At 38.4% G+C, this 144179-nt stretch overlaps 1 protein-coding gene across 1 annotated transcript; it reads right to left on the reverse strand.

Moving 5' to 3' along the window:
- Positions 1–297: 297 nt before the first annotated feature.
- LOC149932543 (protein turtle-like) lies at positions 298–113165 on the reverse strand. The gene is made up of 12 exons (XM_090155372.1): positions 112870–113165; positions 19876–20214; positions 14761–14871; positions 13792–13995; positions 8980–9276; positions 8207–8497; positions 6576–7166; positions 6374–6511; positions 6042–6069; positions 3224–3306; positions 1286–1443; positions 298–1211 (listed from the first exon to the last, which is right to left on the reverse strand). Exons 1-12 carry the CDS (start codon positions 112982–112984, stop codon positions 927–929), a joined length of 2640 nt encoding a protein of 879 aa, XP_090011498.1. The 5' UTR covers positions 112985–113165; the 3' UTR covers positions 298–926.
- Between the last annotated feature and the right edge of the window lie 31014 nt (positions 113166–144179).

The raw sequence follows: 144179 nt of genomic DNA on the forward strand, positions 1-144179 counted from the left end.
TACTGATATCGACGATTCATCTCATCAGGGAAGCTCCCCACACATTGCGTAGGTCACCCAAAAGTAGAAAACGGAATTTAAAACCCCCGTGGCGTGCCTGGCACGTCTATGCCTCTGAATAGATTTAAATGATCTGACAAAACAGCTCTGGCCTAGCTATTGTACATCTCAATACGGGTTATCGAAAATATGGACAATTTTGTTTCTATGTTCGTTCTTAAAACTCGACAAGAAATGGACAAAAAAAGTGAAATATTGATTTTGAATAAGACCACAATGATTATTCATATATTCATAGAAATATTTGATATAAAATTACATACCGTACATAAAGAATAAATTATTTTACATTTAGAATATTATGATTATTATTTATTTGCGCGTAATCCGTCTCGTACGGAAGTTGAAATCTTGGAGTGGGAAAGCCGACTTTCAATACACAAATTGGGGGGTTTTAAATAGATTTTTTTTGAGTTCCTTTATGATAGAATGAAGAGTCAGCCATTGACGGCGTGGCAACAGTCGCGATGGTCGTCGCGAGGGTAACCGCTCCTCTTCGGAGTATACGGGGGAAGGGGCACTTTTTGAGACGAGATCGTACAACCGTTTTTTGGTCGGCGTTGTCGGGGCCAAGAGTTGGTTGGTCGTTCGAGAGAGTAAAGGCATCTTTTCCTCATGAGCTCAGACCATCGAGAATTATCGTCCATCTTCTTCAGCATTTTAAGGAGGTTCATCCTCCGTCGAAAATAGGTTTACACTATATACAGTCGGATAATTTAGACGCGCGCGGTATCAACCATTATCACAGATTGTAGACGACCCCGGGTAGGCGTCGCTAAATATCTTCACGCGACCATTTACGATTTGGAAATTTGGAAGATTTGATCGAATCTCCGCGAAGACTCGGATCAAAATCGAGCTGTCCATCAAACTTCGGTTTGCAAGTTTTCATTATCCCTCCTAGTCTGAACGACGGGCAGCAAAGTGGTGGGACTATTTCTTCTCGCGGAAGGGTCCGTTACTCTGGGCAACGTTTTACAGGACGTCACCGGTGGCTGAAACGTCGAATGGGTCGTCTGTCCGACTTCCTGGAGGAATCTGGAATGATCCGTCGGTGACGCGTGGATGCGGTGGTGGTGAGCGAAACTCGAAACGGGCTCGTGCGACGAGAACTCGTCTTGAGAAAAGTAATCGAGGGTGTTCATTGAGCACTGCGCGAAAGAAACGAACGTCAAGTACGTGGCCCATCACTTAAAACCAAAAGAAGCTAGTAAAATACACTAACCAAATTTGATTTTTCGGGCGATTGCCTGCTGTAGCAAAGGTTGGTTTGAGAGACGCGAATGTCGCTGGGTCCGAAGCTATTCGGCGCCTTCCACAGAACGTGATCGGCCACGGTCACTTTTACGTTATCGGAACCTCCCGATAAGTGACTGTTCGCTTCTGAAATTTCAATGCAAAACCCATTTAGTACAATTACCATTCTGTCAGTGGAACGGAAGCGCGGTGGAAGTGGGTGGTAAATACGGAAAATAAACATTCCTTATTTTGGTGAGACACTAGGTGTAAATTACCGACACGGGTCTAGGTTGTTATCTAGGTGAGAGAGGAGTATTATCTCTTAGAGTGTCCTCCCCTGAGCCAGACTCGCTCTTTTCGCTCCGCGTATCGATCTAAGACGAGCGCGTTTAGTAAAATCGTAAGAGCCATTTCCATACGACCACCTCTAACAAGTGGAAGGCCTGAAGTGTTTTGTTCATGATCAAGCGTAATGTAGACCTGTATGATATATGAAATTTCCGAAAAGGAGAAGTTGCACTACCCATTCGATTTGCCACGTAATGTAGACCTATATGAGATATGAAATTTCCCAACCGAAAATGTTTTTGATTACTTAAAACTAAAAAATCTCCATTTAAAAAGTATGAGATTTTCTCGGTTTCACAGGGTCAAATTAATTTTTTTTTGAAATTCACGAAACATTTTGTTAAATAAAATTTGAAATTTAAAAAAAATCATAAACCAAGAAAATCTAATGCTTTTTTAAATGGATATTATTTTGTTTTAAGGGTTCAAAAACATTTTCGGTTGGGAAATTTCATATTTCATATAGGTCTACATTACGCCCGACTTTGAACAAAATCGGCAATAAACACCTCAGGTACTAGTCCCTTGTAAGTTAGCCGCTACTAAACTATCAGCTAGCGAACTAAACTTTAATATACCAGGCACGGTATTAAAAATACACGAAACGAGGAGATTGGCCAAAAGGAATCCCATTTCAATTTCACACGCTACTTCGTCGACTTAAGTAACGTTGTATAACTTCGAGGATCTACACCTACGCGTAATTTGAATTATTGATATTCGACAATATTTAGGAGTGAAGCGTGCGCGAATGAATCCAATAAACCGAAAATAAGTTAATTTCGCGAAACGGTAAGGGTACAGGGGTCGACCTCGGGGGCCAGCGATCTACGACTGAATCAAGAATCGATGAATCGCGGTAAATTTCTGCCCGACAGGCGTTGGTTTGAGTAGACGATAGCGTGCTCGGAAGACTCGGAGTGGGATATAATGTTACGCGATTAAAGAGTGTATCGGTAAACTAGCGGAGGGCAGAACTCTCGAAGTAAGCCTCGGGCGGGAGGAACCACGAGAAACTTCAGAAACGGTATTTATGAGAGAGAAGAAAACGCGGCATATTTTTTTACTCCCTCATTTGAAATCTCTCCCCTTTCTAGGGTTCGTAATGAGCGGACGTGATTGAGAGCGAACTGTTCCAGAACAAAGTGTCGTTTGAAAGTCAGCCTCGTTCTGGTAGTAGGGCCTCGGCGGAAAGAGAGTTGGAGACTCGCTGATCTCAGCGGCTTATAGAGACTCTCTAACTACGAGTAGAGGAACTCCCCTTCTCGCTAATAGCCCTACTCGATACTCGGCGTCCTCGCCAGTCGAGGAAAGCGCCAAAGAGAGAAAAGGCACCCCGCGAATTGCCATCCAGATCTTCAGAAACAAAACGATCCTAACGGTACAGTGGCGTCGGGGTCTTAGCGCTTCCGGTCGAGACAGGAAGTCGAAAGTAATATCCTGTTTTGGGCGGTATTGTCAAGCCGGTAAAAAGCTGTCCACCGTGGTTGGACTTTATCATTTGCCTACTCCGACTGTTTCAACGAGATTATGCTCGGGTGAAGTCAAGGGGTTTGTTCTTTCGTGAGTATAATACCTGGAATGATGTCGGGGCATTTCTCTTCCTGCACGCTGTACGTGAAAATCTTCTCCTTAGCGTCTTTGGAGTTGCTTTGTTTTCTGTAAACATAGTAACCAATTAAGAATAATGAAAGTCAAGTGTAAAAAATAAGGTCTCAAAGGTGGTTTCCTATTCCATAACCCGTTTGTTATTTTCTCTATAATGCAACAAACATAGCACCCCACACAAGGAGAACGCAACCCGTCAAAAGTCGTGCATTTTCTTGTGTACATTTTTCATAGGTTAAACGCTTTAGCGCCTGCTGCCGTCTGAAGGGGGAAATTCGGAAATTGTCTTCCCCCCACTAAACATCTCCGAAAGGAATATTTTTTTTATAAAGTAACGTGGCCTTCTTGTTTTAATGTGGCTCTTACGTCACAGTCTCTTACTTTTACAAGGCAACGAGCGCGCGGTACAGTCACCAGAGGAATATAGCTTTTACTAAAAAAGCTTTATCTTGTGACGTATGAGCAACATTTTAACAGGTTGGGCAAGACCACTTTTTATTTTATAATCAGATTTTGAGTAACCAATAACTGGAAGCATCTGAAATCTGCTCACCGTTTGTCTGTTGGCTTACTATTAATTCAGATATAAGCTGATTTGGTAATACCTGATCGTAAATGCTGGTAATCTTATGTCTTATTTATCATAACTTTTTTCTCGGATAGCAATTGTTATCGCGATCCTTGTTACTTCGAATAAACTTCGTCGCTTCGATAGGGGCCAATAACGCGTAGAATTGTATTCCAAGTTCACGTCCCGAAAAGGTGGTGTTTCAACTGTCTAAAACTAGTTTTCCACTAGAGGGTTCAATCGCGTATTTTTTTAAGTGCTAAAAAAGTTTCTTTAATCAAATGCTAATACACAAGTCACTAGTAACTTATGAAGCCAATTAACTGCGGCCGGGTTAAATTGAGTCCTTCAAGCTACGTGGTCCAACAGCTCCCAACGCTTACTATTACCATTAACCTCAGCAAGTTTTATGTAAAGGGGAAACAGAAGAGCTTGGACGAAATACCCTCAAACCAGCAGGGAGAGAACGCACATACCGTAGAAGAAGTGGTTCCGAGTTTTCACCCGATGTCGCAAGCTGGGATGGAACCCGGCTCCTCTTACTGGGAGGCGAGAGTGCTAACCACCTCGCCACCCCACATTCCAAAGCTCATTCTTTAAATTTAAGAGAATATAACCTCGGGGATGGTTTATAGCTTCCGGCTAATCGAGTTACTATTAAACCAGCCACTAATCTAATATAACCTACTAGAAAAAGAACCAAATCTTAACAGAGAGACGCTTGAACGTAATGATTTGTAAGTGAGCAACGCGCTGTCGAAACGACAACTCCGCCTTTTACAGAGTATTCCGGTGTCATTTGATAAATACATAGATGGAAAAAGAAACAGTTTCTAGGATAAATATAGCGGTTTTCTATTTGTCCGTTTTTTTTGGAAAGTGGGACTTTTTTCATCCCAACACTGCGGGGAAGAAAAATAGCCCAGTATTGTTCATCCGATCGAAATTCGCTCGGGAAAAACTAAAAAAGGAGAAAGAGTGACTAGCAAGAAAGTAGGAACAAAAAGCAAAGTAGTTGCAGCGGGCGGCCACAGTTTCTCTCCCGGATGTCGGTCATTAAGAGCAAATGGAATTCGTACAGCGAGAAACAAAAAAAAAACTCGGGCTTAAAAACGGAACTATAGCAAACAAAACAGAATTCCTTTCCCGGGAAAGTAGGGACAACGTTCCGTTCCGCATTTGCTATTCCGATTATTCCCCCCAACTTCAGACAGACAGCGCCTTCGACCCCAGTCCAGTCCGCGAACCCGAGTTTCGTTTCATCAGAAAACTAAGGAAAAAGGTCGTTTCTTTTTGTTTCTATCAATGGCTAGACCCGCCGTAGTCTAGTTCCGATTCAACCGTTCGGATCCGACTACAGCCGGACGTTCAAGCGGGTATAGACCGTACCTCTTTCCTAGCGACGTACCGCGTTGTTAGCCGATGTTTGGCGTTTGGGCTCGTAAGTAGGGTTGCTAAAAACGCATCCTTCATCGCGAAGACCTCGTTTCGACGGTCATTTCATTTCCCATTTGGAATTCGTTGCAAATTAGGAGCTAGAAAAACGACTCACCCGCTTTTTTTGGCGCGAGCGAAGCGAATAAAAAGGCACCGCTTCTTTCTTTATTGGGACAGATAACGAAATTAAAATTCAAAGGCGAGGAAGCGAAAAACATATATACCCAAGATTTTAAAGATAAATTAAGTTTGAAAACTCCTCGCGGCAATTTAAATTTTAGCCCTTTTCCCTTTGAATGGTAACTTTCTCTCTCTCTCTCTCTCTCCTATCAGTTAGGACGAAAAGTTTCAACTACAATTAGTTGGAAGACTATAGGCCGTTTTCCAGTGGATTAAAAATGTAGACGGGGTAGAGTAGGCCTATATTAATTAACGTCCGTCTTATCTAGAGTCGAGTTTGCTTCTTCGTAACTACCTGGCGGGAACGTGAATTAAGTATCTGTAAGTTACGACTCCGAAGAAAAATTCCCGGAGGCTGGTCCCGAAAAAAAATCGTTTTCTTTCTCGAAGAATCGTTTTCTACCTGCGTGAGATATTGGAACTGTTGCGTTCAATTTCTCATTAGAGGGTTCCGCGAAAGGAAATCGCCGTCCCCGGCTAACGATCGGGACACGTCTAATTCCAGATAACGCCTTTTCCCGACCCATTCCGAACGGTCCCTGGCCCTTTTTTCTTCTTTCCCTGGACCCTGAAGATTTATTCCAAGAAGAAAGCTACTTACTTGAGATTGTCGTACGTTAAGGCTTCCTCTGCGAAGACGAGGATGGCGAAAAAAAAAGAGATAAAAGAATTTGTTAAAGAATTACAGGGGTGGATGGATTCCGCTATAAGCCTAACAAGAACGGAGCGCGAAGATTCGGAGGAGGGGTGACGATATCTAATTAAGAGGATTCGTAATTAGGCTTTTGCCACGAGGAGAAAATCGTTATCTAATTTCTGAAACGAAATCTCCCGGGGATATTTTTCAGTCCCCTTTCGAGCTGAACAATACAGCGACTTACGCTTTAGAGGGACTTTGTAAATTGAGTTAGATTACAATAAGAGTTCACTTACGCGCGACTCCGTTCATTTTCCCACGGCGTGACTTCTCCTTCATCACCGCTACGACCACGATGGCCAAAAAGACTAACAGCAGAACTATGCCGATTAAAACCAACAGTACGGGACTCATGTTAAACTGCCACATCGCTTCTGTTCAAGGTATCGAAAATCGTCAAGACAATAATGGAGATTGAACGGACCAGATTCGAATTACCTCTTTGCGTGTGCCTCACCGGTGCCGGCATGGTGGAAGCCCGGAGGATGACGGACTGGCTGCGTCCCTTGATGTTGACCGAGTAGACGACCAGGACGAAACTAGTGCCGGCGGGAAGACCGATGGCGGACAGGATGGGGACGTCGGTGGAGACATTGGCCCGGATGCGATGCTGTCCGGAATCGTGGACTTCCATGACGAAGAATTGAGGAAGGCCGCCGTCGTAGCCCTCGACGCACTCCAACACTAGCGACGTTTCCGTCTTGTTGCTGAAGGTGCAGTTCTCGGGCGGATCCGGAGGACCCGCCGGGATGATGGAGTACACGCACGGCTCCTGTTGAAGTCCCACCGCGTTCTTGGCCCAACACAACAGGGTCCCGTAATCGTTCTCCGAGCGCGGAATGTACGTGGCGATGCTTTGAGTTCCATCACTGACCGCCCGGATTACGTCGACCGTCTCCATCGAATTGTTGAATTCCCATCGGAAGGTCGTTTCTTCCGGATCAGCGTCCACCTCGCAATACACTTTGACGGACTCTTGTCTGGCCACTCCGTACACCGTTTTCTGGTTGCTCTTACACACGGGGCTGTCTGTACGGATATAAACAAATCTTATTACAAGTCTCTAATCCATAATCCCTTCCTTACACGCTTCACCCGTTATTCAGTGGCGTAGCGAGGATATTTGGCGCCCGGGGAAAAACACCCAAATTGCTTTTAGAAAACCACATTATTTGGTTTTATTTTAAAAAAGTGTACTTTTCAAGTTTCAAGAAAATTGAGTTTAATGCATAATCCAACATAGTCATCGGCGTGCCCTGCTTCCCCGCTACGCCTCTGCCGTGCCGTTATTGGACCGTATAGAGTAGCTAATAAAAAATCTGAACTTTACTATAATGAGTTATTAATAATAACTTTTTAGTATCCCGTTACACACTCTTATTTCTTTACTTTGCGCAACGCGTTTACGGGTGTCTCCGTCAGTGGTGAGGTTACGGAAAAGAAGTGGAATGAGAATCAATTTGAGAGCCTCTATTCTATTCCTCTGGTTGCGGGCAGAGGGACGCAAATCAACGAGTCGTTGTTTACGCTACCGGGTTTTCTTCATCCATCTTGATGATGGATGACGCTCCGAATAGGGACCTTGATACCGGAAGAAACTAATGGCAATTTCCGGCCAAATCTTTTTTCTTTCCAGCGGACTAGCGCATCTACAGGCGCGTCCCTCTCACTCTAGTCGCGACCGCGAGATTCTTCATCTTTATCAAACGACGCGGCTGCTAAAAGTGAAAGGGGATAATTTGAAAGAGGGGAACCGATTTGCCCTCTCCCCCCACTTAACCGAACGAATCTGGTAATAAAAGAAAAATTTGACGGGTTAAACCCCCTAATTAGGAAGGAAAAATTATCCATCGACAAAAAGAGGGAACTTTTCTTCGGATCAGAAATGAGAGAGCAAAGATAATCGATTTTTTTTGGCGATCCCAAACACATCCTGCTCTAGAAAAGAGATCGATATTTGATAATTTTTTAAACCGAATTTGCCATTAACTAAAATTCATTGAAAAATAACCCAAATCAAACGACCTACGAGAGCGGAAAAGGAATGTGGTAAACTATCGCGCGCTTACATTGCACTCTGAGAAAAACTCGGTTGCTCTCTCCTTGTCCCTCGGAGTTAGTAGCTGTACAGGTATAATAGCCTCTGTGACCTCGATTGACCTTCTGGAGAACCAGCGACTGATTGCTGACGATGACCCCGTAAGAGACGTTGGTCAAGATCTCCTTGTGGCCGAACTTCCAGCCGATCTCGCTGACCCAGGGATTGGCCCGAATATTACACTCGAAATACACGTCGTTGTTCTCCTGGATCGAATCCAGGTTCAACTTGCTTCCCAATCGCAAAGTCAACTGAGGAACGTCTTAAAGAAAACCGGGGAAGATAATAAGTCGAAAGAGTCCTTTTGGAACTGGCCTAAAAGAGAAATGTCGGTCGGCAAAAAGGCGCTTATCGGGCGGATTGAACAAAGCCTCCAATTATAACGACACCCTTTCTTCGTGCTATTAATTAATAGTGACAGCGGCCCCAAAAAGCGGGCTTCCGCTCGACAGGCTAGAGAAGGGGTTTTGATTTTGACAAATAAGCCCCCGGAGTTTAGGGAAGTCCGCGAGGAACCTCTCCTCATTTTTGAAAACATGGTACAACCGCAGGGGCGCCAGATACGCTTAATTGGAACACGGTCGGCTTTTCCAAAGAAAATAAGAAAAACTTGTAATACTTTCGTAGCTAAAAAGGATAGCGAACCGCCCCGGGTATTGTTGTAAAAATCATCCTAAGTGGCTTAAGGGAATGAACCAGCATCCGCGTAGGGTTCCTAACGTATCCCATTTGACGAAAACTTACAGTGAACTTCGAGTTTCCAACCGTCTTCGGTGGCACTTCCGGTAATCAAGGTATTTTCAGCGTGGCAGGACAAGTACTTGCCGTTGTCCTCGCTAGTCGGAGTGAACGTTAAAATACTAGTGGTGACGTAGCCGTTGATGGAAATGCGGTCTTTGGTCCTGGTCATTTTGGTGCTACCTTTCCACCAGGTGATCAAGGCAGGAGGTCGTGACCCTTTCGCCCTACATATCAGATCCACGGTTTTATCGGCCGACATGGGTAAACGAGGATTCTCGATGCGAGCTTCCATCGGCTTAACTGTTCCGTTTATTAGCAATTGGAACCAATTAATTAAAGTAAATCAACTGATAAGCGTAACTTTCTAAAATTAGCGCTTATTTTTTTATTATTATAAGGACGCGGAAAGGGGGTAAACGGGTATACTGATAACGTATTTAATAAACAGTAGTACCATAACTTAGCCTATATTCTCATAGAACTCTGGCGATATTGCGCCCCGAGGAAAGAGTCTTTATCTGTAAGGAACACATTCCCGACTCTTCTTTCATTTCTTTACGTTTAATTCATTTCGGCGAACGAAGAAGAGAAATTCTTTTCCTGACAGCCCAGAGCCGAAGAGAGTTTTCCCTTCTGAATAGCGTCTAGACCGGAAGAAATGATTCTCACCATCCGCAACAGCGGTACACTGGAGACGGATGACACCGCGTACACACCGAGCTTACAACCCCATTTTAAACGCCTCCCGTTATCTTCGCTCGTTAAACGTTATACTCGTACCACTCCCACCATTACCAACGAAGAAAGCTTCGATTTGACTCGCTAACATTCGCGAAACTTTTAAATTAATGACCAATGAGACAGAGAGAGAGGGAACACTGGTAAAATTTCGAAATGACTAACTTAAAAGTTTAAAAGGGCGCGCGTATAAGACGTCTCGGAAGCGCCTCCAAATGTAAGAGGAGGAACCAACTCTTTTGGTATACCGTCGCGCGAAATAACGGATGTGAAATTGGTAAACTTGTTTCGAAATGATCCTAAAGGGAATGCGCATCCCGTTTGATGGAAATCAATGTAGAGGTACGTATAAAGCGGCGCTTATTTTCTTATATACGTTCCCTGGCTTCTCCGGGTGGACCGAAAGACGAGGCGATTTCTCTCCGGAGACCGCGCCGAGAAAAAGGAAAAGGTCATCTCTGCCGTAACGGAAACGGATCTTATCGCGAAGAGAGAAAACGCTTCGGCCATTTTGGGAGCCCCTTAACTGAGCTACTTCCTCCCAAGATATACATTCATTCGGTATAAGCGACGAGACGGTGCCCTCCTCGGAGCGGGGTTAAGTCTATAGACGAGATAAATGGGCGGCTGTTCTTCGGCCAACGAACGATACGCGAATTCAACTATAGCCCTTTTTCGTTTTTCTTATAACGAATGATCAGTTACATTTTCCAACTTTATAAGGCTCGTCGTGGTCCTCCGGGCGCGTACGCCACTCTAGAGACATCATTATGAAGGATCTCTAGTTTATTAACGTATGTCTTATCCGAGAAAAGCCGGAAGGCGAGAGCTGACTGATAAACGAGAGTGGAGCGCCACTAAACATTCCGACTTTTCGCGGGTGAGTTATATCGGGGCAGGGAGAGCCGCCTTTTGTTCCATTTAGTCCCGGGTACCATTAGATTACTTTGGTTTACAATAATAACAAGCTTTATATTAATAGACGCGTAATAAATGGTAGATATATATTACTGTTGTTATTTGGACGGGCGCAGCGTGGAGAGATTTACCGTTCGGCGTTCCCGTTTGTTTTGGCCCGGGGTCTCGAGAATTGGGCTTCGTTTATATTTAGTACGATAATACTAAGGGATAAATGTTCGGGGAATATAGTTAAATATTGTAAATAGTTGTTGGTTCACGTCGTTATACAAACAACACCAGACTAATAAATCTTGTCGACATTAGCTTGACCATTTGAACGACCAAATCCCCATTGGAAAGGAAAATTAACACCATCTTGGCGATCGGCTAGGATTACTATTGAATAAGTAAACAAAATAAACGTAGGATTTCCCCGAGCGTTTTTACAAATTATCCAAATTAGTTTAACTCTAAATAAATAGAAGTATTACCGCGTATTTAATACAAATATCCCTTAACGGTCTCGAAGCCCAGCCATTTCCATTTTAAAGGTCACTTCAATTCGAGGTGAAACACCCGTATCCCCCCGGGCAAGACGATCTTGTTTAATACGTATGATGATTCTTAATTATCATATCTTCCAACTATAGCCTTACGCGGAAGAAAAAAAAAGTGAAAAATGGGAAAAATCCACCAGCTGAAGCCACCGTATCGATTAAACGATTATATAAGCGCGGACTAAGAATAAAGGTACGTGTAGAAAGGAAAATGCGTGTATACGAGAAATGCTCTATATCGGGAAGCGACTCAGTTGAAAATTAGAGGTAGGGGGGTAGAAGAGGGGGAAAAGCAGCCACTCCCAGAAAAAGGATCCGCAAGAAACCGAACGATGTTTAAAAGGATAAAGCTTTTTTGGCAGTGGAGAGAGAAAAAACCGCGGAGATATATAGTAGAATCTCGCGGAAGTATAAACGAGAAAGATGGGGGGAAACGGGCCCTTCTTTTGGGGGTAATTTTAGTTTGGGGCTTTCGCCTTTTCCGGGAAAGATAAGAGTCAAAACCTTTCCAGCCAACGCCACCGCGGATGAAAAAAATGAGAATATAACGACGATGAAATTTTTGGGAGGATAAAGAAAAGGGAAAAAAATTGCAAAGTTTCCAACCTCTCTCTCTCTCCCTCTCTAGCTCGCCATCAAATGAACCCTTTCCCCCCCCCCCCTTTTCCATAACCCCATACTTTTTCCACTCTCAAAATAATTCTACGGGCTAAGACGAGAGATGGCCAAAAAAAGGGGCGGAAGAAAAACGAGCTCAATTTTGGAGAATCAATTATTATTAGGGCGGAGGGTGAGCAGGGAAATAGTTCCGTTGTCAGTGTCTCGCTTTCTCTTCTTTTGTTGAAAGTTTCTCCAAAGTTTAAATGATGTTTGCAGATTGATTTTAAGTCCGTAATTATGTAATATAAGACTAGCCGCGGAGGAAGGCTGCAACGGGTGCCTATTCGCGGAGAGAGATCCGGCTTAACTCGATCCGGAAGGGCAAACGGCACGGTGGAAAAATATCGAATTTCCCTCCGCTACCGACCCTATAAGTTCCTATTCCAAACGCTAGACGGCGCGCGGACTATAAGGGGTCGCCCGTGATTCCCTTTTCGCATTTTACGGGGTTCGAGAGTGAAAATTGGATGAAACTTTTCGGCCTTTTCCCCGTTAGTTTCTAATCCTAATTAGGCCCGTTCCATTTTCATTTATTTCCTTATTATTCCTCGATTTGTCGCGACTTGATATCGGATTATCCAATATTTTTAGACAGAAGCGAGACATTTTAATAAATTAAAGCAACAAAACGTGTACAAATTTTACCGGACTTATTTAATCTAACATTGCGAAACTAGAATCCAAATAAAGAAACAGACGTAAAAAATAAGCGTCCAGTTAACTAGCGAGTTAATGTTTTTGAAAGTATAAATTGAGTTAGAATTAACGGCGGCTGAGGTAACTAAAAATTGAGTATCCCTTTCTAACGTTTCTCTTCGCCCTCAATTTTTGGGTGGAGTAGCCTTCTCTGCTTTTTTTTTTTGATTTTATTATTTCGGCTTGTAGCAATTTGCGGGAAGGAGGTCGGGAGGGAGCCGCGGTGGTTTTAATGTTTTGCCGGCACCAAAAATCCTGGACACAGCCGAGTTAGACACGCTAGATCATTTTCCTTCTTTGGCGATTTGTAAAATTTCTCACGTTTTCGCCACTCGAAAGATTCATTATATTTAATTACAAAAGAGAGCTAAAACAGAGCGCGCTTTTGCGGTCGTTCCAAATTGATGTCGTTAAAATACGGTTAACGAAGGCGACCGCGTTCAACTGCCTCGTCGGTAACGACCACTATACGCAGCCTGTACTCCCCCCTTTAATTATATACATAGTCGGTCAAACTACATTTCATTCCGCTTTCGTGATTTCTATATTCATGGCCCCAAAACGATGACCCTGAACGTATACGTGGCGCCATCTTGTATAAACTAAACATTTGTAATAAATTATTCCTCGCAAAATGCGGGTAAACGGCTCTAATGTAAAATTAAATTGAAAAATGACGTGGACGTTCCGTAAAGATGGCGCTAGTAGGTTGTACCCCCGTAAATTAACTAATCCGCGAACGGCGGTGTCGCGCGTGTGGAATATTTCTACAGGCGTTTTGGCCTATTTTCTCGGAAAATCGTCGAATTAACGTTTCGAATATAAAAGACAAAGTTTCGCGATTTCGAGGTCTTACGTTATTACGCTTCCGCCAATATAGACGGGGTTAAAGTTTAAATCAATGGGATCAAGAATGATCCAACTGGGACAACAATTACCGAGACTTCTGCGTCTACTAATAGACGACGACGACGGCGGGGTTTAGACGCGCGCGACATTTAGTTAAATTTCCCGAGACGCGTGGAGAATGACTACAGGAGGGGAGAGCGTCTTTTAGCGTAATCGTCGGCGTATCCGGATGTTTTAGGCCGTAAATCCGGATATAAATCTGATGGAAGGTTCGTCTCGAGAGGGAAGCGAGCTCTCTCGGAGAAGCTGGCGCGGAAGTAAAGACGGCGGGGTCCGGAGTGGCTCGTTCCAGACGGCCAACGCCAGGGTCCAGCGCCGGTTCCGAACGGATGAGTGAGGAAGACGCGCTACTTACAGTTCATGTCGACGGTGACTGCGGAGGAAGAAGGCACGGAGATGTTGTTATTGGCAGCCTGGCAAGTCAAGACGGCCATCAGGTCGCTCCGCTGCAGCTTGGGAATGGCCAGCTCGTTCCTCACGATCCCTTGGGGAGTCGTTTCGTACGTGTCATCCAGAAGTACCGATTCTCTCCACCAGGCCACGCTGGGCGCCGGCTTCCCTGCAACAACCAAGGGGTGTGTATGAGAGAGAGAGAGCGCTGAGAACTCGTTATTAACGCGACCTCCCGCGTGTGTTTCCGACGAGATTAAAAGACGACTCGCTATTATCAAGCCTTAAATTTCACGGCTCTGTTTAATGGCTTAGAGCGGCTTAAAGCGACCTTTCTCCGACAAAAATCGTAAAAGGAAGAGCGCCTGTGCCAAGGACCGCGTACTGGGTCGCGCTGGGGTAGGATCAACTTCGTCCTTGTCCGAGGGAAAGCGAACCGTTCAACTCCACTTCGATAGCTTCGCGCCGGATCTTACGTACTTTGAGTCTGGAAACGGAGGCCCTGGCGCGAGGAGGCTAAGGCGGGGGTGCGTCGAGAGTAAAAAGGATAGCGACATAAAACGCGTTTCCCGAAGGATTAGGATAAAACGCGGCTTCCGAAATTAATTTTACATTTATTGCTCTTTGGAAAACACTTACCGAGGTCGGCGCAATGAACCTTCAGGAACAACTTTTAAAACTATCTTCCGCCATTCCACTCCGGAACACTATCCTCCTCTCCCCTCTAACCATAGCAACCTTAAGCGTTCGCTCTGTCGCCCCATTTCTACATGGCAGATCAAAAGAAGCTAGAGCCAAGCGAATCTAAATCAACTTTGACGCCAGTTGCTTTCGGTTCGTAAATGTCGGTCGGGATGGCCGCGCTACGAGTACTAACAGCGAGGCGAATACGCGTAATAAATGAGAGTGGCCAGCCGCGTTGTTTATTTCGTACCTCCTTCGGCGTCGCAGATAAGCAGAAGCGGCTGATCTTCGTTGTAAGGACCGATTAGACTCTGCAGGATTTCGCCGTTCACGTCCATTATGATCGGCTTCTTCGGAGGAACTGCGCCAATAGAAAATACAAATGACAGTTAAAGGGGTGTACGGATAGGACGTCGATCCTTAATAACGAAGTATTGGCGGAAATGAAAAATATAGGTTTCTTTTCGCTTGTTCCGGTATTTCGGAGTAGGGTAAGAAGAGTAACGCTATGACGTCATTTTACTCCGATTCTGTGGTGGCGAATATTTCGAGTCGGAGTAAAAACGTTTTTCCAAAATGGCTGCCTTTTCAGCGTATAAATTCATTAGTTAGACGCATTATCATCCGCTGCCGTCGGAAGAGGAAAATACAGAAATTGTCTTCCCCCTTTCCGTAAAACGTTCAGCGTAAGGGCTCGTCCAATGAAATTTGTACACAACACCGCGTTAGCGTGTTTAAAGGCTAGCTGCGTTCTATTTGTGTTTGTTGCTCCTAGCTTTTCAGAAGGAGTAAAAAGAGTATCCCGGAACAAGCGAATAGATTATGAGGCGGAGTAATTCTCATCCCCAGAACAGGCAAAGAAGACGTTTTAGATTATAAAGAGTACACTTTCACTCCGAGAACAGGCGAAAAGAAACCATCTATTATTAGGCCTATAAAGTAACATTGACATCTACGAAAAGCACTGGACATAAGAGTAAATTTGACAAGGCACCCTGTGTTTAAAGGGGAACGGCCAAGCTTTTCCAAAACTTGTTAACTTTTGTGGTAATTTATAAAACGTAAAATACCCAATAAAAGCGTTATTTCAATGTTTTACTTGTTTAAATCGTAAAAAAGTAATATTTAAATTAAGAGAATTACGGTAAATTACTGCAAAATGGCCAACCCATGGCGGTCGTTTAAGGATTTTTTAGGAGGGGGGAAAACGCTGTTGCCCGGCGGCAAAAACGCATCAAATTTAATATTTTTCAATTATTTAATCGAAATAGTTATTTGCACCAATTAAACAGTAAATTTCTAATGTAGCTAAATGCAAATTTGTTCATGAACTCTTTTGGGTCAAAAATTCAGATGAAGTCCCTGGGAAAACGCCTTTCCTAAAATGACGATTATCAATAAGCAATAATATACGCAACAAATACCTTTCTCTTATTCTAAGCTATCGAGTTTATTAAGAAAAAAGACATACTGAAACCCGTATTTATTAAATTGTGGACTGAGCTTAGGCCAGATCTTGAGCATGACGTATTGCGCGGTCGGCCACCGTTGCATTCTGCAACTTAGGTATGTCTTTTTTCTTAATAAACTCGATAGCTTAGAATAAGAGAAGGGTATTTGTTGCGTATATTATTGCTTATTGATAATATGTATATGGTCTGAGATTTTTCGCACGCGTATATTGACAATATAAAGCTAACCTTCATTTTAGGAAAGGCGTTTTCTCATCTAAATTTTTTGACCCAAAAGAGTTCATGAACAAATTTGCATTTAGCTACATTAGAAATTTACTGTTTAATCGGTGCAAATAACTATTTCGATTAAATATTGGAAAATTAAATTTGACGCGTTTTTGCCACCGGACAACAGCGTTTTTCCCCTCCAAAAAAATCCTTAAACGACGGCCCTGGGTTTGCCATTTTGCAGTAATTTACCGTAATTATCTTTATTTAGATATGACTTTTTTACGATTTAAACAAGGAAAACATTGAAGTAACGCTTTTATTGGGTATTGACGGCTTTTAAAATTCATTTTGCGCGTGAAAATACCTCTACATGTTATGGTCAAAAAAGCACGCAAAGAAGGCTGTGTGCCCAAGACATGTACCTGTAGTGTCGCGGCCTAAAACGTCATTTCAAAATCCGTCAATTTTACGTTTTAGAAATTACCACAAAAGTTAACAAGTGTGCCCAAAACTTTGCAATTTTCTTCAATTTCAGTTTCATTATCAGTATAATAAAATTAGAAACAGTTGTAAAAGCAATGTTTTTTTTTTGAAATAGGGTAATTTAAATATAATTAATCGATCCAAAAGTATATACTGAAACGCGAATAACGTTTTGTAATTTAACTTTTACTTTTAACTTTAAACTTTTAAAGTTCTATTTAAAATAGAACCAAACAATCTACGCTGAAAATTGGGGAATTTCCGTCTGCTTAAAAACGTACTATTTCCCCGCGTAAATAGCATCTTCTGATTGGTTTAACAATGCGCGCGGTAAAAAATGAAAAGTAGACGAGTTTGCTAGGATCTCGTTTGGCTAGATCGCACATCGGCGACTTTTGCAACGCGTTTTTTGGGAATCCGCCAAACGACCTAGCCGATCTGCGATCGCTAGCCAATCGGCTAGGTTTTTCAGAATGACTTTTGCAACGGGCCCTAAGTCTCTTATAACTGGAACGCGCCGCGCGTGCAAAACAAATTTTTCGCGTCTTCAGCAGCGCGCGCTTTTACGTTGTTTTTCTGTCTTACCGACTTCTCACCAGGTGTCGCGGCGGATCTGCGCTTTTCGATTTCCCAAAATTTCTTTATTTTATTAAAAATTAACCACTCAATATTTTTTGATGCGGTTTTCGCCATAAATTTTAGTTTTTAATGGGCTATAGGGCTATTGCACTGGTTAAAGCTTGACCGTTCCCCTTTAATCATAAACTGAACTGAACTTGTATTTCGTGACGAATGAGCAACATAAAAACAAGTTCAGTAAGCGTAGCTTATTTTATAGAAATACCTATAAGTGATTCTGAAATATATTATCGACAAATAAATGAGTTATTGTTTTGGGCGCGTGCTCTTGATATATTAATAGATGGTGGCTCACGCGATTTCGCTCGAGTTAAAATTGAAAAAAGAAGCGCGCGCGCGCTCAAATACTTTAACCAGAAAATAACCAAATCATGTGAAAAATTCGTACAAATCAAATAGACCTAAGTAATCGCCATTAGAATGCAAGACGTATCTCGCGACACAATTTACGAATTTATGATCCGGAATAATTAATCTCCTCTCGAGAAGTCACCCTATGAATGATTAACCGATATAACTGCGTTATGTTAAAAAGAATATTTAATAGATTTAGCTATCTTATTAATGAGCGCTTCCGGCATTCGGAGTCCTCCGTGGTAGGAGGTAATTACCTTTATACAAACACGAAACGGCGGATATATCAAAAATTTACGAAGAAATTTCCAAGATAATTTTTGCGAGCCGAATTCCCTGATTACGAAACTTTATTAAAAACGGCAATTTCGAGGTACTCGCTTACGTACGGATATATTTAGCCGGCATTAGTAAACGCAACAACGAGGGCTTCCGAGGCTCATTACTATCGTAATTACTAAAGCAAAAACAAATGGAAGTCAAATTTTCCATGTACAAATACCAGCTAGAAGAGTCGCGTTTTTTGCCCAATTTTGTCCCAAATGGCCGTATAAATAAACCAAGGGGGCCAAGGGGTTGGCAGTTCGTAAGACGCCAGGGAAAAGGGTGAACGCTATTCCCATCCTAGGTTCGAGTAACTCGCGTTGGGCGAGATCTCTTAGCGTGGCTGCGCCACCAAATGAAATGCGTGAAAGATTTAGGCAACTGAAAAAGCAATAGTAAATACCCGCACGGAGGCAACGGCAGCTTTTCACGTGAATTATTTAAGAATCGCGCAATCCAAGTTCCTTATTAATTCAAAAAAACGCGAGCCCGCCAAGCCTAATATATAGAATCTGATTAAAGTAGTAAAAACCAGCACACAGAGTGAAGACCTTTTACGCGCGTCCTAATCACATTTTACCCTACTTTTTTACATCCTAATTCTAAGTTTAAGTTAAGTCCCGGTATGAAATCCCCTATTTTCTAGCATCGAAATTAATACAGGGGTTTCCCGCGAGTTCATCAATTAGTGCCATCACCATCCTACGTATTGAAACCCGGCCACCTGATTTGAGTAAGTTGCATATAGAAACTCAACTACTGTATATTTTTCTTCTTCATTTTATCATCCGCTTTCCGAAAATGTAACTAACTTGATGAAATACCAACGTTAAGTTTATTTAATATTAAAAAGAGATTTTCGTGCAGCGCCCCGCTGCGGCTTTTATTTTTAACGATAATTTTACCGCGCCTAGTTTGTGACGTCATTGACTACGGTATTTTCAGAATTTTTCCCACTGCATCTGGTAGATTACATAGTTCCCACTATCCTACCAAGATCATTCTTGTAATATCCTTGGTAGATATGGCTATGCCAATTTAGAGCGCGCTCTAAAGGATAAGCATGAGCACGTATTTTTAAAACCATGTAAGCACTCGCGTACAAAGTTCAGTAGTAGAATCTCATGGTTCTATAGGAGATTTTTCGGATTCGGCCACGGAATCAGTAGCATTTGGTATTCAAGTCTAAATTCTATGTTGGGGATAGCGGCCAATGAGAAATAACGCGTAGTCAATGACGTCAATCACCACGCTGAAATTCAAATTGTTTTGGCGTTCTACTAATTAATTCTAATTAACTACGAAACGGAAAGCAACGAAACTTTATATTTTCTTTTTTTTTAACGTACGCGCTTCGTTTAAGGGGAAGACTACAGTGGCCATTGTCTACTTTCGCGCTATTTCAAGCTGAACTCTTTTATTTTTTTATTTTAACTCATAAAACTAATATTTAAGTGTAGAACGGCCACTTGTTTAGTGCTTAAAATAATTTTGGCAATTTTAAATTTAAAAATAATTCAGTTTTTACGTTTTAATTCGGACCCCGGAGCTAAACAAGTTGGGCAAGCGCCCAAACTACCCTTTAGTTAGGACCTTATATCTCGTTAACTATTAATATTATAATCATCAAAATTATTTTAAGCACTAGAGGAAGGTTCATCCTAATAAAAAAAATATAATTCAATTATGTAATGCTTAAAACAGAAACGTTCAGCTTGAACGAAAAAGAGGCTTTTACTGTATTCTTCGCCCTTAATAACAAAATTAAGTCGGTAACGAATAATTTGCAACTTACTCTTTTAAGGTCGCTAGCTGACTTTGGCCTAAGATGGTGCCTTGGGTATTAGCCTAGCTGATTAATATTATAATTATGAACTTACCAATGATGTTCAGAATGATGTCGGAGTTTCTCGTGCGAGCCTTCTTGAAGTCGACCCGGCAGCGGTAGATGCCCTCGTCCTTCTCGAGCAGGTCTTCAATCTGCAGGATGGCCGGATGGACGGCGGTGTCCAGGAAGGCCCTCTCCCTCAGGCTCTCAGCCACGAATCGGTGGGCGCGGTGGATGCTGCTCCGTCGACCGTCGATGCTGTACAGCGGAGACTTGGACTCGTCTTTGTACCACAGAATCAACGCCACGTCGTCGTCTATACTAGGCGGAGTGATATTGCACGGCAATAGCACCTTCTGACCAGCGACGGCCGTCATAGTAATGGCCAGTTCTATCCAAAACAAAATCGAAAGAAAAACATTATTTTCGCGTTATCTCTTTCTGATACCCACGCAAAAACTGCGAACAATAAAAATAAAATTGGCAAACCCCTATTGGTGAACGTCTTGTTTTGCCAATGTCCTCAATTTGAGGGGGGAATATGAACGATCCCTATCCTCCCAAAAAAAGGTGATACAAGTTACCCAATAGCGACATTCAATCATTTCCATTTCTTTTCGAAGATAGCAGCTGCGATGGCGAAATTTCTTTGATGCTATTTTTTCTAGATCCGTATAGCCTCTCGATGTTATATTTTGCTCGCCATATAGATCAGGATTGGGGCAATTTGATACGAAGAAGAATTTAGGAAAAGCATTCTTCGAGGACACGGTCAGCATCAGGAACCTAATGCGGCCAAAAGCTATCAATGAAAATATACGTCGCGGATCTGTCACGCATTAAATCAATCCATCAGTTCATTTCTCAATCCGACAAACCGAAGGAAATAGGCTTTAAAACGACAATAAACGGCACATACCGAAAATGGACCATCGTGAATTATAGATGGATTGATATTATTTTGTTAAAAATCTAGTTCCAAACATTTGGACATCGAATGGAGAGGTACAAATTAAAAGTGTAACTACTGAAATTAACACTCGCCCTTCTTAACCCTTTGCACTTTATCTCGTTTTCCCGAGTGTTAGATCAAAGCTAATCGCGCCTCTTACCGTTAAAATTTTTAAGATATTCCGGATCCTACCGCCACCCTTTGTTTCCAATTCATCGTGGTAAAGTCGAGAGAAAAAAACCACTTCAGACTTCAAGTATAGAAATTTCACTTTAGAAGATTAAAAAGTGCGGGGGGGGGGGTTTGGGAAAAGCAGCGAATTCTTTGGGCCCTGCAGGAATACGGGCCACCTATCTTTCTTCCTCAAACGATATAGCCATTGTAGTTAACCATTTTTTAAGCCGTCAACCTCGCTTTAACTAGGCTCGCTCTATAACTACCTTCTTTTGGGCGGGGTTTTTTCCTTTTAATTAAAACGACTGGGCGATAAAGGCGAAAATTCATTTGAGTCACGGCAACGTTTTGGCGCCTTTAATTTTAAAACCCCAGAAATAATTAAGAAGGAATATTGATTACGGCTCTTAGCGGTTCCCCTATTAAATTAAACCTTTTTCCCGCCTTGTTGCGTTTAAAATGAACAATTAAGTTTTTAAGAAAAATAGGCGTATGGATCAAAAATAATTTTTAAATGAGTGATTTAAATCAGTAAAACCTTTGTTTATTACGTAGACTTAATTCTGAAGTTGTTACGAGTACTTCAATGGTATAACCGAAAATTTTATATTTTCAAGTATGTAAATTGAATTGTAATTTATACGAAATATATTTTCCCTGATTTATATTAAATATATTTTCCCTGATTTATACTAAATATATTTTCCCTGATTTATACTAAATATATTTACACTGATTTATACTAAATATATTTACCCTGAATAATACTAAATATATTTACCCTGATTTATACTAAATATATTATCACTGATTTATACTAAATATATTATCACTGATATTTTCCTAATTTGTACTAAATATAATTTCTCTGATATTTCCCGGATTTATACTAAATATAATTTCCCTGATATTTTCCTGATTCACACTATTAATAATTTCCTATATATTTCCCTGATTTATACTTATTTAATTTCACTGATATTTTCCATATTTGTAATTCAATGGAATGAGCTCAATTTTTTTTTCAAATACAAGTATGTAAATTGAATTGTAAGACGATTTCGATAAGGACAATCATAAATATATATCTGGGTTGATACAGCATATGGAATATCGATTTCCATTATATTTCCAGGTTATATCCACTGATAATACCATAATGTGTCCAGGTGGAAGAGCAACTAAGGTATCCATACAAAAAAAGGATAATCGATCAATGGATAATTCATTCTCTATTTTAGTTATTAGGTAAAACATTGTCAGCACTCACAAATTTTCCTGATTTCCCTGATTTATTCTAAATATAATTTCCTAGATATTTCCCTGATTTATTCTAAATATAATTTCCTAGATATTTCCCTGATTTATTCTAAATATAATTTCCTAGATATTTCCCTGATTTATTCTAAATATAATTTCCTAGATATTTCCCTGATTTATTCTAAATATAATTTCCTTGATATTTCCCTGAATTATTCTAAATATAATATCCTAGATATTTCCCTGATTTATTCTAAATATAATTTCCTAGATATTTCCCTGATTTATTCTAAGTATAATTTCCTAGATATTTTCCGGATTTATTCTAAATATAATTTCCTTGATATTTCCCTGATTTATTCTAAATATAATTTCCTTGATATTTCCCTGATTTATTCTAAATATAATTTCCTTGATATTTCCCTGATTTATTCTAAATATAATATCCTAGATATTTCCCTGATTTATTCTAAATATAATTTCCTAGATATTTCCCTGATTTATTCTAAGTATAATTTCCTAGATATTTTCCGGATTTATTCTAAATATAATTTCCCTGATTAATTCTAAATATAATTTCCTTGATATTTCCCTGATTTATTCTAAATATAATTTCCTAGATATTTCCATGATTTATTCTAAATATAATTTCCTAGATATTTCCCTGATTTATTCTAAATATAATTTCCTAGATATTTTCCTGATTTATTCTAAATATAATTTCACTGATTTATTCTAAATATAATTTCCTAGATATTTCCCTGGTTTATTCTAAATATAATTTCCTAGATATTTCCCTGATTTATTCTAAATATAATTTCCTAGATATTTCCCTGGTTTATTCTAAATATAATTTCTTAGATATTTCCCTGATTTATTCTAATTCCCTGATTTATCCTAAATATAATTTCCTTGATATTTCCCTGATTTATTCTAAATATAATTTCCTAGATATTTCCGTGATTCATCTAAATATAATTTCCTAGATATTTCCCTGATTTTTTCTAAATATAATTTCCCTGATTTATTCTAAATATAATTTCCTTGATATTTCCCTGATTTATTCTAAATATAATTTCCTTGATATTTCCCTGATTTATTCTAAATATAATTTCCTTGATATTTCCCTGATTTATTCTAAATATAATATCCTAGATATTTCCCTGATTTATTCTAAATATAATTTCCTAGATATTTCCCTGATTTATTCTAAGTATAATTTCCTAGATATTTTCCGGATTTATTCTAAATATAATTTCCCTGATTAATTCTAAATATAATTTCCTTGATATTTCCCTGATTTATTCTAAATATAATTTCCTAGATATTTCCATGATTTATTCTAAATATAATTTCCTAGATATTTCCCTGATTTATTCTAAATATAATTTCCTAGATATTTTCCTGATTTATTCTAAATATAATTTCACTGATTTATTCTAAATATAATTTCACTGATTTATTCTAAATATAATTTCCTAGATATTTCCCTGGTTTATTCTAAATATAATTTCCTAGATATTTCCCTGATTTATTCTAAATATAATTTCCTAGATATTTCCCTGGTTTATTCTAAATATAATTTCCTAGATATTTCCCTGATTTATTCTAATTCCCTGATTTATCCTAAATATAATTTCCTTGATATTTCCCTGATTTATTATAAATATAATTTCCTAGATATTTCCGTGATTTATTCTAAATATAATTTCCTAGATATTTCCCTGATTTTTTCTAAATATAATTTCCCTGATTTATTCTAAATATAATTTCCTTGATATTTCCCTGATTTATTCTAAATATAATTTCCTTGATATTTCCCTGATTTATTCTAAATATAATTTCCTTGATATTTCCCTGATTTATTCTAAATATAATTTCCTTGATATTTCCCTGATTTATTCTAAATATAATTTCCTTGATATTTCCCTGATTTATTCTAAATATAATTTCCTTGATATTTCCCTGATTTATTCTAAATATAATTTCCTTGATATTTCCCTGATTTATTCTAAATATAATTTCCTTGACATTTTTTTGATTAATTTTATTCTAAATATAATTTCCTAGATATTTCCATGATTTATTCTAAATATAATTTCCTAGATATTTCCCTGATTTATTCTAAATATAATTTCCTAGATATTTTCCTGATTTATTCTAAATATAATTTCACTGATTTATTCTAAATATAATTTCACTGATTTATTCTAAATATAATTTCCTAGATATTTCCCTGGTTTATTCTAAATATAATTTCCTAGATATTTCCCTGATTTATTCTAAATATAATTTCCTAGATATTTCCCTGGTTTATTCTAAATATAATTTCCTAGATATTTCCCTGATTTATTCTAATTCCCTGATTTATCCTAAATATAATTTCCTTGATATTTCCCTGATTTATTATAAATATAATTTCCTAGATATTTCCGTGATTTATTCTAAATATAATTTCCTAGATATTTCCCTGATTTTTTCTAAATATAATTTCCCTGATTTATTCTAAATATAATTTCCTTGATATTTCCCTGATTTATTCTAAATATAATTTCCTTGATATTTCCCTGATTTATTCTAAATATAATTTCCTTGATATTTCCCTGATTTATTCTAAATATAATTTCCTTGATATTTCCCTGATTTATTCTAAATATAATTTCCTTGATATTTCCCTGATTTATTCTAAATATAATTTCCTTGATATTTCCCTGATTTATTCTAAATATAATTTCCTTGATATTTCCCTGATTTATTCTAAATATAATTTCCTTGACATTTTTTTGATTAATTTTATTCTAAATACAATTGACGGATTTTGAAATGACGTTTTAGCGCGCGACACTACAGGTACATGTCTTGGGCACACAGCCTTCTTTGCGTACTTTTTTGACCATAACATGTAGAGGTATTTTCACGCGCAAAATGAATTTTAAAAGCCGTCAATTTCCTTGATATTAAATAAATAATTTTATCTGCGTCACGAGCGCAAGTTATTTAAACCCCTTACTTGCACGCGCATTTCAAATTTCAACAGGGCTCGCGACTGCAGCTTGTGCTCTCTACCTTCAAGAGCTACAGATAAGTGACTTAGACAAAACATTGTCAATTGTTTTAAGATGGCGACCGGTGGTGAGGTCATCAATATATGACTCATTTTCTCATTTATTTAATAATAATAATAATCAGCTAGGCTAATACCCAAGACACCACCTTAGGCCTAAGTCATCAAGCGACTTTTAAAGTCATTAAATAGCATTTAACGACTTTTAAAGTCATTAAATAGCATTTAACAATTGGATTTTCGTTATTAAAAGCTTGCCAAATTTGAAAATGTTGAAAACCCGTCATGTTTTCGTGAAACGAAATTTAAGCAGACTAATTTTCTATATAAGCTAGATTACTCCCTCTACACCTCCTTTCGAGGAGGAGTAAAAAGTGTAACCTTTGAGCTCTGCAACAATCGACAAAATTCGGGACAGGGTAAATCTTACCCTGAGAACAGGTGAATAAAACGTTTTAGGGTAAAAAGTTTACACTTTTTGTCCTCGGACACGCGAAAATAAACCACCTAGAATCACCTATTGGTGGATCTTAAAATTCAATTTGCGCGTGAAAATACGCCGCCATGTTATGGTATAAAAGCGGGTAAATAAGCCTGCTATATCTCATAATGCAAAGGTATTGTCGCGTGCCAAAACGTAATTTTGGATAGAGGTCGGTAACGGTTAATCATTACCCATGATTAAATTGATTTTTTTTGGGAAAAAATGTAAACAAAGAAATTTACCGGTTAATATTTCGGAAAATTAGTAAAAAATATGTATTATTCGTAAAATTTGAGCTTTTCGAAAAAAACGTCGTTTTTTCGATTAATTTTACAAATTTACCAAAATATTAAACGGATAATACAGAAATATAAATAACTTGATCAAAACGTTTTACGAATAATTTTGAGAGCTTTATCTATTGAATAAAAGTTAACCATCCCCGACCTCTAATTTTGGAATCGGTCAATTGAAATATTAACAAATGGTCTTATAAGTAGCGACAACAGCGACCCCTGTACGTTTACTCCATCAAAACGAAGGGATAGATCTATCTCGGAAAAGCGGCGAAGCACTGACTAGGAGAGAAAGAAGAGAATGGGCGTCCAGGATGGGAAATCTTATTAAGCGGAATGCTGAGAGCGATACAGTCAATTACGAAACACGCTTTCCAATTAGCGCCTCGAGTAGACGAAGAGACAGCCATCGAAAAAGAACGCTTTCTTCTCTCGCGGTCCAATTTATTTCCCGGATTTCAATCAATAGAAACAGTTCGTCCAGCCTCTTCTCAAAGTCGAACATAGGCGGCTATACTTTCCAATAAACATCGAAGAGGTCCCTTGATATATAGGGACCCGTGAAATGGTAGCCCGTAGCCGGAATCGGGGGATGGCCTCCCTGCCACGTTTCTCCAAATCGGATTTCAATAGTTTTCTAACCGAATCGCCTAATAGGAAACGCTTCGGTGAAAATCTAATGTAATTGGGAACTCTAGAAATTAGAATAGATCTGGAAAACGTTTTCGAGGGAATTATCTCCGTCGGGAACTTTGCCTTCTCGCGCGTCGCCGGAGACTGCGTGTCGTCAACGTTGCGGATTAAACTTTAACAATTTCGCCTTCGCAACACGCCAAGCGTTAATTTTGCAATACGCTCGGCTCACTATCAACAGATTGGATATTTAGGTAACGTCTAGAAATTAATTTGATACCAACTTTGCCACTTCTCTAATAATCAGGAGGGGGTCCTATTTGGGTCAGCGTGGCCTCTCGACGCGTCACTTTAAACCATTACCCGTTTCGAGCTTACCACGAGTGATCCGATAAAATTGACTAGTTAGTGTCGCGTTAGGTTTGAGCTATGTTCATTTCCCTGACATAAGGATTCGTAGGTTTTTTGTTACGTACTGTAAAGCCCGCATTTGTTGTCTCGTTGTTTTGGGCCGTCGCTGCTGGGGAAGGTAGGGATGACTCATCCTCGCTCGCGTCGCCCACCTTCGGAATTCTCCGAAAGTATCGACCTCTGACCCGAAGGGTTAAGAGCGGGGTAGAGTTACCGGTGACGCTTACTATTGCGCCACAGTGAGTCCGTTAAGATTTCTTGGCGGGCTTTCTTCTCCATCCAATTAGGTTGGAGACCGGTAGCGTCATCCGAGGGGCCCGCTATATAAGAGACGTAGGGACATTGGACTCACCCTCTTAGGTTCCGGAGTGCAGGGGCGTAGGAACGTTCTAGAAGTTGGAGGGGGCAAAGATAAACGAAAAGGGGTCTGGAGAATGGTTTTTAATTTTTAATGGAGTGTAGCTTCTCCGAATGCATGTGTACTTGTTACTACTATGTAAATTGGCGGGAAAAGACTGAAATTTAAACACAGTTGAGGTTCTATAAACTGTATATGCTTTTAAAATGATAATTTGAGCCTTTTGAAGATTTCAACTGACCAAAGGTTGGGGGGGGGCAATAACATTAGTTGCCCCTCCCATGAAACTTCTAGGGAGGGGCATTGCCCCCCCTGCCCCTCCCGGTTCCTACGCCCCTGCCGGAGTGCGACCTAACAAGTCGAATCTTTTACTATTCTCTCTTCAAGAGATATTTATTAGTTTCCATGCCTTGTAACAATTGGTAAATATATACAGGGTGTTTCAAATGGTTATGCAAAAATTTTAAGGAGTTGTAGGGGTGAGTTGAGAAGTAAGCCTGTTTTCCCTCATTTTCCTACGATGAGTTAAAAGAGCGCCAGAGAGCTTCAAAGTGTGGCCTACTAGCCCCTGGAAGTAGGCTGCAACAACCACCTAACCAAGCAGCGGGGAAACGCGAACAAACAAACCAGCGTAAAAAAGTAATATTAAACAGTATTTAAAGTCGTGATGGACCGCGATTTCTCATCACTTTCAAACTGCAACAATGGAGTTCACTTCGGAAGAACTGATGGATATTCATTTCGTGTGTGGACTAGCTGATGGCAATGCTTTGGCTGCTCAACGTCTCTACCTGGAAAGCTACCCGAACCGGCGCAACCACGTCTCACGGACTTTTACCAATGTCCATCGCCGATTACGTGAGACCGGCACATTCTGTGTACGGTACGTTACTTAATTGTTTACTTGAACTTCTCCGCGACTGGTTCGTTACAAACGTATTGTTCGTTTTACAGAACAGGAACCAAGTAGGCCGACCAAGGGTTGCCCGCAATGTTCAGTTGGTTTTGTACTTTTGCAGCCTACTACCAAGGGCTAGTAGGCCACACTTGGAAACTCTCTATTTTAACTCATCGTCGGAAAATGAGGAAAAACAGGCATACTTCTCAATTCACGCCCTACAACTCCGTAAAATCTTTGCATAACCTTTTGAAACAGCCTGTATATATATATGTATTATTATAAATAAAAGAGTATTTTACAGTTTGACTCTCGTACATGGATTAAACATTAGCCGACAATTTCCCGGCTTCACAGTAGGTCCCAAATGAGAATCGTATCATTTCGACGGAGAACATTTAAGCGTGTTCTGATTTAAATTCAATGGTCTACTCCATTACGAAACGGAGAGTTGAAAAGGGCGTTGTTAAATAAAAATGCGCAACACATGGATTCGCGTCTTGCGCAACCTCCTTCGTGGCCTCTACCGTACAGAGAATATTTTCGCTTTTGGGCCCCAGCGTGAGAGAGACAATTACTCTGGGAAACCATTAGGAAAAGGCCGACCGACGGAGAAATTTTTTTGGTGGGAGGTAGGTCGCCTACAGTAATGGACTTTTAGTAAGAAGGGCGAGAAAAACGCCTACTTTGTCGTCTAATCGTTAAGAAATGGACTCGAGTCTCAGGATCATTTTAGAGAAGTCCGTTCTAAAAAACGACTCGATAGACCTTGTAGGGAAAACAGTCTGCACGTAGTAAGACTACTTCTATAATCCTACACGTTCTATCTTCACGTTTACTAGTGAGGGCTTAACCCGTCTACTGGCGATGCTGGTAGCTTGGATCCACCGTAACTACAACAAGATTTATTACTTCTGGTCATACGCCGAAGACAAGGTCGATCAGTGTCATACTTAATTGTTACTTCTGGTCATACGTTGAAAGCGCGGCGCACTCTGAACGGCCTTGAAAAACGTTAGAGGGAAACGGGCGCGTAGACATTTACAATGTTGGAAATTGCGGGGTCCGTATACGCTGCAAAAAACCTTACTTAGAATTAAAATTAAGGAACGAATTTGCAACTCTAGGTTATATGTAAACCACAGCTATTCAAAAATATAACATGAAAATCGGACTTAAATTAAGAAACTGTATGTAGATTTTTAGGCGAAAATATAAAACCACGAAAATTGGGGTCCCGTAAATTACCCGGACAACTATACTTAAATTTAATAATTACTGATATAACAGAAGTTGTATAGGTCCGTTGAATCCTAACCTATCCAATAATATATTTTTTTACGTTATCGGACTTAATTTTAAATAAAATATCTACCACATAAAGCGAAACCACCGAAAATAGTAAATTGGGCAAATATCCAATTTCTAGGGCTCCGATTTGAAAACTTTATGAAAGGCTATCAATGGCGATGTATGTACATTCGAACGAGATATCATTGACTCTTCTAGCCCTAACCGTTGAAGAGATACGCGCGACACGGCGCCTTGCATCGGCAACGGCTACACTGTACGTGAAACTAATACACACAAATCCTTAGGATTGTGTGTAAAAACCATTGAAATGTAGCCTTAAATAAAAATCTGTAAATTTTCTAAGCAATGTAAACAATATCATGTAAAGGTCAAGATATTGAGAAGGTTCTCTGCGTTTCAATATTCCAAAACTTTCCCTGACAGGCCCTGGATTTACGCTACGCGAAACAAACCCAGAGTTTTCCATGACGTGGAATTTTCCAATTGCAAGAAACGCGGGTGTCCATACCAATATCCGGTCCTCCCCTATTCCACTTTCAACCCACCTTAGCGAAGGACCCTCGGTTGTGGCGAATGAAAAAGAGATCAGAAGAGCTTGCCTTCAACTCAAGGAGCTAAACAAAATGTAGACTTAAAACTTTAAACCTAAAACAATAAATAAAAGTTTGTTCGTGTTTAGTACTCAATTCGTAATTTACTCAAGTACAGTAGATACAGAGACGAGAAGCAGGAAGAAAAATCGATTTTAAACGTCTTCATATTCACGAGGAGTTAGATGTAAACAAACCGCGGTCATTGTTAAGATGTGGTTCACCATGGACGGTATTATTGTAGTTAGTTTTTACCATTTTGATGTTAAATTAAAAATAAAACTACGAGCGTAAATAAAAAAATGCCCATTTGTTTTGAACACTTAAGCCTCGTCAAGAACCGCTAAAATTAGGTGTATCTACTGTCCTTGATTTACTTTACCGTGACACCGCTGCTAGATTATTTTTTCAGTCGGTAAACTACGCAGCTATTCAGCTCTCCCAAATTAAAATTCAAAGACAGAAAACTACTTGAGAAAAAAATCGGTGTGTTTTCTATACATGGTGCCTTGGATATTAGCCTAGCTGATTATCTCATTAATAATATCATATGTAACATAATTAAACATAAGTGTGCTTCTGTTTAACATCTCTGTATAAAAAAAATTAAATGAGACCTTGTTTCACAGCCACCAAAGAAAATACGGACTAACGTCGTATAAAACTGGATTTAACTTCCTTCCATCCCCGCCAGAACTAGTTTTGATGACGATAAAACCGTCATCGACTGGGAAGTGACGTCAATTGCGTCATATCCTCCCAACAAGGTCTCATTGGGGTAAAGTTCTTTCTGGCACACTTATGAGTGATTCTGTTACACATGATAATATATATTTATAATAAACAGAGCCGAATGAAAACAACTGTATTAACAAGGAGACATCCCGAAGTGTAAACCACCGATTTTGTTCAAACTCGGGGGATATGTAGACCTTCATGGATCATGAAAAATCCTAAAGGGAATTTATTCAATGGGCAACCGTTTTGCCATGGCAACGAAAAATGTTTATCACAACACAAAATATTAAATTTTACCATTGAAAATAACATAGGATTTTGACCTCAAATTGATCAACAGTTGATCAATTTTGATGTTTTTTTTTGTCAATTTTTATATATTTTTTCTATTTTTGGCATTTTAGAAATTTAGAAATTTGTAAAAATTTTCAATGGAAAAATTTTCATTTGTTGTTGTCAAAAACATTTTTGGTTGTCATGGCAAAACGGTTGCCTATGGAGCCATTTCCCTTTATGGTTTTTCAAGTTACATGAAGGTTAACCAATCCCCCGAGTTTGAACAAAATCGGTGTGTTACACTTCGGGATGTCTCCTTGTAAATATACCAGTATTTGAAAATACGTTTTATGGAATTTTGCAACGAATTCTACCATTTTGGACAAAATCTGAGCCTTAAAGGGATACCTAACCCAATGAGGTTTCCAAAATGCTCCAAAACTTCGAAATTAAGTTCCCGATCATAATAACATTACGACAGCAATTTACATTTGAATATATTGTAACGTCCAAATAGAGACAATTGCGCGTGTGGAGGCAACCACACTTAGAAGGCTCCATCCGCAATACGGATCAATGACGACCTTTTCACTCAAAATTTCGATTTGGTTTCTTTATTTTTTGAAAAATGCCCGGGATATCCGACGAGCGTGAAAAACAGAGTCGTCCCTCCCCCTTTCTCGACGCTTCCCAGCGAGACACGTCATCCATCCGCTCCTTCTCCTCGTCTTCCGCGCCGTCAACCTTTCGGCGTATCGCTTCCAATACGCCATCAGCCGACAAACCGACACCATTCTCGGTTATCCTCGAATTCAGCTACCTCCGTCTCATCCCTTAAATTTCGCTTTCCCCCTCGCGTCGGCCAGCTTTTCCCCGCCATCAACAGTGTTTCAATCCGTCCTGTTTTCTTTAACGAGTGACATTCGTGCCTCCGCGATAGCCCGAGAAAGGATCGAGCTTAGCGACTTTCGAGAGGGCCTGTCTTACTCCGCCATTAAAATTCATAGAACATTAAAAGCGCATTAAACAGAGGCTCGCGAACAGAGAGAAAAAGGAAAAGTGTGCACTATATACTCAACATTTTTTTTGAAGCGTGGGGAAAATATATTGCCCGAATTCCATTTCTTCGATAAGTGTTATCAGAAGTATATAAGTGATAAGTATCCATTTGCCTACACCGACATACGTCAAACTGATTTCTCAAAATACGATTTATAAATACGAAAATGGTGGATCACATTTAATTCCAAAATTATATTCAAAATTGGGCAGATCCAATTTCGAATTTGATCGAAAATTGCGATCCAAATTGAACCATATATGAAATTCAACTTTATTCCGATTTGATCCAATTACCAGGTATGAAATTCAACTATATTCTGATTTGATCCAATTACCAGGTATGAAATTCAACTCTATTCCGATTTGATCCAATTACCAGGTATGAAATTCAACTTTATTCCAATTTGATCCAATTACCATATATGAAATTCAACTTTATTCCGATTTTATCCAATTACCATATATGAAATTCAACTTTATTCCAATTTGATCCAATTAAAATATATGAAATTCAACTTTATTCCGATTTGATCTAATTACCATATATGAAATTCAACTTTATTCCGATTTGATCCAATTATCATATATGAAATTCAACTTTATTACAATTTAATCCAATTACCATACATGAAATTCAACTTTATTCCGATTTTATCCAATTACCATATATGAAATTCAACTTTATTCTGATTTGATCCAATTACCATATATGAAATTCAACTTTATTCCAATTTGATCCAATTACCATATATGAAATTCAACTTTATTCCGATTTGATCCAATTACCATACATGAAATTCAACTTTATTCCAATTTAATCCAATTACCATATATGAAATTCAACTTTATTCTGATTTGATCCAATTACCATATATGAAATTCAACTTTACTCCGATTTGATCCAAAACTATTTGATCGAAACGGAATTGTATCAAACCCGACGCATTAGATCAAGTCATTTTCGTAAGGGAAATATTCTTACGAATAATTTTGCGAATGCTTAGATTTTTAAAGTACAAAATGGTAAAACAAAATATGTCCTTTTGACCTCACTGGAACCCTAGAAAAATCGGGGGCAGTTTATAGAAAGTAGCGACTGATAAAACCCGGGCCAATTCATTCCCGGATCACAGCTAGAACAACGGGGTTAGTTATTCGTATAAGAACGTAAATTTTTAGTGAATTTAAAAAAAAGGTTTCGACCGGGTGGGTTATCTACGAGTGACGGAAGGCTTGGCGTACCCGGCTGTTGAATAAATACGATAACCGTTGTTTCTCTACGCTCTATAAAATTCCAATAGAGGGAGCTGGAAGATAAGTGGAAAAGATTGAATAGCTAGAGTTCGCGCGGGGTGAAAATAAAGCCGCGAGGGAGAAACCTGATTCTAAAAATAATCAGGTATAGAGAGCCGGCACCCATAAAATAATCGCTTTTCAACTCTTTCTGTCTCTCTCACTCCTCCGGCACAGAAGAGCCAGATAAGAAGTCATAAATCGGACGAAATGGCGTACCACCACCACCATCACCACCCTCACCACCGCCTCTCTTACTCTTCCGAAAAGCCTTTCTTCTGACGCTTGTTTTTTCCTCTTTCGACAATCGAGATGGCGCTGGTCGACGAAAGAAATCTGCCGAAATACTCTCCGCGCAAATAAAAGGGATGGGAATCGTGGGGTCTACTACTCTTACTCGTTGTCGGAGCCTATATCACTTCTCGACGGCCTTTAAGCTCCCTCGAAAATGCCATCAAAGATCCCTCCTTTTCGTCAAAGAGGATAAAACCGTAAGATCGTCTCGAAGTAACTGCAGGCACATGATAAAAGCCGATTAAATTTAACAAGTTCATCGGAGAGGTCAATGAAAAATATTTCACGTTTGATTCGGAAATTGAAGAAGGTTCGAAAATTGAACAAATCCTCTAATGCGCTCGTAAAACTGTATTTCAAAAAAATTACGACATAATTTGGAACAATTTCCATAAATGCAGTTTCTTTAATGAAACCTTGTTCACAGGGTATGACGTAATTTACGTCACTTCCAGTAAATTACGTCACTTCAAACGCTGTGACGAAAAATGCGTCATCAATGGAAATTAGTGAAGCCATAAGTAACATAATAACAATAAGTATGGCAATTAACGAGATTTACAACCAAACTGATTTTCATAGTTATTGCGTAATCAAGAGGTTTTCTCAGTATAGAGCCCTCTAGTGTCTAAAATACGCGAGACTTCCGCTAAGCTGATAGATAGGCGGAATATTAGGCTAAAATGATAAAAAATTAAAAATTAAAAACTTTTTCTCGGCGCCACGAGCTAATGTTTTTTATCACGCGTGATTCGCACGCGGGCTTCAAAACCAAGCCAAAGCCCCTCGCGACTCCAGACCGTGCTCTCCGATATTAGGCTTAATTTTTTATCAAAAAGTAGTCATCCAAAACGGTAAGTCACAGCCTGAAGAGAGTATTAGTGCCGAAAAAAGGTTCGGTTAGAAAATTAGCATTAAAGCAATAGGAAGTGCCATACTTATTGTTATTATGTTACTTATGGTGAAGAGGATTCCGAAAACGCGCAGAATTTCTCGTGCGTTTCTGGCTTTGACAATCTATAATTCAGCTCGTGCCTAACAATCACAGGATTTTGTGTCCATGGTAACATTTTCAATTACACAAGGATGATATTTTTTTTTAATTTTTGGTTCCACTTATTGTATGTTCCGTGTGAAATATTAATTAATATTAATTAATTAATATTAATTTGGCCCTAATACGATCCTGCTTAGTCTGTCCACAGACCACCTACTCCCAGGAAGGACATGTATCGATAGTATTAATTTAAAATTATTAATGTCTTTAATGTGATGCATCTTTTTTAGGAGCGCGGCATCTCACGGCTAGTAGAGGCCGTTTAGAAGGTACAAAGACGATCATGCGCGACAATAAAAAATGTATTGTAGAAGCGGGTTCACGCGTGACTTTTTTTATTTTTATTTCGTTAAATAAAGAATTTTCACGAGCTATTTTGTGTTTGCTGTATAGCCAGTGGCGGCGTAAGGGGGGGTGAGGGGGGTCCGCCCCGGGTACCAGGGTAGCCAGGGGTGCCATCGGAGAAGCTCGAGGGGGGGGGGGGGGTGCAAAACGAAGGACCCGTGAAAACTTCTGCACGGTCCTGGGGGGTGTCCAGCCGTCTTAAGCCGCCACTGTGTATAGCGGCATCAATTTGAAACAATTTCTCAAGGTTGATGCAAGTCCTTCCTAGGATAGGTTGTCATTGGTCTGCCCAATTAAACATAAAACTATTACAATATAAAATTTGGCAGTATTGGTCAAAATTAAATAACTAACATAGCACGAAATAAAAAATTGGGTAGTTTTAATTATCGCTATAAAAGTATGTGTGTTCGTGAAACGAAACCTTTTTATACAAACTAGTAAACCAAAACCAAATAATTTATTTCAGAAATTGGAACTTGGCTCTATATCCAGTTTTAAGCATTACTATACAAAGTATCATCCTAACAAAAACATAGTTTTACCAATTTTACCACATGAGCTATAACCATTTATTTATTTGTGTTTCTAAGATACGGTGTACATTAGACATTTTTCATTTAAAATGTAAATAAAATAAAAACTACATCATCTCAATAACAAGTGGTTAAATCGCCAACAAAATCTGACTTTTTTTATGAGGAATGATCAAACACGAGGGATATTGCCAGATTGGGGAAAAGTTAAATATATAAATTATTGATTAATTAATATTCACCGATATGAGGTCGTGATTTAACCGATAAAAACTACCGAAACTGATTTTTCCCAATTTCTTTACCGATGATGTTAGCCAATTTTCCCAAATATTTAATATACGTTACGATTTTGAGAGAGATAATAACTTTGAGCTTTGACTACATAACGTCTATGTAATTTGATAATAGTAGAAAATCAGCCACAAGAAAAAATGGTATTGGTTTCGGCAAAACCTCAAAATCGGTATCGGTTAAATTTCGATGACGGCCAACGCCAAAAGTTATTTATCTAGAAAAATCTCGTGTTTTATTAGACAGTTTAAGCCAGCTCTAGAAAACGCGTAGAGCGAACGTTTAGGAATGTAGACCGAGCTTTATTGAGCGCAGACTGTTATCCTATACGTTATCAACACGCGCCTTCTACGGCGGGCTAAACTTACCAATAATTTTTCCACGTCGAATTTTTATTTACAGTGATAAATACATAAGTTTATTTTATTTTTGTAGCTGAAAAGTTTTGATATTTTATTATATTATAGGATAGCTAAAGTAAAAAAAGAATTGGGTAGTTTGCCAATTCCGTTTCTCGATATTCGAGAAGAGATCACAAACTTAAAAGAAACTTTGCCGAAGCTCAACTAGTACTGACATAGCGGTATAGATGGCGCTAGGAAGCGAACTCGGAAGGCTCTCTATAATAAAATACCCCGGCGCAAATTAGATTGCGTCCTCCGAAATCGAATTAAAGAGGAAGAGAAATCGGCCTTTTCTCGGACGAGTCTTTTTCGCTTTTGTTTTCTCGGCGAAGTTTAGCCGCAAAAAATTTCTAAAGTATTAAAACGTTCAATGTTTCTTTTTGGGAACTCCGGGGAAGAAAACAACGAAGACGCTGGGGGGATCGTGGCAACGGAAATAAAGAAATCCACCAAATCAGTCGATCTTCGGAAAAACAAAGGGTCTCCATTCATTTGTCTTCCCGTCGGTTCCCCTCTCTCCTCTCGATCTTCGCGTAAGCCGCGCCAAACTCAGCGCGGCGACTTCAAAAGAACCGTATCCTTTAGCTTCGTCCTCTTTTTAGCGCCGCTGACAAAGAAGTTTCGGATAAACAACGCTCAAATTCACCGTAACCTAGCAACACGATGCCAAGGCGCGATGATGTAAGCAAAGCGAGGGTCGAAAATTCTACTTCTAAAAGTTTCCGAACAAAGAGTGGATAAGGATCGCTAGTTTTAAATAGTTTATCTCAGTTTCTAATCCCGTTTTAGAAGGTTGAAAGGATCTATGTTCGATTGTTCGTTCTAAGGGCGGATAAAATGATTTTTTAAGGACAAGGTGTCGCCGTCTATCGCGCGAAATATCAACTAAAATCGTATTTTTCGTGATTTTCATTTTTAAATTAAAATGTTTTAAGAACATTTTGGATCGATACTACGTTTCCGAACGTAATCAATTTCTGTCGGATCGATGATAAACCTTTGACCTTTATGAAGGTAGAGCGATAAAAATCGATGAATAATTTCGCTTTTGTAAAGTCCAAGAATTTATCAAGAAAGTTTATTACGGCATCATTTTAGGAATAAGCCATCCTTTATCATAAGACAAAATACGATTACACGTAGGCCAACGAGCCTATTGAATCTTTTGGAAAATTGTGGAGAATATTGATGATCTCTGGGAAGGCCGAAGGCAACGGCTAAGTCTTCCCGTACCGTACATAAACGACTACGTATAGACGCCATAGTCGATCGTTTTGGCAAACTATTCTCGAGGAGCTTTAAGGAGCTTGGAATGATAAATAGCAGTTTTCTAGCGATTTCCATACAAATATCCGGGATTGTTGGTGTGGCGGGGTGGACGCGGAGAAGGGATAACTATCTGGTCTGAATAATTACCGTCTCTGTAGTCGAAAGAGGGAGAGTGACTCGAAACGGGGAATGGGTCGAGGTGAGACCCCAGTCAATGATCGAACAAGTAAGGGGAGGAAGTTGGCCAGCATTGTTTTCCCGTAATTAGTGAATCTCAAGATTAATCGGAGTCGGTACTGGGAAACTGAGAAACAATTACCCACTATTCTATAGAGATTGCTTAGACCCACTTGGAATATATAGTCAAGCGCTTCTCTGCCTACAAACTCCGCCGAGCTTCTTAGCGCGGAATATGGTGCGTCGCCTGGTACAGTTTCCAAAGTCCAATTAGTTATCTTTAAAGGGGGCGGGGAGGGGTATAATAATTAGCGATTATGGACTTTTAAACGGTGCAAAAAGCGGCTCCTTTCTATTATTGTTGTTGTTGTCGCGTTGTTGAATTTGCTTAATTCGATATAATATTTTTTCGTCGACGCTAAAATCTCCGTTAGGCCTAATACAATATTTTTTCGTCGACACTAAAATTTCCGTTAGGCCGAATACCATATTTTTTGAGTCGACGCTAAAATCTCCTTTAGGCCTAATACATTTTTTTTGCGTCAACGCTAAAATCTCCGTTAGTCCTAATGCAACATTTTTGCGTGAACCGTTAAATCTCCGTTAGGCTTAATACAATATTTTTGCGTCGACGCAAAATGTCTCCGTAAAGTTTAGTTTCCACTAGCGCGCGTCATAATGCATTTTTCTTTACGAGCGTCAAAAAGTTAGTGCTTCCCAGAGTTGAGTTAGAGGAAACCAAGGGCTAGGCCTAATGCAATATTTTAGCGTCAACGCAAAAGCAAACCCCGGCCAATACAAAATTTTTGCGTCGACGCCTACCGTTGTGGTGGTTTTGCCCTAGCACGGCCAACTTTGACACTCGCGCAATAGCGGCCAACCCATTCGTTGAAGTTTCTATGTTAACCTACGAACAAAAATATTTTTCGGCGTTGAGCGCCCATAGCGGAAAATTATTTTTAGAATAGTTTAGAACGCCGATAGTTTATAGCATGATTTATAGCGGGAAAATCCTTGTCCATGGAATTTCGGCGAATGGGTTGGCCGCTATTGCGCGAGTGTCATAGTTGGCCGTGGCCCTAGTGAAAACCAGCCTTAAAGTGTTGGTTGCACGAAAAACCGATAGTAATAAAAACGAATGAATGCGGGCTTGTTTTGAAGCCCAGGACGTTCTCTTTCCAAAAATGTCATTGTCGAAACAAATTTCCAAGCCTAAGTGTATTAACTTGGAGTCCGAAACTGACCTTTTTCGCTCCCCAAAATCCTGAAATTTTCGGCGAATTTTCACCTCCGTAGCACGAGCAATTTGGGGCAAATCAAAGCTGTAGTTTTATTCCTAAAATAGAAGGAACTGAAGTGGAGGGATTCTGTTTACTTGTAGAAGTTTTCAAACCAGAGGTTTTTAATCATAATATTAGGCTTATTATCGAAATAAAAATAATTTTTTACGCGCTCGCTAAGCGGCGCGCGCGACCCGACGTTTAACAAAAAAATTACGAGGAGCCTTCGGTTTCATATCGTAGGCTTGTGTATGCCTATTTCAATTACTACTGCGTAGGACTTTTTCCTGGGTGTTAAATAAACCCGCTTTTAATCCCAGATGTAAAGAAATGTATTACAGACAATTAGCCAATGATACGCTTCGCATTTTCTGACGTCATGGGTGCCGAGAAAGTCTGGAAATTCGCCCAAAAACTCGATTTCCACCATTTCGACTTCTTTTTATAATAATTCAAAGACCGCTTAACCGATTTTGATGAAATTTTCTGTACTTGCTATAAAATGTTTGCTCTTTCTAATGAATCATTAATTAGCCATAGCTAAAATTTCGTGCAACCAACACTTTAATTCGATTTAAATTCACTCAACGCGACGTTTCGGAGCAATAGTAAAGATTACGGAGGTTCAAAACTTCGAATTGGGAGAATGGTACGTAAGCTAGGAAGCGCGAACGCGTCCCTAGAATCATCGTCGGCGCTCGATTAGCAGTATCGTCCCGCCAACTTCCTAGAAACGTATCAGGCCAATTGATACAAAATGTCGTTTATTAAAGGAATGGAGTGGGTGGCAATGACTCCCGCGCCAGGCTCGGTTCTAAATGCTTGAGCTAACAGTGACGGAACCCAATCGACAATTACCACTTGACAGTTTCCAGACTACCAGAACCTCGCCGTCCTCCACCCAGCTCCTAATTCAATTACCGAGCCGAGGGGGGGGGGGGGGGAGCTTGTCAAATTCACTCGCTCCTCGATAAGAAAAACACAAGCCGAATGAAAAAGGGTGAAAAGCGCCATCTACTTTATCGTATCCGACTCGAAATCTTTAAAAACTAAAATAATATAGCGAGATCCGTACAATTCAACTCCCCCCACCTTAGCTAATCCAATCATTCGCTTACTAGACATATCACCATGATTGTAGTCGGGATTACTTAGTTTCAGTGACGATGGCGCCATCTGATAATCGTTGAGAGAAAGTGGCGGGAAGAATACGAATAGAACTGTCTCTAAAAAACGCGAAAACGTAACGACTCATTTGCATAAGATATGTATTACTAAGCCTAGTTTTCGCTAAGTTGTTAGATGAAAGAGTAAACCATGCGTTGAAGAGTTTTGGGAGGCTGCTAGGGCAGCGTTTTATTCGTAAAAGGTGGTGAATTAGTCGTTCATTGAAGGAGAAACGTAATAACATACTTGGAGCGCTTCACCCTTTCTTGACGTACGAAAAAAAGGGTAATTAAAAATATGAAAGAGGAGCCAGCAGCCGATAAACATCGAGGCAGCCAGCGCCATGATGAATAGTGTTAAAAACTAATTACGCGCGGCTAATTATTTCTGGATGAGGTTTCTGTTTAACTTCTAGGGCTAATTAAATTTTCATAATAACGTCGTCACCTCCAGCGTTCTAACCTATTTAGTTAAGACTTTACTTGGCGAGAAATTAAGCCATCTAGTTCATACGGAGAGTTTCAACTTTGCGAAGAAATATTTCCGTTTTCTAATATAGATATCGACATCTACCGGCGCTTTTTGAAACCTAGTAGCAACAAACACAGCACCTCACTCAAGGAGAACGCAACCCATCAAAAATCGTGCATTTTCTTTTGAACATTTTTCATTGGTTATACGCTTTAGCGCCTGCTGCCGTCGGAAGGGGAAAATTCGGAAATTGTCTTCCCCCTTTCCGTAAAACGTTCAGCGTAAAGGCTAGTCCAATGAAATTTGTACACAACTCTGCGTTAGCGTGTTTAAAGGCTAGCTGCGTTCTCCTGGTGTTTGTTGCTAATAGTTGAAACTAAGCGGCAAATAGTAGCGAAGAAACTAAAGCGGACGAGTAGTCCATTTAGTTTATACAGGGTGGAAGCCTCAGCCGTGGTCCAGCCTCGGTACTTCTCCAGTACACCAGAGTACTGCGGGTCGAACACTTCTACAGGCGCTGGTATTCCACAAATAGACCAATGGGATAATTAGAAGCGTATCTTTATCCAATCGCCCGAAAAGGCATTTGGAAGATGCGCTTCTAATTCTTGCATTCGTCTATTTTTAGACCAGGAAAAGTACCGAGGCTGGACCACGGCTGAGGTATTCAATTCTGCCATTGGTCTATTTTTGGCCTACCAGCGCCTGTAGAAGTGTTCCATCCGCAACACTCTGGTGTACTAAGTTTTGAGGCTGGACCACGGCTGAGGCTTCCACCCTGGAGGTAATCAAATCAGGGACGTAGCAAAGTGGTCGGATTAGAGGTCGAAATTCTACTTAAAAATTGATCCTTTAAAAGAAATCGTAAAAAAATATCCATTTTGCGAACTGCCCCAAAAAAGGAACGTCGAATCGAAAATGAAATTATATTAAGGCAGCTTAAGAATTCAGCTATCCTATTCGTATTTTTGCACCATTCTTTTCAATCTCAACCCTCAGCTTTCGAATCCTTACGGCAAACTTAATTTCGTGGAATTTCTCGAAACAGCGAGCGAGTAATATTTATTTAGAAAATTTGCTAGTAAATATAATACAAAGCGTATTTCGCCTGCTGGAATCTCGCGTCTAGCAGCGGTTTCCAAAAGAATAATAATAACTTCAAACAATCATCGTGGCGGAAACACGCGCGGCGGAAGTTTCACCAAACAATATACTCCTCGTAAGGAGTTGAATTAAACTCATCACGGAAATTATCAGAGTCGACTAGATTTATACGTACAGTTTCTGGTCTAATGGCTGAGTAGTAAGGCGCGCGATTGGCAAGTTGATGGTCCGATGCGACGGAAAAGCTGAGCTGTTTATTCGAGGGAAAGCCCACAGCGACCTACTTAGTCGAAGATAGATCTGGTAAAAGACGCTGGCAACCCCCCAATAAATAAACCCCCCACCCGTTACAAAATAGCTGGCTCAGGATTCTATAAATGTTCACAAATTACGACAGGGAACGTACAAATATGACATAACGGCAAAATTCCCATTTTCGACGAATATTATGACCGTGAGAAAATAAAAGTAATTTTAGATCAACTTGATCAAGTGCATTGGTTTTTCTCCTTTAATAAAATCTTGGATATGTCACTTGAAGCTAAGGAATCTTAGTTTTATTCTGATTTCCTAAAGATTTACACAATGAACTTTGACCTCTAATATCTTATTTCACAAATTAAATTTCAAAATAAGATTGTGCTCCACAGGTAACAATCGGACAATAATTGTTATATTTATTCAAATCGATTGATTAACGTGAGAATTGGCGTTTCGTCACAACCTGGTATCTCCCAACCTGGTATCTTACAACCTGGTATCTCACAACCTGGTATCTTACAACCTGGTATCTCACAACCGGGTATCTCCCAACCTGGTATCTTACAACCTGGTATCTCCCAACCTGGTATCTTACAACCTGGTATCTTACAACCTGGTATCTCACAACCGGGTATCTCCCAACCTGGTATCTTACAACCTGGTATCTCACAACCTGGTATCTCACAACCTGGTATCTCACAACCTTGTATCTCACAGCCTTGTATCTCACAGCCTGGTATCTCACAACCTGGTAGCTCACAACCTGGTATCTCACAACCTGGTATCTCACAACCTGGTATCTTACAACCTGGTATCTTACAACCTGGTATCTCACAACCTGGTATCTCACAACCTGGTATCTCACAACCTGGTATCTCACAACCTGGTATCTCACAACCTGGTATCTCACAACCTGGTATCTCACAACCTGGTAGCTCACAACCTGGTAGCTCACAACCTGGTATCTCACAACCTGGTATCTCACAACCTGGTATCTCACAACCTGGTATCTCACAACCTGATATCTCACAACCTGGATGATACGAAAGCTTCGCTCAATTCGCTTCCATAATACATAATTTACGTACTAAAATATGATCGTTTTCAATGATCGTCCCCTCCCCCGGCGCCATTTCCGAGCCGAATTACTATTCGAGATTTTCATATCATTACTACGTTTCGTAAATAAATGGCATAAAGACTACGCGGTAAATCGAGGAAACCGCTGAAAACGCGTTTCTAAAGACTTAACCTTTAACGAAAATTCGATGAAATTATCGATTCCGCGTCGCGAACGGAGGCTCTATGAATTATACGAAATCAATATGAGATAATTTGCATACTGAACGAGCTTTGAATTAAATAAACATAAATAACGGGTACGAAAGCGGGAGGAAGATCAGAGAATGGACGCGTTGACTTCAAAAATCCAAATTCGTAATCGCATTTTAGATCGAGTGAGCGAACGCGCTAGTTAGTGGATAAAATCATAGTCACGCTGAAGGCGATTCTAAACAACAACATTTTCGCGGAATGAAGAGCGAGGTGAGGAGGAATATTTTAAGGACATTTATTAAGTAATCGGGCCAAATTCCAAACAGAGAGAGACACCCGCTCGCTTATTATACGACAGAGAGTTCGATGGAGCGCGCTTATTTTATTAACAGGCAATTAACAACGTTAAGTTTTGACCGGAAAATTCCGAGTTTGTACCTAATTATTGTTTATCGGCTTTCAACTCGAGCCGAATTATCCGGGAATTCCAAGCAATAGCTTGTTTTCAAAAGCGAATAAACAGAAGCGCGTACGTAAAGCGTATGTTCTGACGCCACTCGGCGGGCATGAAAATGACTATAGTTTATCGAAAGTGCCATCTAGGAGCAACAAACACAAGGAGAACGGGGCTAGCCTTTAAGCCTACTAACGCAGTGTGGTGTACAAATTTCATTGGACGAGCCTTTACGCTTAACATTTTACGGGGGGGGGGAGACAATTTCCGAATTTTCCCCTTCCAACGGCAGCAGGCCCTAAAGCGTCTAACCAATGCCAATTGGGGTCACTTAAGTTAACCCCCCAGTTGGTTTTTGACGAAACTTTGAAACTAAAGCGGTGCAAGCTTTTATTTCGATGGTGCAAGATGGTGCAAGGTCGGTGCATTTGGTTTAAATCACCAAAATCAGAATTGGTTAGATCTGTGGGGCCAGTACTTAAGTTGGAGACCCAGTTTTGTTTTCCTCCTGCTATGCACCCCCTCTGGTGCAAGCTTTTATTTTGGTGGTGCAAGGTAGAGCAAGGTCGGTGTTTGTTGCTCCTACGTGCCATCATCTTTACGTCAATCCGTTACGGGCTATCTCCAAAATTACGCCTTCGCCGAGAGAAATAAAAGATATTGCGCGTCGTTATAGTAGAGAGGCGCTTACGAAAAGAGCGCCCCCGCGTGCCGACTGCCGAGGTATTTCCGCCCTAAACTCGACCAAAAGTATCGATAGAATTCCAATATTATAGCGTCCGCTCCACCGAGATTAGCAGACGCTCTTGATGGGCGCCTTCGTGAACGCTTTCGAATCCGTCACAAAGTCTCGGCGAACGGGTAATCGCGAGCCTCGAGTGTGGAGGGGGGAACAATGCAATGGCGTAAAGATAACCACTTTCCCTTTTATTCCCGTGGCACATAGCCATCGCCAGAACGCCAGAGATCAACAATAAAATAAATGTTTCTCCAAAACCCGATTATCGGCGTCCATACGGAATTTATTTAAACACGCGCGGAAGCCTATAAGTTTGGAAACAATATATTATTTTCTTAATAATGAGAATCAATTTTATGCGTAAAGAAAATGAAGAGCTATTGAACCTGGAACTTATTAATATAGGCCAAATATTTCGCTTACTCTTTTATTTATTTATTTACTCTTTGTTAAAGAACAAATCCCTTATCACAGGGAGGATCTAGGAAACCATAAATATGGATTAACGAGTTACATTTTAAAATATATTTGCCATCGTCAAAAACTATAGAATTTGGAAAAATAAAACAAAAAGATGGATATGACAAATAATAAAGCTATTTACAACATGTACAGCTCATATATGAATTAATTTGCAAGAGGGAATAAAACTTTAAATTTGCCACTAACTAGAAAAACGTTTAGTTCTCAATTGTCCCCAACGCCCCAGAATTCGTTTCGTCACGACCAGATCTTGCCATTTCGCATTCCCCGATGAATTTCATCGGGGTTGGTAAGTTTTAAACAAAATGTTTAAAACAAGTGTTTAAAACAAACACCAATTTGTTTTAAACGTTTTAAACTATCTGTTTTAAACATGTTTTTTATAAGGTAAATTTTCATTGTTTTTTTTTGTAAGATTTTGGTTATTCAATATGAGGGAAAAGGTAGAAAAAACCATTCCAATTCTCTTAGAAAGGTAAATTGTATTGATAACGGATAGTTTGATTTTAAGATTCTCTGAAAAGAGCGACTGAAAGGGCTCGATATGATTTCATAAATTTCCTACCAGTGCAAAAACCTACGAATTTTGTCTTTTTGTTTAAATATAATGTATATAGCTTCCAATATACGTCTATTTGGGACACTACCTATGCATGAGATAAAAGTAGGGTTGCTGTTTAGTCGGGTTGTGACGGGTTTTAAGTAACGAGAAACACAGATCGGGTTAAAACCGACTAGGCGGCACTCCTAGATAAAAATCAAGGGATTTCGGTCCCCTTTTTCGATTTTTTTAGAAATTTTATGCTGTGAAGGAAGTTTTAAGATTATAGAGGTATCTAAGTTCTTATTTTTATAACATTGTTTATTTGTGATGATTTATGACTGCAGACGTGCACATTTCAATAAACCAAACTAAAAACAATGTGCGGATAACTAGCTATTTTCCCTTTTCTTAGTACTATGCGACTGAAAATTCCAGGATGATAGCTATATTAAAAACCCTACTACAGGTTAGGTAGTATTTGCATGGGGCATCGAAAACCCTAAGGCCGTCAATGGTTGGTCAACAACGCTTAGCGAAATTCTTGGCTCGTTTAAATAAGCGTGTACTCTTTGGTTCTTCTCCCTGTGAGTTTATTTATAATACCATAAGTGGCATAATTACCCTAAGTGTGCCCACAGAAAATCTTCAATTAGAGCTTGTTCTAAACAGACCAAAGAAAAGTAGGACTCGCGAATTCCGTTCAAGTGCTCTATATGGTATTTTTAATGCTCGCACCGCAGACGCCGCTTCGCAAACACATTACGTAAATTTCATCACTGGAAAAAATGACGTCATTTACCTCACTTTCGTTAAACAAGGTATCATTGAAAAATTCATCTTATTGACACACTTAGGGTAATTATGCCGCTTATGATAATACGTTTAATGATACGTAATATTTCTTTAAATGAGTTTACTCGTGAGTCTGATTCCATTCATAAGTATAATGAATAGTTTAAAACATGTTTTAAGCATAGTTTTTTATTGTGTATTATATGTTTTTTATTGATTGATTTAAAAACAGTTAAAAACAATTAATCTTGTTTAAAACAATAAAAAACATTGTTTTTGTTCTTTTTGAAAAAAAACAAGGATTTTGCCAACCCTTCCCCGATCCTAAGCACAAAAGATACGCCACGAAATCTCTTTGACGAGGGAGAAGATCCCTTCGCGGGGGTAACATCATTAGAAGTCGATTTTTAAATACCCGAAGTCTTACCAGATGGCGCCCATAATCTGAAATATCTAAGAATCTGGGAACTTTTTCGAGTTTCTTTTTATGCCGAAATTTTGTTTACATTTAAGCATTAAACCTCTAATGGTTTTTCGTCAAATGTTTTTTTGTTAGCAATTTTTTAATCGCACTATTAATACTCTGAAATTACTTTGTGGAACACTGTGTACTCCACTGGAACAGAGCGGGTGATGATTTGATTTGGTAGAGTTGTACTGTTTTAAACTCCGCAAATCAGCTGAAGAAACTTGTGATCCTATAAATTTTGTTACTATTTGATACTAATGAAAATGACTGGGTTTAAAATGTAACGTGAAGTTAACTAATTTTATTTACAATAAATTGTTTGTTAAATGTTGCATTGTCTTCATTTGGTAAAATATTTAAAACGGAAACACCGGTCCCACTTCCTTAGTAAACGAAGGAGATTTTTACGTTGATTTCTTAACAGCTCCCTCTATTGCAGATAAATAAAAGCTCATTAAAAAATAAACGAAGATGGGGAAGATTAATTATGAACATATATAATTTAATAAAAATCTATTTAATTTTATAAGTTACAAAATGAATATTTTCAGTAAATATTTATTTAAAATAATGTAATTAACAAAGTTGATAAATCATTTCCCTAGATGTCGCTCCAGTGTGATAACGATCAAAGAGGGTTCATTTTTGGAAAGCAAGTGTGACTAATGAGTAATGAGCGCCATCCGAAAGATCCCGTACGCCAACCTCCTAAAGTTGAATAACCCAGCCACCTGTTTAAAGGCATGATAAATCGGTAGATGACTAGGGCCTAAGGTGGTGCCTTGGGTAAGAACCTAGCTGATTATTATTATTATTATTAAGGTCCACATCTCGCAAAATCGTTATTTCAGTCATTCTTAAGCTCACATTATTTTATAATTAATACGGAAGTAAATTTAAGCAAATTCAATATTACCATAAGCAAAAAATACAGCTTGACGCGAGAATAAATCAACAAAACTAAAACATCAAAAGTCAATTATAAAGACGGCAAAATATTAAAGCGCATATACAGAATGAAATAATTGAATTATACAAAGGGATTACGCATTCCGAAGGTCTCAAATAACCCTTTTGTTTACGCATTAAGCGAGCGACTTATTAAAAGGATCGCGAATTGAAGCGAGCCGAGTTAAGCTCCCACAATACGCGGAAGCGTACATCTCCAATTAGGGGTGGGGGCACGCCAAACAGCACCACAGGCTGAGACGGAATGTAAGTTTGAAAACTATGTACCCAGCGAGGAGAAGGAGAGGTCCTCTAAAATTCATGACCCTCTGTATAGCAAACTCCAAGAATAACTGTTTGCGGAAACTAATTCAAAACTCACGGCACTCCTTTACATAATAATTAAACGCTTAATCGTTCGGAAAGTGCTGAAAGCGGTTCCAAAGTTAAATTTAGCGAGGGCTTAATTACCTTAGTAGGTACGTATTAAACGATGGAAGTACAGGCGCCTCCGAAACATTTCGGACCAAGAGCTCGAAACTATCACTTTTAAATTGGAATTGGTATGAGCGCGCTTAATTGGGATTTATTCGTTTGAAATTCCGTTTGTACGCCTCTAAAACGTGACCTAAACCGAAAGGTGTAAACAAGCAATTTCAGCATCGCGAAATTAGTTTCGTACGTCGCTCGGATATCACGTACGTTTTCTCGTCGACTTCGTAGAAAACGCGTTTTACGCTAGGCTCATTCGCCACCCAAAAAACTCGTAGATACTTCTAATGAGAGATTCTCGTCTTTTTTGGTCGAGTTGTCAGTATTGTCACGATTCTTATTGGAAACGGAGAAGATAAAGAGCAAAAAAGGTATATAAAGTTCCGGCTACACGCGAGTAAACAATGGGACGTGTTCGGAGAGGCGTAGCTTCTATTGACTTTTTCCGTTTCATTTAGTAGCAATTAAGAGAACGAAGGACTCGCTACAACATCAAAAAGATGCCGCAGTTCAGATAGAGGGGATGCGGCCCAGAATTTCAATCCTCTTTCCCGAGTCTCTTTTGTCCCACTCGCGGGACTAAAGTAGAACAATCAATTAGGTGGTCTTAAATAAAACCATCGCGAGCAAACAAAGGAAACAAGGGGCTCCTTTTTTGGGGGCTCGCTTCTTATTGTCGATAGTCGATCGTAACCTTAGTGGCCAATTTATCAGCCAATTTGGAATCCGCGCCGATCTTGGCCTTTGGCGTCATTGCGAGTTGCGCCTCCGACCGACTATAGCTAAAAAGGGCTTCATGTAATTAATGCGGGTTCGAAGAGAGCGCGCTCTTCAGCTGGGGGAAAGAGGGAGCGGTGTCGCCATCTACCGGCTTGATTACCGCTCTCGGGAATTTTCTAATTTTTGGTGTAGATGGTGGGACTACTCTCTTAACCCCACTCGGGGTACAATTTCGAGAGTTCATTTTCTTTAAATTTTGTTTGGCAAGTAAAATTAAGTGGAATAATTAGTGAAATTTTGAACACTACAGTCACCTGGACCAAAAGGTGAATAAAATAATAACACAATATAGTAATAAATATAATAATAATGTATACATATTAACATATATCGAATTAAAATACGAATGATAAATTTAGTAAGGATTTCGTTGTGAAATCTAATGATATTTTCATAGAATGAAAAAAAAATGTAAATCAGGAAATTTAAAGATTTTAAAGATTTTTTCGCAATATGTACAATTCAATTCAATTTATTAAATTCAATTCAATTTAATGGTTTAAAAAAATAAGAAGAAAGTTGGAGGGATGATTCTAAAGAGTTAAATAATTTAACTCCATAGTAAAAAATTGATGACATTTTTTTAGATGTTTTACGAAAAGGTATTGTTAAAAAATAATTATATCTTGTTACCGAAACAATAGGGTTTCTAAAAAAATTTCGTTGTAAACCTAAATTATTAAATTCCTTAAATATTACAATTAGACAATTAAAATCATATATTTTAAAAATGGGAAGAATTTTAATTTCGAAAAAATACTCTTTAGTATGTGCGCAAAATGGAAGGTTAAAAATCGAGCGGATCGCTGTTTTCGGTAATTTATGTATACGCTCCAAGTTATGATTAGAGGTATTACCCCAAATAGTTATCCCATAGGAGAGAGATAAGTTAAATAGTTGTAGTAGTTTTTTTCGTAATATGTACAAGGTTACACATCTGAGGGTGACGTACGGAACGATCGTCCAGGATAAAGTAAGTCGGAATTTTAAATTGATAGTTAAATAAATGAAGTCATTAAATTAACAGGGTAATATTTGGCATTGGTGTATATTTGTTGTGACTATAAGGAAAATGCGAGTGAAGATTGGTATGGATATTTTGAAACTTGAAACAGAAATAGCGTATAAGGTGGAGAATATTCTCTTGATAAAAGAAAGGTACGTAGAAAATAGTGTTGGAGCAAAGCGTCTCTTATCGGGAGAAACGAAAGTAGAGCATCTCTGGCGGAGCATCCTGGTGGCTCCTCTCTTTCTCGCGTCTCTCTCGGCACGTTTCCCCAAACGGGATCTGGCCGTGTGCCAATTTCGCGGCAGATTCTACGGCGTGGGGGTCCCGGATAAAACATTATCTCTTTTTCGAACGCTGCTTTTAATCATGCATTTCTCCGGCCGCTGTTGATAGGCCTAACTCTTCTCCCCACAGACCGTGGAATCGCCGATCACCTGGTGCCTCGTTCGAAGGCGCGGGAATGAGTAGCGGTCTACGCCCTCCCCACTTCACTCTAGCGATCTTTACAACGGCAAACTATTCAGACTCAGCATCCAACAAGAGCGTAAAAACAGAGCTCGAGTCCGGAGGGAGTTTCCACAGATATATAGAAAGAGCAACCTTTTTTTGGGGGTTCCAACAAGTAATACTAGGCGGGCGGCGCTGGTACTAGGCGGTATTTCGGGTCAATATGCCCCCCCTTATTTCCCTCCCCTTCTTTCGCTTTGCCTAAATCCTGAGGCCTCGGTTGTTCTCGCGTCCGTAAGCGGGATATATGGCTCTTATAACGAATACCGCCCAAATCCGACTCAGCCTCCGAATTGCGGTAAAAAAGGGAGAGAAGTTTTACGTTACGGCGGAAAGAATTCTGATTGCCCGCGTCCGCCATCGCAAATGAGGACCTTCCATACAAAATATGTTTCCATAAAAAAGGCCAAGTTCTCGTTTTTACGCTCCGAAGAGATCGGAAATGCAAGGTATACCTCCGCCCCCAAATCGCTCCTACCCAACTCGGAGAGCTAAGGTTCTCCGATAACTTCGGTTTGAACTCAAGATTTGGGTAAAATCTACCCGTAAATATATCTTTTAAAGGCCACACTACGACTTTACCGTATCAAAATATTCTATCAGCTTCTTCCGGCCAGAAGGTATACGAGAAATTCAAAGGATAGTGTAAAAAAATTCATTAGAAACTCAAAAATCTCGAAGTACATAGGAAAAGATCGTAAGAGCTTGAGGCGCATTAAAATAACATTCCTTTCTCTTTTAAATATATCACCCTCAAATTGCTATACTTTTTCTTTTGTATTCTAAGGTGTAACTTAAGCCTAGTTCACACGGCCAAGATTTGAGTCGTTTCCCGGAAAAAACATAATCTTATCTTTCGTGCGAACAAGGCTTGGAACCTTAACCGGAATAAAATACGCGTTAGAAAATAACAAGAAAAAGTTTCTCAATTTGAGAGTGAAATATTTAAAGAGCGAATAAGGGGGGGGGGGCGAACTTTTTTCGTTTCGTAACGCGACTAGCGGGATCAAATAAACACTCATTTGTCAAAAAAGATAATTTTCTTGGCCCTCTAACATATTGCGTCGTCATTAGGGAGATAATGATCCAAAATCTGGACTTTTTAACAATTTTTTTTCTCTCTAACTCCGCGGAGGTCGAAACGTAACTGGTCTCCGCCACGAAACCGAGGGCCCGCAAAAACGAAATGAAGCGCGTAAAAAAATTAGGAGAGAGAAGCGAGCTCATTAACAACCACCCGCGAAATCCTAGATCCGACGTCCCTCTCATTCCTCGATACGTTTGGGATAGTTAAAAAATATATATATATATAAGTAGTGTCCGGAAACTGAGCGTACACCCACCGCGAAAGAAATTAAAGAAAAAATTATAACGGGGGTAAAAATAAGGCGAGAAATTTACAATTAAGAAAATTCGGCGCTTGAGAAACTGCGAAATTTGAGTCTCATTAAGCCAAATAAAAAAAAGAGTGTAACTTGGCCAGCTGCCACCAGAGCGGCGCTGCTTCAAATAAAAGATCCCGAAGAAAAAAAACACACAAAAGAAACCTGCTTTTTGACTATATTGACTTCTCTCTTCGCTATTCATTTTAGCGACTCATTTTCTCGCTTTTCTACAAAAGTCACGTCTGTCTCGGACCTCGCGACGTACCTCAATGACAATCATAATGAAAAAGATCCGGATCTCAGCTGAGGGTACCGTATCGAGAGAATTATTAACTACAGTAGTTCGAATCTCATCTGATAGCGAAGGTAAAGTAGGGGAACGGGTACACTGGACAGGTTGTACTTCGTAAAGAAAATAAAGTACTTTTAATATAGCTAGCTGTCATGAACGTGCCGTGAGAAGCAAAACGCCCATTGGAAGGAAAAATAATTAAGTTTAAAATATGGCCGATACTTTTTCTATCTGAGCGTGAAATTGGATATAAGTGAATATACCGTATTGTAACGCTGTATTAAAAGTTAAATTTTCAATTAGGGTTACTTTAAATCACTTTTCCCCTTATTATTAGCCCATCCAAGAAAGCACTTCGATGAAAAATGAACGTAATTTCGATAAACATCTAACAAACGCGAAGAGAGCCTTGGTTCAATATTCTTATACTTATATCCTCTCTATCTCCTAGAGAATATTTAGAAAGATATTTAATTTAAAGTAAAATTAGCTCCATTAACTTTCCCACGCTGCGGGGACTCTTTTTTACTATTACTAAACTAAGTTTATATTTATTCGCGACCATAAGCTATCGCAGCGCCCTCTTTTAGTATGCTATTAGCGGTTGGGAGCCGGTAGCGTAAGGAGTTTTTATAGTACACTATTACGTGTATTAGAGATAACACGAACCAATTACTTCACCCAGATTGAGGCCAAAATTATCTAGTTTGACAATAGCAGACGCTAGATAATACGCGATAATCACCACCTCGGAAAAATATGGCACCGCAGCGCCACCTAGACTCGTTTCAGACGCGTATACACTGCCGCAATTAGAAACTGACTCAACACTGCGTAGAAATATGGCGAACTTCTATAACGATATCAAAAATATCCTAAGAGTAGACTTCTCTCAGAACACCAGTGTATTGTAAGTGGAACACTTGTACAGGCGTTTGTAGGCCAAAAATAGACTTCCACTTTAACCGTAAATATAAAACCAATCATCTTAATTGCGCTTTTCAAACCGATATAATATATAAAGTCGATATTTGAGGTCCAGCAGTAAAACTAATTTAATACGTTAAAAATTGGATAGCGCCGGGAATAAGGGATCCAGGTTAGCCGCGTCCCCTCAAGTTGATCGGAAAGTGAAGATGGAAGATAAGGTGGTTCGGCAGAAGGGTGAAAGAACACGTGCCCTGCGGGGGCAAAGCTACTAGATATATCATTGCCAAACCTGTCCAGGCGACAATTTAAATTGCTTTTACGGGCACGAACTATATACATTATCCGATCGGAAGAGAGAAGAAATACCCTCGCCGCATTTCGCAACTTCTTCCCAATTTGCTCAATTCAACGCGATACGGGAAAAGTTAAAAGTAACCATCCTAATAAAACGTATAATTGGTACCTTTTACATTTTCAAACAAATTTGTACCCCGATAGTAAACGTGAGAGTCCGTTCTTTTAAAAACATATTTATTCCATCGCTCGAGACACGTATCACAAAAGACAAATTTTCCATTACAAGAGAACAAAACGACCCGCGAAAAAAGAGAATAAAAGAGAGCAAATGCAATTTTCGCTGGATTTAGTCGAGAAATTGAATATAAAACCCTTTATTTATTTTTATCTTATTGCTGCCTTAGGTGACCCCCCCCCCCCCCCCCCCGAAAAACCTGGTGTGTAAAAATGTCGATTATATGAACCTCTTTTGTGTAAAAGTGAATATTCCTTGGTCGAGTGCTTTGAGCGATACGGGCCCCCTCTGGCGAGGCTCCCAAAAAACATAATCTGACGAGAATTTATGGGATCTTCCTTACTCTTTATACACCCACCTGACACTAGGTACAAACATCAAATTTACAACTTATAACAAGCTTAAAAAAGCTTTCAGCTGATCGCAACTGTTTCGTTTATATCCAATAAGTTTAGGGGGACGTGCCATCACGTTGGAACGCAAAAATAAAATAACATACCGAAAACAGATCAAAACCCGAACTAATAATTCATTTCTGTTATATATATATATATATATATATATATATATATATATATATAAACACGTAATATATACACCGCACAGTATTCTTGATATTATTCCATTTAGGAACTTATTGATTTTCATTTCGAGGCATTTTGTGTCGAAAAAAATGGAAAGAGTTCTAGCGGAGGAGTGGAATGAACAAAAAAAAAGAAGTGCGCGCGGAAGGATATGAAGGCGAAAAAAGGAAGAAAATAGTTTCTTTTCGAAGCGACGGTATATATATAAGAGCTTTGTGTCTGGTTGCGCGGGGCGGTTCTTGAGAAATGGCCTTTTACTCTATTCGTCTACCCTTTCCTTTTCCCTAAAAAGTCCCGCTCGGGTCCTTCGATAATGACACCCTTATCTGGTTGTAGAGTCTAAAGGCGCCAAATAGGGGTAGGGTATGCGTCATTTGTACCGGAACCCGCTAGTAGGTAAGGCACGGAGTTAAAAAAATGTACGCGTTGAGTCGCGAACTACGGCTTTGAGCGTACGGCAAATATATAGGCTAGGTTCGGCTTATCGGCCGTAGGCGAAAGTGAGTTCCACGCGGGCAACGCTATAAATGGAAAACCACCCTCAAGGGGTTGCGGCAATGGCCTCCCGCCAAAAAAAAAGAAGAAAAGCAACCCCACCGTAAACATTTAGATAAAAAAAACCCGTATATGATAATTCTTCGAACGTTTTCGCCAGCCTCGTAGCATTATATAAATGGGACCTTATTTCAGCCATATAAAAAACGCGTTAAGATAGATTACAAATGATAAGCACTTTCTGCAGGTTTCTTTTTAAATAGACGACCCAAACTTGACAGCTTCGTTTAGGTAAAAACTTAGCTTGTATCGGTGCTAAGGATAGGTTATAGTAAGAGGTAGCCTACTTGGAATTCCTCTAAAAAGTACTTGAATTTAGGTCTAATAGTGTTTTGTTCCCTACAAAAACGTTTTTTTTTTAATGTCGTGTTATTTTTTGACAAAGTTTGATTGTTAGAGATTTAACAGATTTATATTTGCTGGTTAGGACAATTTCACAAACATATAATAACAACTCAGCATTGCAACTTTGTAGCATTGGGAGTTTTATTGAGCGAACACTAGGAACCCTTCGATTTCAAAGCTCATAGAATCAGTGGCGCCGTCTGTAGACGATTCGACGAAACACAACATCCAAAAATTTAAGTTAGGCTTTACGATATCAAACTACGATAAATATAGTGTGTATTTATAGTAATTAAAATTCACATTAATCCAAGACAATATTAAAAAATATATTCGCGTGTAAATACCAGCGTGTTTTAACATTTATAGATTTAATTAGAGTTTATATGGTTAGCAAATAAACATTTAAAAGTTTAATGACTATATCCTATTTAGAGTTCGGCGTTTGGATAAAAATTAACCACTTATTTTATTTTTATCCATAACCTAAAATTATCCGAAAATATAAATTATTTTTCGCATGTTAAATCGTTGTTTATCCATGGATTATATCCATAAATAAACAGTCAACCAAAATATTTACGATTAATCGAAATTTTGTCAGTTAATTTATCTGTTACGCAGAGCTCTAATCCTATTCGCGCTTTTATTTAATAAAAAATCAATACTTTTAAAACTAAATCAGAGAAAGTCAAACGCCACATCTTTATCGAACGCCCATCCACGAACTTCACATCGGCGACTATAAGTTGGCAGGCAACTCAAACCAATCAATTAACCGTTAATTTATAAAAGGTTCGATATGAAAGTGTCAACCCGATTGTGGCAAGCAACATACGGAGGGAGTTGAGAACGCTTCCGAATTTATTAAACAGCGCTTGGCCCCCTTCGACAAATAAAGCGAAATCGACCAAAATCAAGTCCAATAATAAAAAAAATTTCCTCCCATCAAAAAATTTCCTCCCATCAAAAAATGTCAGATCCGAGTTTGGCCGGGAGCCGGGCCTCACGCCCATTTCGAGTACGCTCTTTAAATACAGCGCATTAAGCTTCGATCAGCTCGCGAATTTTGATCGACGGAAAAGCCCGCCAAAAAATGAAGTTGCCTAAAAATATTGAAAAGTAGGAAGAGTTAGAAAAGGTTGGAACGAGAGAGAGGTAGGAGCGCCTTTTATTTTGCTTGTTGTTAGACGCGTGAAAGGGGCGTCGCTACCGAGAACGAAATTGATTTTTCATTAGTCTTTTCCCTCATTTCGAGAGGATAGACAAAGGAAGTGCCGCCCAATTCCCCAGGGCGGACTGCTTCTTTTCCCCAGGGTGGTCGCCGCGTCTATAGCACCCTTCCCGGGAGACCGAGCCTTAAATAGGGTAAAAACAATCGAAAAGATGGAAGAATGGAGTCCGATCAACTCATCTAGAGACGGGTTTTGGTCCCAAAATGATGATTAAAGTCAAGAATGACAATATTAAATTCCCCGCGTCTAGCACCCCCGGCGAAAGTCGACGAACAAAAAAATAAAATGGAAGAATGAGAAGAGTGGTCTCGGGTGCAATTACGCCGGGGACAGACACCAATCTACGTCCTTTCTTTATAAAGCGCTCTCGCGGTTTTCGCCTTAATTCCGTAGACTTCCGGTCTCCTTTTTTTGTTCTATTCGGGGAGGGTGCCTTTGTTCCAAAACGGTCTCGGGAAATGCGCCAAAATGCGACCGCTCGTAAAATGAAATGGATAAATTTCTTCTTCTTCGGTGCACTAGGGCTAAAAATGGCGAATTGAAATTCCCGCATTCCATTCTTATTTGCGTCGCGCATAAAAGAGCATTGTGGGAATTTTTCGGACTACTAATTTACATTTATTGCAACGTCGATAAAGACCGCGACATTCTACGCGATAAAATTTATAAAAATATCCCATAAAATTCGTTGAATATTTTTAGTCGTGTCCTAGTATTATCTACGTGAAAGGTCAAGGTTAAGTAATCGATTCGTGCCCGGCGTAAATTAACAAAATATTCTCATAAACTTCGAAACAATATTTTTATCTATTTCGCGAGACATATCGTGTTTGGAATGAAACTTGGAAAGGGCAGAATATATAAGAGCAAATTTTCTTATTTCTACTTTGGTTAATAGATGGCATATCAAACGGAAAATAAGTGATACGATAGGGAGCTGTTGGCTCGCGTGGCATGCGGGGCTTGCCACCACCCTTCTACGCATTGTAAACCGGCCACCTGAATTAATGGATTTAAAAGTCGCTTGATGACTTAGGCGTATGGTGGTATTGGTATCGTCAATTTCGACCGAATTCCCTTTAGACCGAAATCCCCTTCGACCGAATAATTTCATTTTTCCGAAAAATAGCCTTCCCATTCGACCGAAAATTTTCGAGCTCAAAGGGTTAGAAAATTCAAAAGTCCGATTCAATTTAGGTTGGGTTATGTTATGTTAGGTTGGGTTGGGTTAGGTTTGGAAGGGTTAGGTTAGGTTTAGTGCCTCCGTAGACGGTAGTAAAATTGAATTTAATTTGGGCTATTTTCGGTCGAATGGGATACCAAAAAAAAACGCATTCGGGCGAATGGGACCAAAGCTGGGTATTAGCCTCGATTAGCCTAGCTAGCTGGTTATTATATTTTTCGATTTTTTATTAACGTCCTTAATTCTTTGTCATTGGTTTTATCATGGTTTTTATTTTCACTCAACCCTAGCATCTCAATGGAGTCCTCCACTTCCCCAAACGTCAGCGAGTAATCCTTTTAACCAGCTAGAACTGACTCCCACACTTTGTAAACCTCTACCCGCGAAGAAACCATCTTTTCTCGGAAAAGGCTAGGTACCGATTGCACTGGTTTAGAAGGAAAGATTTCCCATATTGACTTTAAGCCTTGATAAAATATAATAAACCTTAATTTAATATTATTTCATGTAAATGTAACGTCACATTTGTCTTTAAAGAAATACCTATAGAAAGCAAAATGCCATGAAAACTGATCAGGAAAATAATATAAATTCACCGTTCCAGTTATAGATTTATTTTATCTTTGACCGTTTCAAACCGTTGTTGCCTTCCAGTTCGGAAAATCTGATTTTTTCAGGTGATTGTCGAAAACGAGTTTGAAAACTGAACTGAACTGAATTTTTCAGACTTTCTAAACCCACCCCATTTAATTTCAACCTGCAAGTAGGGAATCTAGTGTTTTTACCGTCGCCCATAGGAAATTCTTGAGATTTCCAATCTATGGTACGTAGGTATCGATTCTCATTGTCAATTTGTTTAAATACTACAAGTATTTTTATTTCACCGTATTAAAACTGATTGTAGTGGGTGAACACATCCTCAAACGCCTGCTACAGCTGCAAAGTTAAAATACACTTTTCCGAATTTAGCTTCTTTGGTGAAACCATACGGTATTTCAAATGAGGACAGGGGTTTTGTTGAACAAATACATCAATATTATCTACGGCTAGTTCTTTCAATTCCGAAGTTGTAATTCAGCTATACAACTGCGTTTGGAAACAAAAGTTGGCCTAAAATGTTCGTTGATGTAAATAATAACATTTATTTGGCCAATAAAAACTTGGTTGGAAACCACCACCTGCCAATAGATTTTTATATTAACATTTTTTAATTTCAAAAACCCGCTCATAAAATCTTGAAAATTTAAAAAACCCAGTCCCTGTTTCATATAGCTCGTGATAACAGATTCTATCAATCATAATTTGTAATTTTCCCTTCCCTATTTCCGGAGACTAACGAAGGAAACAAATAAAATTTGAACCCTTTATATTAGAGTTGTTAATTTTCCGTAAAATTTAAATGCGGAAAATATTCCGCGAATCGGAAAAATAAAAATTGAAACGATTTTTATTCTAGACTAATATAGAGGTTTTTAGTTTTACTTTTTGATTCGAAAAAATGAGGCTAAAATTCCACGAAATTTAAATTTGCGAACAATATTAGGCATTTCTTTCTTTTTTTTTTGAAAAATACGGAAAATATTCCTGAAAAAAGACCTCGGTAATTTTCCGGAAAATTTTCTGACTTACAACCCTTTTTAAATTTAAAAAAAGCAACACTTTTAACGAGATTAAATCAATTTCCATCATTTTATAATGTGTGACAGGCTGAAGGGAAATGCTAAACGAGAGACGACAATTACTTAATAAACGTTAACAACAAAAAAGCGAAAAAGTAATTAGTAAAATTAACATCATCCCGACACACGGTACACCTTCCATTATTTCCAGATTAACCCGTCGCATACTTTCATTCCTACACGTACGCCGTAAAAGAATATAGATATAAAAAGCTTGAAAATAATAAAAAAAGAGTATGGGCGAAAGAAAATTTGGGTCAGATTGTCTATCATATCGCTAACGCCAGTAAAAGTCAGAAGGTGGCGCTGCGTAATCGATCATTTTTGGCCACTATCCAACGAGATCCGGAAGAAAAGGAACCCCCTTTTAAACGAGTTAGCCGCCCAAGATTCGAGTTTTTAGCCTCCAGCCTTTTCTTTCCGAACATTTATTCTCTCCCAGAATTTAACAATAAAAAAAGAGAAAATTTGGCCTGGTTGGAGGTCAGCCGTATTTTTAAAACACTAACGGTGTATACGAACTGATTTATCTTTCCTAAAAACCCAGAACGAAGTGAAAACCGCGAGCGCTCCGTTTATTGTACAATTTCCACGTTTCCCCCCGCATTCAGCCATCCGTACTCGAAAAACGAGCCTTAAAAGCTTTCGAAATTAAAGCGGAAAAGTGAGAGTGGAAAAAACACCGCGAAACGGTGAAGAAACGGCCCCAAAACGACAGGGAATATCTAATTTCTCGCCAAAAGTAACGAAAAATAAAATTCTTTAAAACAAGTAGATTAAGCCCCCTTTGTTCATTTCACTTCTAGGTGCGCGTTTTGTAAGATAGTTTAGACGGCGCGAAGGTATTGGCCGCGATCCACCTGGACGTATCAGAGTTTAGTTGGTTGAAGTTAGGGTAAAAATAGGGAATGCTCTAGGGTTTCAGCGAGTAACGCGAACCCTTCTTCCAAAATAAAAGAGAGAGGTGGCTTCTTCCTTCGTGGCTACGTATGACCAGAATCGAGTTTTAAAAAGGGAGTCGTTTTCTTTTTCAACGTTTCAGCGATAATAAATATCAGAGGAGAATGGGAAAAAAGGAAGATGCCCCGGGACTCCTCCGGCTCGTGATCAATAGCCAGAAACGATTTACTTTTGTAAGTAAAGGTTTCGAGTTGTAGCGCGGTTCTCTTTTTTTAATATAAAAGTTTTTGAGATTTTTGCCGGCGAATCGAAACCGAAAGAAAATAAATGGAAAATTGCCGAAAAATGGGAAAGAGGAAAAAATGTTGCGGGGTCTCCAATTTTGGGGGAAGATACAAATACGCCCTTCGATGAAGAAATCCTCAACGGCTTCATTTGTTCGGAAGCGAAGAAGGAAATCTTACACTCGAAAAAAACCTGGGTTTTACTATCGCGGTGTTATGGAAATATTTTATTTGAATGGAAAATATTTAAAATTTATTTGAATGGAAAATATTTAAAATTTATTTGAATGGAAAATATTTAAAATTTATTTGAATGGAAAATATTTAAAATTTATTTGAATGGAAAATATTTAAAATTTATTTGAATGGAAAATATTTAAAATTTATTTGAATGGAAAATATTTAAAATTTATTTGAATGGAAAATATTTAAAATTTATTTGATTGGAAAATATTTAAAATTTATTTGATTGGAAAATATTTAAAATTTATTTGAATGGAAAATATTTAAAATTTATTTGAATGGAAAATATTTAAAATTTATTTGAATGGAAAATATTTAAAATTTATTTGAATGGAAAATATTTAAAATTTATTTGAATGGAAAATATTTAAAATTTATTTGAATGGAAAATATTTAAAATTTATTTGATTGGAAAATATTTAAAATTTATTTGATTGGAAAATATTTAAAATTTATTTGAATGGAAAATATTTAAAATTTATTTGAATGGAAAATATTTAAAATTTATTTGAATGGAAAATATTTAAAATTTATTTGAATGGAAAATATTTAAAATTTATTTGAATGGAAAATATTTAAAATTTATTTGAATGGAAAATATTTAAAATTTATTTGAATGGAAAATATTTAAAATTTATTTGAATGGAAAATATTTAAAATTTATTTGAATGGAAAATATTTAAAATTTATTTGAATGGAAAATATTTAAAATTTATTTGAATGGAAAATATTTAAAATTTATTTGAATGGAAAATATTTAAAATTTATTTGATTGGAAAATATTTAAAATTTATTTGAATGGAAAATATTTAAAATTTATTTGAATGGAAAATATTTAAAATTTATTTGAATGGAAAATATTTAAAATTTATTTGAATGGAAAATATTTAAAATTTATTTGATTGGAAAATATTTAAAATTTATTTGAATGGAAAATATTTAAAATTTATTTGAATGGAAAATATTTAAAATTTATTTGAATGGAAAATATTTAAAATTTATTTGAATGGAAAATATTTAAAATTTATTTGAATGGAAAATATTTAAAATTTATTTGAATGGAAAATATTTAAAATTTATTTGAATGGAAAATATTTAAAATTTATTTGAATGGAAAATATTTAAAATTTATTTGATTGGAAAATATTTAAAATTTATTTGATTGGAAAATATTTAAAATTTATTTGAATGGAAAATATTTAAAATTTATTTGAATGGAAAATATTTAAAATTTATTTGAATGGAAAATATTTAAAATTTATTTGAATGGAAAATATTTAAAATTTATTTGAATGGAAAATATTTAAAATTTATTTGAATGGAAAATATTTAAAATTTATTTGAATGGAAAATATTTAAAATTTATTTGAATGGAAAATATTTAAAATTTATTTGAATGGAAAATATTTAAAATTTATTTGAATGGAAAATATTTAAAATTTATTTGAATGGAAAATATTTAAAATTTATTTGAATGGAAAATATTTAAAATTTATTTGAATGGAAAATATTTAAAATTTATTTGATTGGAAAATATTTAAAATTTATTTGAATGGAAAATATTTAAAATTTATTTGAATGGAAAATATTTAAAATTTATTTGAATGGAAAATATTTAAAATTTATTTGAATGGAAAATATTTAAAATTTATTTGATTGGAAAATATTTAAAATTTATTTGAATGGAAAATATTTAAAATTTATTTGAATGGAAAATATTTAAAATTTATTTGATTGGAAAATATTTAAAATTTATTTGAATGGAAAATATTTAAAATTTATTTGAATGGAAAATATTTAAAATTTATTTGAATGGAAAATATTTAAAATTTATTTGAATGGAAAATATTTAAAATTTATTTGAATGGAAAATATTTAAAATTTATTTGAATGGAAAATATTTAAAATTTATTTGAATGGAAAATATTTAAAATTTATTTGATTGGAAAATATTTAAAATTTATTTGAATGGAAAATATTTAAAATTTATTTGAATGGAAAATATTTAAAATTTATTTGAATGGAAAATATTTAAAATTTATTTGAATGGAAAATATTTAAAATTTATTTGATTGGAAAATATTTAAAATTTATTTGAATGGAAAATATTTAAAATTTATTTGAATGGAAAATATTTAAAATTTATTTGAATGGAAAATATTTAAAATTTATTTGAATGGAAAATATTTAAAATTTATTTGAATGGAAAATATTTAAAATTTATTTGAATGGAAAATATTTAAAATTTATTTGAATGGAAAATATTTAAAATTTATTTGAATGGAAAATATTTAAAATTTATTTGAATGGAAAATATTTAAAATTTATTTGATTGGAAAATATTTAAAATTTATTTGAATGGAAAATATTTAAAATTTATTTGAATGGAAAATATTTAAAATTTATTTGAATGGAAAATATTTAAAATTTATTTGAATGGAAAATATTTAAAATTTATTTGATTGGAAAATATTTAAAATTTATTTGAATGGAAAATATTTAAAATTTATTTGAATGGAAAATATTTAAAATTTATTTGAATGGAAAATATTTAAAATTTATTTGAATGGAAAATATTTAAAATTTATTTGAATGGAAAATATTTAAAATTTATTTGAATGGAAAATATTTAAAATTTATTTGAATGGAAAATATTTAAAATTTATTTGAATGGAAAATATTTAAAATTTATTTGAATGGAAAATATTTAAAATTTATTTGAATGGAAAATATTTAAAATTTATTTGAATGGAAAATATTTAAAATTTATTTGAATGGAAAATATTTAAAATTTATTTGAATGGAAAATATTTAAAATTTATTTGAATGGAAAATATTTAAAATTTATTTGAATGGAAAATATTTAAAATTTATTTGAATGGAAAATATTTAAAATTTATTTGAATGGAAAATATTTAAAATTTATTTGAATGGAAAATATTTAAAATTTATTTGAATGGAAAATATTTAAAATTTATTTGAATGGAAAATATTTAAAATTTATTTGAATGGAAAACATTTAAAATTTATTTGAATGGAAAATATTTAAAATTTATTTGAATGGAAAATTTTTAAATTTATTAGAATGGAAATTTTTTTAAATTTAATTGAATGGTTTAAAAAATTTGTTAACTTCAGAAGTTTAAAAAATTGGTTAACTTTATAAGTTTAAAAAAAATTTTGAACGTTTAACAAACTAGTAAATTTGTAGCATTTATCAACCTATAAAAAATTTAACAATTATCAGCCTGACAAATTGGTAGCATTTATCAACCTAAAAAAGTTTAACAATTATCAGTCTGACAAATTTGTAGCATTTATCAACCTATAAAAAGTTTAACAATTATCAGCTGACAAATTTGTAGCATTTATCAACCTATAAAAAGTTTAACAATTATCAGCCTGACAAATTTGTAACATTTATTAGCCTGGAAAATTTTGTAGCATTTAACAGACTGGTAAATTTGTATTAACTAGAATGGATAATTTGTAACATTAGAATTTATAATTTGTAACATTTATCAGTCTATAAATGTATCAACATTTATCAGACTAGAAATTTTGGTAGCATTTATCAAACTGAGGAAGTTGTAGCATTTATATCTCTGGAAATTTTGTAAAATTTATCAGTCTGGAAATTTCAAGCATTTAACAATTTGGGAAAATTTTAAATCAGTTTGGAGAATTTGTTGCATTTATCAACCTGAAAAATTTGTAACAGAAATCAGACTAGAGAATTTGTTGCATTTATCAGCCTGGAAAATTTGTAACAGAAATCAGACTAGAGAATTTGTTGCATTTATCAGCCTGAAAAATTTGTAACAGGTATGAGACTAGATAATTTGTTGCATTTATCAGCCTGGAAAATTTGTAACAGGTATCAGACTAGATAATAAGTATCATTTATCAGAGTGGAAAGTTTGTAAAATTATCAGTGTCTTCTGCCCTTTCGGCAACACTCCAAACACCAGAGATTTACTGGAAAGTATATACAAGCTGATTCAAGGGGTAGAGTAGCCCCCTGTAGATACGTATACGTCATTTCCCATGTTGATACCCAACGTAACTTACAAGGCCTGAAAGAAATTTCGTAAAGATAAATTAATTACGATATCAAATGATTTATAGCGAAGCAGTCTCGAGCTGAGTAGATATCAACAACGAGCGGCTATACGGCAGCGGGACCTCCTCATATTGTCTCTGGCAGTGAGGGTCATTCCCCCGTCGATTCATAAATCAGATCCCAGCGCGCGGTTCCCCCGAGCTAGAGTAATTTACACTACACCTCCGTCCGAAGGGAGAGAAGCCAAAACAAAGTCGATTTCCCGGCATATTCAGCCATGCCCGCGTCAACTCGTGTTTCGCGTAATTCCCTACGCACTCCGCGAACTACGTACCCGTTACTCTCTGTCCAAGAAAGTTTTCTCCTCCGCAGAAAACGCGCGCAGACTTTCGTTAAATATTCAAATACTCCTTTCTCCCCTCTTCGGAGGCTCGAAATATAACCGAAATGGCCGGATTCCTCATCCCTCCGCAACGCGAAAGCCAAGTGCTCCTCGGGTTATTGCGTTTTAAGGAAAACAAAAGGAATGAAAAGGCTAGTGCGCCCGGATACCGGAGCTTGTTGTTAAAACGAAGCGGCCGACCGAAAGAGGTAGCCAGCCAAAAGAGCACCGAGAGTCGCTCGTCATCTTTTCTCGCCGCGAACCCGCCATTGTTTCCACAAGAATTGAAAAGGGACACTTTTTCTTCCCGGAGAACACTTTCCCAAATAGGAAGCCGCGAAGGGCAGAAGAATCAGAGGAAGTCTTTTGAATTTGAAAACGCAATCTCGCTATTCTTTGGATAGGGACGACGTCGTTAATGAATCAAGAGATACCAACCGCAATAAGCCTTTCCATAAAATATTTCTACGGGCTTTCACTGCAGTGTTGCCATTGGTTGAGGAAAACATGCCAAATATTTTCTACTTTCGTAGGCTAGCGCGGAATATAAAATTATATTTAAAAAAAAATATTATAAAATACAAAAATCTGAAGGCGACATAAAATACAGAAATTGTTTTTTTCGGAAATAGTGCCTTTTTAAAAATCCCACAAAATCAATGATTTTCAAGTTAAAATCCCTTTATCCCACAAAGCCCAATAAATAGCCAAACATCCCACAATTTGGGAGTTATCTCACACATTGGCAACACTGTTTCACCGTTTATTCTACGTCACACACCACCAATTTCGCTAAAACTAAACAATAAGTTGGCTGTACTTTTTACATTTTCCAGTAAGATTTCCCCCAAACATTTTACACGGAGCTCGGTTTAGGCTTAGTGACATCGGAGTTCAAACTAATTTTAATTTATTTTCGATATTAATTAAATGAATTATTATTGCAATACTCATATCAACTCTGTGAAAGTATTGTTAATACTTAGATATTTATTAACTAGTATTTTATGATAAACAACAATCTTTACCTGATGTTAAGCCTTAGTATAAACTGTTAAACATCATCGAAACCGTACTAAATTTTTCGTTATTTTAAATATTTAAATCCTCTCCTTTTATGACTAGTTAAGTAAACGAAATACTTTTAGACTTTAAACATTTTATGTAACAAATTTAACAATATCACTTGGATTAATTTTAATCCGCCGGGTTTTGTAAATACTTACACTCGGTAACAGACGACATACCGAGCTCAAGAGTCGAGCGACGGTAAAAACAAGGAGTAATATATAGAGTTGTTAATTTTCCAGAAAAATAAAATGCGGAAAATTTCCGCAAATCGGAAAAATAAAAAATTTAAACATAAATTACTTTTTAAGGGTGTTTAATGTTTTTAACTTTTTATCGATATAAAATGTCTAATATCAGTAAACATACTACAAACCATTAATAGTGTTACATATTGAATCAGTTTAAACTAGTCTAGAGGTTTAGTTTTACTTTTAGATTCGAAAAACTAGGTTAAAATTCCGCTTTATTCAAATTTGCAAACAATATATTTGACTAATCATGGAATGAAAACTTTTTTATTTTGTTCGGATAAATACGGAAAAGTTTCCCACTTACAATACTATTTATATAACGTTGATCTAAATCATCCTTGAAAAAACAGGTTTGCTTCCCCCTCTTACCGTAACGAACATTTTATGGAAAGATCTATTATTTTATATAATCTCGTTTTTATAACGAGTACATTACGGTACAAATAATCACGTCTAGGTCTACTTTGAGAGTTTATTAACGGCTGGTATTTAAGTTGTACAGTGTTTTTGTTGTTCATACCCGAGTAGTAGTATTATACTAGCGATCGTGTCGTGTGTAAAGGGTTACTTCATTTACGCGTATAGAATTTACCCTTTGTCCTACCGTTGCCGAAAGAAACGGTGTCATTTTTGCCCGGACTATATACTAAATCTGACCACTCAGTTTTATTAGTCTTGGCAGGAAAAGGCAGAGAGAACCACCGTTATCCCCAAAGGAACGGATTACCAAAACTATAGAACGCCATCTCCCGCTAGAAATATAACACTTCCATTATAACAAACGTCCCTCTTATATAATATACACCATTACTCTGGAAAATGTCTCAAAAATATGTCTATTTTTTAGAGCTAGACGACCAACTTCTTCGAAATGACCTGGGAAATTGTAACTTTAAAATGAAACAGTTAAAATATAATTAATTTAAACTTTGAAGAAATCATTTATATTGAAATTTTCTAATATTTTTAATCAGAGACGACAAAAATATTACAATATTAGCATAAGCCTATCATAAGGTCCCCATAAGCAAAGGCCTAGGACAAATTTTTGACGATCACATACCCGTTATTAAGAGGTAGGAATTCAAAATCTGCACCTCCTAGTGGCTACGTCCTCAACTACCGTATTTTCACGCATATAGCCCGGTATGCATTTCTGAAATAAATTTCGCGAAATGCATTATGAATGCGCACAAGCCGTGCGCGAACGTTTTAAAACTTAGAAACACGTGGGAAAAATCTGAACCGCAAGCCCTCAGCACCGTAGCCAAGGCTTTTTCTCAATTTTATCGCTTTTAAGCTTAAAATTAACACTTATCTTTTCCAAATGATTCATCATAACCTAAAACTGACTATTAAAAATAAGAGTTGCGTTTCTGAAGGTATTTATTTTTGAAATTTGATATTTAGACGCGTTTTGTGTAGCATTTATCAATGCGAGCGTGGCTGCTCTACCAAGTAAGATAATATTTTTAGATGTAGAAATTTTAAAAAAGAAGATGTCGTTACTGCCCTATCGTCGTACGTTAATTTTCTTCTCTCCGGGACAATGCCCTTACCATGGGCGCCTATGATAGACCTTTGGTTATGGAGACCTTATGATAGGCTTATGATATTAGATATATAATTTCGATTTTTTTCATTATGTGAAACAATGATTTCCTCCCCGTGACCAGCTTGTTACGGTATTTTCTTTCATTGATCAAGATGAGAGAACGGATCTACTGCTCCCTCCTCCACACTTTCCAATTTTATATTCTACATGTTTAAATTTTACGTGCGGGGGGGGGGGGCATATATTAATATTTTACGAGTTTCGCGAGGAACTTTTCTGATTAAAGGGGCAGGCTAAGAATTTCTAGGGTTTCCACCTTCGCGAGCCCGAGGAATTTCTTTAAGAAAAAATATCGTCCTTTATTTAGATAAAAATTGTCGAAGAATTTAAGGCTCATTTTCATGGTGGCTAGTAAAAAGAGGACGAGCTATTTTTGGTCTCTCGATTATTTTAGATTTACACTTTTACGAGGGACTTCCTGGCCGAATTCGTGGAGAAAAAAAACAATATAAACGTTTATTACCGATGTAAATCATAGGAAAATGTTTTTGGTATTGTACGAACAAACGAGAATTTTCAATAAAAATATAATTCTCTAAATATTAAAATAACGATACATTTATTAGACTAAGGCGGTACATTGTTAATTTATTATTTTGTATGAAATTCAAAACTAATAAAAAGCTATCTTGAACTACGTTAATTTTTACATTCAATTGTTACTTACACAGATGTCATTTTGTCAGGGTCGTACTTTGGGAGGGTTAACGTCTTTAGCGCTATGATTTTGGTAAGTTGGCATAACGAGGTTTTAGATAATTTATAAAGGAAGCATTTTTTCCATAAATATTTTCGCCAAGTAACTCGTTAAAATTAGGGTAAAGTTACCAAAATCTATTTTTATCCGCCGATTTTCACCCCGTTCGGTACACCCCTGTTTTAATAGTATATACCCAAAGCCACCGTCAACATATTTTGACAGTGTTATACAGGGTGTTTCAAATGGTGATGCAAACATTTTGAGGAGTTGTTGGGGGTGAGTTGAGAAGTATGCCTGTTTTTCCCCCATTTTCCTACGATGAGTGAAAAGAGCGCCAGAGAGCTTCAAAGTTTGGCCTACTAGCCCCTGGAAGTAGGTTGCAATAAGCGCAAAACCAAGCAGTAGGAACTTTAAATACTGTTTAAGTTTACTTTTTTACGCTGGTTACCTCGATTTGTTTACAAAGTCCTTTTTTACCTATCACACGAACCCAAACCTTAATGTTCGCATTTCCACGCTGCTTGGTTTTGCGCTTGTTGCAGCCTACTTCCAGGGGCTAGTAGGCCACACTTTGAAGCTCTCTGGCGCTCTTTTCCCTCATCGTAGGAAAATGGGGGAAAAACAGGCATACTTCTCAACTCACCCCCTACAACTCCTTCAAAATTTTGCATAACCTTTGAGACACCCTGTATTGAGGTAGGTCTTATATATATATCCGTAAGAATTTCTCTACCAAATAGAGTTGACTAGGCAGCGAACGAACTGGCGATGCGGATCATGCACTTTCCGAAAGTTCAATCTCCGCGGCTCTAACTGGAGAGTTTGCTAAAATAACCGGAAGGGCTGGAAAAAGAGGAAAACCTTTTTCTCGATGGAGAAAAAAATTGTGACAAGTGAGTTTTTGTCAACTTAGTTCCTGTCCCTTCTGGCTGTCTCCAGCCGAGCTTTCCTCACCACTGCGCGACATCTCCTCACCAGCCACTCTTTTGGAAGTTTGTCGACCTCGCTTCTGTTGGTGACCCAATGAGAGTCGGGAGATACACGACTCGCTGTCATCGGCAGCGGACCCGCGCTCAAGTAACTAATAAACTTCCGCGTCGGATACACCCGGATCAGCCTTCCCTACAAAGGTACCACGCCGAAGTCGGACCAAGGCTATCCCTAATCGAAATCTACTACTCTTATAGTGTTGGTGATATTTGCAATTATGTATCGCAGAGTGACTAGATAAATGACTCCGATATTTTACCAAAAAAAAGAAATTAGTGGGAAATTATGGGAAAATATTAGAAACAAATAAGGAAAATATAGGCAAAATAATAAGCGAAATATAGGCAAAATAATAACAAAATATAGGCAAAAGAATAACAAAATATAGGCAAAATAATAAAAAAGAAATAAAAAAGTATAGATTAAATACTAAAAAAAAATTAAAGGAAAATATAGGCAAAATAATAAATAAAATATAGGCAAAATAATAAATAAAATATAGGCAAAATAATAAATAAAATATAGGCAAAATAATAAATAAAAGATAGGCAAAATAATAAATAATATATAGGCAAATTAATAAATAAAATATAGGCAAATTAATAAATAAAATAAAGGCAAAATAATAAATAAAATATAGGCAAATATATTTGGACAATATAGGAAAATATATTTGGAAAATATACGCAAAATAATAAGCACAATACTAGAAAAATACTAAGCAAAGTAAAGGCCAATATCGGAAAATATTAATCGAAATTAAGGAAAATATATAACATACTAAACAAAATAAAGGAAAATACAGGCAAAGTAATAAACACAATATTAGAAAAATACTAAGCGAAATTAAGGAAAATATATAATATACTAAGCAAAATAAAGGAAAATATAGGCAAAATAATAAGCTGAATTTTTATCGTAAAGACAAACCACATTACGTTTTGTACAACCTGTACAATGAATGAATGACTGAAATTCTAGGAATTTATAGTTAGATATTGCAATTAAAGGAAAAATACTGACACTTGTAATTGCCCTCAATACAATATATATCGTAAACTATTTGAGCAAAGCAAACGTTTAAACAAATCATTAATTTCGCAAGATGAATATTGCGAGAGAAACAAACTGCACTCCCAAATTAATACGATAGGAATAATCGGACAATTAATTAGGAGCACTAATAAATGAAATTAATTAAATTTAAAGTTAATATTCTTTACCCCATACTTATCGTAATACAAATCGGTTTAATAATTGAATAGTACGTAGACGGTATACGGTCATCTGCATTGGATTAAACAGAGTTATCCATTAATATCTTTGATAATGGTACTAAGCCAAGGTATAATTCAATTTCTCTCTCCTTTATTAGAATTTAATCGTTTGTTAGAATCTCGCCGTGAATGTAACACCGCCCATCCCCCCCCCCCCCCTTCTTTCTCGTCTCGCTATTTTACACAAAATCGATAAACAATTGCTTTAAAAGCGTCCACGACCTCGAGTCGACACTGGAAATTATATCACTAGAAATTTCAATATGAAGACGAGGTAGAGGTCTGAGCGTAGAGGTCTTTTCCATAACAATGGAAAAGCTGGGATGACGGAATGGATTATATTTCTAATAGCGTTCATGGAAGTCTCTAAAAAAACCAAATACGTAGCTGTAATTCAAATATTCTATTATATAACTAAATTTAGAAGTTAATCAAAGTGTGTATAAAAAGTAACTTTTCGGGAAATTTCTGTGTCTAGTTCCAAGAAACTGCATCATACCAGAAGAATATAATATTTTTTTACGAGATAAGTATCTAACCCGGTCACTAAAATTAAACCATTAAGTTTAAGGCGGGTTAGAATACCGTGTGTATATTATTCGTCATAATGGTATAAATAAATAAATTATATTTCCCAATGAAATAGTTAAAAGTCACTGTATGATGTGTTTTCCACTACTGAACGGTTCTTGATAGGAACATCTGAAGGTACACGTTTCAAGAGCTAAATACTATATACTTCTGGTCATAACGATGTTCGGGTCGTTTTTCACAAATTTTGATTGAATTAATTTATAATTTACATTTCTTAGTAGTAAAAAGCGGGATTTTACGCATAATTAAATAATTAATTGCAACTCTTAATAAATAAAAATTTCTATAATTCTTAACGTTTATTTAGTTTTATATAATATGTTGATTAATTTAAGTGTCTCACGCTTTGCTAATTAAGGAAAAAATTACGTTGATTTATCATGTAATTAAACGTTTAATTATTTTATTTTTTCCATTATAAATAGTTTATAGTTTAATAATTGTTAGGATTAATTAATATTATTCTATTTCATTTGACAAAAATTCGTAACTGAACACTCTCATTGATAAGGATAAAAATAGGTCAATCTCCTGTAGAAGTATTCCACACGCAACACGCCGCTGTTCAGGGAGAAGTTAATTTCCAGGAGATTTTCGAGGCTTTAGAAGTTTTTAATTAAAAGTGCATTTTGTTCATTTAGGGGAAATTATTTTGGTCGTCAAACTCTTAGGAGCAATTTCAACAAATTTAATAACGAAGGCTAAAATCAGTTTAACTTTGGTTAATGACCGATTTCCGCCAACTAACATAAGCCATTACGAGCCATTTTTCAACTGTTAACTACTCGAAGCGGCATGCCAATGGTGGGACTATATTTACATTATCACCCTCCCTCCCTTCGATAGGGTGCGAAGGAGGACTTTTATTGAATTTTTGTCGCGCGGCATTTGATCTTCGCGGTTCAGCGGAGCCTGAGAAATCGCGTGTCCATAATGGAACTAGAGCTGGCTAACCTTCGACATAATTTCACGGAATGAAAGCCTACTCGACACACGCGATCCCCACCTTCGATAAAACGCGCCTTAAACAACGTTGAAAAAACGATTTCGGAGACGAGCAATCGATAAGCCCGATTTCGATAAGAACCAATTTGACGTTGAGCCTTCGGAGTTAATCGAAAGTACTATACCGAAGCTAATGTTAACTTAAAGTCGATATTGATCTACGCTTCGTCCGATCGCGAACTACGGATAAACCGGGCCAATAATCAAAGATCCGGCGTATATTTGAAACTTTCCAGGGGAATTCATCAACGGATAGTCTGTAGACGGCAGTGAAGTATAAGAAAATTAATAAAAAGGGAAGCTATAGCTAAGATGTTCTCCGAAACCTCGAGTCACCTGGCGTTCTTCTCGAAGGTAACGGATAAGAGTAATCCGACGGCGCGCATCCTTAAGCCTTGTCGCGATGGTAAGCGACTGCGAAGAGTTCGCTTTTTCTTTCCCAACGAGCTGTCATTCCCAGAAGATGAGATCTTTTTATTTGGTTAGACGTTGGAATGGAGGAGGGGGCAGTGACGATGTCCAGGGAGGATTCCCCCCGAGAAATGGCAGGGCGTGATGGCGGTAGTGGACAAACGCGTCGACGAGCGATGGGAGTAATTACCTAGTCATTTTTGTCGTTATCCTTTTATCGGCGCGCGATGCCAGAAAGAAAAGTGGGTCTCGGAGCGCTGAAGAGCGAAGTAGTGCGTGGCTGCAGTCCGCGGGAGGTGTTTTACGAGTCCGAGCTGGAAGACAGCTCTAAGGACGAAGTGGAGGGTGGTATCGGGTGTGAATGGTAGAGCGCTCTCGTTCGAGTCTACTAATTGTTTTAAATTTTCGGGGCTAATAGCCTCCCTCGGGGAAATGACATTAGACGTCGAGATAATTGCTCGATAATAATTAATCACGCTAATTTTAAAGATGACACGTTCGTTAAAGGTCCTCGGGTTCACGCGGGTACCAATGCTGACCCCGCGTCTTTGATCTATATACCCTGGTTCCAAAAATCGCGTGAGATATCCGTATAGAAGGCTATATATTTATTCCTAGTGCCACAAATAAAAAACAAAGTTTAAAGTTTATATAAAATAAAAGTTCGCTTTCCGGCGAAATACGACAAAGATAAGGCGAGGCGTGTTTAGGGCCATTCCGTCGGCGGTTGTGTTTCCGAGAGGATAACAAAAAAAATAATATAAACTAGGCCAGTCACGAATTCAATTCCACCTTTTTTTCTCACAACATTTTTTTTTTATCTTTAAAAACGGAAGAACGAAATTCGGATGATAAACGCGAAAAGGTTGTACGGCCAATATTAAGAGCGCGGTCGGTGCGGGCACAAAGAAATACCCCCTTTTACTAAATCAAACGCGGCAGCTTCTATCGCCTATTTACGAAACTAAATTATTTGATAAATATTCATTAAACCCTAGAAACTTAACTCAGCGTTAACAAAAAATGGGTCGGAAAAAACACGGCAAAATTGAGTTTTTTCCGGGACAGGTGGCAAAAAGAGGAAAAAAACGGAAAAAATGGAAAAAACCGGCTAAAATTAAAAAAATATTTTAAGGGAAATTAAGAATTGATATATGACTTAAAATTATAAATAAGTTAAAATAACTAAATTGTTACTGATGTATTTAGGTTATAGGTTTACGTATAGGCTTGGATATTTATTTATACAGCTATTATATTCCAAATTTCCAATCAAAATTAATCAGTTTTATTCAAAAAAATGAGTCAAGTACAATTAAAATTCAAGTAATCCAGGATGTTTGCAATTTAACATTTGGTAGCAAAATAGTAATTTGGAAGACGTTTCTAATTTTAATATATTTCTTAGTTTCCCGTAAATTTTTCGCGTCTTTATTATTATCTTACTTGTCCCCGCTTGCTTCTTCCCTCAAGCATCAATTTTTTTATATTTTTGCCATTGGAAGTGAAAAAAACCGCGGAAAAAATTCATTTTTGCCACCTACTTTTTACCGGTAAAATCTAAGTGGAAAAAACCCCGGCAAAAAACTATTTTTCCCACCCCTGGAAAAATGTGGCAACCCTGTCGCTAAACCTAGGAGCAACAAACACAGCCCCCCCACACAAGGAGAACGCAACCCGTCAAAAGTCGTGCATTTTCTTGCGTACATTTGGAAATTGTCTTCCCCCCACCAGTAACACGTTCAGCGTAAAGACTCGTCCAATGAAATTTGTACACTCCGCTAGCGTTTTTCAAGGCTTGCCGCGTTCTCCTTGCGTTTGTTGCTCCTAGGCTAAACTAACTTTACAGGGTAATTAAGGGCTTTAAAGGGGAAGGGCCAAGCTTTTCCAAATATGGCCTTATTTCCGTATCAAAAGATTAACAAGACGTTCAATATACTAACACGTACCTTTTTTTGTCTTGAAAAAATAGCTTTTGGCCCAAAAAGTTGAAACGAAAAATAACGCCAGGTGTTTGGGATTGAATTTTCGCCGCCATCTTAGGTGCTGCCGCCAGCGCCTCTAACCCCGTACGAGCGATTCGCGAACTACCCTAACTTTTAAAATCGCTAAATTTAGGATTAGGTCTCTTATAACTGGAACGCGCCGCGCGTGCAAAACACATTTTATTTTGCGTCTTCAGCAGCGCGCACCTTTACGTAGTTTTTCTGTCTCACCGACTTCTCGCCAGGTGTCGCGGCGTACGCGCGCTTTTCGATTTCCCGAAATTTCTTTATTTTATTAAAAATTAACCACTCAATATTTTTTGATGCGGTTTTCGCCATAAATTTTAGTTTTTAATGGGCTATAGGGCTATCTAACTGGTTAAAGCTTGACCGTTCCCCTTAACTACACTAGACCAAAAATGATCTATACCGCTAACTAGTCAAATGAATTAGAAAACAAAGGTAATAACGCGGGGAGGACTCAATTTCGTGAGTTGAAATATAAATTGAGGGAGAGCCTATAGCGGAATGAACAAAATAAAGCGTCCATTTTAATTTCACTAAGTAGAAAGAGTAGATAGGAGGCGCAGTGTCCGTGTACAAATTGAAGCATCACGGATAAGAAGCGCTAGTTGGAGAGGTCAAATCAATAGTCCATATTATACGAGAAATACGAGTTGTATGGTCTACAACCGAGAGCGATGGCCGTCCGCCGCGAGAGAATGTCTGGTCGAGCTAAAACGGGCATTTAATAAACGAGCAACCTCTTTCTTGGCGATACATCTCGCGTTGCTTATATCGGAGGCTATCCTCCGGAGCCGAGAATATGATCGATCGAAAGGGAGATACCGGCGCTATCGTGGAAACAATCAGATGGCAAATTAATTGTTCGGAAGGTAGAAACGACGGATCGCCCACTAGCGCCTTACCCGACTCTCCAGTTCAAGCCGGAAAGAGGGGTGAAGACTACGCGTCGGAAAGAGCCATCGAACGGGCTGGCTAAGGCGGGGCTACTTCGCCGGAGGTAAGATCTTTATAGAAAACGGTCAAGACGCCCCCTAGTGAGCGAATCGCGCGGCACACTCTACCTGGCAGAAGGAAGCGAAAGTTACCAAAAAGTGTTAGTTAAAGAGAACGCGAGGAGTCGGGGGGAGAAACGGCACTAGCGAGTTGTGTCGGAGATATTAGAGCATACAGCGGCGGAGCGCTATTAGCATTATCGAGCGGAGTTAATTATTTAGCTGGAAAGGAGAAAAATTATAACGGAAAACTCCATGAATATTAAAGACCTATAAATAAGCCCCCACAGAAAACTTCGAGCACAATGCCGAGCGAGAAAAAAAGCGAATAGAGTTGGCGTGTGAAAGAAGAAAGCGGTGGCGCCCTCGTGCGGGACGTAAAGGAAAGAAAAGCGTCCACCCCGGAATACACGCTCCTCTGTTTACCCAATAGAGTCCCCCTCTTTTCTTCTCACACTCTCCGCTGTGGGTATTAAAAGGTATTAACCACTATAAACAGTTACGATTTATATTCGTCACCTTCATTTGACAGCGTTAGGTTCCGCGCCACGAAGACATTCGGCCCCTAAGGCCGTATTACACGTAGAGAAGTAGTTCGCGTAAATTGAAGGTGAAAGATATAGCTTAGGTATACATCACGGCGTGCTTGGAAAAGCTTTCAAACCGTGTGACATTTTTTCCTATACGATGGTTGGGAGCCTACGTTTTACCTGCCGGTTAAGACACAGGCCCGTCGACAAGCTTACAATTTGGCTCGGGCGTTATAAGGTAAATTATATACTTTAAACAACGGCGGGGTCTACCGTATCAAACCCGTTCGGAAGATTTACTGATAATGTAAGGTGATATATTTTCTTTTGAGGGTTATTTCTACGTTATAATACGGTGTGAGCGGACATTTAAGTTCGAGTTTGTGTCGGGTAAAGTCGGCGTTTTCCAATTCGCTCCAACCCCATTGTTGGGTGTCAACGTAGCTGTCAGCCAAGGTTGTAGGCTAAATACGTTACGACCTTGCCGCTCCGAAATTAATATGGCAAAACCAGCTGTCAAGAACGCCAAGGCTACGAAAGAAGGGTTGGAATATAAATGACTACCGAAAGCGCCGAAATGTCACCCTATTTTTAACCATTTTTAATCATAGACCTACAACCGTATTATATGACCTACATATATTTTATATCGTCTATCGGGAATTAAACAATAAAATATACGAAATTTCGGAACTCTTTCTTGAAAATGTAAGACATCTGGCCAGATCACCTCCTTCCCAAAAACTCTTTTTACATACACAGACGTATAGAATTAGCGGGCTACAACCTGAAAGAAATTAAAAATGCATGCGACTCGGATAAAAGTTGACTCGAGGTAAATTAGTACTTCGGTAATATATATTTACATTATACCCTTTTATATCAACAAACTTAGGAAAACATATTTTATCGAGAACATTTTTTCAGAAACCCATTCAATGTTTATTTGTAATGAAAATAAAAAAGTCGTAGTTGAATATTAAATTTACTTCACAAAAATATTATATAAAGGATTTACTTTTATATCTAGACTACTGAAAAATATAAGTTCGAAAAATACCACCTTTTTCGAATAACTGGTAAGAAATGGTAAATAACGTTATTTTTAAAAAAACCTAATTTTGGTAAATAATTTAAACTAACCTAAATTTAGTAAATAATTTAAACAAACCTAATTTTGTTAAATAATTTAAACTAACCTAAATTTAGTAAATAATTTAAACAAACCTAATTTTGATAAATAATTTAAACTAACCTAAATTTAGTAAATAATTTAAACAAACCTAATTTTGATAAATAATTTAAACTAACCTAAATTTAGTAAATATTTTAAACTAACCTAATTTTGGTAAATAATTTAAACTAACCTAATATTGCTAAATAATTTAAACTAACCTAATTTCGATAAATATTTAAACTAACCTAATTTTGGTAAATAATTTAAACTAACCTAAATTTAGTAAATAATTTAAACAAACCTAATTTTGGTAAATAATTTAAACTAACCTAAATTTAGTAAATAATTTAAACAAACCTAATTTTGGTAAATAATTTAAACTAACCTAAATTTTGTAAATATTTTAAACTAACCTAATTTTGGTAAATAATTTAAACTAGCCTAATATTGCTAAATAATTTAAACTAACCTAATTTCGATAAATATTTAAACTAACCTAATTTTGGTAAATAATTTAAACTAACCTAAATTTAGTAAATAATTTAAACTAACCTAATATTGCTAAATAATTTAAACTAACCTAATTTCGATAAATATTTAAACTAACCTAATTTTGGTAAATAATTTAAACTAACCTAAATTTAGTAAATAATTTAAACAAACCTAATTTTGGTAAATAATTTAAACTAACCTAATTTTGATAAATAATTTAAACTAACCTAATTTTGGTAAGTAATGATAAAAAACGTTATTTTGTTAAATTATGTTAAATAATGGCAAGTAATGTAATATTGGTAAAATATTATAAAATAAAGTTATTTTGCTAAATAACGGTAAATATTGGTAAATAAATAACAATATTTTGAAAAGTAAGTATATAATTAATAATCCATTATTATTATTAATTAATAATTATAATAATAAATAACAATATTTTGAAAAGTAAGTATATAATTAATAATCCATTATTATTATTATTATTAATTAATAATTATAATAATAAATAACAATATTTTGAAAAGTAAGTATATAATTAATAATCCATTATTATTATTATTAATTAATAATTATAATAATAATAATAATAATTTGAAAACATGAAAATCTCAATTAAAAGAATTTTGAACATTATTTATATTTTATAAAACCAATTATGCAGCATACAACGGAGCCATTGAAAAATTTCGATACAAATTTAATTTTGAAAATAATAAATAAATATTTTTTTTATTCCAAATTGCTCTCGATTTTAAAATCGCTTAAATATAATAAAATTCGTTCAAATTCGTATCTACCTCAATCTGGAATTTCCCCTCCCCCAAAACTTTTTTTAATTTAATTTGAAAAGATTTAATATCTATATAGATTCGAAAGAGGCAACTAAAATACGGTTCTTTAGAGGCTCTTGACGCGCTTAAAATGGCCCAAAAATGTAAGAAAAAACCTCTCCGTATATGAAAATGGTTCTGAAAACCTCCATCCACAAACTTTCATCTCTATAATTCCCGAGGATATTCCGCTCTGGAAGATTGATTGGATATTTTTTTATTTCCTTTTATCCCGCTCACGAGCCTAAGCCGAGACTTAACCGATAATGTTACCTAAGACGAGCGAAGGGGTAAACACTGCGAAAGAACGAGTCGCTCGGAGCTGTCCGATAACCCGGGGATAAACTATATAGTAGCGAAGGCGAAGCTTAATATTCCTTCCCTCATCTTCCCGCGTCCCCCCCTTTGGTTTGGTAGGCGGCATACCCCGTTCATAAGCCCTAAACCATTCCGACTCGATACAGATATAAAAGCGACTACCTTCCCATCGCGCGCGCGGGCTGAATAAAAGAAATAGATTATAGAAGCGGGAGCAAAAACATGGCACAATGGAAGAGCGGCTCTCTTTTTTGAAGGGTATGTAAAGGGCCTAGTGCCGACCGCTCGTACCTTCCGCGGTCGGAAGATTCGAATTGAGAACGAGATAGCGTAAGAGGAAGTAGGAAGCGGGCGAGGAAGAATATTGAAATTTCCGGCAGAATGCGGAGGCTGTTCGTCGCTGCTTTTACAGTGAATGAGCGGCGAGTTGGTCCCACTTTCATTCTTCACCCTTTGCCGCCGCCAGCCAGCGCCACACGACGAAGAGGAAATATGTAAATGAAGGACGAGGCATTTTTCGATTATTTCCCTTTCGCAGCTGCCCGTTAAATAACGGACGGACATCTTGAATTTGCTTCATAATGGAGCGAAATCTCGTTTCAGCCGCTACAATTTCCGAATTGAGCGAAGATTGTTCGCCAGCCACGCTTTTGATACGCCACCTTCATTCGCTTTTCGAGTGTTTAGCTCTATTGTCATTTAAATGAGTGTACGGGGCTTAAGTTACTAAATTCGACCGCTACATATTACCCGCTGAATAATAATAATAATAATGTATTTAATTTTACATACGTAGCCCCCGAAATGGTCCCAATTTTGAAAGCCGTCCGTGATTTAAATATATTAAAACGCCTGTAGAAGTGTTCCACACGCGCGACACCGGTGTGCGGGGACAAGTCGACTACCAGGGTGTGTCTAAGCTTAATAATGGGATTTCAAAGTCCCGACGGAACAGCTGTTGCGTGAAGTACACGAAATTGGGTAAAATGATAAATTGGGTTATCCTCGAGTGACCCGACGTTTATCAACGGGAGGATAGACCATTAATAAAACCTCTAAATAACTTTTGATTAATTTCGTAGTCTAAATTTGAAATTAATGAGGACGGCCGGTTAAAGAATTTCTTTTTGGCCGTATTTTAATCAACTTCGAAATCCTCGCGCCAAGTTCTTTGAAGAGAAATTAACTCGACGATTCATCCCCGAAAATAAACTAAAAAAATTGGAAGGGAAAAAGTGTTTTTATAAATCTCCGGCAATTAGCCCGAGTCCTGACGCGCCAAGAAGAAAGGTTTTGTTATGCAAATAGTCAGGCCTTTCTTCCTCGGAATAAAATCTCGACACCGCGTGGTGGCATAGCAATAAAGGATAAAGCGCTTCGTCCGGGTCCCGAATCTCGTTGTAGCTAGAAAGAACGAAAGGCTGGAGCCATTTTTTGGCGAGAACCATAAATCAAAATGTCATATTCGGTATTAACATTGCCGTCGAGTCAGCGAACGAACTTGGAGAAAAAACTGGAAAATGAAGTAGAAAAATATTTCGATATTTAGGTCCACGCGGAAAAAGAACTATTTTTCAAAATAAAACGTGATGCAGCGGCCAAAGTTGGCTTTTCCGCAAACCATTCGAATACGTGGCAAACATTCGTTATACTCGCGAAGCCAACGGCGTTGGCACCATCTCGCTTTCGAATCTTTATTATTTTATATCGTGACTCGACACGGTGTAAGTTCGAAGGGAAAACGTCGTAAGACCCTTAATTTATGCCAAAATTCAAACCTAGGCTTAAAATAAGGTCAATCAAGCGCGGGAACTCCCGACTAAATTTCGAGTCCATAAGCCTCGGTAGAAATTTAAAATTATGCGTTGTATATGGCGCGATAGAATTCGCTGAAAAGCGAGAGGAGAAAGGAAGTCGAAAACTTTAAAGAATCTGATAAATATTTACACGATATTGCGTCGCCTCGCCTCCTTTCAGCATTTTGCTTTTTAGAAGGTCGGGGCTTCGCGGGTATATATGTATATATCTATCTATCTCTATATATAAAGAGAAACCCCTCGTTGCTTTCTCGAGGATAGAAGTCGATGAATGTATAAATAACGCTTTAGCTTTTTCTCGTATTCCGGTTGCGCTCTGATTCGTCGGATGGGGGGAAAAAGAACCCAGAAGAAGGCTTAGCTTTCAAGCCAGGGAGTCCGAGGCTTATAAAGGGACGGAAGGCGGAGGAGAACGAGCGAAACAAGGAACATCGATGACACAATGGTGGAGGAAATAAAGGGGGGATATGAACGAAGGAGGAAAAGGAGTTAAAACGCGTGGAACAGAAACAATCACCGGAGACGAATACAAAAGCCGTTTCGCAACTCTCCGCCACTTCCTCCCGAAATAATGTTACGAAACAGACTGAGCAAATATCGATTAGCACACCGAGAGAAGAGATTCACGCCCTTCATTGACTCTATACGCGATTAGCCAAATGCACTTTTAAGGGAAGCGAGCCACCGATACTCTTTCCCAATTTGGAAGACTATAATCGCTTTCTTAAAGGATATATTACATTTCGGGGAATTAGGGGGGAATTAATTTCCGCCGCTGACAGACTGGGATCATATTATCTAACTATACAGAACCTATAGGCGCTTAAATTAAACATCCTTCAAGGAAATCGCCAAGAAGAAATATTTCAGAGAGCCAGGACTATAGGGCTCGGCGTTCGAAGAAGAAATTTTCCGTTCATTTCTTTTATATCCATATCCGAAAATTATCCGAATAAAAACTTATTTGTTGCGTATTAAATCGTATAATAGTCGCGAATAATATTCATAAATAAACAGTTAATCGATTTTTTTTGATTAATTGAAACTTTGGCGGTTAATTTATCCGTTTCCCCGAGCTCTAAAGAACACACCAGTCTCAACATAGTTGGCTTCACAATTCACTAGTTGTCTTAGGCCTGCGTGGTTCCTTGGGTATTAGCTTAGCGGAGTATTATTATAATTAATGCATTCGTGCTTAACAACGTTGATTTTAAAAGTAAGGGATTAGCTTTTTCTAAACCACATTAGGTGGTTTCTTTTCGCTTGTTCCGGTATTTCGGAGTAGGGGAAGAAGAGTAACGCTATGACGCCATTTTACTCCGATTCTTTGGTGGCGAATAGTTTGAGTCGGAGTAAAAACGTTTTTTCCAAAATTGCTGCCTGTATTTTTTTTAGCAGATAAAATCTGGCTAGCAGACGGCAAAATCCGATTTACTCCTTTACACATCCTTTTCAGAAGGAGTAAAAAGAGTAGCCCTAATACTCCGGAACAAGTGAATAGTTTATGGGGCAGAGTAATTATCATCCTCGGAACAGGCGAATAAAACGTTTTAGGGTAAAAAGAGTACACTTTTAGTCCGAGAACAGGCGAAAATAAACCACTTATATTCACATTCTTGCGCCTTGTTTATCGAGATTTAAATCCAATTTATAAGAATCATTTAGTCCAGTCTAAAGCTAATTTGCTTTCGTCTAGTATCCCACATTATAGTAAAAGTTCGCTTTTCCGTAATTCGATTATCCAAAAATAATCTACAACTTTCCAGAGCATACAATCCTCATAAGAGATAAGCATCAGCTCCACGAGCGACAGAAAAAAGAAGTATTGTTGTTCTAAAATCTAATAGCCCATTAAATATTAATTAATTGATTAATTTTTTGCACATTGTATGGCCTATTTTCGTTGCCATGGTAACTAGTTTTAGGACCTGTTGCAAAAGCCCTAGCCAAAGTATTCGAATTTAACATGTGCGATTCTAGCAAAGCAGACTTTTGCAACGGGCCCTTAGTCGGCCATTACATTTGATTATTTTCTCGCAGTTAATATGGTCACGTGATTATTTTCTCGCAGTTAATATGGTCATGTGATTATTTTCTCGCAGTTAATATGGTCATGTCGTGTTTGCCGCGTGATTTGTGACGTAGTAAAATTTCATGGCGCCGTTTTAAGGCGGAGCTTAGCTATAATGTATGCCAATGACGTGACTAGCAAGGAGATAATTGTAATAACAAATATATATATAGAATAATATCCGTGTTCAAGTTTCATTGGATGTTTCATTTTATACTTGCAAAAGTAAATGAACCGAAGTTATCCGGCTGCCATACTCCCGTTTGCCTTATGAAGTTACATTTTAACCTCGAATTTCAAATTTTGCGCACTCCTAGGCCGAAAAAAAGTTTTTGTTTTAGTAAAACCATTTTTGATGCATAGAAATAGCTATAACCACAATTCCCAAGTGCAATTTATCGCGTAAAAAGACGGGGATGGAAATTAGCTTTTATTTGACTCGATTTTCTGATCATTTTCATAAGGAAAACGCCCTCCGATTCTGGGCGCTATTTCGATAACTTCGGTTCATTTACTTCTGATACTTGTCAATAAACCTTTTGAAAGGCGAGAACGAAACTAGAATCAAGTTGAAAGTTTGCTAGCACGCGGAGGTTTTCGCGGCAGACACAAAATGCTAGAGAGGGAACGCGTAAAATATTGATTGCCAAATGAGCACTTCCGCAACGGGGTCACGCGAAAAACCGCCTTCAAATGATATAAGCGGAATTAAGTACTGATTATCCAAATTTAAATTAAGCGTCAATGTGAAAGTTTTCGGTGATTAAAGAAATCGCGGAATAAATTTGTATAATGTTATGGCTGATCAATCGATCATTTGAAATTTGACTTTTCCATCACGAAACCACGTCGGTGATGGACAAGGCGCAAAGAAGAGAAAATGTACTTCCACTTTGTACACGGTGGAGAGATTCCTCGCCTAACGTCTAAAAAGGAGAACGGGTCAAGAAACGAAACCATTAGTAGAACAAAAGTGGACCAACTTATCGCGGCAGATTCTTCAAATCCATATAGAAAAAAAAATACTGAAAGTCCAATAGACAGTAAAGTCAAAGTCGAGAGCGTGGGTTAAAGCTGTTAACAAAATAATACTCTCCTAAAGAAACTGGAACAAATCCAAAAGATAATAGCATCCAGCGGCGAAGTTCCCTTTTCCCGCATCTCCTTTCTTTTATAAGGGTCGTGGCGGAAGAATATTAGACGGCTTAGGCTAGGCGCCCACTGGCTCTCTGTTTCGTATCCGTCCTGCCTTCCACAAGGCATTGTCTCCGTTACGAAGCAAAGGCTTGTGGAAGCTAGGACGGAGACGTTACGAAGAGCAGTGAGCGCTTGGCTTTAGTCGAAAATGTAGCAACCTCTGAAAGCCGCTCTCACGGAACATCTTTCCCGTAAAAGAACGAGTAGAGAACGACCAGAGGAAAACGGAAAGAAGCAGGTGGAAAACAAAGAAATTGCGGTATTCGATAAGGAAAAGAATCAAACAGCAAAACAGGCCAAATATATTTCCGTCACTTTTGACTCGCAACTGATATCGATTAGCGCGGCGCAAAGAACGCTTGTCTCGGCGCTGGCTGTCTGCAAATATCCTCTACAGCGGCGTGTCTCAGCTTCTCGAGGCAGCGACAGCTCAGCGTTAATCCCCGGTGGCGGCTGCAACGTCGACGATCATCTCTGGCGTAATCCTCGTTTTTAGCGGAAAACATTGTCCCGGAGATTAAGACTACACTCTCGGATGGGAAGACCTACCGGTGTATACAATCCCCGTTCACTCCCCTGTTTGTCTTCACTTAGCTTTAGAACGAGACCAATATCGCGCGTCCGATAAAAGGTTTGAGTTTTTAAAAAGAAGTGACCTTTTATCCGGAGTAGGGTTAGAGGGCCTCTCCCTTGATTCTCCGTCTCACTCGCCTATCGATTTATACGGTTTCTATATATATTTAAAGTTAGCCATTTGATTAAAAGTAAATTTAAATATTAACCAAGTAAATTTAAAATTATTTACAGAAAAACTAAAATATATTTTTTTAAATGTCGCTCTTACGTCACAGCTTTATTAGTATATTCTTCACACGCAGAGGCGTAGCGAGGAGGGCAGGGGGGGGGCAAAGGGCCGCCAAAGTATTACATGTAAAATGGATTTGTTGGGTTATATATTAAACTAATTTTTCTTGAAACTTGAAAAATAGACTTTTTTTAAATAAAAGAAAATAATGTGGTTTTCCAGAGGCAACGAGAGGGGGGGGGGCAACAATTTAGGTGTTATTCCCCTTTGCCAAATATCCTCGCTACACCACTCTTCACACGTGCGCTAGAAAAACCTATATTCCTCTTGCAACTTTAGCGCGTGCTCGTAGCCTTGTAACCTGAGTCCTGTTTTTTATACATCTTCGTGTTGTTAAATAAGGGGAAGGATTGTAATCGGTACGAAGATAATTACGCGATCAATTCAACCAGCTGGGTGCAAAAACCAAAGATTAAACATTTTATTTATTTATATTTCTATACAGTAAATTGGCCTTCTTGTTTTAATGTTGCTCTAACGTCACAGTCTCTTACTTTCACAAATCTACGAGCGCGCGGTACAGTCGCCAGAGGAATATAGGTTTTTCTAGAGCGCGTGCAAATCGCGCGTGCGAAGTAGAATAAAATAAGTAAGGGCTAGTTTTCACTAGGATAGAAACGCAGAAAGGGTGGACGCAAAAATATTTTATTAGGCCTAACGGGGATTTTTTGCGTCGCTATTATTTTCCTCATCGTTATTCGTAAATTTGACTTTATAAATAATTATACTTTCATTTTAATATAATTTTTGCGTCTTTTGCTTATATTTTGATAAGTTTATTTAAGAAAAAACGTTCTTATGACTAGCAGACGCTAGATCATAGGCGCTACCTCGGAGAAGCTAGCACCGTTACGCCACCTAGACCCGTTTCGGTCGCGAATACAAACATTTTTAATTTATTTTACAATCACCGGATTTAAATAATTATTCATATTTATTCATAACACGTTTGGATACGTATAATTTAGTATGATTATGTACATTCTACGTGACTGTTTAGTTAAGTTTAAAATTTAAAAAAGGAATTAGCTACTTTGAAAATTTTAAAATATACAACTTGTTCCGATAGTAAATATCGAGACGCGTATTATCAGACCTACTTATAAATCTAGTAACGACACGCTTTTGACCAGATTTGATGTCCCAAAACGTTGATGAAAAAAAGGAAGCAATCTTAGAACAGTAGAAAAGGTGTATCGCACCGCGGACCAAACTTAGGGGTGTAATGTCTCGGGAGAAAGCGAGATAAACTACGCCCGTTAATTGCCGGATCGCTTGGCCAGACAACGAGGCTAAAACGCGGCTTCCCAGCACCGCGCGGGGTAACCCGCCAAGCGTACGTAGACCAGAAGGCAGACATCGCGGGAAAGAGATCAGCGAGCGAGCGGAAAGAACCAGAGACACGAGTAGAGCGAGAAAGCCCTCTTTCCGTCATTAGGGAACTTTTAGTCTACTGGCGGTGGACGAGGAGAGTCCGCGATCCGAATACGATTAAAAAGAAAGTTCTATAAGCCTCGGTTCGCGCCTGATATACAAGCCGGTATTAACACGTACACGGTGGAGGAGCGTGAGAGTGCAGTTGGGAACAGAATGTGAATTGCTCGAAAGGAGAGGAGGCGTGAACGCGGGATGGAGAGACCGAGAGATATCGGCGCCAGATGCAAATGACTTTGTTAAACGGGAACAAACTGACGGGAGGGAGGACGCGGTAACGGCGGCTGGGCGTCAAATACGCCAAACGATGGAGCGAGAGAAGATGAAGAGGAGGCGGAATCGCATCCTCAAAAAGAAAGGCGAGAGGCGCGCTCGCGATGAGGGAAAAGGGACGGGTTGAGATATTTATAAAGTCGGCGCCTCTTTTAATTCGACTCGCCCATCGGAGGGTTTCTAGTCGGACAATCCCGAAAAACTCTTTCATAACTTCGTACCTAGCTCCTCTAAATTAATTTCGCCGCTGGCAGTCGAGACGGGACACGCCAGATACTATATGTAGGAACATTTCTCTCTCTTTCGCGAGCTGCCGCGGGATCGAAATTTATCTTCTTCCGGATACGGGGACGACGCACCTTTTATTGGATATTTTTGAAGGGGAAAGTTTCCCCTCTGAGCCTATTATCCAAATTTTATTTTTACCACGAAGTTGCACCATTTCGCATTAATAGAATTGTAATGAAGATACGCGGTTGGATTTACAATTTAAACCATAAATTTTTGCTTCGCGATAAAGTAAAAACCTAAGTCAAGATAATAAAGCTAACTTAATCGCGCCTAGACAATGGAAATTTTATTACCTTAAAGGCGTCCCCTTTTACGATATAACTTTAAGTTAAATTGAGGATGGTGACTCGAATTGTTTCAGTTTTGATTTAGAGTATCTTTTAGATTTTATTATTGAAAACAAAATTGCAAAGGATAGAGCCTTCGTAAAAAGCTCGTATACCGGATTTCTGATTTAAAAAAACATTATATTATTTCTACTGACGAGGAGACTACCCGAGGTGATAATCAACGATTTTGTTGAAACTAGGTGGGTACGTAGACCTTATGGTAACATGAAAATTCACTAAGGGAAAAGTTGCAATGGGCATTAGTTTTGCCATGGCAACCAAAAATGTTTTTGACAACACAGTATGTATATTTTCTCATTGAAAATAACATAGGAATCTGAGTCAAACATTTTGTAATTTCCACTGAGTTATCTCAATGATTTATGTGATTTCCACTGAGTTATCTCAATGATTTCTGTGATTTCCACTGAGTTATATCAATGATTTATGTGATTACCACTGAGTTATATCAATGATTTATGTGATTACCACTGAGTTATATCAATGATTTATGTGATTACCACTGAGTTATCTCAATGATTTATGTGATTTCCACTGAGTCAAACATTTTATAATTTCCACTGAGTTGTCTCAATGTTTTCTGTGATTTCCACTGAGTCAAACATTTTGTAATTTCCACTGAGTTATCTCAATGATTTATGTGATTTCCACTGACAAGGAGAGTACCCGAGGTGTTTATTTCCGATTTGGTTCAAAGTCGGCCGTAATGTAGACCTATATAAGGTATGAAATTTCCCAAAAGGAGACGTTGCACTACCCATTCGTTTTGCCATGGCAACCGAAAATGTTTTTGACCACTTAAAACAAAAATAAGATTTTTTACTTATTTTACCCAAAAATTGTTTCACTTTTACCCCAAAAATGTTCCAATTTACCCAAACTTGATGAAATTTACCTAAATGTGGTTCAAATAACACATTTCGTGATTTTCAAAGTTAAAAAAAATTTCGTAGCTAGGACCCTGTTTAACCGAGAAAATCCCACGCTTTTTTAAATGGAGATTTTTTTGTTTTAAGTGATCAAAAACATCTTCGGTTGCCATTGCAAATTGAATGGGTAGTGCAACGTCTCCTTTTGGGAAATTTCATATCTCATATAGGTCTACATTACGCCTGACTATGGACAAAATCGGAAATAAACACCCCGGGTACTCTCCTTGTGAGTTATCTCAATGATTTATGTGATTTCCACTGATTCAAACATTTTATAATTTCCACTGAGTTGTCTCAATGTTTTCTGTGATTTCCACTGAGTCAAACATTTAGTAATTTTCACTGAGTTGTCTCAATGATTTCTGTGATTTCCACTGAGTCAAACATTTTATAATTTCCACAAAATTATCTCAATGATTTCTGTGATTTCCACTGAGTCAAACATTTTATAATTTCCATTGAGTTATCTCAATTATTTCTGTGATTTCCACTGAGTCAAACATTTAGTAATTTTCACTGAGTTGTCTCAATGATTTCTGTGATTTCCACTGAGTCAAACATTTTATAATTTCCACAAAATTATCTCAATGATTTCTGTGATTTCCACTGAGTCAAACATTTTATAATTTCCATTGAGTTATCTCAATTATTTCTGTGATTTCCACTGAGTCAAACATTTAGTAATTTTCACTGAGTTGTCTCAATGATTTCTGTGATTTCCACTGAGTCAAACATTTTATAATTTCCACAAAATTATCTCAATGATTTCTGTGATTTCCACTGAGTCAAACATTTTATAATTTCCATTGAGTTGTCTCAATTATTTCTGTGATTTCCACTGAGTCAAACATTTAGTAATTTTCACTGAGTTATCTCAATGATTTATGTAATTTCCACTGAGTTATCTCAATGATTTCTGTGATTTCCACTGAGTCAAACATTTAGTAATTTTCACTGAGTTATCTCAATGATTTATGTAATTTCCACTGAGTTATCTCAATGATTTATGTAATTTCCACTGAGTTATCTTAATGATTTCTGTGATTTCCACTGAGTTATATCAATGATTTGTGTGATTACCACTGAGTTATCTCAATGATTTATGTGATTGCCACTGAGTTATCTCAATGATTTATGTGATTTCCACTGAGTCAAACATTTTATAATTTCCATTGAGTTATCTCAATGATTTCTTTGATTTCCACTGAGTCAAACACTTTATAATTTCCACTGAGTTATTTAATTTTTTTCTGTGATTTCCACTGAATCAAACCTCAAAAATTATCTATTATTTCCACTGAAGTATCTCACTTTTCGGTTATTTTTCGTGATTACCTATGATTTGTACACCGGATTAGTTTTTTAAATAATAATAAAGTGTTATTATTATTTTGTAACATATTTTGGAAAGTTCTAGATTATTTAACTGTAAATAATATAATAAAATTACCTAGACAGTTTTTCTAAAATACTAATAAATCTTTTAATAATTCGTAAATTTTCTTTATTATATAAGTTTTACAAATACAAGTGAAACGAATACATTAGGGTGCATTCCAAAAAACCAAAGAAATCGGGCCAAAAAAAGGCAGATGTAAAACATTTCCCTTCTCGAATTTCATAGCACAGATCGGGCAAGTCGGTGCCAAAGGGGATCCCTTTTCGGGGTGAGATTTTCTCCGGGGGGGGGGGGGATGCTCTATTAGAAAACCATTTTTCATCCTTAATGATTGTAGACTAGTAGACGAAAATGCCTTCAGATTTTCACCAGCGGAAAAAAAATCCCCTAAAAAAAGGCAAAGTTCAGTGACGCCTACAACGGAGAGAGTGTTACTATACGGTCCCAAAGGCACCGACTAAAACCCTGGTACGTTCCATCGGAGTGGAGCGGGATCTAGGATGCACTTTGGCACGATCCACGCACACACGCACACGCATCTCGCCGTACTGTCCCCGCGTCTGTCCAAAAAGTCGGACATAATCCTGCCGCGTAAATCTTTTTTCCCTCACTAGTCCTTAGCTTAGCCAGCTCTTCCCACGTTCTCGCTGCAGTTCTCCGATTCCTTCCGTCCTCCCACGCAAACTTTCCACTTCTTTTCCGCAAGATCTAGCGTTTTTTATCACTTGTCTCTCTTCCGTCCGTCGCAGTTGCAAATGTCCTTAACTTCGTCGTGACAAACGAGAGTCTGTACGGTCAGTCGGCCCTTCTCCATCCAAACCCGGTCTTGGAATTTCGAGTTGGGTACGAAGAATAACCTCTTCCGATGGAACTTGATAGATTCCGTATTGGACAACTGAGGACCCCTTTCGAGGGAGGGAGAAAAACGACCACCTCGCAGTCAGGAATAGCAAAAAAACGCGCAACGTACGTCTACGGCGAAGCGAACCTGGAGTTGAGCTCGATGGAAACGAGAGTTTGAAAAAAACATGAGATTCTTACATCGCGAAAAAGAGGCGGTGAAGTAAGAAGAGATCGGCGGAAAAGGGAGGGTGGAAGAGAAGGAGGTATCGGTAAGGTTTATGGGCAAGGGGTTCTCGAGGATAACAAATATCGATTGGCGGGAATTTTTGCGCCGAATAGTGGCCGCGGTCACGTTGGGCCTAAAACCGGGGCACTGGCTACGCGGAGGATCCTCCACACTCGATATCATCTGGAATAACGTACGAACTTCTTCAAATCCCATAAGGGGGTTTACGAATCCCTTTCCAGTATAGCCTACGAGTATACGTTCGGCCTAAGGCTTAGCTGATACCTCTTCGATATTCGACAACGCGAGTACAGTCCGCGTAACAACATCCGGCCAAGTTCGCTTCACGGTTTGCTCCGTAACTCGTGGAAAGTTCTTAACCGACGTCCGAACGTGGATGGCTACGCTAAAGGGATCTCCGGATAGAAGGATCTCTCTTCCACGCCTTTTCTATATTATTTTGGTACTTTTTTCGCGGGGAATCAAAATGCTAGGCCTCTTTACACTTTTATACATCCGCGTAAGTATATACTCCCCGCCATTTCTCCGTACGCGGGTTTTACGTCTCGAAGGAAAAAGCTCTTGGCGTAAAGGGGTTTCAACCTTTTCAAAGAGGCTTCGAGAAATTTCCACCCTTACTGTCCTTACACTCGGACGGAAAATCCCAGGAGAAAATAAGATCAAGAAATAAACTTGATCAAAAATCTGCTCGACAGAATTGCCAATTTTATCCATTCCCGCGTCCGACGAATTTTATCCTCCCCGGAGAAAAATGGTCGCTTGACCGCGCACACGTAGAGACAAATGATAAGCGAGAAAATCTTAAGCTTCGACACTATCGCGATTTTCTAAAAAACTAAACCTGATGAAAAAAATGGAACCGAGAAAAAGGAATTATTCAACCGAAAAATATAAGCGGAAAATAACAAAAAGAATACACGGTGCTTTTGAGTTTTTCGGATGGGATTTTTTTGTTACATTTCGATATGGTTTTAAACCTGATGAACTTTTAAAATGCCTGGCGCCGGTTTTTCTCCAAATTTTTTTCATTTTAACGCGAGACTTTGGTAATACTCCCTCTATCTTTAAAAACTGTCCCTGCCGCCCCAGTAAAACGGTCTATTTTTAAGGCGAGGGAAACGTTAAAATGCAGCCAGACGAAAAGCTTCAATAAAAGTTTAGGGTCGCAGACCGCCTTCTCCGCCGCACCCCCTGCTGGATGAAACCGAAAGTGTATCCGGAAGGGAGAGAATGTTTTCCAGGAATGCAAATTATACGCGTCGGAAGGGGGGGGGGGATCGTAAATTATATTTGTTGAAACATATTATTATTTTTTTTGTAAAAAGAGGTTTATACAGGGTGTTTCAAAAGGTGATGCAAAAATTTTAAGGAGTTGTAGGGGGTGAGTTGGGAAGTATGCCTGTTTTTTCCTTATTTACCTACTATGAGTGAAAAGAGCGCCAGAGAGCTTCAACGTGTGGCCTATTAGCCCCTTGAAGTAGGCTGCAACCAGCGCAAAACCAAGCAGCAGGGAAATGCGAACATTAAGGTTTGGGTTCGTGTGGTAAGAAAGGTCTTTGTAAATAAATCGAGGTAACCAGCGTAAATAAGTAAACTTAAACAGTATTTAAAGTCCCCGCTGCTTGGATTTGCGCTTGTTGCGGCCTACTTCCAGGGGCTAGTAGGCCACACTTTGAAGCTCTCCGGCGCTCTTTTCCCTCATCGTAGGAAAATGGAAAAAAACAGGAATACTTCTCAACTCACCCCCGACAACTCCTTAAAATTTTTGCATCACCTTTTGAAACACCCTGTATAGGAATGAGTAGGAATAGCTTTAATTTTTCTTTCGCTAACTCGTCCGAAAGGGGAGAAAAAGGAGACAAAAATAAATAAATCGAAATAACGCAGCGAAAGGTAATAAAGACTGAACGTCTCGACGACAGCGTTCAGACTTAATAAATCGAGTGTAAAATATTAAAAAGTAATACATAGAAACCTATTTTTGTAAAAATTTAAAACGAAGACGACGTTTATTTTTACGATATTTGAAAGCCTAAAATAATTCAAGTTAAATCGTACGTAAGAAAATAAAACTATAAATAAATAAAAACAAGTGATTTTAGTTTCTCTTTTTCCCTCGCTGCGTATACGACGACGACGAGTTAGTAAAGTCTTAGCCCGGCTCAAATGTCACAAAGCATTACGGTAGAAAAAGAGCGAAGCCTTCTCATTAAGAGTGGCTTTTTCTTAAAGACCGTTAGTTTCAGATTTAGCGGAGCATATGGAGCTGCAGGCAAGAGGGCCTAATCCAATTTACGACGCCGAATATTACGCGCTTCATAAAGCAAAAATAACGATAAATATTGAAACTTTTTTTAAAGCCTACGTTTTCGTAACAGGAAGGACAAAAAATAAGCCTCGGCTTATGACAGAGTATATAATTGGCAGTTTAAGGGGAGGGGGAAATCGGGTCGAATTTTTTCGCGACGAAATATAACAAAGTAGGAAGAGAATGGGCAAAGAGGGCTCGTTCGGACTTCGTCGCTCGTTTTAATGGGTCGAAAAGAATCCATTAGGGAGTCTTTATTAAAGAGTAAATAAACTCCGACAAACTAATTTGCCTTAAAAGTTAAAATTAATCCCCAGGGTCGTATTAGAAAAAAAGGGGGTATCAGTCTGCGCTTATTGCTTTACGTTTCGCGTACATCAGGCGCCGAGAGACTCGCTGGGAGGGGACCCTAATGATATCACGCTTTCCAAAAAAAGGGGGAGAATATGATAAATGAAAGTTGGGATCGTGAACTGGTTTCTTTGTTTAGGTCTCGTTTGGATTACAGGGGTCGCTACTAGCGCCAAGCGGTTCACTGCCACCGGACTAATCGACCAATTTCCAGACCTAATAAGCCCGAGAGGTTATGAATATTTATTTTTTCATCGCGCGGACGAAATTAAAAAAGAAATCTAATACACACGCCACCATAATAGGAGGGAAATTAGGGGTGCATAAAATTAGCCGAAATTGAAATATCAATAACGAAAACAATTCAACTTGACGCCCCGGATTATTCGGATATTAATACTGAAATCGTAATCGGTAATTAACTCTAATTAAATCACGACATCTTAATAGAAATATTATTGAAAAAAGTACAATTTATCTTACGTCAAAAATTTTATAACTTTCTTTCTAAACGACGAACAAAGCGATATGAGCAAATAAAGGTCGAAATTAGCTCGAACCGTATCGCGACGGTTGGGTGAACGGGGAAGCCGAATTGTCACGGTTCCAGTTTTGACATAAAACGGACAGGGAGAGAGGGAACATTCCGATATTCCGAGTGACATCCCGATGCCTGGAATAGATACCGAACTATACAATGGTGGCCACGTTACGAATTGGGCTCGGGCTAGCCATCGACGGATGACGCTCAGATGAAAAGGAGAGGGAGGAGAGCCAGAGAGACGTGTCCGGTTGGGAAGGCAGCCTGGAAACGGGGTCCGGGTTGGGGCCAGGGGGGGGGGGGGCTCGCGTGAAACCAATTGCCTCAATATCGATCTCTCTGAAATTAGGTTGAGGAGGGGGACACGGCCAAAGAGAGATGACATCTGGAGCGCGTCGCCCAAGGAACGATATACAATTTTATAAAGATAGAGCGGCGCGGACTCCTCGTTGGAGCGAGAAGATGGCTCCGTGATAAAAGTCCGCTCCTTTTCTGGCCGACGCGAGAATAATAGTCCAGGCCGATAGTAAATTTGACCGAAAATTTCGGTAAACAAACTTTTGTTAAATGGCTCTCATTAAAGGGAGAGCGTAAGCCAGCCCGCTCGGTACTTTCGCGTCATTTCACGCCGCCGTCGGAAGAGGTCGCTAGGAGCTTGTTAGGCGATTATGTTTTGTTTCGTCATCGCTCTCGCCATTGAAGGAGGGGGGGGCTCGCCTTTGTTCCCTTAATTGGTGCCGTTTTCCTCCTAAACGAAGAGTCGTGTCCCCTTCTGTCGCTCAGGGCAGCTCAGGGCCTCTTTCGATGTATAATATATCGCTATCCACGGACCCGCACCACCATCACCACCACTGCCGAACCCCTATTTCGTACATCGTACGCGTATAGGAAAGAGTTGCGGAAACGTCTAGTTCCCGAGATATAAGAGAGAGATAATAACAAAAGCGCTGTCCGATCTATAGCGACGTCTCGTTTGCGAAATGATGAAGCTAGAATTAGGTTAATACCAGAATGATGTAAACGAGACTACTATATCGACGGAAATGACTAGGTTCTTTAATATCCATATTTTATGGCTATTAAAATTCGACCGTAATCGAATTTGAATTACCAGTTTTTGCCAGGCCGTACGCGAGGGGAAACCTGACGTACGAGATATATTCCGAAAGAATCTAACCCTTTTGGGGGATTACTGACGTCACAATGACGTCGTACCGCGACGCAAAAATACGGCTGAGGGCCGCGACTTTCAGCGCGAAGCGAAACGAAGGAAGACGCCTCGAGTGTGAAAGAACATTACTTTAAAATATGTAAGTGGATCCAAAGCGCCAACTTCTCTCTTTCTTGGCTCTCCCTGACAGATATTCCCCCGAGAATTCCAGATGCTGTTTCTCTTTCTGTCCATATACGGAACTACCGTTTTCCAAACTAGGGTTCTCGTCCGCTCCCTGTACGCCACGCGAAGAACAGACGCGTTTCACCGCGGGCTGAGAATATACAGCCAGAGCGATCGACTCGAAACTTTAGAAACTCCAAAAAGTAAGAAAAGCGTACTCTCTCTTCTTTAAAATTATGACTGGAGGCTGGCCCATTTATATTCATCAAGGAGAGCTTGCTTGTTTCAACCCAACCCATTGGCGCCTCCCCCCCCCCCCCCTGCCGCACTAACCCTTCTCTGGCGAAAAGCCTGTTTTAAAAACAGAAGGAAGACGGCGGCGACGAGCTCGGCCTCAACTTCCGCAATATTTAAATATATAAAGACAAATTTTCTATTCGGTAAAAATCGCTCCAGGACACGAGAGCACGGAAGAATATTAGCGGCGACTATATACGCGAAAGGAAAGGTACGGTGAGGCTGTCGCGTTAATAACCGCCGGCGAGGAAATAATGCCGAGCAGAAGATACCGCTATGGCCTTATAGAAACTCGGCATAATTAATTAACGCGGTTAGTTTTGAAGAGGGAAATAATCCATTAGATCGAAAGTCGCTACAAATAAATATACCGAAACACCCAAGAAAGGAAACCAAATATTAATCACGCTCACTCGGGCTTAAGTCGTATAAATTTATTAAGCAGCTCCCCCATGTGTATCGTAAAATTTTAAACATTAGCAGTAGGGGCTCAATCAAGGAGCTAAAACACTGCCTAATCTCCGTCTGCAGGTGTTGATTTACTCTATTAAAGACAATTGAGGAATCAAGCGGCCGGTGCAGTACGAGAGGATCATTATTTTTCCAATGGTGTGGGGATAAACTGAAGATCGCGTGTACGCGCTGTTTAACTTTGGTCGAAACGCCGAGAATAAATGAATGATCAATGAGAGAAAGGGAGATCCCGGAGGACCAAGGGCACCTAGAGTGTGCACCGATACACCCTCACCCTTGATTCCTTCAAGCAACGCTCTGGCCCACACCGAGGCGGTGCCGAAACGCGACGAAAACGCGGTCAATGGGTGGTAGCGAGTTCAACCTGGGCTTAAATATCGAGCTCATAAAAAATGCACGAAACTCGGTACCTATATTCGAGCCTATTAAGGGGTTCAACCACCCACTACGGGCTCCACTCTTTCGGCGAAAATATATACTGTTGAAGAGGTCCTCATCCATCGAGCGAGTGCCCATAAATAAACTCCTGATTTACAATAAAGCAGGCGCCTATTGGACTTTGGATCCCCCCCTCCCCTTCTCCCTTCCATTCGACCCTCATCATCTACCCCCCTTCTGCCATAAAACAAATGGCTTTTTAGTTCCACACCGATAGGTTCGTTCCGAGGAGAAGCCGTCAGAGTGAGGCGGCAAAGCGCTCTTTTCCGGGGAATGTCTATGAGCAGTTTGTATTTAAGCGCTCTTGGGCTAATTTGCAATGCTAATGGATACCGATTCCACTTGAAAGGCCGCGGAAGGCCAGACCGGCTGCGTTTTGATATTTCTTCTCTCGAGACATTCCCAATCGTCTATATTGATATAATGAGTTTCCCGCTATTAAAATCTTTCAGCTCGGTTTGACGTAATGGGATATTCTCTTTCGTATTTCTTTTCATATATTTTACAATATTTTCTATTTTAAATATTCCAATAACGTTGTTAATTTTTATTTAAATACTATTCATTAAATACTATATTCATATAAACTGATATAATATGAAAAATGTATTTATTCAAATCCCTCTTACGCTCGAAGATCGAGTAAGCTCTTAACACTAAAAAAATCAAATCAGCCAGGTATAGCATTGGTTCCCAGAAACTGATGTGATTGAAGTACACGCGGGTGACAGTTTCCTTACCCCCCTCTCGCCGATGGATATCCGCAAAGTATAAACATCCCTAAGTACAAACCAAAGCGACATAAGACCCAAAAGTGTGTCAGCGCCTATCCTTTGCACCTTTTGAAAAATCTACTGAGAGCTAGTCTCACCATCGACTTCAAAGCCAACTAGATGGCTATGTATTCGAAGCGTTCTCTTAGGACTATTGGCTCAGGCCCGGACTGGCCAGGTTGACTGGTCAGCGATCACCAAGGGCCCTCGGCTCAAGGGGGCCCCAAATTGTTTATAATAAATCAGTTAGGCTAAATAATCACCACCTTAGGCCTAAGTCATCAAGCTACTCTTAAAGCCCTTCATGCCACGTGAGCCAACAGCCCCCTACACCAACTATTACCGGTTTCTCACAACCTGGTATCTCACAAGCTGGTATATAATCAGCTAGGCGAATACCCAAGGCACAGGCTTAAGTCATCAAGCGACTTTTAAAGCCCTTAATTTAGGTGGCTGGGTTACAACGCGTAGGAGGGTGGTGGCAAGCCCTTCATGCCACGCGAGCCTACAGCTCCCTACACTCACTATTACCGTTAACCTCAACAAGTTTTTATGGAAGGGGAAACCGAAGAACTCGGGAGAAAACCCCTTAAGCCAGTGGGGAGAGAACTTGCAAACTCAACGCGTAAGGAGTTGTTCCGAGGTTTCACCCAGAGCCAAAAGCTGGGATCGAACCCGGGTCCTCTTGCTGTGAGGCGAAAGTGCTAACCACTCCACCACCCCACTAAGGTCCTTAAGACGCGTTTGACGTTTCAAATTAATTTGTACGTAGAATCTAGTACACTTTTAAGGTTATTTGTTGTCCTATAAACCATTTAGATTTTTATTCCAATTCCACCCCCCCCCCCCCGCCCGGTAAAGAGGACCCTCTTCAGTTTCTAGACGAAGGCCCCAAAGGACCCAGTCCGGGCCTGTATGGGCTAATTCCTCTTGGCGCTATTTTATCTTATCTTTTGGTTTGCGCTTGTTGCGGCCTACTTCCGGGGGCTAGTAGGCCACACTTTGAAGCTCTCTGGCGCTCTTTTCACTCATCGTAGGAAAATGGGAAAAAACAAGAATACTTCTCAGCTCACCCCCGACAACTCCTTCAAATATAGACTGAACGTCTCGACAACAGCGTCACCGAACGTTCAGACTTAAAAATTTTGCATAATGTTTTGAAAAACTCTGTATAATGATCTGGCACTCTTTCGGGTGTTATGTCGCTTTTGGTATAAATAAACGCATTCTTGATAATATTATTTGTTTATAATTTTTAATATTTTTGAAGAATAGTATACTATTAATTGCTTATCCTGAAATGACTTTGATTATAGGGCTCCTTAACACGCGAAACATTAATTTGGAAAGCGGCTCTAAGCCGATAAGAATTATCTTAAATGATTAATAGAATTAAAATCAAGTATTATTCAGATTGAAATATTAATGGGAAAATTGATTCGTGAAATGATAAAACCAGCACGATAATAACGAATTAATTCTGAATATAAACTCGCCGTCCATCCTGCCTTTGACCACTGGCAGCGGCATCCATATTTAACGAAAGCCTGGAGTTAATATTTCATACGCTGGACTAAAATCAATTTTCCAGCGCAGCCCTTTACATCGGAATTAAGGGCAGACAGATAATTTATTAATGTCGATATAATCCCGAAATTAAATTTCGGGAGCTTCGCTCAGAGATTTCCCTGGATTAAATTGGGTCATAAATCTAAACAGCCTGGTCCAAGTAATTCTAATTCATTCCGCTCTTTATCTTACGTGGCCTTTTTGCACTGTACCTATTCGCCCCTACGCTCACACTGTTATATTAGAAATGGCTGTCTAATCTCTTTAATTCCGACTAAATTGCGGAAGCTATTAGGCAAAAACGTCTCGTCAGATCTTCTATATCGGTACTAGTATACGTCTAGAAGAAAAATACTGGAAGGGGCGTAAGCCAAAAAAGAAAGTTTGACCCCCCGGCGTGGCCCCGAAGACTCTTGATATTTGCCATCCGAATTCCAGCTCGTAATCCTTCCGCACGCTCCTTTTCTCTTAATATTAAAGACGACCACCTCCCCCGTCATCGCGGAACCGCACTTGGCCTCACTGGGACTACGAGCCACCTCGATTCGACGTAAACTTTACCAAGCTCAAGCCCCGACTAGACCGTATCCGGTTACGTTCGGGATGGAGCGTTAAGAGAGTGAGATAGTTGGGCTTAAAGGCGGGAGCGCACGCGAGTGGCGCCTGTTCCCGCTAAAGAGATAATGCTAATCAAGCCATTACCAGTTAATGGAGTTGTCAGTTGGTACTCGATAGCGCGGCTCGAAGCGGCGCCTACATATTTAAGCGGCGCGCGATCGCATCCGGACGCCGACATTTAGAGCGTGTAATAAGGATGGTTACCGTGGCAACCGGGCGCGAGGGAGAGGGGGCGGCGGACGCGCGAAGAATCGTTAGAACGTCGTCCGCGATGTCGTAACCCGGCCGAAAGAACTACTTCCTATATAAAGAACCATCGCCGCAACAAACACACAATCTTTTTCTTGATGAACTTTTGCGGAAAATGCCGAAAGTAGTTATAATAATGACGGTGTGCCCCCAGATTACGATTTATCTTTATTTATGTAAGTACCTTACTACTAATTACGTTCCACGTAAATGACTCAATAATATATAGGATGAATTTGCCGTCAATATTAAACGTACAAAAGCAAATCTACGCTAAAGTACCCGAAAATGATCCAAATAAATTGGGTATTATTTTACTCAACCGTTAATCAAAATTTTTCCTCATTAAAACGAAAAATAAAATGCAGCCAGTCTCTTTCATATTCATCGAAGCGAAAACTAAATTTTGAGTTTAACTTTCTCCAGTCATTGATGTAAAATGAACGGAGCCAAAAGAGCAAATGGAGCGTATACTGCCGGAGACCCTCCCGAAAGTTTTAAAGCGGTCTTTTAATCCCCTTCAAAAATCAGGCAATAAACATTTGATCACTTTCGGAGAAACTGGGCTTCCACCGACGAAAATATAGCGGCAAAAATATTTACTTTGAAGAATCCCCTCTCTTTTCACCAATATATATATATATATATATATATATTCCCTGGAAAATACGGTAAACAGAGATTGTGTCTCTACCCTTTCGCTGTTAATAACCAAAATCCAGTGAATAAACCCCGACGCGCTGAGGGAGGTGACGGAACCCTCTATACGGCCAATCACGTGGGGAAACTTATTCAAAGGTACTATAAGCTCCAGAGAGAGAATTTGGACATCATCATCAAAAGACTAAATTCTCCGACTCTTTAACGTTGAGAGACCCGAGAATGGGGATTGGGGAGGGCCACCCACCCTCGGGGTGCCGACCGAAGATACCACCCTCCGCGCCACCCACAAATCCAATTGGGAATGGCTCCGGCCGCGTCAAAACTTAAGACTACGGCTTTGCCAGTTCAGTCTAATTAAAGGTGAAGGGGCCCATATATTATGTTAGTTTAGACGAAGCTCCATCTGATATTTCGCGGGGAAAGGGGATACTTTAATTCGCCGCCTTCGAACAAAGTATCAGTTGAGGTTCCGCCGGTAGATTGGAACGCGTACGGTAGGGCTCTCAATGTAAAGCAATTAAGCGATGAACGAGAGAGCGTCATGCCATAGATTGAGGCCGCCGTCACCAATGAAAGAGTTTTAAAGAGGGGTTTCATGCCCGCTCGCATTCAGAACCCCAAAAGGGTTCCGACGCCATCCCGCTGCAGTTTAAAACAGTATAACCGAGCCTAACCCGTACCGCGGGGATCCTCCCTACAAGGTGGCCCTCTAACGAGAAAAGGGGGAAATTACCACGGTTTGAGATAACGCCGTTCACAGGCGCAGTTATACCTCTAATCGCCTAAAGCGTCAAGTCCCCCTCCTCCAGCCCCCCCCCCCCTTGTTAGCCGAAATAGTAAACTTTAAACGTAGACGGTTAATATTTTACGAGGATTTTCAACGCTCTTTAGAATGATGGAGTGATTAAAAATAATTGTATTTTTGCACGGTCACGTCAATCAATTTCGGTGTATTTGGAAGACTAGCTTTATTCGCAATCTACTTACGGAATATTTTCATTTCAATCAAACGCTACGTTGGAAATGGCGAAACCCCGTAAATTAACTTCTCCCTGGACACCGGAGTACTCCTGTGAATCCGTATTTAAATGGTTTCAAAATGTGCTCGGAATTGTTTATTCATTATCCACAAATTTTCCGATTTATTTAAAAAAACGTTGGTAAAAAGAATATCATTTTAACTTATTTAATTATGTTTTTTACGCAACCAAGCATTTATTTGAATAAAAGTGGTATTTATTTAAATAATTGTTTGTTTTATTTAAATAATTGTTTGTTTTATTTAAATAATTGTTTGTTTTATTTAAATAATAGGCTTATTCACTTTCGATTAGTTAAACATTTTACAATTTATATTCAACTATTGGTTATTTAAATAAATATTATTTAAATATCGCCGAGCTTATTTTATTCATGCACTAGTTTCAAAAGGCATTTGTAAAAACAAAAGGTAAATAAATGTATGTACGGCCAAAGAATGAAATCGTCGTGGTAGACTTTGCGCGCCCACTCTGCGTTGGAAAAGTCCTCGTGCGATAACTTTTTTTAACCTTTTCTTTTTATTTTTATTGTAACTATAAAATGTTTTGTAAATAGAGGATTTTTTTTTAAATATTGTTAGTGCAGCTTTATTTCCGATTTAAAAATGTATATTTTTTATGCTTTTAAACTGCTCGTGGATCCAGAAATGGATTCCTCCCTGTTTTAAAAGGAATTTGTACATTATGATGACATTGAGCTAATAAATATTCATTCATTCATTCTAGTGTTATAAGCCGGAAAATTTTCCGGATAATGACCGAGGCCATTTTTCCGGAAAATTTCCGTATTTTTCCGTAAATAATAAAAACAAGATTTAATTCCATGATTAGTCTAATACATTGTTTGCAAATTTAAATAAAGAGGAATTTTAGCCTAATTTTTTCGAATCTGAAAGTAAAACTAAACGTCTAGACTAGTTTAAGCTGATTAACAATGTAACACTATTAATGTTTTGTAGTATGTTTACTGATATTAGTCATTTTATATCGCTAAAATGTTAAAAACATTAAAAACCCTTAAACAGTAATTTATGTTTCAATTTTTTATTTTTCCGATTTGCGGCAAATTTTCTGGAAATTTGTCCGCATTTTATTTTTCCGGAAAATTAACAACACTAATTCATTCATTCATTCACGGCGTACTGAACACTTCTACGTGCGCCAGTAGGACTATTTGGCGAAATCTAAGTTATAGAACCCAGATACGGTGGTGTATATAATAAACTGAGAGTTTAATATACGTTAATAGACGTTTTACTCCATTTTAAAACCTAGACACAGAAAATAACGATTGTAATTCATAAACGACCTTTAGCGTTATCTTCTCCAGACCCTCTCGTCATTTTCGTAATAGAGCGAGCTTCGTATAAGTATTAAAAGTTTTAAATTGAGAAGAACCCCGGGTAATAGAGAATTCTTTTTGTCGTTTAGTGTTTTCCCAAAATGTGCAGCGTGAGAAAATTGGGGTTTTATTTTTACTCCTTTATTCGGTCAAATTGGAGAAACTTCAATATCATCTCCAAAAGATGGGAGAGAAGAAAATGATTTGTAGCGACCGCTCTATCTATACCATGAAAAAACAGGTTATAACGACAGACCTATATATATAGGCTATACCAAAACTTAAGATTAACCATAAACTAGGGTCAAAGACAAAAATGGGGTAAAGTTTCCGTTCGATCCTCATCCACGAGAAACTAGATAATATTAAACGTATATCGAATTCGAAAACAACAAAAAACGCCACCTAGCGCTCGTTCCAATATCTACGGAATAAATCCAATTTTTTCCCCGCGACGGAGGCAGAGCGTAATCCTATCTAACCTGGTCTCGGGCCCGGACGCGAGAGGTGCTATGAAAAACTAAAGCAAATCCAATCTTGGAAGAAACAATTCCCCTTACCAAGAATGGGCACTATTTCGGGGAGGCCATCCTCTCTCTCTCCCATTCCTTCCTTCTGTATGTGTGATCGTATATCTCGTCTATTTGCTCTCTTTCTAGCCGTTGTCTGCTTGGGTTTCTTTTTTAGCGCTGGCCGCATCACGGGATAAAGCAAGCGTAAACCCCAAATCATAGCTGCGCCCCGGAAATAAATAAGAAATAAACTGACGCCCATTTTTGGCGATGCTTCTACGCCGCGTGTTCTCCTAGATACCGACTTTATATATATATATATATAATGCGCTCTTTTTCTCCACTACACATTCAAGAGGCCGAGAAGCGAGCCCTAAAATAACAAGTCGCTCGAATTAGAAAGGAAACTGTTTCACTGACGTATAAGCTATAATCTGCGAGGAAAGTATAAGCTGCTCACGAACGAAATTTCAAATTAAATTAAATGTTTAATAAAAAGCGTGTTTCAATAATTGCGCCGCCATCTATTGGTCTAAAAAATATATTTCTTAACAAAGGGGCAACCTAATCTAATGGGCACAATGGATCTACGAAGGTTTATGAGTGTGAAAACATTTAATTTAAAAAACTCTTCTTAGAATTAGAGCCTACAAAGGTCTTCGTGCCCAGGCCATACGAAGGTCTTAGTACCCAGGCCATACGAAGGTCTTAGTGCCTAGGGCCTACGAAGGTCTTAGTGCCCAGGCCATACGAAGGTCTTAGTGCCCAGGCCATACGAAGGTCTTAGTGCCCAGGCCATACGAAGGTCTTAGTGCCCAGGCCATACGAAGGTCTTAGTGCCCAGGTCCTACGAAGGTCTTAGTACCCGGGGCCTACGAAAGTCTTAGTGCCCAGGGCCTACGAAGGTCTTAGTGCCCAGGCCATACGAAGGTCTAAGTGTCCAGAACCTACGAAGGTCTTAGTGCCCAGCAGGGCCTACGAAAGTCCTAAAACGGCACTGCGTCAAAGTAACATCTTCGCCCACTTTTATACCTGGATTTTATTTATCTACATAAAAAATAATACTAAATATTTCATAGCCTTATAAAATCACTTAAATTAAGATATTTTGAAATTCCTGGAGGTAATTAAAATGAAGGTCAACGTACAGCTACAGCAACCATATACACTAAAACATAACCTTCAATTTCTTAGTACGCAGGCCCAAGTTAAAAACACGTACATCGGAATCACCTTCCAGAATGATGAGACGGGAGAGAGTATGATCCCCATACGAGGTTGGTCTTCCTACAAAATATTAGATTAGTCTTACCGGGTTAGGCGACCCGAGGTACCCTACACGCTGACTCGTGCAGGCGGCGGAGAAGACAGATCCCGATCCCTCTCAATTCCGAACATTCACTATCCAATATTAAATCCGAGCGGCCTCCGACTTTTCTCCCCGCGTTTACGACGTAATAGAAGAGACCTATATTTTCCTAACCTATTGGTTAGTCGCGTACGAGAGTCATTGGTAATTTATAAAGTAAACTGGGCCAACTGCCCGGGAAACGTAAAAAGAGATTCACCCGTATCACGATCGGTAATTTCCGGAGGAAATCAAAAGACGCTTAAAAATTGATGAAGGTTCGTCATCTCCGAAGCCCGCCAGCATCCGACGATTTCCTCTATAAGCTTAGTAACTTAGGAAATTAGTCGAAAAATAAATTGAAAAATACAGGGTGATCATAAACACAGGGTGTTTCAAAAGGTTACGCAAAAATTTTGAGGAGTTGTAGGGGGTGAGTTGAGAAGTATTCCTGTTTATTTTTTTTCATTTTCCTACGATGAGTTAAAAAAAGCGCCAGAGAGCTATCAAAGTGTGGCCTACTAGCCCCTGGAAGTAGGCTGCAACAAGCGCAAAACCAAGAAGCTGGGAAATGCGAACATTAAGGTTTGGGTTCGTGTGATAGGTAAAAAAGGTCTTTGTTAATAAATCGAGGTAACCAGCGTAAAAAAGTAAACTTAAACAGTATTTAAAGTCCCCGCTGCTTGGATTTGCGCTTGTTGCGGCCTACTTCCAGGGGCTAGTACGCCACACTTTGAAGCTCTCTGGCGCTCTTTTCACTCCTCGTAGGAAAATGGGCAAAAAACAGGCATACTTATCAACTCATCCCCTACAACTCCTTCAAATTTTTGCATCACCTTTTGAAAAACCCTGTATAAACCAGGCTATAATTAATCGGAGCTACACACAATGGAACATTATCCGTTAACCGAAGATGTTATCTGGCATTCCAGATCCGTCTGCTAGATTAAACCCAACGCGCATTAGTGAACTGCCAAGTCAATTCAATCGGAACAGCGGCAGCGGGCAATTATAAGCACATCAAGACCAACACGTAACCGCTCAAAACACACATCCGGGGGATTCCGGGACGAGGTGGCCGCCGCTTGTATTTGACATTTTTCAAAGGTCCCCGAGGCCCGGACGCCCCAAATTTCAATAGAACGGGCCTTAAAAATGGTCGGAAGTGAAAAGGAAGGCGATTGCGAATTCAATAGAAGAAGAGGAGTGTGGTCGGTCCGCAGCGCGTGAGAAGTGAGAGCGAGCGGGGAGAAATGGTCACGCACCGCCGACCACACACGCCGAACACCGCGGAATCGGATGCGACAAAGACCCGATTAAGCAGACGACGGAAGCGCTTTAAAACATGATTGTGGCGACCGCTAAATTCACGCGAGCTCTACGACCGAAAGAAAGACATTACCGTCCATACAACAGCGTCGCGTTAAAACTTTGTATAAAAGTGGCCGGAGTAAATGCGTAAATATGCCAGGGGGGGAGGGAGGAGATAGGAGGTAGGGGGAAGTCAGTATAGGAAGGGGATGAAAGGTGAGTGGCTGTGTACACGGGAGGGGACGAGAGCAAACAGAATGAACGACGCCCGCAAACAAAGACTGCGGGAATGAAATAAGAAGAAGGGAATAAGGAAAATAACGAGAGGCTATTTTGGTCCGGCGCTGTCCCCGCGTGTCCACTCGTACGTAGGAGGACCGCAACGGAGGGCTAATAAAGGTAAACCCGGGGGCAAATCATACGGCGCGGTCACCGTCACTCTTCATCGCGTTGAGACAATATGGTCGCGGCCCTCTCTCGCCCGAGTCTGTCACGAGCGGCTCTCGTCCGCTAAAAACATCCAAAGCCCATTTTGGGAGCCGCCGTCGGATATATCAAAGTAATGTCGGATGATTACCCGTTCGGATATGTCGGACCCAGGAGGCGTTCCTGGACAAAGACTACTACTCCTCCCCTTAAAAGTGTATTAGACAACTACATAGCACATATTACCCCCCCCCCCCCCCCCGTCACTCGCATTGTGTGGATTTTTACGCGAATTCCGGCCTGCAAAATACACCGGAGGTGAGCGCCGGGTCGGGGAGGAGTTCTAGTTGGCTAGACCGGAGAGACCGAGGGCCAGAGGGCCCGCCAGGCCTCGCTAAGTATTGAGTCACGAGGTTGCGTTTATTTTTTTGTAACCGGGGTCTGGGGAAACGGGGGGGGGGGGTGCTGCGGCGAAAGTATAGGCACCAGAAGAAACGAAAGATAGGGAAAAGTACATCAATCATTTATGGGCCGTGGTGCGGTGGCCAGCGACTGTAGCGCCCTCCATCGAGCAGATGGCGCAACGAGCGAAATTGAGAGGCGAAGGGGAATTGATTACGTTTATTCGAGTGCCCGTAACACGTATTAAGCTAGCACACTCCGTGACTAATTCTGACGGGTTTCCGTATAATATACAACGCGAGATATATAAATATATATAATACTTTCGCGCCACCTACCGATTAATTAAACAAAGATTTTTTCCCCGATAATAAAAACCCCACCATTATTGTCATTTCGATTATAGAAGTGGTTGACCAAAAAACAATCCGCAAAACTACCTAAAAAACGATAAAACAAAATGTTTTCCTTCAACAATGGTATTGTTCGTTTATTTAAGAAGAAAATGGAAAACGCGATACAACAAATAAACGACATTGGGAACACGGACTCCGGAGTCCATTTCCTTTCTTATCTCTGCCCTCCCCTTCCCCCGCCCCTCCTCGGTAACTCAGCACCTCCTGTCGGCTAAAAATAAAATATTTCCTTTTTTTTTTCACCCCGTCTATTGTTCATATCGGTTGAACAAAACGAGAATGAACACGTTCGGAATACACGCCAATCGTTGCGTTTGTCTCCTTACAAGGGACCGAAAAGAAACGATTCGTACATAGAGCCCTTTATATCTGTTAAATGAGCCTCGCGCGCAATGTCGAATTGTACGTGCTTCATGTTCGACATCCGATCAACTTAAAGAAATCAAAAACATTCGGCGATCGCCTCTACCGGAAATTTCGTACCGTTAGGAAATTGGACGACTCAATCTAGACTTTACCCTTTTTGCGAGCGAAGATTGAAGCAGCCGGTGAAAGCGGGATCGACCATTTGGAACGGGGGCCAATAGACCAACCGCCGCGAAAGAAGGAACGAGTTGGGAGTTTTAATGGGACCCGTATCTTTTTGCCGCCGGCGAAGCGAAATATCGTAAAGAACTTATAGGACAGCTTATAGACTCAAATTCAAAGTTATTATCTAACGTTTTTACATACGTATAAAGCCGGCTAAATATTTTCCTTTGTACGGAAGCGAACGCAAATATTTACCTTCCAAAAGTACGAAAGCAACTGGGGCGCGGACTACAATAAAAAGAGGGATTGTCGAAAGAAAACAGCGAAAATACGCGCTCAGGGGCCCGCGTTGGAAATAGCAGTCTGATTTCAAAATAAAACCAAAGCGCGGGAAAGTAGGTTGCGCGAGGAGATGGAAAAATTCGTATAGAGGTTCGACATTCCCGAAGGTATACACCGCGACCAGGTAATTCATTCGGGGATCAAAGTTTTACCGAGTCAATAGTGTAAAGAAAAGTAGCTCTCCGCTTCATTTCGGAGAAGAAACGAAAAAAGTGAAGAGTCTTCGCCTCTCGAAACTGCCAATTCCTGAAATTTCGAAACCTTATAGATCCGCTTTCCTTTGAAAAATCCAGTCAAAACGACTTGACATCTAGCGACGATGGAAGTGAATAGCCTGGATATAATACTCTTCGGTTCTCCGTCTCTCTCGAGTCGACGTCTCCGTCGGGTTTGGGGAATTCGTCCTGTTCCGGAATTAGGCGGAAGGAGAGGTAGACGCGGCGCCGTGTCAGAGGCTCGAGGTTTGGAAGGAGCGCTACGCTTACAAGCTCGAAAACATGAATAATGCAAATGTAGTTTTCCTTATTCCAACTGACTGCTTCTGTTTATCGAGTAACCCCTTCTCTCGAAGGATGGCCAATCTAACACCTCGCGCTCTTAGACTACTATACATCCCTCTCTACTTTCATTTCTACAGAATCGAGAGCGAGAGAATGAGAGGGAATTATGGGAATTTGGACAAAATCCTTCAGTCGAGCGATAAAGCTGGTAGGGCGAAAAAAGAGAAAACATTCCTCTACCCCGCGAGTCGATTCCTCTCTCATCCTTTTCGAGAATTGACTAAACAGATTTGGAGATTGAGCCGGGGATTCCCAGACTATGTATACTTTAAGTCCCGGACTAAATTTGTTTCGCAACCCGAACCCTGAAGTTCCGAAAACTAAATCCGGCGTCATTACGACCTTGTTACGGCCACGAAAAGCGACTCAACTCCTCTCGAAAATACCGAATCGAGACTAACGGTCGATAAATATATACCAAATTCCAGGTAAGTATATAGGGCGTGTCAAGACGTCACTTCGAAGGTCAATATTTGCCGTAAATCGCGAGTCGTAACGAGAGACAAAATGTATATATTTTTGTAGGTCAAATTGGAAAATCCTTAAAAGAAAGAAGCCAGTAAAAATGAGACTTGTCGAGTGCGAAACGCGAAGTTTACGCGCGTCATCGTCGCAGCTCCATCTATCAGCGGCTTTCGCGGATTCCGAGACAAGTTGACAATATGATTGCGCGTCGATCTCGCGACCCAGAATCAACGATAGCCGGCCAAGATACGGAGGGGGGGGGGGGTTCTCACGCGCCAGATTTAGCCCTATAGACTCAACGGATTCGCGATCGTGTCATCCTTCCGTTTTGCAGTCTTTTAGCGTGATTGACTCGAGCGCCAGATGTCCGAGCCAAAATTCACTTTGGCGCCATTCAAGACTATAACATAACTTATGCGTGTATATATATGTATGTATATGTATTCGCTCGTATCCGATCACGCGAGACTATCGCCATCTACCAGTTAGTACGCGTTTTAAAAGCAATTTAGAATTTTGATTAGCGGGCGTAGATTATATTATTTATTACATTTTAAACGTTTAAACCTTGTAAATTTCTAATAATTGATGAACCTAGACGTACGCGAGAGGTTCAAAACTGAATGTACGTTGGATACGTTTTGACGAAACATCACTAGAGAGTTTCAGCAAACCTATTTCTAGGAGTTTACGCGAACGTCTGAACGTTTAGGAGATTAGTAGACGTTCGCGTTAACGCTTTGAAATGGGTTTGCTGAAACTCTCTAGTGATACTTCGTCAAAACTTAACCGTACTAAGTTCCAAACGGCCTTTTGGAAACTTTACTTAATATTCGGTTTGATGCGAAACCGTCGGGGATGATTAGCGTATATCGCGCGGAACAGAATTCAAATCCAAAACGCGAGATAGCGACGGCGCTTTCTGGATCGTGGATATAATGTCAAAGCGATTAGTCACTGGGCGACGTCGGGTAACGTTAAACGTCTAATGGGAACAGGACGCTAATCAGGCCTTTAGCGACGATTTCGGGTCAGATTCTCGTGAAGATAATGCCTATGTATAGGAAGCTCGGCTTCGCGCCATTCGAACTCGACTCGAGATAATAGAAGCGAGCTCTGCGGAAATGGTTTTGTCGCGGTAACAATTCGGGACGGTTTTGATATCTGAGAGGATTTTCTTTTGATAGACGGACCCGAGCCGATCAGAGTGGAGGCCAATTTGGCTAGCCATTGAGTCCAATTTGTCGAGACACTCGGCTGAAGGCGTCGAAGCTAAAGCGATAAAGAGGAAATGCTTGATCAACCGTATAAAGAAATATTCGTCGCCCAAGAAAAAGATTCAAATAGCTTCGGTGACTAATCGACCACCCTCCAACCATGACCGCTAAAATGCTTTTTATAGCAAACCGGTATATCGTAAATAAGTCTTTAATAATTAACCGAGGGATAAAACGCTCGGCGAACTCGGTGTACACTGCCGTACCTTTTACAGTGCTAAATGCACGAACTCGGTGTACAGATTATCTGAGACTGTCTTACCCCTCGTAATTAACCTACATCAGAAGTTAATAATATATATCTAATATTTGATCTATTTATATATAGAGAGAATGTTTATATTCCGTCAGTGGCGACGCATCATGAACCGGGCGAATCAACAAAAGGGGGTAGGAAGTTATTTAACGCGTCACGCGGATATACGTATATTACGTCAATCGCGTCAAGAGGACGTAATATTTAGGGAGCCAATAATTCGCCGCATGGAATTGATTGAATTTTAAGGGGAGGGGCCAGGTTCTTATCCTAGAGCTGCAACGGGAACGAATTAGGTAAAAGTCGACGGAATATAAACATTATCTCTATATATTAATAGATCAATTCTTGTCTAGGCTATAAAATTTAAACGAATTCCTTTTAGCAGGCGCGAATTTCCGTTCAAACGCAGGATGCATACACCGTATCACTGTTCAAAATTAACCCCGCATTTTTCTTTATCTAGCCATGTAAAATGTTAAAATTACACCGCGTAGGAATATGTACTGATTTAATAAATCATTTTCCTGGTGCAATAGCTTTATTAAATCTCTATATGAATTTCACTGTGCACTACTTTTTCTTCCAAAAAGCATTTTGAAATATCAGCGGGAGCCGTTTTCGGGAAGTTACATATTCCTACAACTTCTTCCGCGTTGAGTTTGCAAGTTATCTCCCCACTGGTTAAAGGGGTTTTCCCTCGAGTTATTCGGTTTCCCCTTTCCATAAAAACTTGTAGAGGTTAACGGTAATAGTTAGTGTAGGGAGCTGTTGGCTCGCGTGGCATGAAGGGCTTGCTACCACAGGGACGAGACTAGTTCTAGATGGATGGCGCGTGTGGTTGCGCAAGTATACAAACAAATCAGCAGGTTCACGTCCTACGCATTGTAACCCGGCCACCTGTTTAAAGGCATTATAAGTCGCTCGATGACTTGGGGCTAAGGTGGTGCCTTGGTATTAGCTAAGCTAATTATTATTATTATTATTATATTTCTAGCGAATAACATTGGAAGAAGAGGAAATTGAATACTTATAATATCAGTTTTTAAAGTAAAGTAAGAGACATGTAGCTTCAACAATAAGTTTAAAAACATTACAAATTTGCGTGTTCGAGTTAATAACTATCAGTATATACTGATAAAACTTCTATCAAAGGTTTTTTTTTATATACTTACGACATAGCGTATATTTATACATACGGCAAACACTCTTGTTAGAGATCCAACTCAAACAAAAAGCCAGCGTCGCAAGAGGAGGTGAACAAATAACGGGTCTTCGAACTCCCACAATTTGCGAATTAAATCTCACCTTTTAATCTAGAAATACGTTTTCCTATTTCGCGGAATTAATTTGACCAAGCTCCCGTATTTGAGAAACGTGACCATTCGAAATTGCAATTTAGAACGATTAGTCTGGAGTATAAAAAAGGTTGCGTACGGTTTTATATATATTTAAAACCACGGTGGACTAATATTGATTTTCAGCTTTCAGTATGACCATTTGCTGAAGAACGCTTTTCTTAAATTAATATCGTCGCCTAATGGCGTGTCAAAAGCAGCGGAGCCCACGAAAATTGCCCATCGGAAGACTAAGTACCCCCTCACCCGTCATAAAGCCAAAAAAAAAAGCCCCCGAGAAGGAAGGTTAAAGTTCGAGAAAACTGACCCAGTAGCTCGGCGTCTTCGTCGGCCGCTCCATTCTGCGGGGTGCCGTCGTCCTGGGCGCAGACCAAAAAGGCTAGAAGCGATATTCCGTGGACGACGCGAAAGAAAGACTTCATATTTGGCACTCTCTCCTTCTCCCTCGCTCTGAGTGTCTCTGCTCTCTCGGGCGCTGACGCGGCTATATCCTGACCAGGACTGCGAAAACAACCCTCACGATCCGCCGACGCTCGCGTTTAAGGTAAACTCGTGTGGAACGACCGAGCGCTGAAATCGTGTCTTTCTAGCGAGAAAAACCATAACAAGAGAGTCTAGAAGATTTCTCCTTTTTGCACCGAAACAATGACTTCCACCTTTTCGATTATAAATGACATTTAAGTTCCTGACAAAGAATATTTATTATCATTTTTGTCACTTAATATTTAAGCTTTTCTTCAATGCGCGATAAACACGAGCGTTTTTCGTGGGATTGAAAATCTCCCGGAGACGAATTTGAAGGTTCTTCGCTCGAGAATCGACGGAGCTCGACTGCTTGGAAATGGGAGAGCGATTTCGCTGTTACCGAAAAACACGTCCGCACAGCTGCGGCGGACTATCGACTGGGACAGAGAGCGAGAGAGAGAAGGAGGGAGGTAGGGAAGCGGTGGGCCCTTACGCAGTCATCGCCTTTCTTCACGCCCTCTAGTTGTTAGCGTCGAAATTAGCCGGCTTAACAAGCGACTATCCTAGTCCTTCTGGCGATTTTAAGGAAATTTCCAATGTCGCTTCCAATTAGGGCTCGCCGGGTATGAGAGTCCGACTCGAGATTTATACACGCGTTTTAAATTAGCCATCCATTCGCGTATCCTCCAACATATTCCAATCCCCCGGATTAAAACCCGGGGGGGGGGGGAGGAAGTCGCGCTAAGTCCTTTTCCCAGCTGAATGTCATACATATCTGGGGGGAAAGCAGATTTAAATGCGAGATTAAAATGAGAAACGAACGGAGTAAATCAAAGTAAATTGAGAAAAAGGCGAGACGCTAATTAAAAAAAGGCTTTAAACAATACATTCTTGAAACTAAGAGAAAATGTTATCTTTTAGGCGTTAATTAATACTATTCAACTAGGTGGCGTCAGTGTCGGCACTTGCCACTAAGGCTTTGTAGGCCCTATTTCTAAGAAGAAATTTATTAAATTGCACTTTTTCATAGACTTTCGTAGGCCCATTCGAACCTTCGTTGGCCCCTTAAAACCTTCGCAGGCTCATTCAAACCTTCGTAGTCCCATTCGAACCTTCGTGGGTCCCTTCAAACCTTCGTAGGCCCCTTAAAACCTTCGCAGGCTCATTCAAACCCTCGTAGACCCATTCGAACCTTTGTAGTCCCATTCGAACCTTCGCAAGCTAATTCCAACCTTTGTAGGTCCCTTCAAACCTTCGCAGGCTCATTCAAACCTTCGTAGACCCATTGGAACCTTCGTATACCCATTCGAACCTTCGTAGAACCATTCGAACCTTCGTAGGCCCCTTCAAACCTTCGTAGGTCTTTGGAACGGTACCCATTGTGCCCCTCGGAAAAAATTGCCCTGGGTAGCGTCGCGTAGATTTAGCGTATTTAAAAACTGACATCTGTTGACAATGAAGGCATTGAAGGGTACTTCTAAGCCCCTATTTTCTGCTTTAGGCAGTACATTAACCTTTAGTAAAACCATAAGTAATATAATAACCATGTCAATTGGGAAAAATTACCACTGAAACGATTTTCAGAGCTATCGCTCAATCAAGGTTTATTTCTTAGTACAGAGCCTCGCGGTGTCGAAATACGCCCAAGGGAAAATGTATACTACTCCCAAGGACGATAACACGCTACTGAGTTTGAGTGCGAGTCCAAGTTGGAGCTTGGAAATAGTGCCAGTGTCGAAAAAAGGTTCGGCCAGGAAATTAGCATTAAAACCATAAGTAGTGTTCATAGATATGGGAAACGTATATAAAGGTCTAGATAAAATATTTCAAAGGGAGTGAATACGGAGGTGACAGCTAGCAGAAACGCGCAATTTCTGCAGGCTATCCTTATAAGGCGCTATCTATCGGTAAGAAAGCTCGTGCTATCGTTGCGAGAGCCATTGCATCCTGCTTAAAAATTATACTAAAAACCACCAACAGATGGTGACTAAAGACTACAGCCTGCGGAAAGGTCAAGCACTTAGTACTAAAATGCTAAGAGAGCTCGCGCTCTTGGTCACGTGCCTTCCTCGGTGTCTGCTAGGTGTCAATTCCGTATTTTATGTTAGGCTTAGATGCCCCGAAATTTATCTAGAATAGTGTCATACTTATTGGTATTATTTTACTTATGGTAAAGAGGGGTATTCTAAATCGAAAAATCACCTGCAAAAATTTGTTTCTAATGTAACTATAAATCAAGTTATTACAAGCTTCTGTTAAGCCTTGGACAAATAAGCTAGTACACCGGAATCTTAAGCTAAAAACCCGATAGTACTCCTACCGAGAGAATCACGAAACTTTTCCACCCTAATACAAAGTGTGTGCGTAAAAACGTTGGATGACAAAAAGCGACTAATTTCATTGGTTGCGGATTAAATTACCTTGTTACTTTTCCAGGGTTTAAGGAATTACAAATTGATGGCTAGGCCTTGTTTTTTTGTGTTATTTTGATTAAATTAGGTTAGCTTTAAATTAAGGTTAGGTTACATTTGGTTACGTAAGTTTTTAATTACTTTAAATTTGTTTAGGGTTTAGCCTTTTTGCCCCCTTTTTATTATGGACTTCTCGACCTTTTCGCGTGTTTTAGCAGTTTAACGTTAGGTTAACTTAGGTTACTATATTAATACTAAAGTCTTTGGGTTCCTTGATAATACTTTATTTGATGATAAATAAAACTGCGTTATATTTGCATATTTATTTTTATTAAAAGGGGAAGTATTTATAGTGACCTGACCGGTTTCAATAGGCTTGGCCTATCATCATCAGAGGTTTACAAAATGATGATATTGAAACCGGTCAGGTCACTATAAATAATTAACCTTTTAATAAAAATAAATATGCAAATATAACGCAGTTTTATTTATCATCAAATAATCATTTAGCATATTGGACTTAACAAATTCACCGTAAGCCTTTGATAATACTTTATTAATGAAAATTTGCAAAACCGCTGCTACGTTTAGCCACATCAGTAGCATAACCAGAGGGGCACAGAGGCTACGTTCACGAAACGTATGGTCGTACGTACAAATCTTTTTTACTTTTTTACCTTCTTTTTTTTCAATGGTGAACCAAAATCCTGGTTACGATCTAAAGAAATTATGTCTAACATTGTTCGCTTACTATAATCGCGCACGTGTTAAGTATTTCTGTGGAACTGTTTCCAATATCGGACACCGTGGCGCTACAAACCGCGCTGCTATAAAACAACCAAACCCGCTATCTAGATTCGGGTCCAGGATATTATTGGTCTAAGGTTAAACCTAGTGGCAGAAATGAAAAATTTATGATCCGCCATAAATATGGAGATTTTTTTTGCAGTCCACCGACATTTCTCAAAAGAAAGTAGATTTTCGAAATAAATTCTTCGCTATTTATATTGAAAAGGCAACGGCACCTTCGTTGGCCTCGACGCTAGAGCTGTTGCTCGAGAGCTTCTTAAATCAGAGTCGCCCGGGCTGACACCCGCTAGTTCGTCTCTTTCCGCCTCCGTTTTTTTTTTTCGTTACCCGGCCTCACCGAAATGACTGGACTTTACATTGTCAGATTTTTGAAAGAGCCCGTCCATCTTTCCTCTTCTCGGCTTCTTCCCGGGATGAGAACTAACTGGCAGGACGCGGAAGGAGGCTCGAGAGCCGAGAATGTCACCTGAAGAATGCCGAGACGAAGCGCCAGCCCCAAATAAAAAGAAAACGCCGAGAAGAAGAAAAAAAATGGTCGAGACGGGAGAGCTAGTAGCGGCGTATACTTCGAGTCAAGACAGCCAGGGCCTATCGTATAATACACAATCACCTGACGTCAACGTCGAGGTGACTGAAGGGGTAAAGTCGATAGCGTCCGTACCCGACGTCGGCGGAAGCGTCGTTAACCTCTCGGGGGCCCTCAGTCTCGTCTAAAAAAGGAGAGAAATGGAGCTTCTGTTTTTTGATGAATTGTAAAGATTTTCCGGCCTGTCAAAATTTTTACCCACTTTTTCGCAGTCATCTTTTAAATTCCGCCACGATGTGTATCTAAGCTAGAGTATCGGCCGAGAAGTAGATCTCCACCCCGGTATAATCACGCTATTTTTTAGGGTTAAAGCGAACTCAATATACCCCTTTCCACTAGGGATATTCGCCATATTCCGCGGGAACAGTAGTCTGTTGCTCAGCCATATATGGGTACGTCGCGACATTCAAATTGATTAATTCATCAATATTTCAAACGTATTTACATTACTTATTTTTGCCCCACTCATTGAGTTGGGAATATTAATCTAGAGTTCCAATCAAATCTGCTCCCCGCGAATCAAATTTTTGAAAATTACGAATGTGCCGTTTCCTCTAAAATGACGAGAAAACGCATAGACATAATAAAGAAATAGACCCAAGATTCTACGGAGGGTTAATACGGGAGCGATAGCTAGCAGACAACCGGTATTTGTTCCGTATTCCTGTGGTACCACGTTTAAGCGACGCCTGTCGATTAGGCGAGAAAATAAAAAATCGTCACGTGACACGTCACACATGTTCGTGTTTGTAATCTTTTAGGTACTCTGACGTGATTCGCGAATATTTTGGCTGTGCTAATTTAAAATAAGGTAAATTTTTATTATAATTTTTAAATAAGTCAATTAATTCTTTCAAAACCCAAATAAAAAGCAGCAGATGATCTTATAATTAAAAACAAAAAAATTCTAATTGCGAAATGATATTTTGTCAAAGGCTTAAGTAACTCGTGTACTATCCTGTCTGTTGTTATGGGAATATTCTGAGATTCTAAATTGTAAACAAAAGTAAATGGAATTTTGATGAAATGGATGATTCTACCTTGGATTAATAATGACTCCAAGATTCTACTAAAGGTATGTAGCTATTGTCCTTGAAATAAAATTAGCTTTGACAATTTAAGTCTGATGGCTTGACCCTTCATTTCTAGATTTTTGTCCTTCGCTAATTTGTGGAGTCTGAGCTTGCAATATAAATTAATAACTTTCTTAATGTTGATGTTCGATTCCAACTTCAGCATCAAACATGTTCGTGGTGATCTGGTAATATGTCCATGCCAACAATATTTCGTAATACAGTTCTAGTTCTTAGACTACATTTCTTTTATAGGGAGAGGAATATCTCTTCATAACAACTAAACAAAATTGGCTAAAAACCAAGGAGATCTTACTCAAATTATAATAACATAATTAAACCTACACGAAATGATCCTTGGTCAAAATTTAAAGGTGAGAAGTTAACATCACCGGTTTTTTCTATTTAACTTTCAACTGGATGTAATTTCTTTAAATTAAATAAAACAATTATTTTGTCTATTTTTACTTGTTTTCATTCTATGGAAACCAAACCAGAGTCGGAATGGCTTTTGGTGTGACCCACCTTTTGCCATTTACAATTTGTATATCCTGTTCTAAAAAGTGATCATTACAAATTAAATCATGATTTGAATGTGTCGCGATTTACAGCAATTTGGGTTTTGAAAGAATTAATTGACTTATTTAAAAATTATAATAAAAATTTACCTTATTTTAAATTCTCACAGCCAAAATATTCGCGAATCACGTCAGAGTACCTAAAAGATTACAAACACGAACATGTGTGACGTGTCACGTGATGATTTTTTATTTTCTCGCCTAATCGACAGGCGTCGCTTAAACGTGGTACCACAGGAATACGGAACAAATACCGGTTGTCTGCTAGCTATCGCTCCCGTATATTTTTTGCAAATCAAACTCCGCGTAAGGTGTCTATTTCTTTATTATGTCTATGAGAAAACGTTATCATATGACCCGTGGCGCCATCCATTATTTTTGAAAAAAAAAATATTTTTGCCGGAAAACGCGTTTTATTTGAACGAACCATTGATAGATAGACGGCGCCACGGGTAGAATGATAAAGTTTTCTCGTCATTTGGGAGCAGATGACAGTATTCTTATTTTTTAAAAACTTGTTTCGCGAAATACTGAAATCCGACGTTTTGATTGCACCTCTAGATTAATATTCCCAACTCAATGGTCCCACTATAATTTGAAATAAAATGTATTTTAATTAATAAATTAATATTATATAAACCCCAAATGGGGTGGCGGAGTGGTTAACGCTTTCACCTGAGTTCTTCGGTTTCCCATTTCCATAAAAACTTGTGAGCTTAACGTATGTAACATAATCTCTCATAAGTATGCCTCTGTATAACATTTCTATCGAAAAATTTCAATGAGACCTTGTTTCACACGGAACTTGCAATAAGGATACAATCATAGGCATATAAAATAAAATAGACCCCCGGCGAATAGGCTAAGCGTAACAATAAACACGCAAGCAATAACTAGCAGTCGTGAGGTAAATTCAGTAAAAAGCGCCATCTGAAATAACAATTCGAAATTATCAAAACTTATTTCGCGACATCTACTGATGACTAAAAACAACATACCAAAAAGAACAAGCGCTTAATTCGATGTAGGCTTAAAGGGGAACGGTCAAGCTTTAACCAGTTAGATAGCCCTATAGCCCATTAAAAACCAAAATGTATGGCGAAAACCGCATCAAAAAATATTGCGTGGTTAATTTTTAATAAAATAAAGAAATTTCGGGAAATCGAAAAGCGCGCGTACGCCGCGACACCTGGTGAGAAGTCGGTGAGACAGAAAAACAACGTAAAAGCGCGCTGCTGAAGACGCAAAATAATTGATTTGCACCCGCAGCGCGTTCCAGTTATAAGAGACTTAAGCCTAAATTGCGCGATTTTAAAAGTTAGGATAGTTCGCAAATCGCTCATACGGGGTTAGGGGCGCTGGCGGCAGCCCCTAAGATGGCGGCGAAAATTCCAACCCGAACACCTGGCTTTATTTTTCGTTTCAACTTTTTGGGCCAAAAGCTATTTTTTCAAGACAAAAAAGGTACGTGTTAGTATATTGAACGTCTTGTTAATCTTTTGATACGGAAATAAGGCCATATTTGGAAAAGCTTGGCCGTTCCCCTTTCAAAGAGACACCAAATGGTTTGGTATTTACAAGTGCTAAAATGGTCAAAAGTTGCGCGTTTTCGCATTGCCGAAATTATAAATTACGCACAAACGTATCTTATCATAGATAGGAGAAGATTTAAATATTTTATATTTTTATTTATAGGCCTATAATTGTTTTAAACTATAGGTTTCCCTTCTCTAAACCCGAAACAGTCTGAAAATGGATTATTGCCGTCAAGCGTGATAACTGGCATCCATCAGAGAACGATTTTGTTTCTAGTGACCATTTTCTAGACGCGAATATAGAAATATCAGGAAATATCCAATGGAAAACGGAAACTTGTACCCAACGCAATTCCAACTGAGAATTTATTTCGTGTTAAGAATCTGCAAAGGATATCTCTCAAACTACTGACATAAATAAATCATAAAATAAATATTAAATTATTCATCTATTACTACCTTGCGGAAATTACAGTTACAAGCAGTGCATTTTATAAATCTAATAATTCAATGGGGAAAATATAGGGATATTCCACCTTATAGTTGAAATATCATTTTACTATAACCTAGTAACCTACTTTTTAAGCCTCGGTCAAATGTTATTTACATTTTAAATTTATATTAATTTAATTTTCAATATTTATTCTAAAATAATATAATTTAGGATTTGTCTTCCTTTCATTTTCTACGAATTAATATATTTATTTGCATAATTAAAATTAAATAGCACCTTAATCAGATTACAAAAAGAATAATTTTCTCGACACCCGTGACCTTCGTGAAATCACGTGGGATTATATAATTTCTTATTTAATGGTGTCACCGATAGAAGGCGCTTTCCGTAGTTTTTACCTCACGACTGCTAGGTCGGGGGTATATTTTATATTATATGTCTATGGTTACAATGGAATCACGTGATCACGAGGCACGAGCTAAGTTAAAAGTGCGCGAGGAATTCTGCGCGTTTTCAAAATCTGCTTCACCAACTTCCGTTTCTCTTCTATAAAGTTGAGGTAACGCAGTCGGAAGTGAAGTAATTTACGTCATACCCCGTGAACAAGGTTTCATTAAAGAAAATGCTTTTATGGCATAATTATGAGTAATTACGTTACATATGGTAATAGTGAGTGTAGGGAGCTGTTGGCTCGCGTGCAGTAGCGGCGCCAGCAACAGGCCGGGGTAGGCCTGGGCCTACTTGAAATTTTGATAGGGGCCTCCGAAAGTCGTCTTAAGGGGCCTCCAAAATTTAATATATGGGTCCTACAAATTATTTAATATCAGAAAATTCTCTAATTTGTTTGCGAAATAATTTATTTATTTATTAATTTTTCAATATTCAACGCGAGTGATTCGCTTAACGACACCGCTGTTTTTATTCCTTTCAAAGGTACGATCGAGTCACTTTTCTTTGGCAGTAGTTTATTTTTTAGTTTTAATTTTTCGCGCTACTATATCCAAATTGTATCTTTAATTTTATCTTTACAAATAAATGGTTCTTAAACTTACTTTACTTACATTGTTAGTGTACCTACGTACATTCATTTTCGTAAAGTTGTAAGTTCTGATGTAAGGGATGTACACGCGAAGTACCGAAAGAATGAATGTAAATTGATAGACTGGAATTCAGTCGTAGAAATAAGTAAATAACCACTCATTTGTTAAGTGTTATCGGTACACAAAAAAGGATCAACACACACTCTGTTTTAGTAATGTTTAAATTCATAATTAATTCTAATTGTTTCGTCGCGTACCCATTTTACCCAAAATTTCACCACTTTCTTAAATAAAATTAAATAATTAATGTGGACGGATTTGAAAAAATTGTGGTAGGGGGGCCTCCCAATGTTTGGCCTACCTCTCCAAAAATCCTGGCGCCGCTACTGCTCGCGTGGCATGAAGGGTTGGCTACCACCCTCCTGCATTGTAATCCGGCCACCTGTTTAAGGCAATAAAAAGTAGCAAAAGTTAGTGCCTTGATCATTAAACATCGCCAGGGTTGCCACAGTTTTTTCACAATCAAATTTCCTGACTTTTCCAGGTTTTCCCTGACCATCTCTGGAGATTTTCCCTGACTTATTTTGTGCCAAGATTTTGTATTTTTTTAACCTATATTTAGAAAGAGTTTCCTATTTGCAAACCGAAATTAAATTCCCTGACATTTCCCTAAATTTTAGAATAATTTTTAAAATTCCCTGACTTTTCCCTGATTTTTATACCCATATTCAAATTCCCTGACTTTTCCAGTTACCGTGGCAACCCTGACCGCTTTAAAATTAAATATCAATATTTTTAGATTTATATATTTGAGCGATAAAAAAAAGTACTTCGCTATAAAACGTACGTAGTTTTGAGTATAGAGGTAGCGGTATACCCATTACATATTTTGAAAAGCAATTACGTTAAAAGTTGTAGACTTTCATAATTGAATAAAAGGTAGCTCGCTACTAGATTGCTCGGTGAGAAGGGTGTATGGTCGCTGAGCGTCTATTACAATTGCGGCGGAGAAAGTTTTAAAATGCTAGATAGGAGCGCCGCCTACGGAGCTTTTCAAAAATTATTTCTATCCGCGGCATTCTTAATACATGAAAGGGTTTCCAGAAGCTAGGAAATATTAATTTTAAAAGCGGGTTCCCCGAACTACGTATACGGGGAACAAGAATAGAGATTACGCCATACCTCCGTGTAAGGAACAAATAGGGGAACAAGCCCGGGTAACTACTTCAAGAATAACGTGTAAAGTGGGGAGAAGTTCCTTCAGGCCCCATTTGGTCCGCCTCACTTTAAACGTAAGCCAAATCCAGATGACCCTCGCAATAATATAACGGGCCGTCACCGACGCAATCCGCTTAAGTGCTTACGTTAAAGCCCCGACAACAATATTCTTCGAGACACCGGTTACGTCTTACGAAAGCTTTTAATTTCGTACATTTTTCATGCAAAATTAAGTGTTTGTGGCAACGAAAAACACACAATTTCATCGAAATACGTGACAATTAAAACCTGTCAAAATAATCATTGCGGGTCTGTTTTTCTAAATGTAAGTTTATCAATAATAACAACGGGGTTGATTATAACCTAAAAACAGCAAGAAAAAACCAATATACTTTAAATAAGAGTGTATATACAGGGTGGAAGTCTCAGCCGTGGTACAGCCTCGCTACTTCGCCTAGTACACCAGAGTGCTGCGGGTCGAACACTTCTACAGGCGCTGGTATTCCACAAATAGACCAATGGCATAATTAGAAGCGCATCTTTATCCAATCACCCGAAAAAGCATTTGGAGGATGCGTTTCTAATTCTCCCATTGGTCTATTTTTAGACTAGGAAAAGTATCGAGGCTGGACCACGGCTGAGGCTTCCAATTATCCCATTGGTCTATTTTTGGCCTACCAGCGCCTGTAGAAGTGTTCCACCCGCAGCACTCGGGTGTAGTAGGAGAAGTACCGAGGCTGGACCACGGCTGAGGCTTCCATCCTGTACATTGTACAGTATTTATACCTGTGGTGAATTACTGTTGTGACGATCCTAGTGAGTTCTTCTCTTGAGAAGATTTCTTCGTGAGAATTTTTATCCCCGTGAGAACTCGCTAAAAAGCGTCCAATGTAAAAAGATTCTTCTAAAGATGGCGGCTTACGATAATGCCCCCTAGGAGCAACAAACACCAGGAGAACGAAACTAGCCTTTAAACACGCTAACGCAGTGTTGTGTACAAATTTCATTGGACGAGCCTTTACGCTGAACGTTTTACGGAAAGGGGGAAGACGATTTCCGAATTTTCCCCTTCCGACTGCAGCAGGTGCTAAAGCGTCTAACAATGACAACTATACGCGAGAAAATGCACGACTTTTGACGGGTTGTGTTCTCCTTGTGTGGGGTTCTGTGTTTGTTGCTCCTAGATGTCAAGATCGTTTTAAACTAGGCCGTTGACCATAAATATTATTATTACACGATTTCACGACAATATTTGAAGGAAAAACAATTTAGTTATAATTTAAAAGGAAATATTTCATCGGAAATAAACTTAACATTCGGTCTTCATTTTCGTCCACAAAAATATCATACTGTTTATTTTCTTCAGCATCAAGTCAATTGACAATTTTTATTTATAATCCCCCCTCCCCTTTTTTGACTAAGTGAGAATACTCGGAGGCATTCTCACTCTTCTCAAGAGAGCTCGCGAGAAGAGGTTACGTCACCTCCTGCGAGAAGGACCGTCAAAATGTTGAGAAGTGAGAATTCTCACTATCAACGGAATAATTCTTAGAATTTTGACGTAACCCAAGCAGATTTTATTTTTTAGGGTAAAGGAGCTTATTCTTCAAGCGTAAGGGGGATCGTGAGCAACGTTAAAAATCGTCTAAAATATCGTCTTTATCCTTAACTGTAAATAAATGCATTCTTGGTTTAATAAGAAAAATACCGTAAAGTACTGTTGAGGATTATATCAACGTTAAAAGATATTTGGAGCAGGCAGTTTGCATACTTTGAAAGGGAGAGAGAGAGAGAGAGAGAGAGCTGATGGGAAGGGGGTATTCGGGGTGGGCATTCTCTCCGGCTTGTTTACTAGCAAAGGGCGAAAACGATCGTTTTCTCCTCCCGCGCCGCCAGAGGGTGAACCGTTCTCTCTTTCGGGGCGACATACTGCGCTACACCGCCCTCCGAGAAGGTTCCATCAACACGATATTTCAAAAGTACCCTCTTTGGCGATCTCGCTCCTATTCTCCGGTGATCCACTCGCACTCCGCGCGGGGCTGGCCTCGAATTATAGCCTATAAATAAGCGACTTTCTGGAGCAGGCTGATTTTCGAGAGGGCCCTCCTGACTCGAGATGGCTCAGCTCGCGTATTTCACTCTTCCCAATCTCTCCGCTGCCACGCTCTTTTCGCACGACGGAGCCCTCGACGGAAGTGAGCCCACGCGTTTGTCTACCCAATATCCCCTTCGCCAAACTCTTCTCCGTTTACCCTCGTTCCTCAAAAAACGAATGTCAATGGTCGGTGAAAAGATTGGACCGCGATGTCCAAACCTATTTCGCTTTCACTTAATTAAAATTGATTTTGTTGCGTTTTCGTCAATTCTTTTTCAAGTCGAAATTGCGAAATAGTTGATTTTATAAAATGTCTTTACGCTTGCCCAGCTTGTTGAAATGTTGCCCTGGAATAGTTCAGCCAATGCCTAAGAATGAGTTCATAAGCTCTTTAGTGGGAGAGAAAACGGACCCACAGCTGAAGCGGGGAGGCAACATTTCAACAAGATGGCCAAGGTTATTTTATAGAAAGAACTATTGAAGCGTGGATTTTTAAATTTAGATTGTTACGCCTACGCGTTTCTCATCGCCGCGATACAAGCGGACTTTTGTCCGGGCTAGGTTTCAATTCTTCGAGAGACAACGACTGGCCGAAAATGTTTAATTGTAAACTAGTTTTGGTGGAGTGGGTCAGTCTCCGATTTTGAAATTTTCCCTATTGTAACTATCCAGCTTAGGTGTTTATAACATCTTATCCTATCGTATAACTTTTATATTTTATTTTATTTTATGTAACGGCGAGTTTCGACTCCTCCCGGTTCTAAAAAGGACCAAATGTATTTTTATTTTATTTTTGACGTTAATAAATCATTAATTAATTCATTCATTCATTTTGGGTCAGCCCAACTCGCGGGGCAATATACAGGGTGTTTCAAAAGGTTTAGCAAAAATTTTCTAACGACTATTGACTGGGTGCCCCGCGACAACGTAGGGATGTCTCTAAAAAGCGTGATACAAATATCTAAACTTCATCTCACAAAGTTATTCCGCGAGATATGAAGGCGATAAAATTCAATGTTATCCGGAATGTACAGGGTGTTTCAATGGGTTATGTAAAAAATTCAAGGAGTTGTAGGAGATGAGTTGAGAAATATGCCTGTTTTTTTTCCATTTTCCTACGATGAGTGAAAAGAGCGCCAGAGAGCTTCAAAGTGTGGCCTACTAGCCCCTGGAAGTAGGCTGCAAGAAATGCAAAACCAAGCAGCAGGGAAACACGAACATTAAGGTTTGGGTTCGTGTGATTGGTAAAAAGAACTTTGTAAACAAATCGATGTAACCAGCGTAAAAAAGTAAACTTAAACAGTATTTAAAGTCGTGATGGACCACGATTTCTCATCACTTTCAAGCTGGACCAATGGAGTTCTGACGGATATTCATTTCGTGTATGGACTAGCGGATGGCAATGCTTTGGCTGCTCAACGTCTCTACCAGGAAAGGTAGCCAAACCGGCGCATCCCCGTTCTTGTTGCAGCTTACTTCCAGGGGCTAGTAGGCCACACTTTGAAGCTCTCTGGCGCTCGTACGAAAAGGGAAAAAACAGGCATACTTCTCAACTCACCATCTACAACTCCTTAAAAGTTTTGCATAACCGTTTGAAACACCCTGTATATACAATGAAATGGGAAGCTAAAAGCGATTGGGGTGGGATAGCGACATAAGCACTTTGGAACGGTTTTAAATGGTTTAAAAAGATAAAATTGAACATTTTCGGTGTCGATTGTACTAATAGCCATTCGATAAATACATTCGACAGCAAAATTTTACAGTTTGATCTTTCGAAACCATTTTAAAACGGTTTCAAAGTGTCTAGTGTGAACGCGGCTTAAATGTAATAAACTCAACAAACCGAAAGAGAGTAACTTGAAGAGATAATTAAGGGACGATTTTCTTTTTACATGGAAAAAAGACCGAAAGAAGGGAGGCCTCCGATATAGAACACTTTGCATGGCAGCCAACTCTTAAGTAAAAGCCTATAGATATATATATATATATATATATATCGGTCCATGGCCGCGAATGAGGAGAGACAAATTCGTCCATCACTGGCTCTCCTGAACGTCCGGGTGCTGCCTTCCAGCGAGCTTAGTTTTCAACGCGGTGGAAGGCAGAGAGTGTGAGGAGACGCGACTCGTAGTCGGAAAGATAGGAAGCGAGGAAGTAGTTCTTCCTGCGCTCATCAATCTTGAGTCAACCGAGCCGGACTCTTAAGAAGGGAAGAGAGCGATTCGGAAATTCAAAGGAAACAAGAGCCGAGCCCTATCTTTAAAAGCGAGCCACGGGGTCACGACCTCCGTTCTTACCGTAATTAAAGGCTTCCTACCCTCGATCTCCCCGTCCCCAAAGTTTCCAATTTTAGAAAAGGCTTAAAAACATTCTAACTTTCACGTGATTCAACCTAGACAAAAAGAGCTCTCTCAACGTCGCTAATTCGATTACAAGCTGCGCGTAAGGAGGGACGGGTTTCGCGTCTTTTCGTATTTCTCACCAATTTCAACGGCAACAGAAACGAACGATTACGGCCTCTTATCATCGTGAAAGAGCGTCTGTTTTTCGTTTTAGCTTTTCGTTTCGTAGGTCTTTTTATCAAGGGGTTTGCCGAAGAATCCGGAAGCGTCTATCGCCATCTATCGGGCAACGTTATCGATCTTTGCCTTGACCAAAACTGTAATAAGTTAATCTTATCAGACAGTCTCCGTCGATGCTCGGAACAACGCGAAGCTGCAGTTTGCTACAACGCCAACTATTTCGGTATTGGCAGAACTGCCCACCGAATGTCGACCTACAGAAATAGCGATATTTACTTACAACTATTGCTTTCCGCGTAAGACGTTCGCTATCATATCCTACGAGAGTCCCGAAACGAGCTGGTCCACGCTTAGTAACGGAAACTACTCGCCATCCATTTCGGGTACGGGGTCGTGAAATTATCAGGACGTGGAATTAGACGGAGTGAACCTGTCTAGCGTCGAGCGATAAATATCACGAGATAACATCTACGTCTAGCTGCTTAACTAATTTAACGTTATTACCCTTAGCGACGAACGGACAACCAATTTCACGGGCCCGTTGCGAGACGAACGTTTTCACCAGAATAATAAACGTTTTTATCGGATGCCCCGAAACCATATAATTTACCGCGAGCGTATCGGGTACTTCAACAATCCCACTAGGTAAACCTAACAAGGATTTTGACCTCAAATTGATCAAAAGTTGATCAATTTTGATGTTTCTTTTATTAATTTTTATCAATTTTTAAAAATTTTGGCATTTTCGAAATTTTTAAATTTGTTAAAATGTTTCACAGAGGGGGTCCTAGGAATCGGTCAGAATACCATGTTATTTACAATGGGAAAATTTCCATTTGTTGTTATCAAAAACATTTTTCGTTGCCATGGCAAAACGGTTGCCATTGAATAAATTCCCTTTACGATTTTTCATGATACACGAAGGTCTACCAATCCCCCGAGTTTGAACAAAATCGGTGGGTTACACTTCGGGATGTCTCCTTGTAAGTACTAGAACCGACGTACGACGAGCCAAAGCGTCGAAATGAAGCTGATCAACATCAGGGCTGTCGCTATTTCCGTGGAGATAAACCGGCAACCGAGAAGTTGGCCAATACATCGCGGAACAACAGAAAATGTCTTTAGGGAGAGAGAGAGAGAGGGGGGGGAAGAAGGATCAGGGCCACGCTCCCAAATGGATTACGCCGATCTCAAATCGATTATATCCCGAAAGATCACTGGATGGTTTGTAAAATGGAAACATTGGCCGATTATTTTTAAGCTCTCTCCCTCCGTCGGAAGACCACTACCGAATCGCGAACACCCTAGGATCAAAGGCTGCCTGGGAGGAGTTAGAGGCACAAAAAAATATATTTTTCGTTTCTTTTTTGATCTTTTATATATCGTTCGACTTCTCCAGCCGCGCTGTCTGTGGCGATAATCAATCGATCGTATTGATTTTTAATTCGACGGAAACAAAAAGAAAACCCTTGGAAGAGGTCGTCCCCGCGAGATCCCAACACAGCCCCCCCCCCCTCCCCTTCCGTACTCGTAAAAAACGACTTAGCCACACGAAGAGAAAGAGCACCAGAAAGTTGGGATAGCGAACAAGTTAGTCCATTAAGGGTATATTAAAAGTTCCACCGTTTTCCATTGGGACATGGGGATTATTTGGTTCAATATGGTGACGATTACACTGACGAGAATTTGACTCTAAAAAGGATTTAATATCCAAACCAGTAAATTTTCAACTGGTCAATCGTATATACTATTCTCAACCACACTTCCCCCCTTTTCGGCTTTCCGTTGCTATGCAACGCGTTTTGAAATTTTTAATGTTTAGGCTTAGTTTCTCTTTTAGATATAACAGTCGCCAGCCAGATTTCCCGCACGGTACTGATGAGTTCCAAATAGAACGAAACCGGTCTACCGTTGGAATTTCTGGCTATTTTATTTAGTTTTTATGTAGTTTTTTACTCGAAGATCTATTTGATCCGAGATTCGAGTTTTTTGTTTGCTCGAAGACCTATTGGTACGAGTTATTAGTAAGTTTTTTTAATTTCTTCAAATTTGTTTAGGATTTAGCTATATTATCCCTTTTAATTATGAACTAACCTACTTTTTCACGTATTTTATCAATGAAAATGGACCCATTTCGTAGCCGCCATTGTACGTATTGATTTTAGAATATGTTGCCCATGTTTCTACAATAATTTTACAGACGTCTGCTACATTTAAAGGTAATTTTTATACCAAATATAGTATACAGTGAAATAACGGGATATCATTTATTATATAAACATGATATTCATAAAATGGCTATATTTTTTTAATATACTCTCTTCACGTATACTAGCTTATACCTATACAAGATGTCCACTAAAATATGGACCAGGGCGAATATCTCCAAAACAGTTTTAGGTACGAATTTGAAATTTTTAGGTCGCATAAAGTGTGTAGTGGGAAACCGTCTTTGAAAATTTCGATGACCTTGAACCATGTCTTCAAGGTCATCCAAAAACTATCTGGAGAACCGTAAGTGTTAGAAAGTTGGTTTCAATTAGAAAAGTGTTCCCCGTCGCGTTCTAGGTCTAAATAACGTAGACCCAATCGGATTCGTCCGTTAGGAAGTCGAGAACAATTTACCAAAATCACAAAGGGAAAATTGCAAGAAAGCGCTAATAACTCCAAAGCAAGTCGTGCTACATTATCGAAATTTGCTAGACAATCTCATCATGGTGGGAGATTTTAATATTCGGAAAATTGTATGACCTTGAACAGGAAATGAAAAACGGTCCCACCAAATAAAAATAGGCAGCTGCAAATACCAAAACTCTTGGTACCGCCACTGTCAACTATTTTGATATTTTTGGTATGACCTTGAACCATGTCTTCAAGGTCATACTCAAATTATCTCGAGAACAATTAGGATTAGAGCACAAATGCTAATTAGAAAGTTAATGGTAATGTGACGAAAAACAACTTTCTTATTGGAATGTTTGCTCTAAACCTAATGGTTCTCGAGATAATTTGAGTATGACCTTGAAGACATGGTTCAAGGTCATACCAAAAATATCAAAATAGTTGACAGTGGCGGTACCAAGAGTTTTGGTATTTGCAGCTGCCTATTTTTATTTGGTGGGACCGTTTTTCATTTCCTGTTCAAGTAACAAAATAAGGTGTTTCATTCTTAAAATTTTAATTTCCATGCTCCCTGTAATAAATAGAACATTTTAATGGAATTTAAAAGTTATCCCCCAAAGGTTTCCGCAAATTGTTTTAACCCTTTTCGTATGATCTGCGGGGCCCCTTTAAAATTGCAGTTTTCTTGCCAAGAAAAATATGCTGTTTACTAACAAACAATCCATAAAATCAGAATAGCCGGTCATGGTTTGATAAAACCATGAATTAAAGTCTTAAGTCTGCTAACTATAAACTGTTTGAAAAATACTTATTTCTAGGTCAAAATATTAGCAATAAACGTTTGAATAAAACATCTTCAAGAAATCTCCAAAAATAAATATATCCGAAAACCAGGACCTGTAAGTTACTGTTTATATAGTGCCTGTTGAAATAATGGAAACTTTTGACCAGGTAGTTTTGTTTTTTGACTTTTTAATCCTTAGCCAAAAACACGACATTCTGTTTACAGGTGAAAAGTTTCCATTATATCAAGAAGCAGTAACTTGCAGGTCCTTGATCTCGGTTATATTACTTAGAATTTGCGATCTCCTTGAAGATGTTTTATTTAAGCACCTATAGGTGTTTCCACAAAATAAAATAATATAAAATTAAAAGCATAATTGTTTTTCTCCACGTTTCGCACGTGGACTTCAAATTCCAAAATCTTTACCGATTCCAACGCGGGCTCTCTATTTTCAAAATTTATAGCTAGTGACATAGAAAAAGCATTTACTCGTGACCTTCCGTATTTTATAGAAACACCTATTAAAAAAAGTTGTAGAGGTTAACGGTAATAGTAAGTGTAGGGAGCTGTTGGCTCGCGGGGCATGAAGGGCTTGCCACCACCCTCGTACACATTGTAACCCGACACCTGTTTAAGGCATCAAGGTGGTGCCTTGGATATTAGCCTAGCTGATTATTATTATTATTATTATTATTATTATTATTAATATTATTATTAATATTATTATTATTATTATGACCGCGAGTTCCTGCTACACCAGTTAGGCCTGGAAACCATACGACTGTACGCGTCCAAACGTGAACTAATGTTTTTAAAAAAGATTCTATTTAAACCGAATCTAAGTGAGCTAACAACCTCTCTTAACTTTCATGTACCACAATTTAACGCTAGACGAAAAATAACCTTCCAAAACTCCAAAGAATCATCTCCTTTGATACGGTTTCAGTTAACATGTAATGAATTTAGTGACAAAATTGACATATTCTACTGTAAATACTCTGATATCTTAAACCTCCGATAATTTGGACCTCTAAATTTAACCCATGTTCTTTTAATGTACGTAAAACACAAATATTTATCAACCAATGTATTATAACTCTTATATATTTAACCAATATTCTGTAACTTTGATGTATGTAAACCTCAAAGATTTCGACCAATGTACTTAAACTCCTAAAAAAAATTAAACTATGCTCTTTCAAAATATGTAATTGCCCGTGCAGGTCCTAGAAGGTACCTATGTACTGTTGACGTGCACGTTAAATAAAACATTTCATTTCATTTCATTTCATTTCATTAATATTATTATTATTATTATTAATATTTTTTTTTTTTTTATTTATTTTTTTTTTTTTTAATATTTTGTTAATTCTTTTTTAAAAAATTTACATTTTTTTTAGATCGTCATTTCAAAAAACGACACTTGAGAAAAACTATTTTCCCAAAAAAAAAAAAATAACAAGCTTCTAGGAAAATGAACAATGACAATTAACAAGAAACAAAGATAAACAACTAACTCTTTAAAAACAAATCAAAAAATTAAAAATTTAAAATTAAAAATTAAAACTTTAAAAAGAGCCTACAAATACAATTTTTCCATTTTCCTCTCTAGCAATACCACTCAATAAAAAGGCTTTGTATAAAGAAATTTTATATTTCTTTGCGCATTCTCGTTCCATTTCTATGAATTTCCTTAGTCTCGTTTCGAAACTTAACATTAGCATATTTTGTGCGTCATCATTGTTTCCATTCATTTTTTTATTATAGCAGAAGTAAATTGACAATTTGCTTATGGCAAAAATTATTTTTGTTATTCTGTTGAAATTGCCTCGTACATTGTAAATCCAGTATTCAATTTTTAAAAAATTAAAATCCCTATCATATTTACAAATGAAACTTCTTATTTCACTTAAAAAGGTGTTTGTTACGGTACACTCGAAAAACATATGTTTCATGGTGCCTACGGTACTTCTGCAAAAGGGGCAAATTGAGCTTACTCCAAACAAGTTGAAACCTAACGCTGGAGTAATAACATAGCTATAGTGCATACGCCATAATATATTATTTTCATGGTACGTGAATGAGTTGTTCCAGTTTACCTTACCATCTATGCTATATTTTTTTCCAGTTTCAATTAAATCGTGGATTATTTTAAATGGTTTATTTTTATATTCACTAGATACCGGATTTAAAAAGTTTTCAATTTTAGAATTATCGATGTTAATTATTAGTTCTTTATTATTTTCAGTTAGTTCAATTTCCATGTGAAAGTTTATTGGCGTTGGCACTCCTACGTTATCTTCATTGAAAAAATCATTGGGGAATTCTTTTCGTAAATCTTTCTCGATCAATTGAATTTGACGAGACATTGCTCTTGAGGCGGCTGCACTAAAATTTTTACTATTTTCTTTTAAGCTGAAGTGACAATTATTTATATCGACAATGTCCCGAAAGTAGCGAAATCCCTCGGCTTTCCATTTTGGGTGGTAGAGTGGTAGATGTAAAAATGGGCACTTCCATATTGGAAATTCCATCAAACTTGATAAGTTACGTGGCTTTTTAAGGCCTATTTTGAGGGACTTCCAAAATTCAAATACTTCCTTGTAGAAATTTGGTACGTTATCAAAAACTAGGTCTACGTTTTCGATGGTAAGTACTTGTAGGTCTAAGTTCATATTATTCGTTTGCTTCAGGTAGTGTTTAACGAAAGCCGTTTCCACACTATGGCCTTCGCCTTTTATCAACCTACGCAACTTGCTGAAGGCAAATTTTTGCCACTGCGTCTCTAGCGTTCGAAAGCCGAAGCCTCCCTCACTTATTGATAGTGTAGCATTTTTGGCACTACACCAATGTTTATTTTCGCCTTCCCACAGGGCGTCAGTGCAGTAGCTAAAAAGTTCTTTCGATAATTCTATTGGTTTTTCAATATGCGGAAGTAGATAATAAATTTTACTTTGGATTGCATTGCATATTTGGCCCCTCGCCTTATATGAAAGCCTCGGTGTTATTGTTTTTATGTTTGCTAATGACGCGCGTATAGAATTTGCAACATGTTTTAGTTGTTCGTTTGCCCAATTCGTTTCCGTCGTAAAAGCGACTCCTAGAATTTTTATTGTCTGGTTACTCCAGACTAGGCCAAGGGGACGATCAGTACGGTTTTTCCATTTGCCAATCCAAAAGCCGTTGCTCTTTTCGAGGTTAAATTTAGCGTTACTTGCTCTCCCATAATGGGTACATTCCTCTTCGATAATAGGGAACGCTTCATCTTTTGTTGCAAACCCATTGACGTCATCCGCAAAGGATGACGCCACCAGTGGTTTAGGTAAGAAAGGTAGGTTAACGGCGTATGGGCTTAGTTTGTTCCTGAGGTTGCAAAGAAACGGTTCCAAGGACAGATTAAACAGGTACGACGATAAAGGGTCGCCTTGTCTAATGCCCTTTAAGATTTTGAATTTAGCAGTTACGACTTTGTTGAACTTTATCCTCGCCTCGGCTGATCTGTAGATTGCCTTTACAAAGCCAGTTATAATTTTTCCAAACCCAGTATGATCCAAAATTTTAAAAAGGTATGCGTGGTTCACTCGATCAAAGGCTTTAACTTGATCTAGTGATATGATCGCTAGTGGATCGCCGCTATTTTTATAATACTGGATGAGGTCGCGAACAATGGCGATATTATCGCTTATTGTCCGGCCTGGAATACTTGAGGTTTGGTCCTCTTCAATGACACTTTTTATAACTTTACGAATGCGATTTCCCAGTACTTTCGCCAGGATTTTATAGTCCGCGTTTAACAACGATATTGGCCTCCAGTTTTGGAGTAGTTTTGGGTCTCCCTTTTTAAAAATCAATATAATAATGGCCATTGAGAAGGAGCTAGGAATGGAGTCCAAACCTACTATTACGCAAAACAAATGAAAAAGAACTTCGCCAATAACTGGCCAATATTAATAATATTAATAATATTAATATAATATTAATATTATTAATATTATTATTAATAATATTATTAATAATATTATTATTATTAATATTATTAATATTAATATTATTAATATTAATATTATTAATATTAATATTATTAATATTAATATTATTAATATTAATATTATTAGTCATTGTTTAGAAACGCTCTTAAAAAAACACTTCTGACCAGTTCGGTATAACAAATAAGAATTGCGAAATTACATAATTTTCAAATGCGTTATTCAATACAAGTCTCTTTTATTTTTTTTGTGCAATGTCTTAAAATTTTCATATTTTAAACGAATGTAATATGTTTTATGTCAAAACGAAGCTGGAAAAGTCGACAATTTCTTTTATTAATATAAACCTTTAATGTAATGTAATGTAATATGACCACCCTGTATATATCTGAAAAGTGTTTTTGTAAACATGTTTATATGCAGGTAATAAACTCGAATTGAATTGAATTGAATTGAATTATTATTATTAATATTATTATTATATGACGCTACACCAACGACATCGCGTAACGTTAATAAATTAGTTTCTCCCTAATCCTAAAAACCCAGAGTCATAAAACGGCAGAAGTTGCGAGAGTTTTACAGCAAACTAGAGAGGATGGGAATGGGTTATAAAGGTTGCTGGAAGGACTGGTGAAGTAAAGAGGGTTGCGAGAGAGAAAAAAAGGAGTGAAGAAGCGAGAATTGAAAGTTTACTCTTGGTGGAAAAAGTTACAATACGTCAGGTCGGAACTCTAAATTGATAGGTGAGGGCGGCGCGGGGAAAGAGCGAGTCTCGGGGAAGGGGGCTTCCCCGCAAATGATCAATGGATTTCCCTTCCTTCGGCGGATAGCTTTCTTCCATTCTAAGCACCGCCAACAGGCGCTTTTTATTTTTAAAGAAAAGCTGGCCTGATGACGACAAAATTCCCCGCCAGAGGGTGACGGCCGCCCAAGAAAAAGACTGAACCACGACCGCCATACGTAAACCTTTTCCCTCGCAACTATAAATTATGATTTGGATCTATTAAGAAAGAGTAGACTAGCGTATAACTCGTACTCTCCCGCCGCGAAGAGAGCCTACGTAGTCGCTGCCGAGGCTTAAATGGGCGTTAATTCGTAGGAAATACGAGCTACTCGCGACAGTGTCAACCGCCCTACAGTCGCGGTAGATCACAGATTCGAGGGACGGAGGAAAAGAAAGGACCCCGCGCCAAGAAGAAATTTTGTAGGCCTTTTTTATCCGGAGCCTCTGTTCGGACTAAAGGGATTTAGTCGCGCTTTTACTCGCTGCGTAATGGAGAAATAGCGACTTCTTATTTTTTCATTAAAATGCCGGGCCGCTTTTAATTTGCCGTGGAATCCGGGATTCTTTTCAAATTATACTCGCAAGGAGACGACCCGAGGTGTAACGCACCGATTTATTTCAAACTCGGGGGTTTGGTACACCTTTATATAACTAGAAAAACCCTAATGGGAATTTATTCAATGGGCAACCGTTTTGCCATGGTAGAGGTCGGGGATGGTTAACTTTTATTCAATAGATAAAGCTCTCAAAATTATTCGTAAAACGTTTTGATCAAGTAATTTTTATTTCTGTATTATCCGATTAATTTTTTAATAAATTTGTAAAATTAATCGGAAAAACGACGTTTTTTTCGATAAAAAGCTCAAATTTTACGAATAATAAATGTTTTTTAATCATTTTCCGAAATATTAACCGGTAAATTTCTTTGTTTACATTTTTTCCCCGAAAAAATCAATTAAATCATTTATAATGATTAACCGTCCCCGACCTCTATGCCATAGCAACCAGAAATGTTTTTGACAACACAAAATGGAAATTGTCCTATTGAATATAACATGGGAATCTGACCAAATTTTAATCAATTTCGAACTTTTTCATTATTTTTTTATTTATATTTTCTATTTTAAGCATTTTCAAAAATTTGAAATTTTTAAAGGGATGGTACCCTTAAAATTGGTCAGATTCCCATGTTATATTCAATGGGAAAATTTCCATTTTGTGTTGTCATAAACATTTTTGGTTGCCATGGCAAAACGGTTGCCCATTGAATAAATTCCCTTTAGGGTTTTTCAAGTTACATGAAGGTCTACCAAACCCCGAGTGTGAACCTCGGGTCGTCAGCAGTGGCGTAGCCAGGATTTTGTTTCGGGGGGGGGAGCACAACATTGAAAAAAAAAGTAAAAAAATAAAAATATTTGTACTTACGACCATACGTTTCGGGGGGGGCATGTGCCCCCTGTGCCCCCTGTGCCCCCCCTCCTTGTCAGTGTGTCTGCGAAGAACGGAATTATACGACCTTTTGTAGAGAGAGAGGGATTAAAGGTCAACCCTTCCAATGTCATTACCAGCAAGCGTGCGCTCCGTATACGAGATGAGTCTACTATACACGGGTCCCACGACGCCTCTTGAGCCTGGTTGGTAAACACGAGCCGCGCACCGTGTACCGACCGCGAAAGGGACCAGGCCAACACCCCAGCGCCGCATTTCCGATTGCATTAGGATCAATTTAGAGCCTGCTCGTACCCAACCGGTGTACCGTATGCCAACTATGTGGTAGACTAATAATATAGTTTCGCGGTTCCTCAATGATCTGGCTATTGCGGGGAAGGCGCCAGGTAGCTAATATAGCCGGCCATCCGTCTAGCCAAATTAATTTCCACTTACGCTACTGTCTTACGCCTAAATATGGAGTATTAAAAAAATACATTGGTTAAAAAGAAACAATTTGACAATTGGAATTGATCCAAATGATAATAGGTGGTTTCTTTTCGACTGTTCTCGGACTAAAAGTGTACTCTTTTTACCCTAAAACATTTTATTCGTCTGTTCCGGGGATGAGAATTACTCCGGCTAGGGCTCGGCGTTCGGAGAAGAAATTTTCCGTTCATTTCTTTTATATCCATGTCCGAAAATTATCCGAATAAAAACTTATTTGTTGCGTATTAAATCGTATAATAGTCGCGAATAATATCCATAAATAAACAGTTTATCGAGTTTTTATAATTAATTGAAATTTTGGCGGTTAATTTATCCGTTTCCCCGAATTCTAACTCCGGCCCATAAACTATTCGCTTGTTCCGGAGTATTAGGGCTACTCTTTTTACTCCTTCTGAAAAGGAGGCGTAAAGGAGTAAATCGGATTTTGCCGTCTGCTATATAGCCAGAATATATCGGCAGCAATTTTGGAAAAAAATGTTTTTACTCCGACTCAAACTATTCGCCACCACAGAATCGGAGTAAAATGGCGTCATAGCGTTACTCTTCTTCCCCTACTCCGAAATCCCGGAACAAGCGAAAAGAAACCACCTAATGTGGTTTAGACAACGCTAATTCCTTACTTTTAAAATCAAAGGTGTTAAGCACGAATGCATTTATTATAATAATACTCCGCTAAGCTAATACCCAAGGAACCACGCAGGCCTTAGACAACTAGTGAATTGTGATACCAATTACCGGTGGCCGGGTTAATTTGCCCTTCTAGCCAACAGGAAAAGGAGAAAGCAAAGACCTCAGGTAGCAAGACCTTCAAGCCAACAGCTCCCTACACTTACTATTACCGTCAGCATCAGCAGGTTTTTATTTAAAGGAGAAACCGAAGAGCTCGCGGGATAAAACATTCTACCCAGCAGGGAGATAACTTACAAACTCAAGGAAGCAGTGGTTTTCACCCAGTGTTACAAGCTGAGATTGAACCCGGCTCCTCTTGCTGCGAGGCGAAAGTGCTAACCACTTATTTCAGATGTAACATAATTACTCATAAGTGTGCCTCTGTTTAACATCTCTGTATTGAAAATTTAAATGAGACCTTGTTTTACAGCCACCAAAGAAAATACGGACTAACGTCGCGTAAAACTAGTTTTAACTTCCTTCCCTCCCCGCCAGAACTAGTTTTGATGACGATTTTATCGTCATCGACTGGGAAGTCAATTACGTCATATCCTTGCAACAAAGCCTCATTGAGAAAAAGTTCTTTCTGGCACACTTATGAGTAATTATGTTACATATGCTTATACTTAGGGATAATGACTATTTTTAGACGATCTTCGTTAAGTTAATAAGTCAATGGTAGTACTATTTCGTTGTGATATTTCAAAGTTAATGTTCGTATAATATCTTTAAATATCCAATTTATAAAATATTCAAACAGAAACTTACCCCTTGACGGGGAACAAGATTAGATTATAAAATTAGGTTTTGTCTTAAACTATTTTCATCTCGCATTGAGACAGTTGAGCTACTGTACCAATAAATACCAGAAAATAACATTTGGATAAAGACCAAAAAGCACATCAATCCTCCAAATTGGACTTCTGCCTAAATTAGATAAACCATGTTCCTCTAAGAAAATAAATTGCAGACTCAATCTATCGAATAACATTATTATATTACATTATCTATTCGTCGCGGCAGAGAAAGTTTTAGACACAACACGAGGAGGAGACAGGGGACATTCATCATCCCCGGCGTCTGGCTCGTTCCATTACAGGCCTAGTGTCAGGCCAGCCAAAGGTCCGGATATCATTCGGTGGAAAGGAGCGAATAGACGCACACCGGGACAGGAAAACCATTGATAGAGAGGGAGAGACAGAGACTGAAATAGAAGCGAGACGTCGACCATTACCATAATGAAGCCCTAATTAGTCTTCCTGCGCCACGGCATACAGACATCACGAATCAGCGCCCACCGCCGTTACGGAAAGAGAGCGAATTGTACTTGTTGGTGTTGTTGTTGGCCCATTGAAAATTGCCTTTTGTCGCTTATAGGAGACCAGCCCCGATTCCAATTCTTCTCTTTTCCGTATTTCCTAAACCCTCGTCGTACGACCTTTGGTGTATAGTCCCAACAATTTCAATTCGAAATTAAGAGGAGACGTATCGCCTTCAAACCGACATAACCTTTATATCACCAGCTCTACTCGAAAATTCAAACTTTTGACTCGGCATCAGAGATTTTTAAGTACAAATAAAAAATAGCGAGGTTTTTTTATTATTATTATTAACTCTCTTTTATTCTTCTAATTAATTTGACACAATGAAGGACTAGGCTAAAGCTTAGTTCCCACTTAGCGAAAAAAACAATTTTCGCGCTGAAAATTGGCGCTCGCGAATAAAATTTGCGATTTTTTTCAAATTTGCCGCTAAAGTCGCGTCTCCGCGGTATCTAGCGAATATTCTATTTTTTGACGTCCACACCTTGGCGATAAAAAGCTTCAGCCAATCAGAAAACGCGTTCCCTCGATCTCTTCCGCTCCCGTCCGTCACTTATTAAGCCTACGTCTTTAGAAAAGCGGCTCAGCCAACTTGACCAAGATACTGAAGTAAAGGTAATTATCTCACGAATAGAATCGTTTATTTATGGAAATTATCAACAGGAACATCCATTTGGTTCATTTTGAACTGATGTTTTATGTTAGGCCTAAAACATTACTAAAAACCCGCGCGAGTTGTTTTCAGCGATTTTAAATTTTCGCGCTAAAGTGAGAACTAGCCTTAAGACTTTGAAGCCTTAAGATAGATTATACATCAGTTTTGACAATTAATTAATTAACAATATAAATTTAAACCATTAAAAGTTTGGTTATGGGGCGAATCATTTAAAAACAGTTTTTGGTTATTAAAATACATATTTGAAAATTGGTATTACCAGAAGTAAATGAATTTAAGTAGCGCTCAGAATCGGAGGGTGTTTTTCTTATGAAAATGATGCGAAAATAAAAGCTAATTTCCATCCCCGTCTTTTGACGTGATAAATTGCACTTGGGAATTGTTGGTATAGCTATTTCTAAGTATAAGAAATGGTTTCATAAAAAATAAAAAATAAAAAACGTTTTGTTTTTTCAACACGAAATATCTAATTCGAGGTAAAAATTTAACTTCATAAGGAAAACGCCTCTAACATGGAGAGTATAGCAGTCTGATATTTTCGGTTCATTTACTTCTGGTATTACTTCATGCCCAATCAAGTGAGTCGATTAGAATTTTAAAGGAACAGTGTCATTGGTATTTAATAGGCCTTTTTATAAAGTAGCATTGGCTTTCTTGTTTTGATGTTGCTGCCGCGTCACGGGTGACGTATCGATGACGTTTTACTACGAAAAGCCCAAAGTAAATTCGACAAGACACCCTATTCTTAAGTATAAACTAGGGTTGTTAATTTTCCGGAAATATAAAATGCGGAAAATTTTCCGCAAATCGGAAAAATAAAAAATTAAAACATAAACTACTTTTCAAGGGTTTTTAATGTTTTAAACTTTTTGTCGATTTAAAATGACTAATATCAGTAAACATACTACAAAACATTAATAGTGTTACATTTCAACCAGTTTAAACTAGTCTATAGGTTTAGTTTTACTTTTAGATTAGAAAAAATGGGGTGAAAATGCCGCTTTATTTAAATTTGCAAACAATATATTAGACAAATCATGGAATGAAAACGTTTTTAATATTTTTCGGAAAAATACGGAAAATTTTCCGGAAAAAAGGCCTCGGTAATTTTCCGGAAAATTTTCCGACTTACAACACTAGTATAAACTGAACTGAACTTCTACGTATTTCGTGACGAATTAACTACATAAAAACAAGTTCAGCAAACGTAGGTTATCTTATAGAAAGGCCTATTGCCATGAATCTATTTAACCCATGAATATTCAACTCTATCAGTAGCCACGGAATACTCTGAGATAACCAGTTATTTTGTTAAAAAATAAGGTTTAAAGTTATAAATATTTCTAGAATAAAACTAAGAAATGAAAGAATGTACCTCCGACCTTTTGAAAGCGATTATATCGAGTGTCTGTGAAATTTTAACAATTTAAACATACAAACTATCTCTAAAAAAATAAGCCTCGATGATACTTTGGAACCAAACCTGAGATAGTGTTTTCCATATTATTATTAAATAATAAATGCCCTGTTATAATTTTATTATAATAATAACTATTATAGTAATAAAATCAAAAAATACATGAATCTATTTAATTAAATAGATTAGTAATAAATTCTGCATAAAGGAAACCTAACCATCACGCGCCATTTTAAGAAATTAACGCTTCAACTGCTTATAAATAATAATAATAATAAAAATAATAATAATAATAATAATAATAATAATAATTAAACACAAAAAATTACTGTCTGTTATGCGATATAAGTGAACCGTATTTGTCAACTAAATATTTAATCTTAAGCATTACGAAATTAACAATATACTCCATGTCATTGTGTAACAACACCCTAACTGATCCCTCAGTATCTCTTAAAAACCGGTTTCGGCAAAAATTAAAAAACTTTGTAAACATTGAAAAACAGAAACGAAAGTGCAATCTTAAAAATTGTTACCACGAGCTTAGAACTTTAAATGTAACCGAAATTGATCCTGGTTAAAAAAAAAAGAAAAACAAAAAAAAGTAAAATTGTAAAGTTAAAATTGCCAAACTCTTAATCTAAATGATACTAATATGTAAATACGCTCCTCTCTAACTTCGAATACATGTAAACCCCCCAAATGTAAATAAAAAGTTACTACAATAAAAAAAAAATAATAATAATAATAAAAATAATAATAATAATAATAATAATAATAATAATAATAATAATAATAATAATAATAACAATAATAATAATAATAATAATAATAATAATAATAATAATAATAATAATAATAATAATAATAATAATAATAATAATAATAATAATAATAATAATAATAATAATAATAATAATAATAATAATAATAATAATAATAATAATAATAATAATAATAATAATAATAATAATAATAATAATAATAATTTTATTTGGATTTCAACTGAGTTTCATATAATGGTGCAGGGCTAAGTCTTCAATTAGACTTTTAAGCCCAGAGCTCTGAATTCTACTTCCAATACGTCACTATAAATTGGTGCCTTAAGGTATTCCAGTTGAATATTCATGGCTTAAATAAATTATAAGAACTCTTTCCTCGCTGAGTTTGCAAGTTCTATCCCCACTAGTTGAAGCGGTTTTTTCGCCGAGTTCTTCGGTTTCCTCGTAGAGGTTAACCTGTTTTAGTAAGTGTAGGGATGTGTTGGCATGAAGGGTTTGCCACCACCCTCCTACCCAATTTAACACGGCCACCTCAATTAAAAGGCAATAAAGGAAGTTAGATGACTTGAGCCTAAGGTGGTGCCTCGGGTATTAGCCTAGCTGATTATTATTATTAAATATTTGATTAGAAATTAATAGTAATTTAATTTATAATTAATTTAAAAATTGGCGTTTGCCCAATGCGTTAGCACCGTTACGCCACCTATCGATAGTTGCGAGAAGGCAAATAACTCAGCTCGCCAAGCGCGTGCTAGTATTGGTACTTTCCGCCTATCGTTACGACACTACGTAGTGTAATTCTAAAGCCGTCCGCTATCCATTTCTGGCGCTAGTTATTTAATTTTTAAATAGTTGACGTTCGAATGCTTACAAATAAAACAAGTTGGCAAGCCAAAATATACCTCTCCTCGGAAGAATTGTCCCTAGTGGTATTAATTTCTCGAGATAACCCTTAAAGATATATCTCCGCAATTTAGAGTTATTTGTTAAAAATATTAACCCATTTCTATCCCGCCCGGTATAAAATTTTAATTATAATTAAAATAATTGAGACGAAACGACCAATTTTAATTTATTCAGAATATCATAAGTTAAGTAGTTACAACAGTAAGTTAGACGTACTATAACAATGCACAATTGAATTAAACCCTTTTACAGAACAAGTTTATCAGTTAAATATAATACGAAGCAAATTTTAATGAAATATCTACAGAGGCTTTTTGGAATTACTCGCTTACGAAATACTTGCCGCATCTTTAACGCTCATTTTATTTCAACACTCGCCCTTGATGAAGATACCGTAGATATCTGGTAGTGGACGACTCGTTCACTTCCTGTTGACGTTGTGACGCATACCACATGAAAAAGACCAATGCCGTCCAATTTCCAATATCATATAATGACTCGCACACCCAAGAAATCATTGACTGCGTTAGAAATCGTAGATATCCAAATATCCACACTAAATGTATTTACAAGAAGCAAAAACCTTACCATCAACAAAGCACAGAGAGCCACTTGACTAACCGCCAGCTATTAAAGCAATTAACGTTAAATTATCTCCTTTGAATTAACAGAACTATATATAGGTCGTTAAGAAAGTGGACCACCCACAGGGTCTACCCTTTAACCCTCTAATCTCGGCTGACTGCGCTAAAACAAGATTTAACCTTTAAAAAATACCAGATTAGGCCTTCATAAATTCATTAATAAAAAAAGACTTTATTACCTATTATGCTTACGATGCCTGTCTTAATTTCAGTGAATCTAAGCAGCTATCGGTGGTTTTGTGGTAGAGCGCTCGACTGCCAAGCCGAATGGTCTGGGTTCGAAACCTGGGTGGC

The sequence above is a fragment of the Leiobunum rupestre genome, chromosome 8 (genome assembly GCF_980474605.1).
Source record: "Leiobunum rupestre chromosome 8, qqLeiRupe1.1.hap1, whole genome shotgun sequence".
In the NCBI taxonomy this organism is placed as follows: Eukaryota; Metazoa; Arthropoda; class Arachnida; order Opiliones; family Sclerosomatidae; genus Leiobunum; species Leiobunum rupestre.

Excerpts from the sequence above, each read along its gene's own strand:
- LOC149932543 (XM_090155372.1), bottom strand. The coding sequence starts at position 112,984 with ATGAAGTCTTTCTTTCGCGTCGTCCACGGAATATCGCTTCTAGCCTTT. Across the intron at positions 20,215-112,869 it reads CGAAGACGCCGAGCTACTGG|AACTGGCCATTACTATGACG; the intron begins GTCAGTTTTCTC and ends TGTTTTGGATAG. Across the intron at positions 6,512-6,575 it reads GGTGAGGCACACGCAAAGAG|AAGCGATGTGGCAGTTTAAC; the intron begins GTAATTCGAATC and ends TACCTTGAACAG.